Here is a 144179-nt window from a genome sequence, read left to right on the forward strand (position 1 = left end):
ATATATGTATCAACATATTACTATATTGCCAATATATACTTCAATATATTACATACATTTAGAATATATGCATCAATATATTACTTCATATATTTCCAATATATTATGGGATATATTAAATAGTATAATGAGATGTATTTAATCAATATATGAAAACGGCAATAATTGCAGTATTGTATAATATATTGCAATATATCACTTACATATATTAAATATATTTTTATATAATATATCATGATATATATTACTATGTAAATTTCACAATATATGGAGACACATTAAATATATTGTCATGTAATATATTGAGAAATATATTTTTGTTGCATAAGGGTAAACAATGGTCCTCCTCCAGCTGTTCCTTATATGTACATTTCACTTTTCTGGCCTCTTATTGCTACCTGTCCCAACTTTTTTTGGAATGTGTAGCTCTCATGAAATCCAAAATGAGCCAATATTTGGCATGACATTTCAAAATGTATCACTTTCAACATTTGATTTGTTATCTATATTCTACTGTGAATAAAATATAAGTTTATGAGATTTGTAAATTATTCCATTCCTTTTTTATTCACAATTTCTACTCTGTCCGAACTTTTTCTGTTTTAGGGTTGTAAAAAACAGGTGTGGTAATGTTTAATGACTTTGTGAATTGAGTTTAATGAGTGTGATGAGTTTAATAATTTTTCTAAGGAATATCTATACTGTTTCTCTACGTTCACATTAATTCATTGTCATTTCCACAACACCTTGTCATTTCCACCACCACCCTGTCATTTCCATCACCACGCACGTTTTTTAATAAATATTTCAAAAGTTCTCATCACAAATTAAAACTTTACCCACAATTTATGAGATCATGCTCTACTTAATATAACAATTCAAGTTATTTATTTTCTAATAAGCTCTAACCCAAACCAATATTAAATGTAAGAGTGTGACAGGTGAACAGTTCAGCTTTTGGTCCTCATGGCAGTTCATTTATCTTGTTGACAAATGTATAATTATTGTACATTGTGAAAAAATTGTAAAACTACTCACAAAAATAATCTTAGACAATTCTGGAGTGGCATAAGTAATTCTATTTTTAAATAACAACTGTATATTGAGATGTGGTGGAAATGACAATTTCTCTGGAAATCTAAGTTTGCCCTCTTACAGCCCTTCAAACTAGACAAATTGTTTAAACTTAACAAACTGTGTTACGTGACTTTTGAGCAAGTTTTTTTATTTCAAATTCACAAGGCTAAAAGTGCCCCTAGTTGAAGAATCACCCAGTTATGCTAATTTGAAAACCACGCCCACCGGGGGGAAAACAATCCAACCGTCTCCATTGACTGTATTGCGAGAGGCCGCCTCCTTGTAATTTCTGGCTTATAACAAAAAACAGAAGCTGCGCTTTGTCTCTATTAATGGCAAAAAACATCTCGCCTTAAAATGCTATTAGTCTCATCTACTTACATAAAGTGTCAGTTGAAGGAATAAAACGTTGCCTAAAAAAAATTCAGTCAGAATAATTTTTATCACTTTAATCCATGTGTACAAAACACTGTGCAGCATGTTTACTTACAACACAAGCAGTGGCCATTGGTTTCAGATAATATTGGTTCGGGTCCATATTAGTGCTGCAACGACGCGTCGACGTCATCGATTACGTCGACTATGAAAATACGTCGACATGCGTAAAATGCGTCGACGCGTCGCTGTTTACATTTATTTCGCGTAATGGCGGCTTCTGCTCCTGGCAGTGTTATCCATACATTGATTTGTTTGTGTGCGCCACAAAATCAACAATTGCCGCAACATTTACATTTTTATTTTCATTTAAAACGGCTTCATTTATTGTTGCGAGCACTCGGTGGTGCCTCTCTTGTGCATGCGCGCTCTCTCTCTTTCTCTGCGTGAAGCCCCTAGACAGCGCCTCTCATACATGACACTGAGTGAAAGAATTAAAAGTTGGCTGTGTTTTGTACTTGCATGTTCACGTAATTGTCAGATGTTACTGGCAGAGAAGACGACTGATTTGAGTTTATCATGAAAGGTTAGCAGTGTTTTCCCACACACACTGGTTCTCTATGTGCTTGTGCGTGAGCTCTCTCTCTCCTATGCCCCCGCATGCCTTCTGTAGTTCTGACTTGTCACACCGAAAGCATTTGAAAGGTTTAGCAACCTGTATGAAGTTTCTGGTGCTTTAGTAAGTTTGACCGTTGAATAAATCTCTTCCCACAGACACTACAGTGATGAGGTTTCTCTCCAGTGTGAACTCTCTCATGAACTCTGAATTGAGATGAATTAGTGAAGCTCTTTCCACATTGACTGCAGACGTAATGTTTCTCTCCATTATGGACTCTCTGATGGGTTTGTAAGTAACGTGAATGAGAAAAAGTCTTGTCACACTGCGAGCATTTGAAAGGCTTTACATCTGTATGAATTCTTTTGTGATTTAGTAAGGTAGCCTGTTGACTAAAACTCTTCTCACAGACACTACACTGATAAGGTTTCTCTCCAGTATGAACTCTTTGATGGGCTTGTAAGTTACACAAATAAGTAAACGTCTTGTCACACTGAGAGCATTTGAAAGGTTTTTCACCTGTGTGAATTCTCTTGTGATTTAGTAATGTATGCCATTGACTAAATCTCTTACCACATAGACTACAGTTATAAGGTTTCTCTCCAGTATGAACTCTCTCGTGGACTTTTAAGTTACACGAATAAGTAAATGTCTTCTCACACTGAGAGCATTTGTAAGGTTTTTCACCTGTATGAATTCTCTCGTGATTTAGTAAGGTAGCCTGTTGACTAAAACTCTTCCCACAGACACTACAGTGATAAGGTTTCTCGCCATTATGAACTTTCTGATGCACTTTTAAGTGACCTGACTGAGAAAATGTCTTCTCACACTGAGAGCATTTGTAAGGTTTTTCACCTGTGTGAATTTTCTGATGAACTTGAAGAATTTGATTTGTTTTAAAGTATTTTCCACATTCAGTGCAGCAGAAAGGTTTTTCACCACTGTGTGTCCTCATGTGAACATTTAGATTAGAAGAGCCACACATCTTCCCACAGTGAAACGGCTGCTTCTTCTCTGTGTGCTCTTCTGAATGAAGTTTCTTCTCTTGTGAGGTACTAAAGCTGATCTCAGATCTGGTGAAGAGTTTCTGTTCTGTGTGTTTTCTCTCATGTCTCTCTAAATGTCTCTGTGAGCTGAATGTCTTTCCACAGGTGATGCAGGAAAGAGTTTGTGCTGTCAGTCGCTCTTTTGATGTTGAGGATGTTAATTCTCCATCACAACATGAATCGCTCTTCACATCTGAAAGAAACATGAAACAATTAAATTGTCTTTTCAATCTTATTTACACAAAGAAGGATGAAGAATTGAGATTCTGGCATGCAGCACCTCAGTCAGTCAATAATGATCATAACACCTGTTGTGGGCGTTCAGAGTGTTACGACAATCAGTTACAGTTTACATATTACAGTTTAAGATTTCATTTTAATCTGTTCCTTAAAAAGAGCCTCCTGTCTCCTTCCCTGTGTATAGCAGCGTTTTTATGCTAAGAAACTACAAGCAATTTAACCGGCGCTCAGGTAGAATATATAGTTTAAGATAGGTGCTCTAGGGGTAGGGAAAAATCCAAAGACAAAAAAGCAGAGGGGTATTGCACAAAAGCAAGATAAGGGATTGAGATGGGATTTTCCTGTTACCCTGGCTGAATTTAGCCCTAATTCGGTTGCATGCAGGGAGGCTAAATTAATCTACATTAAATTACTAGAGATTTACTCTTTGCAGCTAGCAGGCTAACAACCAGGCTAAGATTAATCCTAGTGATTAATTCAATTCAAAGAACTTTATGTATCCCAGGGGAAATTGCTTTTGTGTTTCAATCATAGAAAAGAAAGAAAAAAGAAATGAAATAAAATAAAATTAAATAAATACATTTAAATATATGCCCATCAATGATTTAAAAAAGAATAGATACGACATTAAAAATTAATAAACTGTACCAATATAAAAAAAATTATTTACTTCAATTGTGAATTATCCTAGCACTTTCAAAGATGAGTTATTCAGCCTAATGGCCACAGGTATAAAGAATCTTTTAAAACGCTCAGTAGAACATTAATGCTGGGTACACACCAAAAGATAATCGGGCTGATTTTGGGCCGATTTCCCCCTTTCCGACAATCCTAGCTATGTCCCGAGTATCGCGATGGTTCTACAGATTATTTTATCAGATTGTCCCTTCGTGTGAGGTGTGTTAAGAGTGTCCGAACCTGCTCGGAAGAACGTCTGAGCCGCACCGCTCGCGAATCCTAAATATTCAACAGAAATCCTGATGTGTGGGGGAATCCCGAGGACAAACGCGAGCAAGCTATTGAGATTATCACGTGAAACGAAACCATTTTCAATCAAAAAGCGAGATGAGGGAAGACGGAAGCAGTCATGGCGCAGCACAAAGGCTGCTTCTCAATCCGTAGGTCGCATTTCCAGGCTGCATAGACGTCATCAAGACTGTCTTATTTCAGAATATGTAAGCAATAAGGTACGAGAGGCTGTGCTGTATCGTGAATAAGTAACGCTGAAGGGCGTTGTTAGGCACGACGCGAAGCGTAGTGCCTGCAACCCCTTCAGCCGTTACTTATTCACGACACAGCACTTGCCTGGAGTACCTTATTACTTTTATAAAACGGTTACCACACAATATTAAAGTAAAAAAAAAGATGAGTGCAACTTTCATTAAGTTAAATCAATAAAAGCATTCCTTACGCTAGAAAAAATAGTCCCTGACTGGGAACAACAACATGAAAGCTCAAATAAAAACAACAAACTGTTCTCAGACTTTGTCTCATTATATGTTTATGTGTTGCTAAGGGTGTTGCTAAGGGCGCAGTGATATTAAATAGAACCGTTGAGTGAAGCGGTCATAGCAGTGTTTTATCGTGAATAAAGCACACCTATTGACCAATCAGAATCAAGGATTGGAACTAACCGTTTTATAATTTTTAGTCAAAGTTATAAAATTGACTATTATTCCTAGTTTATCGTATATTGTTGTAATATACTTGTGACTTGCGAATGTAATGGTAAATGGTAAATGGACTGCATTTATATAGCGCTTTTAACAGACCTATGGCCATCCAAAGCGCTGTACATGTTGCCTCACATTCACCCATTCATTCACACATTCATACGCCGACGGCGGTGTCAGCCATCCAGCTCGTCGGGAGCAGCTGGGGTTAGGTGTCTTGCTCAAGGACATCTCGACACTTGGTCAGGTGGAGCCGGTGATTGAACCACCAACCTTCCAGTTTGTAGACAACCTACATGAACCACTGAGCCACTGCCGCCCAACTAATGCTCAGTTAACTTGAATAAACCAGGTTTCATGACGTATGCAGCCTGCATATGCGACCTCCGCAGGCTACAGTCTTCGGATTGAGAAACGGCCAAAGTGAAGTTAATGTGGACAGCAGAGATGGAGGATCAGCTTGTTGATTTGTGGCAACAGCACGAATGTTTATACAACGTATCTTGTAAAAATTATTCCAAGCACTATCATTGAAATGTCTTCCTGCATATCGTCCGCCATGCTTATTCTGAAGTCTCGTGAGATTATGTGGGATTTCCTGTGTTCACAGTCGAGACTCTGGTTAAAAATCTGTTTGTGTGTGGTGTGCTGTCTTTGACATATAATAGCACACACTATAGGAGCAAAACGGTTAAATCTAGGATTTTTTGTCCTCACATTTGTTTGTCATCTTATAAGATGAAGAATCTTTTGGTGTGTACCCAGCATTAGCAATGATCAGTCTCTGACTAAATGTACTTCTCTGGTCAGCCAGCACCCTATGTGGTGGGTGAAAGGAATTGTTCAGAATTGAATTTAGTTTTGACAGTATTCTTCTCTCAGCCACAACATGAACAGAGTCCAGCTCCATACCCAGTACAGAGGCAGCTCCTGGAATGAATTTGTCCAGTTGATTTCTGTCGGCCACCTTCATACTAATTTCCCAACAGACCACTGCATAAAAATGATGCTAGACACCACAGACTCATAAAACATCCACAGCATGGTATAGAAATACGATACCATTTCCGATTTTAATCAGCTAGTTCCTCTGTCAATCCTACTAGATATTCATGTGTTTAGTCACTTCATGGTCCTGCATTAAAATAGACATACCGTCATCCATCCAAGAATACATACGGTTATTTTAGTGTTATTATGAAGACTGGTGTCAGCAGTTTGATGAATACATTTATAAATGCAGTTGTTGAGATAAGAAATGGTTGATGAATTTGAAAGGCAGTTTCAATTGAGTACATAACAAGATCAATATGTAGACTAGGATTCAGGCATGAGAAATATCTCACTGGGAGAACAGTCGAACAGTCTTTATTTTGTGTTACAGCTTTCCCTATTGCCATTGGTGCAGTGGATTGCAACCATATCGTGCACACATGTCAGTTTTCAGAAAAGTGTTTTTAACACGTACCCGTGCATATATGCCGTCAAGAGAAGCTCAAGCCCACGTAAGCCAATCACCGGCAGCGCTGGTGGTGACGCGAACTGGTTCTTCATGTTGGAGGGAGGAGTTGTTGCAGTAGGTGATCGATGACGTCAAAGTACCGCAAGAGCGAGTTGATGAATCACACGTAGAGGTCTAATTTCGAATCGTTCTCGCGGTACTTTGACATCATCCGTCTGTCGGTTCTTGCAGCGCCGCATGAAGTCAAACACGCGTAAAATTGCTGACCTCTGAGCACTCGTCTCTGCTCCTCGACATAATGAAGCAGCTGTATTTGCAAATACAAACACAGGAAACGAGTTTGCACGAACATAAATGTGATCCTGGAAGTGTTCAGAGTAGCAGACTCACATGTAAACATAGGTCGCACTTTTGACGTAGGTGCGAGCTCTGGCGTATACTCTGTGACGTTGCCTGCTTAAACATCCGTTTGTCTTAGTTTACATGCTACCGTGCAACCAAAGATTCTCAAGGTCTCCACTCTGGCCGGAGTTTTTAGAAACAATCGGTTTCAGAGGCGAGTTCCCCGTCCACGTGCAAACCAGGGGCACAAACGAAGCCAAATCTCTGAGTCTTTAAAAATAACCATGTACGTGTAAACAGGGCCTAAAGCTGCCCTGTCCAATAAAAAACACACACCAGTTTGAGTTTGCTGTTCTGAAAAAGCATTGTCTGATGTGAACCATACCTCGCACAAAAGAGCTCTCAGAAGACCTATGATCAAGAATTGTTGACTTACATAAAGCTGGAAAGGGCTACAAAAGTACAGTTGAAAGAAAAAGGATGTGAACCCTTTGGGCTTAGTTGGATTTCTTCATAAATTGGTCATAAAATGTGTTCTGATCTTCAACTAAGTCACAACAATAGAGAAACACAGTCTGCTTAAACTAATACCGCACAAACATTATACGTTTTCATGTTTTTATTGAACACAACATGTAAACATTCATAGTGCAGGGTGGAAAAATTATGTGAAATCCTAGGCTAATGACTTCTCCAAGAGCTAATTGGAGCCAGGACTCAGCCAACCTGGGGTCAATCAATGTGATGAGATTGGATGTGTTGATTAAAGCTGCCCTGTCCAATAAAAAACACACACCAGTTTTGAGTTTGCTGTTCTGAAGAAGCATTGTCTGATGTGAACCATGCCTCGCACAAAAGAGCTCTCAGAAGACCTACGATCAAGAATTGTTGACCTACATAAAGCTGGAAAGGGCTACAAAAGTATCTCTAAAAGCCTTGATGTCGATGTGTCCACGGTAAGAAAGATTGTCTACAAATGGAGAAAGTTCAGCACTGTTGCTACACTCCCTAGGCGTGGTCGTCCTGTAAAGATGTGAAGAAGAATCCTAAAGTGTCAGCTAAAGACTTACAGAAATCTCTGGCACATGCTAACATTTTTGTTGACAAATCTACAATAAGGAAAACATTAAACAAGAATGGACTTCATGGGAGGACACGGCTGTCCACGGAGGAAGCCACTGCTGTCCAAAAAAAACATTGCAGCACGTTTGAAGTTTGCAAAAGAGCACCTGGATGTTCCACAGCACTACTGGAAAAAAACATTCTGTGGACAGATGAAACCAAAATTGAGTTGTTTGGAAAGAACACACAACACTATGTGTGGAGAACAAAAGACACAGCACACCAACATCAAAACCTCATCCCAACTGTGAAATATGGTGGAGGGGCATCATGGTTTGGGGCTGCTTTGCTGCCTCAGGCCCTGGACGGATTACTGTCATCGATGGAAAAATAAATTCCAAAGTTTATCAAGACATTTTGCAGGAAAACTTAAGACCATCTGTCCGCTAACTGAAACTTAACAGAGGATGGACGATGCAACAGGACAACGACCCAAAGCATAGAAGTAAATCAACAACAGAATGGCTTCAAGAGAAGAAAATACACCTTCTGGAGTGGCCGGTCAGAGTCCTGACCTCAACCCGATTGAGATGCTGTGGCATGACCTCAAGAGAGCGATTCACACCAGACATCCCAAGAATATTGCTGAACTGAAACACTTTTGTAAATAGGAATGGTCCAAAGTTTCTCCTGACCGTTGTGCAGGTCTGATCTGCAACTATAGGAAACGTTTGGTTGAGGTTATTGCTGCCAAAGGAGGGTCAACCAGTTATTAAACCCAAAGGTTCACATACTTTTTCCACCCTGCACTATGAATGTTTACATGTTTTGTTCAATAAAAACATGAAAATGTATAATGTTTGTGCGGTATTAGTTTAAGCAGACTGTGTTTCTCTATTGTTGTGACTTAGATGAAGATCGGAACATATTTTATGACCAATTTATGAAAAAATCCAACTAAACCCAAATGGTTCACATCCTTTTTCTTTCAACTGTACTTTTGTAGCCCTTTCCAGCTTCATGTAAGTCAACAATTCTTGATCGTAGGTCTTCTGAGAGCTCTTTTGTCCGAGGCATGGTTCACATCAGAAAATGCTTCTTCAGAACAGCAAACTCAAAACTGGTGTGTGTGTGTGTGTGTGTTTTTTTATTGGACAGGGCAGCTTTAATCAACACATCCAATCTCATCACATTGATTGGACCCCAGGTTGGCTGACTCCTGGCTCCAATTAGCTCTTGGAGAAGTCATTAGCATAGGATTTCATTTACTTTTTCCACCCTGCACTATGAATGTTTACATGTTGTGTTCAATAAAAACATGAAAATGTATAATGCTTGTGCAGTATTAGTTTAAGCAGACTGTGTTTCTCTATTGTTGTGACTTAGATGAAGATCAGAACACATTTTATGATGTGCTGTGGATGTTTTATGAGTCTGTGGTGTCTAGCATAATTTTTTATGCAGTGGTCTGTTGGGAAATTAGTATGAAGGTGGCAGACAGAAATAAACTGGACAAATTAATAAGAGGGGCTGGCTCTGTACTTGGTATGGAGCTGGACTCTGTTCATGTTGTGGCTGAGAGAAGAATACTGTCAAAACTAAATTCAATTCTGAACAATTCCTTTCACCCACTACATAGGGTGCTGGCTGACCAGAGAAGTACATTTATTCAGAGACTGATCACTGCTAAGTGTTCTACTGAGTGTTTTAGAAGATCCTTTATACCTGTGGCCATTAGGCTGTATAACTCCTCTTTGTAAGTGCTGGGACCATTCACTATTGAAGTAAATTACCTTTTTTTTATATGGGAAAAGTTTTTTATTTATTTATTTTATCTAATAATTTTTAAATCATTGATGGGGAATTATGCTTTTATTTCTTTTTTCTTTAATTTCTTTCTTTTCTATAATTGTAACATTAAAGCAATTTCCCTTGGGATTAATAAAGTTCTTTGAATTAAATTAATCACTAGGATTAATCTTAGCCTGGTTGTTAGCCTGCTCTGGAGCAGGCTAGCTGCAAAGAGTAAGGGTCCTATTTTAATGATTTGAAACGCAAGTGTGAAGCGCAAAGCGCAAATGACTTTGTGGGCGGATCTTGGGCGCTGTTGCTATTTTCCCGGTGGGAGAAATAACTCTTGTGCCAGGCGCAAATCAATAAGGGGTTGGTCTGAAGTAGGTTCATTATTCATAGGTGTGGTTTGGGTGTTATGTCAAATAAACCAATCAGAACGTCATCCAACATTCCCTATAAACGCAAGTGCGCAAGTTCCATGGCGGGTTACTATTATTATGACGGATTTACCAGGCGCACGCCAGGAGCGGTTCACAGCCGAGGAGACCGACGTTCTTGTAAGAGCAGTCAAAGACAGAGAAGTTGTTTTTTGTATGTGGATAGGAGAAACCCGCCCAAATCAGCATCGGTTAAACAGGCGTGGGAGGAAATAGCCACAATTGTCTCATCAGCTTGCATCCCCATCGTTGTGCCAAGCGCTACAATGATGTCAGGAGATGGGGGAATCCCAAGCTTGCCAGCATAAATCGAGCACGCCGTGTAACGGGAGGTGGATCTGCCTCTTCACATGACCTGACGCCAGCAGAGGACATCGCTGCGTCCACCCTCACCGCTGAAAGCTAAGAAACGCAAACAGTCCAACCCCAAAGTACACTTACAAATCAAGTTCACATACATTAAGGTTTCTTATGAAAACATTTTAATTATTATTTACATAAAATAAACGTAATACAGCCACACAACAAACTTATGAAAATATTTTAAATATTATTTGCATGAGAATTTTTTAACGCAGCCACACAATAAATAAAAACTATCACCACAATGCTCACCACAATGATTTCCCTTATCTCACGTGTTAATATTTTTTATTGTAACAATTTAGGATTTGCAAAAATAACTGTTGCATCTGTGTAGATTAGATAAGCAAAGTGTGTTTGCGTTGTGCACGCTATACATTATGGTCAAGCATGCACCCTTAAAATAGCATAATGAACCTCGCGCAACGCGCCGCTGACTTTAGAATAGGGTTTTTTTGGTCAGTGGCGCAATTGTTTTTTGAAACTGCTAAATAGCATCAGGGATGCAGGACACGCCTCCTTTTTTGCGCTGAACCGCCCAGGGAGCGCAAGTTAATTCACTAGTTTGCTGACGTGCGTCTGTGGAGGGAAAAACCCGCTGTTCGCCGGTGCAAAATACGAATGATACATGCGTCACTGACAAAGTCAATTGCGCTGGGTGCAAGATAGGGCCCTAAATCTCCATAGTAACTCCATCTAGATTGATTTTGCCTCCCTTCATGCAACCAGGTCAGGGCTAAATTCAGCCAGGATTAATGGAAAATCGATCCCTTATCTTGCTTTTGTGCAATACCCCTCTGGCTTGACACAGCTGCACGTTCTCATCCTTGCTCAACGGACTGAGCCAGGATGTCAAACAATCAGTCAAACAAAAAAAAGAGGAGAAGGAATGAATGAAAAGCCTTTATTAGGTATGGCTTAAGTCATAATAAATAAATAAGCCAACATGGTTTAACCAACAAGTGGTCTTCTTCTTGGTTCCTTCTCCTGTTTTTATGTTTGACTAAATGCCTGGGACCTGAACGACACAGGGGTAAGTGATTTAGGATAAAATTAAAGATATCCTTAACCCCTTAAGTACTCACATTTTTTGGTCTTTTGTTTATTGAGTTTGTGACTCAAACCCAAAACAGGTACTCACACAACCCTATATCACGCAATTACGTGACTATTTCACGTATGGACCAACGTGAAAATGTCACGTTTTTCCGCGTTTGAACGTGAGCATGTCACGCTTTTCTGTTTGTGTCACTGTCACGTATTGGTTACTCAACTTTTTTGTCCTATTTTCAAACCATTGTTTGAAAAAAACATAGATTTGGTGCTTGCGTTATATGTCACTTTAAGTATTTGTCACTTTAAGTATTGGTTTATAAAAAAAAGATGCAAGACTTATTCTTTTATATTTTCTAAACTTTAACCAATTGTTGCCTGACGTTGGGGTTAGAGTTTGTTTAGGTAAGGATGTCATTTTATGTAAATCTAACCATAAACCGAAGCGACAATGGTAAGAAATTAGGACAAAAAAGTTGAGTAACCAATACGTGACAGTGACACAAACAGAAAAGCGTGACATGCTCACGTTCAAACGCGGCAAAACGTGACATTTTCACGTTGGTCCATACGTGAAATAGTCACGTAATTTCACATGAAAATTAAAAAAAATGTACAAATACAACAATAATTGAGGACACATACCTGATGGAATAAAATCATCATCTTTCTCAGTGTGTTCTTCCTCTTCTGTATGTTCAGTTTTAATCTTCATCATGGGGTTCGTGCAGTCGATGAGTTTAACTGAACACATCTTCAGGATCTCTCAACGTTACAGACAGAATCCAGAGACTCTTGATCCTCCTGTAAGCTCTGTTTACTGTCACACACTGTAGTGTCCTGAGTGTCTGTGGGCTTTGATTCAGTATAACAGATCAAAGTCAGACTGAGCTCGGAGTCCTGTGTGTGTCTGGATTTCTCTTCAGAGAGTTTAGAGTCCAGCAGTGGCTGTGGTGTGCGGCTCTGATCTCTGATCATCCACACTGAATCCAGACTCCCAACATTAGTCACATGCACTGGATATTGTCACATATGCACTGGAAATTATTTGATGTTGTCTGATTCAGGAAAATTGAGTTAAAGAAGCACAAACCTCTCGATTGTTTGCTAAATCTCCTCTTGACCTCAGCTTTGTCTCCAGTAACGCCCCTTTCTTCAGCTGAGATTTTACTGTGATGAATTCTTCAATATATCCAGCATGGACAGATCAGATCCTGATTTACAGCACATCTCGTAATCAGCACTTAATTAAATACGCAGAGACAAGACTCTTTTAACACTCAACGAAACACGCAAGAGAGGAAAAACAACGAAGATACGCAAACACATCACACGCGAGCGCTCTTTCTTTCTTTCTTTGGGTGGGTTTTTCGGCGTAGTACTACTCCAAGTACCCCAGAGTGCACCCTGGACGATGGGGCGGGTCGACACGTTGGGATGGAGCGACACGTGTTGCCCCGCCCAGCTCGACAGTTATTGGCTTATGATTAAGATGAGCTTATTGGTGTAGAGATGTGCGACGCTTTTACTATGGAGGACTACAAGAGTCATGCAAAATGTAATAAAGAACTTCAATATTTAATAACTAACTGGACAATAAAAATAGCAATTAATACATTTGTTTAAAAATGCATTAATTAATCTATAAATAAATAGACAAAGTTACAAAATAAATCATTATGTAACATTTTATTAGGCAATAAAAAGTGAGATTATCAAAATAATGTAGAAATGAAATATTAATCCATTAATAAATAGTTCAAATTAATATAACAATTTACAAAAACAACATAAAACACTCAATAAGTTCATAATTTTAAATTGCATTTACAAATTCTTACAAAAAGCGATTTAAAAAGAGAAATAAATAACTGGATTTATAAATTGAACTACAAATACAGGTTTAAATTAGGCATTTAAAGGGCATTTCCGTTTAACATTTCTGTTTTCGTTTTCCGATGGTTCTCCTTATTCTTTTCGCTATTCGATTTGATTTTCGTTTTAGCTTCTCTATTTAGCTTTTTTCCGTGACTCTTTGGGTCCTCATCCGAGATCTATAAATCTGTGCATGATGTACAATCAGAGCCAATCAGCTAGCTTGTTATATCCACCTGGCCATTGCTAATTTGCATTTCTCATTTGACCATTTGCAAAGAACCAAAGAGTCACGAAAAAGTACATGCGCACTTTAAACGGGTCGAAGACTGAAATACGTCAAATACTGTTTACAATCTAAAGACACAAGATAAAAGAACTTCCTGCTAACACTGCCTGAAAATATAAAACAGTATTTTACGTGGTTGACTATAAAACACTTTTCAAAAGGTGTAGATCACTGCTTTTAAGAATACCGTAGACAGGTCGTTCCGGTCACGGCCGGTAGGCTATATATTAAATTATAACTGAAAGATATTGTTGAACATCTACACTAATATGTTCTATTACTTCGCATATGTGACTATGTAAAAGAGGCCAATTTTAACAAAATACATTAATGATTAACATTACTAAAAAAAACTTTCTTGTACACATATTCTTGCAGCCTAAAAATATCTAATAATTATAATACTTAAACTGAACACGAAAAAAACACATAATTATACTTCTACATTGTGTGTGTGTATGTAAAAACACACAGCAGTTTGTGATTGTTAGCTTTAATAAAATATGGCATTGTGAAAAAATATTACATGTCATTACATAAGAAAAAAAGGAAAAAAAACTTTCTGAAAAGATTCTGAGATGCACATTGCTCAACAACATTCTGTAAAAAATGTATGCATGTCCTGCATAAATGTAAAAACAAGACTGCCAATCAGTGATGCTTTGAGAACTCTAGCAATCTTATTGGCTTGGTTCAGCTTCCTCGTATACTGTGCATGGAGGATGAAGAAGCTGTTGAGGCCTGGGAATGGTTCCTCGTGCAGAGATCATACAGGACGACCTTATAGAGCCACTGATGTTTAAGATCCATCTTGACACGCACCTAAGAATTTACAATGCAAAAGACGATAAATAATAATAAATGCTGAACAATAGCTGCCACCACTCTAACAAAACCTACCTTTAGTGGAGACTGAACTACCTGCTTCTCCTGTGCAAATCAAGGGTGCCTGTATGTAGCAATGCTCTTCCTGTTAGTGGAAAAAATACAGCAGATGTTTACCTAGTTTGTCATGATAACATGACATTTTTAACCTTATGATTTCCAAGTATATGCTTTTACCTAAGAGATGATTTCAAACTTCTTATTATGAAACTTAAATACAGGCTGCTGATCACCTCTCAGGAATGCATTGGACTCCTCTGCATAGTGGGCAAACAATTTTCCATGTCTGGAAAATAGTGATTGAATATTCAATGTTACATATTTCATTTATCATGAATGCTTTAAATATTTAGAAGCCAAAAAACAAACGTTTGATCATGTGTTTGTGAATGAGTTTGGTAGTGTGTGTGTGAGATAGTTTGATAGTGTGTTTGAGAATGAGAATAATCATTTTAACATACACTAATCTTACCTTGGAAAATGATTGCATTTTTATATAGACTTTCCAGTGAACTTTATAGTTATTGGCTTCAGTGAAGGACACAAGGGGTAACAAGTGCACTTTGGTATCAGGTGCTTTACACCTGCCAAGACTATTAATTGATGATCTGTAAACATACATTTAAGAGACAGAAATTAAAATCATTCGGATGTGTAAAATATTCTTTGACTTTTTGTTATTTATTTGATTCTAGTCCAGAAATCTCTAGTTTTAAATAACTATTCCAAACAACATTAACATGTCTTGTGTTATTTTAAAAATGCCATCTTTATATTAAACAATGTTAAGTAACACATCGTCTTAACAATAATTACAAAGAACAACACAGAGCCCTTAAAAAATTTTTTTACTGCCTAAATAAAATGAATATAGATTTTACTAATTTAATGTATAAAGAATGGGTGCCCACTAGCACAAACGCTATATATTCGATTGACGTCAGGATAGTTTTCGATAACATTATCTTATAGATTCAAACAACACTTCTTGCATAAATTAAATAAATATACTTACAAGTGGCCTGAACGCGTGTTTCTGTGTATGCCCAATTGCCCATCCGCCAGACCAGGCTCCGACTCTGAGCGCACATGTGTTTAAGTGCGCATGCGCGGCTGAGAATGCACCCACTGCACCGTGTCTGCAACCAGACCCTTTGAGAAAACGCGCATTTGCCCGATTAATTGTCACAACCCTACATGTATTAGAGCTACGCCACTGTTATAGCCAGATTCCCCAATACATATATACGAGACGTATCAGTAATGATAATGGTCACATTTCTAATAAGAAAAAGCATAATATGCAACCAGGAAAGATTAATTTTGCATTAGTAATCGTTATAGAAACGGACTATATAAAGAGACTATGGTTGTGATTGTCCTGTCGGATATTCTTGCATATTTTGTATCTGGCAAATCTTTTTAATTTGCACGGTCCAGTTAAGTCTTTATAGCCAAACGAGACTAACGTTACTGTCTGCCATGTTTGACGCGGTTTGAATTGTGCAGCGTTAAAGGCACAGACACTGACGCTGATTAGTGGTGCTGAAGTCACAATAATAATTTTTTATTTTAATGAATGTTATTGCTGTTTGTTTATTATTTATAAGTTCATTGTCGAGTATTCCCCTTGAAGTCAAGTCTCAAGTAACTTGTTCTCAATTCAAAGTCAAGTCATTTTTATACTTTAAGCATGTCGCCAGTCCTGAAAATTGTGACTCGAGTCGTCCCCCACCTATGAATGTTATTATTATTATTATTATTATATCTAACATGTAACAACTGTTACATCAGATTGTTCTTATTGAAACATAGACCAAGATGGAGCCCCAAGAAAGTGGATGACAATCTCTGTCATTTTGATTATACATTTTATGCTGTAAATGCATATTTTAAATATCAGAAGTAAATAATACAATTAATATACAACTTATATTTATTTATAAAAGAACCATACAGAAATACGCTCCTCTGATATAAGCAGAAATACTCTTTCAACAGAATATCTATACAAAGTTGCATCATTTTTACATCAAGGTCCATAACAAAGTATAACCAGTCATAACACTTGAGTTAAATCTTTGCATTTACACTATGCCTGCAGCATTTAGTGAATAATGTTCTGGGATCCTACAACATAGCTTGGAGGTAAATACACAGATTTCACATTTAATAAAAAACTGATAATAAATAACATTCTGCCTCATTTTTTTATCACATTTTCACTTTTGCATTGACTTTACATACAGATTTTTAGACCCCATAAAAAGTAAGCATGCATGAAAACTGCATAGATGAGGAAAGACTGTTGAATCACCGTCAACTGATAAAAATATGTTTGGATGTTATACTGCATGCCACATTAATGGAGTTATTTTATGATTACTTACATGACCGTTAATTTCGTATAACCCGTATAAAACTCTCAATGTTTCTCACCGTTCAGAGAAACACTTTGTCACTTTTAGATTTCTTAACAAGATGACCAAAAATCCTCATCTCATAATTGTTTGATTTTGCTCGTGTAGCTTTCCTTTGTATGTTTTGTTGTTTTCACACAGTGTGGCAAAGTAAAGCATATTGTATGATGCTGACGGAGGTGATTTTTTTACCATTTTATATATCTATATACTAGATTAATGTAAAAAGGACAGTTATAACTAATCCAATTCCCCCAAAATACATAAAAAATGCAAAAAAACTAAATTCACTAATAGTGTACAAATGATATCATTTACATTTAATTTGAAAATTTGCTGTAAAAGTATGAAATTATTTATTAATATGATAATATTTCTTCATAAGATGCAGTCATAATAGTCCTCAGAATCTTGTCTTATAACTCTTGTTATTGTATAAATAAAAGATATCAATAACATATTGTAGCTAAATCCGTTGTATAATGAGATTGCTATACATTGTAATTTTTTGAGACCAGCTCAACATTGTTAAACTCTAAAGAAACAACATGCAATGCCAGCAGCAGAAGCAGGACTGTCAGAGTAGACCAACAAATCTGTTGTCTTATGATTTAAAACATTGCACAGCCCAGGAACAAAACAAACACGCTTTGTGTCTATATACTCAGTCTTCAGTAAAAGAAGTGATTGTAACTCTCCAGTATCGACTCAAAAATCAACACAGGGTTGATTTCTGCCCATGGTTTCAGTCCAGACTCTGGCTTGCCCAAACATCAGTGGATCTTTGAGGATACAAATCCCTCCTGCTTTGGCTTTCTCCGCCTCTAAGTCTTTTATAGGCATGAAAGTTATGACAGTACCACTGGTCTACCTCTCAGCACTGATCTTGTATCGAAGAACAAAGTAGGCAATCAGACGTAATGACACAAAAAAGATGCCCAGCACAACAAAGTCCATGTAGAGCTTTGCATCTTCAACATCCAGCTCCTTCAGAATGGCCTCTGATTTCTGAAAGTGACACGTCTCGTCTTTGTCACAGTGCAGGTCTTCACGGTCAAACCCATAGATGGATAAAATGACTCCTTCAAATCCATATCTGAAAGTCATAAGATATCTGCTTTAGAGGAAGACCATTGAATATATGTATAATATATTGTTTTGCTGTTTGATATTCGACAAACCAACTAATCCCCAGATATATTAGAGAATTCATTAAATGGGTCTTTAATGTTTAATGATGCTTGTGCTTCTGGTTTCCAATAAAAAATTATGTCACGTCTTGAGGTTTATCATTAGGAAATCTGTCTTTTGTTCATAGACGCAACAAAAGAAAGGACAGAAGGAAAACCTATAAATGAATTATCTAAAAAAAACAGATTGTACTGTCAATGACCGTAGAAAGCATTTAACTCAAACTATAACCCAAGAAAGCTGAAGCCGTACCTGACATAAGAAATGTATGATATCCACTGAAGATATTTTGGAATGGTGTCAAAACTGACAAAGAAGCCTGAAAATAGCAGCACAGGAATGGCTGTGACCGGACCAACAAAAGTGGCTACCTGTCAATCAAACACAGCACTGCTTTAATAAATCATTCATCTGAAAATTGACAGTTTTAACAGCACATTCATACCATATATACTGAATAAAGTTCTCAAACTCTCAAAAATGTATATTTAATGATATTTTATTATAAAAACTCCACCTCACAGGTGTGGCATATCAAGATGCTATTAGACAGCATGATTATTAAACAGGTGTGCCTTAGGCTGGCCACAATAAAAGGCCACTCTAAAATGTGCAGTTTTACTGTATTAGGGGGTGTCTGAAAACCAATCAGTATCTCATTCGAGATGAGGACGAAGAGCAAGTTGTCAAGGTGGATTGTTTCAAATGATCTTGGAGGTAAATATGTTGAATGTGGGCCGGTGTGGTTACACGTGGTCTGTGGTTGTGAGGCCGATTGGACGCACTGCCAAATGCTCTGAAATGCATCATTTTGGTTTTCCTAATAGTTATAGTTTTATATTTAGTTTGATCTGTCTCTGCACCTAAGCATACACTTTTCCATATGTAACTTGTTTGTATGAGAAGGTTTAAAGAAAATTAACCTTAAGACTAGTTTTAATAGCTATGCATTATTTAAAGCTACTTTTTCAATGTGTCTGTCTGAACGAATGTCTTCTATTCTCTTTTAAAAGGCAGACAAAATGAATTGGATGAGGCTCTTGTCAGCATGGTGGTGAAGGATTTGCAGCCATTCACCATGGTAGAGGATATGGGTTTTAGGGCTTTTGTGAATAAACTTGATCCAAGCCATCCCGCAAAGGTACACCACAACCAACGAGAAGACGATGAAGGACCTAGAATAGGCATCATTTGTTAGCCTTACTGCTGATATGTGGTTGTCTATCAATATGGATGGATACCTTGGTGTGACTTGCCACAACATAACACCAGAGATGAAGATGGCACAGTTGTACTGGGTGTAATGAGGTTTTACCAAATCCACACAGCCCAGCATCTCATGGAGGCTAAAACCTTGTAGATGGCTGAGAGGGGAATAATAAATAAAAAGTACAATGCATGGTGACAGACAATGCATCTGACATGATCTTAAGTGCCCAGCTGCTCAATCTGTCCCATGCTTTGCACATATTTTAAATTTGATTGTGAAAAAGGCTCTAGATCAGCGATGGGCAACTTGGGTCCTGGAGGGCCGGTGTCCTGCACAGTTTAGCTCCAACTTGCCTCAGCACACCTGCCTAAACGTTTCTAGTTATGCCTAGTAAGACCTTAATTGGCTGCTTCAGGTGTGTTTAATTATGATTGGAGCTAAACTCTGCAGGACACCGGCCCTCCAGAACCCAAGTTGCCCATCCCTGCTCTAGATTAAATCCCACTCAGGCTGATATACGACTGAAAGCAAGAAAGGTAGTGGGGTTGTTTAGATCCAATTGCAAAGCAAAGGACAAGCTTATGGAAATGCAGGGCTTGATAGGTAGACCAACTCTGAAATTGCTACAGGAGGTTGACACAAGATGGAATAGCTCTTTCGACATGCTGCAACGTCTGTATGAGCAAAGAGAGCTAGTGGGTGCCATTTTCAAGTTTGGAGTATGAAATCATTCAAGAATCATTGACAATACTGCAACCTTTTAAACTAGCAACAACAGAGTTATTGGGAAACCCTGCAAAAGCCCAGGAAGCTAAAAGGCACCTTATCATGGAGTGCGCTTCACTGATGAGTACAAACCCTCCAACCCCTGGTGAGCATTTTCAGTCTTCATCAAATTTCAGGTAGATATATCATATCAGTTAAGGCTGTGTAACTAATTGATTTTGTTTGATGTTTATTTAGAACCACAAGTGTCAGCAGCAGGCCCTTCATCATCAACTACAACACTAGCAGAATCGCAGGACAATTTATGGGAACATTTGGAAAATCGAATATGTGAATCCCAGACAATAATAATCCAAAATATACCTGACAGATGCATTTTTACCCAGAGCATATGATCCTCTGGAAAGACAGAGCAGTTATTTTTCCGAATTTGTATGTACTTGCAAAAAGTATCTGTGCATGCCAGCAACAAGTGTGCCACGTGAAATAATTTTTTTTCTTAGGCTGGGGAAATTATATGTTAAAAAAGAAGTAGGCTGAGTCCTTCAACAGCAGAGCAACTAATATTTTTGAATAAAAATTTAGAAAATGTAACAAATGTCCTTTGACACCCGCATGTTAATCGAGAGCACCATTGATGAGGCTGTTTTACTGCAACACATGCAAGTGACCACTAGGTGTCACTGTGGAGGCGGTTTCGGATTGATGTTTCGAAGCCTCGAAACAATACGGCACATTTGCTTCAACTGTTTCAGTGTTTCATGAACCCTCGCTCTGCCCATCACTATCAGTCAGCATGCCAATGGCACCGCCTCTCAAAACTTGGCAATCTGTGGCATCGTGCTTTGTGATAAAACTGTACATAGAGTGGCTTTTTATTGTGGCCAGCCTAAGGCACACCTGTGCAATAATAATGTTGTCTAATCAGCATTTGATATGCCACACCTGTGAGGTGGATGAATTATCTCAACAAAGGAGAAGTGCTCACTTACACAGATTTAGAAAGATTTGTGAACAATACATGAGAGATCATTAAGATAAGCTCATGAAAAATGTGGGCAAAAAAACTAAAGTGTTGCGTTTAAAATTTTGTCTCGACTATTTCCTGTAAAGCTGCATTGTAACAATGCAAATTTTTAAGAAAAGTGCTATAGAAATAAATCTAAATCGAGTTGAAATAAAAACACAAATGCCCTCAAATATTTACTTGTAATGATGTTGATGCTGCCCCTATCAGCAGTCCGAGTGATTGTGCCACAAGTGATGTGAGCGTCCCTAAAGCAAGGAAAAGAATGAAGCGAACTGCGTCTGAAGGTTGAGACGTCATCCAGTACACAATGCTGCAGTAGGCCACAGGAAACACAACCTGTAAAACAGAAAAGATCATTTTACCAGTGCTCATCAGTCATTTTAAAGTCTGTGTAAAGTCAGATATTTGCGTCCTCAGTTTGTCACGCCACAGAAAAATGTGATATTAACAACCGAACCAAATTTGAATGACTACAAATTAAATAAATTCTCAAAATATGGGGGGGTGTCCACTGTCAGCACTAAAACCACGCCCACTTGTGGGAAAGCTGCTGTCTCTCTCAACTTTCAAATACAGCCACAACCTAAATGGATGCTCGTGATTGTGATTGGTGGCTCCAGTACGTCATCAAACCACAGTTTAGCCCCGCCCAAATAATCCTTGGCACTTAATAATTTAGTCTTTGTAAAATGTTTCAGGAATACATTTCCAACATTTAGATTGTGTTTAAATCAAGGGGCAGCCTTCCAATCTCTCTGATGAAGCCAACACGGATATGACTTAGGGTGCGTGCACTCCAGGGTGTTTAAACGCGTCTGAAAACGCCAATTGTATGTGCTTGCCAGCTTTTTCAGCTGAGCGCTTTGGTTGCTATGATGTCCCACCCCTTCTCCACTGTGATTGGATGGCTGAGTGAGAAGTGACATTGATGAGCCGAGTTTCACCCAAAATAAAAAAAAATTAACTCTTGGCGCACAGCGCTGAGCAAAGAAAAACGAAGAGTGCTGGAGCTTAGTGCAGACAAAACCCGCCAGCTGCTGATGTTTTTGGAAACACGCTTTGGTGTGCACGCTACCTTAAACTTCATTTCATCGATGGGCCGCTAGAGGCTGGCTCCAATAGGGAATCAATCCCCATCGACCCCCATGTTAAAATGCCCAACTTTACAGCAGAAAATAATGTTTACAGCCTAGTATTTTGCATTTTTATATATTATGTGTGTTTTGTTAGCAGGACTTTAAATGAAATGTTGAATAAAAAATGTATGAATTTCTCATGTGGTAGATCTCTCTTTTCCTTTATTGACAGCATTTACTGTAACTGGCACGGATCTTAAAGCCATTACTAATCTACTAATGCAGTGGTTCCCAAACTTCTTCAGCGTGCGGCCCCCATTGTGTACAGTGCATTTTTTCGCGGCCCCCCAAAAGAAAATTTACAACAAAAACAGTTTTAAAATGTAGTATTTTAATTAAACAAAACATATAAAATTATACCTAGTAGTGCTGTTGGTTGGTTGGCTTATTATTTTTTAGATTTAATTACACAGAATTCATGATAAATGAATGTATTTTATAAAATGTCATAAAACTGGGGCCCCCTGGCACCATCTCGCGGCCCCCAGTTTGAAAACCACTGTACTAATGACATTACTAAATGTCATTTTTTTATTTAGTGTCATTTGTGACCTTAAAATTACCTGCATAATCTATCTTTAAAAAAGTTAATTTTCATATTTCATTTTTAAAGACTTATTTCCCAATTTAAAAAATAATTTAGAAGTTTGTACCCCACATAGAGTTATTGTACCCCACTGTATATTACTTTGTCCGCTTTTTAAAACTGCTTAATAGTTTGAGTAAATTATTATTTTAGTAGATCTGCCAGCATAGCTGTCTAATGTAATGTTACTGTGGGATTTGGCTATTTTGGACAAATGGTGTTCTGACCTGAAATCAAATCTATTTTAAGCTCCAGTTACATGTTAACTGTATACCATCACCAATCACTTCTTCTGTCCTCTGTTTAACTTGTTTTTAACCAGTAAATATCATTATTTTTATTTAGATAAATGCTGGTTTTTGTTGTGCCGCTAGATGTTATGAAACTGCTGACAGGTTGTACTTCATGTTGTACCCATAAGTTGCTGAAACAACCTCATAAGTTCAACCTTAATTGTTCCTTGAAGAGTCTTGTTACCTGAAATGGGATGTCAGCCATTGTTTTGGCCAAATAATACGCCTTTAGGCTGTACCAGTAGTTCAGGTGTTCCCTTAAAAAGACGCCCATTTCAAGGGGAACTACAAAGACAATGAGAAAGATTATTAAATGCATGTTATTATTACATGTTAATGTTAGTGGTCATGCTACAAAGTGCATTAAGAAAATAATGAACCTTATTAATACAAAATGAAAACCTGTCAGACTTACAGGTGAGCACTGTGGGCATTAAAGCTGCAAACATGAGGAACAACATGGAGAAAAACAAGAAGCCCGAGTTGCTCAGAACTTTCTTTGCCTCATTTCCAATGCCCAGATATAAAAGACCAATCAGTATCCCAATCCCAAGATGAGAGATGATGCGCAAGTGCGTCAAAACCTGAAACAGGGAAAAAGTTTTATAAGCAAGTTTATGTACATTTTGTTCATTTGTACCAAATGCAGTGTGTGGTTTGTAATGACTCTTAGATGACGTAGCAAACAGAATGCGAAATATAATTTTTTTCTAGTCTTTAGGGAGTTTAACTAAAACTAAAGTTTTAAAAATCCTATCACTGCTGAAAGTGTAGCTTTTTAGTATGGATGACTGATTAACATATGACACATACAGCATGTTGGGTATTTAAGAAACATTATAAGATGTTTTTAATAAAAAATAATAGTAATAAAGTTTGAAATACCATATATAGAAATGTAAAAAAAATAACATATTAATAAGTTGATCACCACTAGGTGGCACTGCTGCTTACCGAATCCCTCACAATGCTAAGAAAGGTTCTCTTAAAAAGGATGCAAAATTGTGTCAGACAGCTGGCAGAAAAACTATGACAACCCTCAGATGATGTGGAGTCCTAAAGAGAGTAAATGACATTATAACAGAGACTGTCTGCGAATGTGTTATGGTTTAATTCAAGAATAAAGTGTCCGGTTGCATAAACATAGCTGCTAAGTTAAGACAGTATCTTAAAGGAATATTCCACTTTAATAAGCAATAAAATCACGATAATTTACTCAACCCCATGTCATCCGTCACAGGTTAGTGCAAGACGAGAAGTTGTGGTTAAAAATAACTTTTTTGGCAAAAATGGCCAAAAGATAAGACCCCTAAGGCCTCGGTAAAGCTGCATTGAAACTGTAAACTGTTGAGGTCCACTAAAGTCCACTATATGGAGAAAAATCCTGGAATGTTTTCCTCAAAAAAGATCATTTCTTCTCAACTGAACAAAGAAAGACAGTACAAATTAGTTAGGGCTCAGATTTAACGTAGACTCTAATTTTATGTAACTGATTTAAAAAAAGTTATGACCAGTCAAAAACATGATGATAACTTGATAGACTAGTCAAAGCAGTTTATGCAACCAACCGCTAAGGTTTAAAGGCTTTATATATTTCACCTCATCAGATTGTCTGTGCCACAGGAAGGGGGTATGCAGCCCGCTTCCATTCATTTCACTTTTGTAATCTTTCTCACACTTTTGCTCTTGGACAGCTTTTACTAGCCGAGCCGTCTGGTCACCGTATTCACCAGATGCCACCTCCATAACTGCAGAAAAAATACAAAAGTTCACACACAATGTTGAATTAAGAGTGCAAAAGAATGTGTTTTATTTTCATTTTCTGTGTATTTTGTAGATTAGCTGGACAAGCACAGAATCCCACAACAAACTTATGTTATTGGTTTGGCTAATGTTGCTCTATTTGGAAGTGGATCAGTGTTTATATTTTTCAAGGAAATCAAGCTACAAATGATTAAGTTATGAAATCTAATTTATTTTCACATTTCACTTTCTTAGTTTTACTTTTTTATTTACATTTGGCACTTAGCCTGTGTTATTTTTGGACACTACCACGAGTGATATTTTCTTACTGAAGTCTGCAGGGTTGTGATAGGTGGGGCAGTTGAGACCAAGCTCTCTTAGATGAGGGATGAGGTTTGATACTCTTCCATGGTAAATACATTGCCCATGACTGAGAACGTAAAGCTAAAAAAAACAATAATGCGTTTTTATAGGAGAGCCAGTATTCTGGACAATAAGCTGTAAATAGTTAAATAAAATGTAAGAAAACTAACATATAAAGCTGTGCTTGGACACAGATGAAGTGTGATATAATAAAAGTCACCTTATCAAAGAGTTCAAACACTTTTGCGCTGGGCTGATGAATTGTGCATATGACCGTCCGACCACCTTGAGCGAGAGCCTTCATAAGTGAAACCACCTGAAAGCAGGATGAGCTATCCAGTCCACTTCAGAGGAACATAACACAACAAACCGGAAATTAGAGTCAGAGTCAGCGATCTTTTTATCAGAGAGTTAAAAAATGTATTTAAAAAACTCTTGCCGCAGTGGTGACGCAGATGCTCCCATGGGGGCACAGGTTTAAATCTGGCCTGTGTTATGTTCCAATCAACCCTCCCCCCAATAAATCAAATATATTATGATGTGCATATATAGTTTTTTATGTGCATATATTATTAGTATTTTGCAATATCACTATGGTGGTGCTCAAATATGGGTCAGACAAATTTAAAATGTTAGACTGGATTGTAATCTAGTTCTCGCTCATTTCAAAGCATTCAGTCTGATGATGGCCAAAATGTGAAGCATCAATGTTTGTTTTCACTACTTGATTTCACAATGATTTCAATTTTTAAATTTGCCTGCCAGCTATGTTTTATGACATCATTGCCTTGGTAATATGTTTTATGTGTTTATCTGTGATAAGTTGGTTTTATGTTGTCCTATGTTGGTTTTATGTTTACTTTGTACAGCACATTGGCCAACGGCAGTTGTGTTTAATTGTGCTTTATAAATAAAATGATTGATTGATTGATTGTTTGATTGTTTGTTTGTTTGATTGATTGATTGATTGTTTGATTGATTGATTGATTGATTGATTGATTGATTAATTGATTGATTGATTGATTGATTGATTGACTGATTTTCACAAAAGTTTCACAAAATGCCTTCCAGGAAATATATAAACATAAAAATATATCAAATGAAAGAACAGACTCTCTGCTTTCAAACAAACCAACAAAACGGGAAAAAACTTTCATCCTATCTATATTTTTTCTCTGTTTATAGACGGTTTCATTGGACGCACATGCGCTGACGCGATTCACGTCTGGATCCAAACTTTACTTCCGGTTACGTTTTTTTAAATGGTCCGACTAGTTGCTAAACTGATCTCTTGAACAAATGCCTCATTGAAAATAACAAATGTTTTGGTTTCCTATGTAATCTATGTGGTGTTTTTTGCTTGTTATATTAATAAACTACGTTTAAAGAACATTGTTGTTATTTATTCTTTGCGGAGTTTACCGGAAATTACGTGCGTACCACGACAGCCGCTTGTTTATGTTGTTACTACTGAAACCATCTATAAACTCTTAAATATGGGTAAAAAAAATTTGCAAAAAGCTGAAATAATTGCATTTTTGTGAAGAATTTTGTTAAACATCAGATTCAGAACGATTATCAAAACATACACAGTTTAAAATTAATAAATAATTTTTTTGCTTGTTTTTTTAATAAATTGGGCCATCTAGTGAATAATCACGGTATTACAGATAACCATAAAAACTCATCAGGAACAGTGAAATGTATTCTCTTAATTGACAAGATAACTCGTCAATGGCGGGGAAAGAGTTAATCCCCAAACAGCCTCATTAGACAAGCTGCATTGATTCTCTTGGTAATGTGACATCACACTGATAAAGCCCCACCCGCAGCCACTGACTAACTGGTTTATTTTATACGAAAGCTTTTCTAAATGTGTTTGTTAGCACATTGTAGCGCTAATGCGGCTAAAGATACTATTGACCAGACTGTATTCACAGAAAGTTAACAAAAAACGCTCACTGTCTGTTGTAAGGGAGGGAGGAGCTGTAGCTCATTTGCATTTAAAGGCACACATATTAAAAACAGCGCTTTTGTGCTCCCACCCAAATAGGGGCATTTTGAACATATTATAATAAATAATCTGTGAAGTATTTTGAGATGAAACTTCACCGACGCATTCTGGGCACACCTGTGCTTTATATTACATCTTGACTAGACTTTATAAATGTACAGCATTTACTAGCAATACTACATGCAAAACCCAATGACATCATTCCTTCACACTTGATATTATAAGGACCATTATTGGATCTAAAACATTTCGGCGTGGCCAAAACTCTTGCCCTCTTTGCCCTTCATCAAGGAAACTCTGTTTGTCCTTCGCTAAACATAGCAATTATATAAATGTGATTTCTGCAAGATTGTTATATGTCAAAACGCATTTAGTATATCGACTCTAGAGACTCCCGTTTTTGTTCCTAGAAGTTAATCCCAGTGGAAGGCATAGTCAGAAATCCACAAATGAAAAGCTTAATCGAGTCCACAGAGACCAGGTCACATATGTCAAACAAAACCCAATCGGGACCAAGCTTGTAAGTGAATATGCAATTAAATTGCATCCACACATTACAAGGACCTAACAGAGGAACCTCATGGTTGGTGGCTTTAGTTTTGCTTAATTTACAAGGGAAATTCTTGTCTCATGTATGTCATATTCGTTGGTTTGATAATATTATGACTATGCATTTCATAACACGTGTGCACATAAAGAGGGCTCACCTTGTGGGCTCATCGAAAAACATGACAGGTGGGTTGTTGACGAGCTCCAGAGCGATGGCCAGGCGTTTTCTCTGACCTCCAGAAAGATGAGATGTCCGTGTCTCTGCACATTCTAACAAGCCAAGTGCTGTCAAGATTTCCATTACCTATAACAAAATGATATTGGTCATGCATCATTATTTATTTTCATAAGAAAGTGCTTTCACATAAAGACATGCAATTTTCTCCTCAATCTTTTCAACATTTCACTCAGAGCTCAGTAAAATGTTTTGATTGGTTGTTAATAACCTGTTCAACGATTGGTTAGGCCTTTGTGGCTCCCTCTCACAAAAAGATCAAATATTTGTATCTTAAAGCTAGAATTGTAGTTCCTGTTTTATGCATCTGCGAGGGTCCGCGTAGAGTGCGCGTGACGCAAATTTCGTCATCTGAATAGTATGTTTTCACCACTGTTTTTTTGTAAGCGCGAGTACTTATGTAGGTTGTACATGTGCGTACAAGAGAATGTAGTATGTAGCCCAAGAGATGCATTGTATTTTATCATGCGTACACGTACAAGTCAAATAACCGCTGTGTGTTTGACCGTGCGCGTATGTCTTCATACACATAAAAACAGTTTACCTTTGGCTTAATTATGGAGTATAGTTTTTTTTTTTTACGTGTACGCAGATGTATGTGCATGGTCGTATGCACAGCCTTGCAAAGCATAGTTTATTTGACTCATACGTGTACAGAGATGCTAGATGCATGCACATTGCAACAATATGCTATGCATCTCCTGGGCTACACACTACAATCTCCTGTACGCGCATGTGTGACCTACGCGTACAAAGTACACACAGTTACAAAAATCTGACAGTGTGCATATTGTGTGTGCGTACTAGGGATGCACCGATAGGATTTTTTTGGGCCGATACCGATTTAAACAGACAACTTCTGGCCGATACCGATGCCGATACCGGTCTATTAGCTAGTTTATTTCTGCATCAAATTATTTTTACTGAACATGGATTGGATCTAATTAACATTCAACTGACATATTACTACTTCAAAAAAAGTTGGACTTCTTTTCCCCCACTAAAGTGCAGTATGTTTCTTTTATTGTCCAAGACTTTTGAGCCAGCTCAACGAAGGTATTCTGTCGGTGCTTAAGTATAGTGCACACCAGAACATTAAAACATTTTAATTGAACAACAGACATGCAACTCATTGCCTTTATGCGGTTAATTAATAAACAATCGGTATCGGCCTTTCTCGTGCTATTGCCGATATGCAGATGGTTTCAAATTCATCAAAAATCGGCCGATAAATATCGGCGGCCGATACATCGTGCATCACTAGTGCGTACTATTCTGATGACAAAATTTGCATCACGTGCACTGTAAGCAGACCCTCGCGTATGCATACAAACAGAAGTATACTTTTAAAATGTTTAAGTGCTATAATTGGGTCCCCAGTGCTTCTATCAACCTAGAAAATGTGAAAAAGATTAGTAACTTAGTTTTGGTAAACCATTCTCTGCACGCATGTGAAAAAATAGCTCATTGGAATTTGGCTCCCCTTGTGAGGTCAAAAGGGGATCTTATTATAATAATACCGCCATTTAATCTGCACTATCCAACCACAGCACTGCCATTTAGTGCAGAGAAAGAGAGAGAAAGACATGCTCGCACCTACAAACTGGCAATTTACATGCTATAATAAATTATCTGTGGGCTATTTTGAGCTGAAAAAACATATGTACTCTGGGGACATTAAAGATTTATTTTACGTTTTAAAAATCCCATTTAAAACACCAACAAATGATGTACCATTTGGTAAAAGCACAGACAATTTTCATCCACAGATTTTTTTCCTGTATCTAAACTGACAGAGCAAGGTGCTAGCAACACCAAGTTTCAGATTCTCAATGAAAACCCCTGACATGAATAAACAATTGCACTACACGTACTTTGTATATAAGCGTAATATTAGGTAAATGCATATTGTGAATCCAGAAGCTTCTAATAGTTGAAGAGAAATTCATTCTTTAACATTTGAGGCATGAACAAAGCAACCATAGAGGTGCTAAAGATCAGGCAACACACAATAAGGAGTGTGGGAAGTTTCACACGCCTCTCACTTACCATTTCGCGTCTGCCTTCATCCTTTTCCTGGAGATTGAGATTAGCTGACACCTGAGGAGGGAGATTTAGAGCATGATGAGCTTTAGCAGGCAAAGGGATTTGCATGAACAACACAACAGCTAAAATGACATGATGTGCCAACATTTCACATGACATAATGTGCTAACTATTTGCAATTTTTGGGTTTATTTGCTGTAAAGACATTTTTTTCAACAAAATCCACTCATTTGCACTCCTTTAGTTATTGTATTTTTGAAATGTGTTGTTATATACAAATGAATTTAACTATGGAATTAAATGTGTATTCTAAAAAAAAAAAAAAAACGTTTTTTTTGCTCCATATAATTTCATTTAGACCTTTAATTCTTTCCCCGCCATTGACGAGTTAACTCGTCAATTAAGAGAAAACACTTCCCTGTCATTGACAAGTTTTTCCGGCAATCTGTATTTCCGCTATTATTCACCAGGTGTCACTCTTACCCAACTTATAAAACCCGGAAGTATCCCTTTAGGGCAAACAATTCAAACTCTGTGTAAGTTTTGAGGATCGCTCTGAATCTGATCTCTCTCAAAAGTCCTTCACAGAAATTCAATTATCAAACTTGATATTTTTAAGAAACCTAAAATGTGGGTTATTTTTTTAACTCAGTGTTGAGTTGAAAATGGATAAAAACCCAGTCCATTGAGGAATTTAACCCATACTGGGGTGTTTTTACAAATGTTGTGTTGTTTTAACACATAGAAGGGCCTAATATAAGCATTATCTGGGTTAATTTAATCCAACTTCTTATTTTGTCCCTTTCTGAACAATATGTGTATATGATCAAATCTGTTATATTTAAACTGGAGTATGTATGTTAGATTGTACAGTTTTAATGTTTCACACAATGTCACATAGTCAATCATAATTAACAGATAAAAATGAGCATTGTGGCATGCCACTCAAACCTACCATCATGGCTTCGTGTACAGTGAGGTGTGGCAGTAACATGTCGTCCTGCATTATGTAGCAAGACACTTTTCTGAACGACCGCCGATCTCTGGACTGTCCATTAATGAGGATCTGTCCCTTCATGCCTGTTTCCCTGTGTGATAAAGCACAACTGCAGATGTCTTACTGTTTGAGACATTAAATAATTTATTATTCTTTCTAAATTACCATTTTATCAGAATCTAATGTTTAGGTTCAATAATTTATGTAAGCCCATTTCCACATGGAAACACATTTAGAGGAAACAAAATAGTCACTAGGAGAAGGCACACAATAGGAGGTGTTTCAAAACTTCTTGTAAACTTTAATTTTTGTCCTCTGGGTCTTTTCAGTGTCTTATGGCTTCGTTAGCTGTGAATTTTCAGCTGTGATGTCCGTGGTGCTGAACATCATCAGCTGTCGCAATCTACTAACAGCAGTGCAAATAAGTTTCTCAATGTCAAGGATACTTCCTTGGCAGTAATGGTCTTTCCAAGTCACATCTTTCAGAGGCTAGACGAGGCTCCTCTTTAGCATTCGGATAACACGTAAATGGAACAGGCTAGCAAGTGCAATTCATTGCGTCATATTTTTTGAACGAATGACTCAGTCCTTGGTTAAATTCCGAGGATCCTCGATATTGAAACAGTCCTTCGATGGATGTCGATGACGTAGTGCCCTCCAAATTCTGGCTTCCGAGGATCCTTCCTTGAAATTGAGAAACGCCCAAAGTCTGCTTATTTTAGTTCATATTAGTTCAGCTCTGCCTATTTACGAATCTGAACTAATTTGCGCTGCTCTTAGTAGATTGTGTTGGTCATTATGGAAATTAGCTATTGCGCTTGTGTTATTTAATTTGCGCCTTTTTGGAATTGCGTTCTCACGCTAATTTGCCCCGTTTAGTAAATCTGGCCCCAAGTATCTCATAATAATGACTTAGTATCAAAATAATGAGAAACTAAGTAAAAATAATGAGAAACTAAGTAAAAATAATGAGAAACTAAGTAAAAAATAATGAGAAACTAAGTCAATATTTCATTATTATGAGATACTAAGTCATTAATATTAGAACATTATGCTGAGATACCGAAATAATGACTAAGTATGTCATTTTTATCAGAAAGTAAGTCAAAATTTTGACATAGTATCTCAAAATAACGAGAAACTAATTATTATTATTATGAGAAAGTTTCTCATTATTATTACATACCGTTTTTTTATTATTATAAGATATTTAGTCATTATTTAGCAAAACCCTCTAAGTGCATGCAAGCTTTTTTGGAAAAGTCTCTAAATCCACTTCTTTTGACAGGACATAATAAAACAGTTGCAAAATGACAAAAGTTGCAATTAGAAACATTGAAAATGCTTGAAGTCAGAATTTTAAATGTAAAAATGAAGCAACTGAAGCACACATTAAGGGGCACTATATTCAGGTTGTTTTTCAAAATTTAAAAAAAAAAACATTTTCCAATCCGACTCTCTTCAGTTGTTCTTCACTGTCCTTTCTGAATGAAGGTAAAAGGCTATAAAATTGTAATATATTTGGTAAACCTCTGTTAACCGGGTAAGAAGCTTGAAAATTTAAATTCGACATATGTGCCACTGTTCTTCATCTAATTCTTATTCTGTGCACTTAGAGGACTTTGCTGTAATTTTATTTGATGAACGAAGAGCATTTGATTAATATCATTATTTCATTTTTGATGAGGGTGGCGTTTAGTGGCTTTTGCATCTAAACTTGCCTCCGTTTCAACAATTGCTTCCGTTAAAGAATGTGTAAAGGTCGAAGTATGGTCTATTTTTCCACGTTTGTGAGGGTCATACAGTTAGGATTTTTGCATGCGTGTACAGAAGAATGTAGCTGTATCCCAGGAGAAGCAATGCATTGTGGCACAACGCACATGCATCGAACGTCTGCGTACATGTATGAATCAAATAAACTATGCTTTGCAAGGTTGTGCGTTCGACCGTGCTCGCATGTTCACATACACATATAAAAGACTATAATACTCCTTGCTTAAGTCACTTTACATAAAAATCCTTAATGTAAATCTAAATAAAGTCAAATAAAAGTAAAATATCAAACTGTTTAGTTAAAGTAAATACTACAATACATGAATATGGTAAACATTTGAAGAGTTTCGTTGCAAAACGAGATAACCACCGTTTTTTAAATTGTTCAGAAATCTCGTTTTTTGGTTGTGCATTCCAATTAATTTCAATGCAACTGCAGTTGGCTTGTTTTGATTTAAACCTTCATAACTTAAAAAATACAGCTAAGTAGCACCGTAAAACAAAATAATAACATGATAACATAATAATAAACATGTTTTGACAAAAATGTAAAAAAAATTGATTTATCTCGTTTTGCAATGAAACTCTTCATTTTCAGAAAAAGGTACCTCATCAAACTGTGCAAAGAAGTAAACAATTCTCATGTATTTCGTAATTTTATTTGTCTTCACAGGAATAATTGCATTAGAAAACCCTTTAATTTAGAGAGGGTGTTCACATAGATTTGACCATGTGTTTATGTTTCATATACAGAAGTCACACTAACCTGTATCCTGCAAGAATGTTCATTAACGTAGACTTTCCGGCCCCTGAAGGTCCCATAATGGCCACCAAAGCGCCGCTGGTGAAGTTCCCAGAGATCCCTTTCAGAAGGGTCTTGTAACCTGACACGGAAAGAGAGGGGTCTGTGTGAGAAAACCTCCTGACAATGGGTACAATAAACAACCTGAACTATCCCTCCCTGAACTATTATATAATGGACCTGACAAAATTCTATTCACATAATGGGCACCTTGTAATTGCAGGTGAAAAGTAATATTTGTTTGTTCATAGTTGGGTTTCTGAAATTTTCCAGGTGAATGGATCTGTTTGAAGATGTGCGTACCTTCGAATGAAATTTGATCTCAGTTCTACCTGACTATCAGTTTCTTGTATCCATAGCCATCAATTTACTTTTGTCCAGGTGTTATAATGCATTCCTCACATATGAGGCAGCTTTTATGAGCAGTAAAAATCTGTAAACAACTTAACAATGTATTGGTTTGAACTAATCTACAGTAGCATCACCTATAAGAATGTTATCAGATGAGATCTTTTTAATGATGAGATTTTATTATTATTTCTAAGATTAAATGGGGAGCAAATGGAAATGATATTTCACAGATGTCTCCAATAGTTTCAGAAGAGATCTCAACAATGTCATAAACTGAGCTCAGATTTGTCAAGTCTGTATAATTAAGTCAATATTATTGAATACTTTAGTCAATATTATTGAATATTTCGAGTTTACACAAATCCAGATGATTTTAGCCATAAACTTAATGCATCTTTGCAATTGTCTCATTTGTTTCCAGTTTTATTTCTCCTAAACAATTTTAAGAGAAACATGTGACCAAGTAAATGCTTAAATGAAACACAATTGAAGTCGAATCAGACCTATAAAATGAATCGTTAGATTAATCGATGCATTAAAAAAACAATCGCTAGATTATTAAACGAAATAATCATTTATCCCAGCCCTGGTTTTCTCTTAATTGACGAGATAACTCTTCAATGGTGGGGAAAGAGTTAAAGTTTGTGGACCTTTTTGCAATTACTTTTACCCATTTGTCCATTTTGCTATACAGTCTCATTAAAATGACATACATCTGTCTGCATTTCGGCATAACCTGAAACACGTTTCTCCACTAGAGACACTGGAGGTGCTTGTTTTTTCTACATTTTGATGCAGGTTCATTCAAGTTTACAAAGCAGACGATGCTAAACATTATTGGCGTATATTCTTCAGTTCATGCTTGGATGACTGTGGCGGATAAAACACTTGTTAGGATTGATCGTGTTCGGCTGAAGAACTTGTTGTTTATAGTGGCAACTTACAAAAGGGATAGTAATGAATAATCAAAATGTATCTGTATGTTTTAGTCGGCTGTGTATTATTCAAATTAAACCACAGGTAAAGTGTATGTTAGGCATGCCACTTGTTTGGGTGCATATGTCTATGAATAAGTACCACACAACACAAATCAACTTAACAAAGACGAACAGGTTTTAATTTGTGTTCGCTTCGTAATTTTGTAAAAATCTTGTGTCAAAACAGAGAAAAACCAAATGCTTCTAGTGGACATTTCATCAAAAGATGCAGCGCTATGTACCTGGAGTATTGTATTTTATGTTAAGTGGTAATGTAGGTAAAGGTGTATATGGCGAGTTTACACAAATAAATGCCAATTTATTATCATGTCATCCAGTAGGCCTACAGCTATAGGATGACCGATTGTAACCTGTTATTTATTTAGTGGATGAGATGCTAATCCAGTTGATAGCAGTGGCTGCCATCTTAATTGGATTTGCATTTACAATCCTTGAGAGTGATACACAAATACCTCTGACCTTCTGTGTCCTTTTATAGTAAAGGGCTTCTCCTAAATGTGTGCACTATGGTAACCCCAGCAGCATAGGCAGGTGCATCGCACTATTTCTACAGTCCCTGGGTGACACTGAATTAATTAGCAAATAAAGGCAGTGAAGTGTCTGCGTAATAATGTGTAAAAAGAGAAAGAAAAAGAGAGAGAACCAAAAGGTATACCATAAGTATAGGTAGACCATATGTATCAGCATGACTGTGGCCTAATAGCATCTGTGCTGATATAGACATCACATTCCCACTTAAACGATATTAAGAAGGAGGGTCCAATTTGGCCTTTTCTGTGCTTCAGTAGTACCCAGGCTGTGCTGAAACATTAGTGTCTCTAACGTTTTTACCCATGCTGGAAGTTACCTAAGGCTGTGCCAGATCTGTAAGGGCTTTTAAATGTTATTTAAAGCTCGACTCTAACTTTGTAAAAGTTATTTTTAGACATATGCATTAAAATGTTTTCAACAGTAAATAATACATACAAATGTACAATGCAAAATATTCATCATATAGCACTAACTCAGCAGTCACAACTTTTTTTTTTATCAATGAGTAATTTAATGTTGAGGGCATGGGTGATTCTCACGAAACCATTGAAACACCACGGCACTAATAATTTTAGCTTTAAAATGTGTAATATAGTAACATTAAAAAGCATCAGAATTAACACAATACTGTGTTCTACCTTGCACAATGTGTGATTTCAACATAAGAATTTATAATTGGAAATTTTATCTCATTTTCTGCTGAAATTCTCATTACCGCAATGTGTCCGGCTGTGTTTGAACATGCGTTATGTATTAATTTAATCAAATGAACACAAAAATATTAAGAAAAAAAATAAATGGATGTTTTGCTAGACTACTTTAGATGACAGAAAAAATATTTACTGAATATTCATGTATAATAATAATGAAGAAAAATTAGGAAAATTATGTGTCCATGCCTGATGTTCTCATCCTCCGCAACACTTTTTGAGAACAGTTTAAGCACACATACAGAATTTTAATAAAGTTTGATTTTGAGTGACCAAGCACATGGACCAGTTACTTCAAGATGGCTACCAGGTAAGATCATTTTTTTACAGTTAATTTGAAATATTGTCTTGTCAGAATGCTTACACGACATTTTGATTATCATTAACGCAACAGATGCTTATTAAATGTTAATTTAATTAATAGAAGCATAATACTTTGATTTTAAATGCATGTGCAGAATCTCCAAATTATGTTCTTTCAGATTTGTCATGTCATTTTGAAAATATGTCAGTGTTGATGTTTTCTGACTGTTGCGGTAATGAGATTTTTTAGGACTAATTTTTAAAATTATGTTACAAAAAGTGTTAAAAGATGAGTAAAAGTTTTTAAATTAATGTTCCCATTTACTCCAGACTTTGTTTTTCAATGTCTGGTGGGAAAAAAGTAAATTTAAGCAATTTTTACATTTTCATGCTTGACATGTTTAAAACCAAGTTTTCGTGAGAATCACCCGCATACATCTCGACTTAGTGTTGGGCAATATGACCCATTTTGAGATCGTCCTATCGTCAGCCTGTGTGATCGCCGATACACGATAGTATCGGTGGGCGGGCAGTAGTTTACTCATTTATTTATTTGTTCATTTTTTACTTATTTATGACAAGTCGCTTGATTGGTGGACACTGTCAACACTGGCAACACTGTCATAACCGCAGCCTTCTTAAAACTGATGCCGTTCAGTCCATCGGCGTCATTAAGTCTAGGTGCTCTGAAATTTCCTGCGTTCCAGGGAGTGGGAACAACAAACTCGCTGGTTTTAACCCTCTGCGCGCCTACTGTAACAACCTCTCTAGTGCAAGGAAATGTCAGAGCCATGCGTATTACAAGTTTAGGTGCTAGAAGGAGTCCATGCCGCGTGCATTCAGGTCCGAGCAAGAGCCCAAGACGCGTGCATTGAGTCCAAGTGTGTGCGAGAAGGAATCCGCATGCATTACAAGCTCTCTCGCCAAAAAAGTAAAGCCCACAAACCCTTTCATGCGAGGAAAAGCATGCAATGTGCATGTTAATGTAAAACTATGGTGAAAATAATAATAAGTATAAATAAGGCTGCATTGAAAAGTAACTTCGCGCCTGCTCCCACGTTGGATAAACAAAACTGCTTCGGTGTGTCGCATAGACAGCGTCATTGTCTTGCTGCCCCCTCCCCTTGCTATGATTGGTTCCCTGTTTCAGGGGCAAAAAAAGGTCCATAGTTTCCATGCTAGACTTGCAGTGTGAATAAATTTGCGCGCAACGCAGCATAGGGAAACCGTTTTTACACGATATTATTGTCTATCGGCACAACCCTATCTCGACTATAACGTTACCGTTGCTGTCATGTTAAGAAAGGTTTCCAGCGGTCTTTTGTGCGCACAAGGTTTACATAAGTAGGAGGAAACAATCGTGTTTGAAGCTTACAATATCTCATTACCATGTACAGAGCTCTTATTATTCATCTATGTCTAAATAAATACAGTTTTAGATTCTACAGCACCTTTAAAACAGAAAGTAAACAGGGTTTCCTTGTGGAAGGTCTGCATTCGTTAAAAATGAGCAAATCAAATATTAATTTTAACAATATTTAATGTTCTACGTCACATTGGGTCATGTCGGGGCTTATTTCTGTTATTCCATAACAACCAGCAGCTCTACATTATCCCTTACTTATTGTATATTTGAATGAAACACAAAATTCCTAATACACTGTGGTTTTCACCAAATTATTTTGCCTAATAAATACGTTAAAAGTTTAGTGTTTTGTGTGTGTGTGGGTTAGTATATGTCAGTGCTTCTCAATTATTTTCTGTCACGCCCCCCCAGGAAGAAGTAAACATTTCGCGCCCCCCAACTCTCCGCTGCGACTGTAAATAGTATAATTTGTCTATAAAATTACACATCTGCAAAACATTGTATCCTTATTAACATTAAAGAAAACACAAAAAGAGAAATATCAATCAACTTACAACAAAGAATAACTTTATTAACATTGTTTTTTCTGTCTGTAACAGAAAAGACTTAAAAATGCATTAATTAGCCTGAAATAAAAAAAAATAAATTCTTATTTAAAGTATAATATTTTTTGACCATTCGATAGTGCAAAATTAAATTAAATATAATCAATAAATAATAATAAAAAACTCAATCGGCTTATCAGCGTGATTGGGGTCTAATGTCTTTAAGTGACGGTGCAAAAAAAATCACTTCCCGGAAAAGTATTTTCCCCTGGGTCTCGCGCGCCCCCCCTGGTGTCGCTTCGAGCCCCCCCTGGGGGTCCCGCCCCACTATTTGAGAAGCACTGGTATATGTGGTTTACAGGGATGTTTAATGACATGTTTATAATGCATTAAACTTAATGGTAGTTTTTAATACATTTAAGACTGCCAACAGGTTTTTGTGACGGTTGGTGTTCATGACTGGGGTAGGAGAATAAAATAAACAGTTTGTACAGAATAAAAACCATTGCGTCTATGTTAATGTCCCCGTAAACCACATATGCCTGACTGTGTGTGAGTGCGTGTGTGTCTATCACAGGGGCAGAGAAGAAGAGCATTAATAAGTGAATCATCTGACTTAATATACATCTTCCACAAGCATCCCTCTTTAGCAGACTCATCTTCACAAGGGCACAGCTGACAGTATCATCTTGTTCCAGTTAACGGCCCGCCGCTCTAAGCACAGAGGTTACTGGAGTTTATTGACCGATAGTAACCGGCTGAGCAATGTGAGTGGAACTGGGCTGCTGTCATTGCCTTTACTGCTGTCTAACTCGCTTTCCTGTAAGTGTGGATTACAACCATTTTTAGACAGCCCAAAGGCTAAATTACATTCAATAAGAGATCTATTAGAAATCAAAATCATCCATCGATCTCTATTGTTTTTTGGTAAAACAATGCCTGTTTACATTTCTTTATACATCTTTTGGTTCCACTTTATATTTGGTGTCCTTAACTACTGTAAAATAGGCTACATAAGACAAAAGCATTGCTACAAGTGCATTCAAACCAGTTGTAGGGTTAGGGGTGGGTTCAGGGTCAAGAAAGTCTTAAAATACTTTAAATATAAATATAATAAATATAAATACCCTGTACACAGTGTGACCTTATGTCTCTGTTGTTAACAATTCATTATTGTATGTTATGTCATAAAGAGAAAAAAAACCTGTATCTTACAGAAAAAGTGAGCTTGACCTGATTATTTATTTTCAATCTTTCATCAGTCTTGCTCTCTCTGAACTTACGACTTTTCAGCTGATGTCACCTAGCACTTTCATTTCCTTTCATTTCCAAACACCTGTTATATGGAAAGAACTATTCACAATCTAATTAATTCCCAGTGGAGAAAATCAAGTCACACAACTATGTTTTTCCTTATTGTATAACTTGGTTTATATATCAGAAATATCATGTTACAGATCTTAAATGCACATAAAAGGTTCATATTAAACAATGCATTATCAAAACATTACACTTCCTTTCAGCATTCTGACTAACATGGCAAGATTGGATTAACCAATGTTATATGTTTAGGGGAAAACTACCCATCTATTCTGTTTGGTAATGCATTTTACCTTTAAAGGTATAGTTATCCGAAAATTCTGTCAAACCTTTCTCACTCTCATTTTGTTATAAACTTGTATAAAATGCTATGTTCTATGTGACCACAAGTAAAGATATTAAGGAAAATGTTAATAGCCAAACAGATGTGGGGCACCATTCACTTCCATTGTATTATTTTCCCTACTTTGTAGGCAATGGTGCCCTAGATCTGCTTGGTTGCAAAAATTCTTCAAAATATCTTCTTTTGTGTTCAGCAGAACAAAAAACCTTTATACAGGTTTTGAACAAAATGAGGGTGAGTAAATCATGACAGAATTTACATTTTTCTGTGAACTATCAAAGTAGTTGGTAAGATGTGTTTTGGGAGTGGAAATACTGAGACAACCTGTCCAAAATTCGCTTGTCCCACTCGGTTACGTAGAAAGAGCATAACCGAAAAAATACCTGACATGAAGACATTAACAAAAAGTTAACTTAACAGGATCAGCAGCCGAGGATTTAATGACAAAGCTCCTTCTAGATGTTTGTTGTTGCCAGTAAATTAAATCATGTTAAGATCCAGATGGTGAGCATAATATTGCTCCTCATTAGAAAAACAATTCTTTAAAGTAAAAGTTAAAAGAGCAAAACCTACAGTATGTATAGTCTACATGTCTCATAATACTTCTGTATTAAATAAAGTACATACAAGAAGGTATCCAATCATTTTTTATACAGTAAGTTACAGTAGATGTGTCTAAAGTAAGCAAAACAAAAATTTTAATTTTTTAAATGTTTCATGCACAAACCATTTTAAAAGAAATGACAACAACTGTTATGGTCCAAGAAAAAAAGCATTTTAATTCTACGTTTCTGTATACCTTTAAGCTAATGCATGCAATTCATTAGGAATATGACTTGAAATAGTATTATTTTTTGGGTGTGCATATGGAAACATACAGGGGCCAAACACACACCTCAGGCTCCATTCAATGTTAATGTCACACCCTGAACTTCCATAGTACTTCAGAAGATTGAAAAAATATTGTTGCATGCCAAAATTATATGCAAACTGGTGTAAATACAGATAAAGCCTCTAATTTTGTGACCTCGTGTCTTTATTTAATAGTTGCCTACCAATTTTATCTTGTTTACTAATTAACTTGAAGGCCCTTTAAAGCTTAAATGTCACACATTACCTTTCTTTCTCCACCATGGTCCCTCGGGAACGGAGTATGAGATATCTTTGAATTCAATGTTAACTGCTGGTCTGCGGGGAAGATACGAAAATCGCTGGGCTTCTGTCAGATTGTTTTCACATTTTTTCAGGTGTCCATGCAATAAAGGCATCTGCTGACTGCCACAGTGACTGGATATCACTTCATCAACAGACACACAAACACTTCTAGGGTCTAACATAAGATCAGGAGGTCCATTTGTATTCTAGAAAAAAAAACAGATGACATGTCTTCAAATACTTGATAATCATATCCATGTGGTTGGTTCTATTAAAATAATATATATCTACTGTATCTTCATGTCAAACATCTCTCAGAATAAAATATCGGAACGTTAACAAAATCTGCAAGGCAATCCCATACAGTCAATAAATGCTGGTTTATTTAAATAAACACAAGATTACAATGCATGTATAGATAACTTATAGTAAAACTTCATCAGGGAATTGCAGGCTAAATTTAAAGAGCGATCTAATCCCTGTCACTGTACCAACAGAGGACTGATGGGGTTACTATCGGACAAAGCTCATTCTTAGCTCAGGGAAACACTAATGCCCAAATATCAGTTCAATGCATTTATTGTGTTTTTCTTATTATGTTTTAAGGAAAATGTTTAAAGTCACGTCTTCATCATCTGTGAACTGTTCATAATTTCAGTAAAACTTGTAGAGGCGTTACTGTAAATTTCAAAGATTTTTTTTTAAATGGATCATTCATTGCCAGTAATACAAAACGTAATAATCTTTATTATTACAGTAACGTCAGATGGGTGTTGACAAATATGTGTACAGTAGCTAGGCTTTTTATTTATATGTTATAAAGTCATGGTGGGGTTACTCTAGTTCAGCTGGAGTACAGACATTGTTGCTCAGCTATTTTTACTTTTATTATTATTTAACTTTATGAAGTTATATATATATATATATATATATATATATATATATATATATATATATATATATATATATATATATATATATATATATTAAACAAATATTTAATAGCAACTATATTACTAGACTATATTTAATATAATAATAAAATATGAAACAATCAACATTTATTACTTTTTGTAAAAAAATAAAACCAACATTTATTTAATTATTTATTTATATTTATTATATACTTATTTCTAAGAAATGTCAATGAAATAAAGCGTACTCTTACCATTATGATGGAGTTGGTCACTGCAGTATTGTTGCCTGAAAAAGCTGCCATAAGACATGCCATTCCTTTAAAATGCGCTGCGACTAAATCAAAATTTTGGCCAATGCAGTGGGGTCTTGTCCTCCGATTCGCACGCACTCTCGGCTGTATTATTGTTTACAAACGAGGCGCGAGCTACCTGCGCACGGTGTTTAGAGGGTGACGTCACTGACTGTTCAGGGCGCTGCGCAGGCAGATCGACGTATGACATCAAACGTAATTTGTTAGGTTATTTATTGACCTTACGATAAATAATCCCCCAACTAACCGGTAACAATACATTTGCTATAATACAGCCAGCTTTTACAAGGGACAATTTAAAACAATAGACAAAATAAAATGAGTATGGACACTAACGTCAAACATACCAGCTGTTGTAGAAATCACCTGTGCGATCTTGACATGAGGTGACTTTATTCATCTGTACTAACTAATGTGTTCACTGCTACGTACAGCTGGGCATGAGTCAAACCCAATACACTGAAATGACTAAAATCTATGAGTTCAACTCAGACTTACAGTTTTTCTCAGTTGCTTTGGAGCATTTCTCGATTCATCCTTAAATGTGCACAAAAAAAGACCTCAACTCAAAAGTGTTATAGTTCTCATATTCCCCTTCAATAGAGGAAAAAAATAACTTGAGAACATTTTATCAATTTACTTCACATTTACAAAAGTCTTAGAAAAAAATCTATAGAAACGTGCATAACAGATTATGACAAAGGTCAACCATTTTGCATGTCATGATGATTTTTGCAATGAACTAGTTTCTATGATTTGAGGTGTAAAACTATTCAGCAGAAAACCAGTATAATGTATTTTGGTGAAAATATCATTTTGAAAATGTTGGAAACAGCAGACACTTGTACATTATCAACTGAATGAATGCATTTTCATTTTGTTCAAAACATTTAGGTTGTACTCAACGGACTACGTAGATGTGGTGGAGGTTGATTAAAGTGTTTTTAAATTGTAACTGAGAAAAACACGGACCGCACCCCCTCTAGTGGCTGCTCATTTAAATTACAGTTTTTGCCTATTGCTTAAACACTTTTTGCAAAATTTGGCTCATTATGTCAAAACTCTACACACAAGCCACACAGACATAGCACTTGGAGATTAACAACTCACATCCATGCCAAAATGAAACACTGCAATCAAAACTTAGCACTCCTTTCTAAAAATGAAATTCTTGTAACAAAACCATACACACAAGCACCATTTGAATTACTCTTTCATATCACCAGCAACACACTAATAGGCTTTATATAAAACACTGCAGTCTTTGTGTTTCTATTTTTATCGTAATTTTCTTAGACTCAGTCTTTAGTAAAACTCAAAAGTAGATTTATTTAAAGATATATTTATTTGTTGAAATTTATTCAGTAATGAAACAAGAGTTTTTACCCCCCCAAAAAAAACATTCTTACAGAAATAAAGAAAAATAGAATCACAAATCATCAATTGTGCAACAAAACAAAAGAAAAAAACAAAACAATTACTGGACAAATTGCTATTGTGGGGAAAAAAACACACTTGTTTTGTGTTTGTGTGCGCATGTATGTGTGTGGTGGGGGCCTGGGGGGTCTTATGGATCCCTCCTTCTGTTTGGATCTGGCCACAAGACCTCGTCGACATCACAGGCGATGTCCTCGCGGGCTAGGCATCGGGGAAAATATCGTCTTGTGTGCCTAATCCACCCTTGGATGGATCCCACCTCAATGTCACCACATGCCTCTTCCATTGCTTGCAGAAGAGGCATCCGGGCGTGTGGTTGCCGATCATAGACTTTCCACCGCCATGCTGAAAAGAATTCCTCGATTGCATTTAGAAAGGGGCTGTAAGGCGGCAGGTATAAAAGTGTGAAATTGTTATGGTTGGTGAACCAATCTTGGACCAGAGCAGCCCGGTGGAAACTAACATTATCCCAGATAACAACAAACCTGGGCTGCTGTGGTCTGTCCTGCAAAACTGCATGTAGTGCATCTAGAAATGCAATGATCTGTCCTGTATTGTAGGGACCTAGAGTGGCATGATGATGCAGGACTCCTTGGACACTAATTGCAGCACACAAGGTGATATTTCCCCCACGTTGCCCAGGGACATTTACAATAGCCCTTTGTCCAACTATGTTACGGCCTCGACGCCTGGTTTTGGTCAGATTACAGTTTTTTCCAATTGCTAACACACAATTTTGCAAACTAGTCTGGTTTTATCAAAAAACTGAACACAATTTACAAAACCACACACCCAAATAGCAAAATACCACATATATCCTGCAAAATGAAGCACTCCAACCTAAACTACATATAACATTATCAAAATCAAACTTTGACACAACTTGAAACACACTTCATTCATATTACCAGATTTTTGTCTAACCAACTACACACAGTTGGGCATAATGAAAAGTACACTTTTCTTTAGTATGCTTTGCCATAATACTAAAATATGTATTAGATTGTTCACATGCACAGAAATATTTGCAGATACACACACACACGCTGTTGAATTTTTTTTATTTTTCACCAAACAAGTCACAACGCCTCGTCCACATCACAGGCAATATATTCCCATGCCAGACATTGAGGGAAGAAGCGCCTTGAGCGCCTTATCCATCCCTAAATTGCACCAACATCAATCCCATCACATCTTCCATAGCCTGCAAAAGAGGCATGCGCACAAAGGGCTGCTGGTCATATACCTTCCATATAACTCTTCTATGGGGTTCAAAAATGGAAAGTATGGTGGGAGGTATTGCACGATAAATGTTTGGTATTCAGTTTTGGACTGGGGCTGCACGATGAAAGCTCAGGTTGTGCCATACTACAACATACCGGTTTCTTTGGTCTGCATCATTCATACACTCTGATGGTATGAGAATGTTGTGGAGTCTTTCTAGAAATGTGAGAATATGGGCTGTGTTGTATCAAGGTTGACATGACGGTGGAGGACACCATCCATATTGGAAATGGCAGCACATGGTTCCCACCACGTTAGCCAGGGACATCTGTAATGGCTCTGTGGCCAATGACGTTCCTGTGGTCTTTTCTAGTGCTTACATCCTGATTGAAGTGTTAACAATTAACCATTCAGGTGTTTGGGCAGGTGGCACATATATTGGCCATTTAGCTCGTGTAGTGTCATTTTGAATGGTAGTGTTTTGAAAAGGCAAACATGTGACTTTATGTCAGATTGTTGTGTCTTGTGCAGAGATCCGTGTTTAGTGCATTTAAAAAGTGCCATTGTGAACTGCAAAATATGTGTAAAGCAGAAAATGTGTTTAGACTTTTGGAGACTTGAGAAGAGGTGTTGCCATCTGTGTGTCAGTTTAAATAGTTGTGCTGTTCATGTCATTTTAGTGTGTTAACAATTGGAAAAAACTGTAAAGCCTGCCTCATCCACATAGATGAACTCATGTGGCTGTTCGGCGGCATCAAAATCCAGAACTGTCTGTAACAGAAAATATTTAATAGTGTTACTGAAAACACATACAGTAACTACAATGTCTACATTTTGACACAAGTAGGGGCTGAGTTGGATTAGTATAGACAAAAACTACAAGACACAGATAGAACAGGTGGCAGCATAAACCATCATTCCCACATCACAATATATGTAAAGTAAAGTGACACATACCTGCACATAATCATGGCGCAGATCCTTGACCCTGACACAGTTCCTCTCAAATGGCACCCTGTACAGCTGCTTCATTCTGAAGTTATGTTTCTGTAGGATGCGACTTATTTTAGTAATGCTGACCCTGTTGATATTGTCGAATACTATTCCATCTGCTATTATGCGCTGTTGCAACTCACGAAGTCGGATTGTGTTATTTGCTTGCACCATTTGAATGATGGCAAGCTCTTGTTCTTGAGTAAAGAGCCGTCCCCTTCCACCTCGAGGAGGTAGCCCAACCATTCTGTAAAAAATGCCCTCACAAGATGTCATTGGTTAGGTTCTTTTTCACATACTGTACTTTCAAACTGTACACAGTACTGTAACATTACAATGATACTCCTTTACATATACTTCACAGCACTACTCATTTTTGAAAAGTACTGTACAGTAATACTGTAATATGATACAGAATCATGTGACACATACAGTAGGTACAGGAGAAGAAACTTGAAGATATACCTGTTCTCCAGTCGGAATGTTCTTAGTATTGACGCTACTGTGTAGCGACTGAGGTTAAGGTGGACTCTTTGCCCAGCCTCCCTCATAGATAGGCCATGATTTATGACATGGTCCACCAGAGTAGCCCTGATGTCATCCGATACACGTCTCCGCACTGGTCCTCGTCTTTGTCCTCTTCCATGTCCACGTTTACGTCCAACTCCTCTCTCTCTTTGTCCTCCTCTTACTCTTACTCGCATTGCCTCCATGCTTGCAAAGTTCTCAGAATGTCTTACCTGAGGCCTATTTGTAGTGCTAAGACTCAGACCGATTGGTGTTCTGTTTTCTGTATAAGTGTATTCAGGTGTGTATGTAAGTGCCTATAATTGCCAGATGACTTTTGCATTTTGAACAGAGTGTTTTCCCAATGATAATAGGTGATTTTGTTTTTGAAAAATGTGTCTAATGTAAGAAAACGTGTGTAGTGTTGCACAATAAGTGTGCTACAGAATTGCAAACAAAGTGCAAAGTTGACAATGTGTTTAAGCTATGGTAACACTGTGTTTAAGCATATGCTACAAGAAGTTTAGGTATTGAGGCTTTGGTCTAAGCATTCAGATTTAGTGTGTAAGCAATAGGCAAAAACTGTAACATTTTAAAGGGATAGTTCACACAAATTTTTCATTTTCCATGGATTTCAATGGTTACAATCAGAAGTGTGTTACCATCATTTATCAAAATATCTTCTTTTGTGTTCATCAGAAAAATACATCCATACAGGTTTAAATTAATTATAAGGATAAGAAAAAAAATAATGACATCATTTTATTTTTTAGGTGAACTGTCCCTTATTTAGGGAAAATTATACAGAGCCCTCATTTATTATTATTATTGTTTATAACTAAATGCAACAAATGTGCAATATGCACAGTTCGGCAAGATTCATTACCAAACGTTTTATAACCAGACCAGTGTGTGTGTGTGTGTGTGTGTGTGTGTGTGTGTGTGTGTGTGTGTGTGTGTGTGTGTGTGTGTGTGTGTGTGTGTGTGTGTGTGTGTGTGTGTGTGTGTGTGTGTGTGTGTGTGTGCACTGTGCAGTTGAATAGGTGGGTGCAGAATCCTGGTCACAAGGTTTTGCATGTGAGCTGCATTGCCAGTGGTGTGGGTCATGATTGTAAGTTTTTGCTGACAAAGTACCTGGCATGAAGGTTGCACAACTACATGTTTATAGTGACTTTAAACCGCAGAAACACATCAATGAGTGTTAATTCAGGTCATTCTGAACAGTTTTTAGACAAAAAATATACAATTTAAGTGAATTTGTGCTTAAAACTAGCAAAAAAATTCACCCCATTGACAGATATTTTTGCTTCTTGTTTTAAGCACGCTTTCACTTAAATTTACTTAAATTTACATATTTTCTTAGGTCATTTTGCTCATCAAGAAAATACATCTTGATATAAGAATTTTTTGATATTTTTACTGAAAAAGCCAAAAATATGAGAATATATCAGAATGGTGATTCCTTTCAAAAAGCATAAAGAAATAAAAACAAAGCATAATTCATTCACATTCACAAATTATTTTAACATCATGTGCATTTGAAAAAAGCCATTTTAGAGCTATTTCATTTCACATGGGGTCTGCTGTATTAAAAAGCAAATAACGGCACACCCCCATTACCTAACTGGAAAGAAAAAAGATAAAAAAAAGCAAAGCAGCACACACTCAAACACACACACACACACACACACACACACACACAAATATACATTAATTTCATGAGCAATTCCATGCAAATGTCAACCTTACCATAAAAAATAAAGTTTTTAGCAAATGTTAAAACCACACTGATATTTCAGATGGTGGCTTAATACCAGTACGAAGTGTCTCTTTAGGTTTTAAAAAAATATTTTCATATGGTAAGTGCAGCTTTCAAAGTTTTCCATCTATAACATTTCTTTCTCATAAATGTACCCACGAAAAAAAATAAAAAATAAAAATAAAGTATTATTTGTAAAGGTACCAACCCAAGAGACAACTTTTTTTCTGAGAGTGTTTGAAGTTCAAGTTGTCCCTTCTTTGTTGGGTATTATTCCTTCTGGTTTATGTATTTTAAATAAGGTATGTTTTCTCCCAAAAACTGGCACATGCAGTCACATCCGTAACATGTGTGTATTTCCTTTATCAAAAATAGAAAACATGAGTATTATCAAATGCTATGCAAGTTATGTATGTCTCCATTATTTAACACTCCTCCCTTATGAAAACTAACCAAGGTTTACTACAACAAAAAAACATGGTTAGTGTAGTAAAACAATGGTTTTGCTGAAAGTAATCATTACACACAAAAAAAACATGGTTACTACACTTTACCACAACAAATCCATGGTAGATTTTCGTAAGGGCTTATTTAAATCATTGGCTCATTATTAGAGATCTCATTGAACTGAACATGAAAGAGACATACAAAATGTGCAGGGCAGTGTGGCACTCCAGGACTGGATTTCAATACCACAGCACTAGAGTAAACATTATATAACATTTTGGATAGCTAACGGTATGACAGCAATGTTATTTACAGTAGCATTGACTAAGCCCACATCCACCCACCCCACCCCTCCTCTCTGGCGGGCTGTAGACCAATATAAATGTGTGGACGGGTCAGCCGCAGAGCCACAGATGCATTGAAGTACAATATAAAAACAAACATGAGAGTACTGATGCTTGTTATTACTTTACTGCTGCTGACAGCTGGAAAAGGTACAAGATACACAACTTGAAATGGTCATTTGAAGGCCTACAGATTATAGCTATAGTTTACTACAGTACCAGATATGGCTATGCTTTAATATAGTTGTGATCTATTCCTTGAAGCTTATGACACAGAAATACAGGGATGGACTTGTGGATCTCGAGGTCTGTGCAGGAAGCACTGCTATGCACAGGAGCATACGGTCGGATATCATGGATGCCCTCGAAGATACAGGTGCTCTTCAGATCTTATGAAATATAATCAACATTACATTTTAGTTTTTGAATTATTGTATTGTTGAATTTTCTTGTAAATGATATGAACACATATAGATTGGAAGCTATACATACATAAAAGGTAAAGCTGTTACTGGGGTGGTACCCTTACAAAAAGTATCTAAATGGTACCTCAAAGGTACATATTGGTATGTAAATGGTATTTTGTATCTAAATGGTATAAATATATTAGGACTTTTTGACAGGGTATCATCTAAGTGGCAGAATAAATTGTGGTCATTTATTGCCCCAAAGGATCACTGTAAAACAATTGCTGTAGTTATGCTGCTGTTTGCCAGTAACTTACTGTAGATTCAAATTGATGTTATTTACTGGCAACAGTTTGTTTAAAGTTAAATAAAATTTAAACATGAACAAGTCTTTATCTTTACAGAATAAAGCAACAATAACAGCCTCATGCATTCTGGGAACCAGAAATCCTCATCAGCCTTTTTCCGTTTTTTTCCTTCAGATTTTGGTTCCCAGAATGATTTGCATGAGTCTGTTATTTTAGTTTTATTCTGTTAAGATAAAGACTTGTTAATGTTTAATGTTCATTTAACTTTTAACAAACTGTTTCCAGTAAATAACATCAATTTATATTTACAGTAAGTTACTGGCAAACATCTGCCTGTAATACTGTCATTTCTACAGTGATGTTTACAGAGCTCAAAATATACCCATAAAGCGATTTTTATAAACGTAAAGGAAGTGTGTGAATCATTGAGTGAGGTTATATAGCAATGAATTCGGCAAAACTTAACCAATTGTTTCTTTTTTTATTGTAGGTGCTGTGCTTTGCGATTTTAACCATTATGGAGAAACGCTTGCTTATGAAGACCATGTGACTGATAACCTCCTATTTAATGCTGTGCTGATTTACAAACATTAGCATAGGAATGATTTATGCTGGTGAATGTTATACAGTTTGCATATAGCTACTCTGAAACCTTCTCAGTTAAACCATCACCTAAAATAAGAAATCAAACACAAAAACATTCAATGGGATATATTCATTATATTGTGTAAAGGCCGGCTTATGTATTTAGTTGGACTGTGCCTTAATTTTTACGATTTGTACATTTTTTATCAGGTCTCTGTACACATGTAATATATTAATGTTTGCTATTTGCTCTAATTGCTGTCAATAAAGCTCAGTTTTGGCAGCCGTGGTACGACCTGCACAAAATAACAAAAAGTTGACTGACCCACATACTGTACAGCAGATCTCATAACAGAGCAAACATAAGCTTGATATTCTTCAAGAGTTTGGTCATTGTTTTGTGTTTTATGGTTTATTTAAACAAATAAAAAAATACACATTTAAAGACATATTTCTCTTATGAATGTTACTGCTGTGTCAGATTAAATGAGAATAGGAAAAATGACATTTCATTATAAAGTCTAAGACCACTGAGAAATCACTTGCAAACACTATTGACGACTAAAATTATGACCTTGTTTGCAGAGGCGTTTACACATCAACATTATTATAATGGCCAATTGGTTAGGCCTGTTCAAATCAAAAGGAAAACGATAGAGCAAACTTCCACAGATCTGTTTACACAAATCATCAACTTCTGGCACATAAATGATTTAAAGTTCAACAAATGTCACAAAGCCTATGGTGATTGATCACTGAAAAGTGACCAATGCTTTTATTTTCAGGTGTGCCACTTGTCATATATCATCATACAAACTGAGAAGTGAATCAAACTAAATATTTTGTTATATTACTGTGTTTGTTACATCTATTTTGCAATGACCTAACATTAAAATAATCGTTTTAATTGTCATAAGACTCCTTTTACTCATCCAGTTATATCACAATATATCCATATGAAGGTGTCATGTAAACATAAATAACACAATTCAAACAATACTTTGTTTTTTTAGTAAACCAAACTACAGCTGGCATAAGCATGCATCAACAGCATGCAATGTATGGGGGAAAAGTGTTTTATCTGCAAAGTCTAACTAAAAGGAACTATCCACGAAATACGTCCGTCACAATATATGTTCAGAGGAATGCTATACACAATACAAAATTCAATTTTGCTTAGTTTATTGCCATTAGTTTCAAGCAAATGTAAATATCTTAGCCTTTTTTTTTTTAAATAAAGGCATATTCAGAAAATAGACCCGTCTCAAAATAATGTAGGCTAGCACTGCAAGTAAGCATGAAACACATCTATCAAAACATACTGGAATAAAGGCAGACAACATTTAAAAATGCCTTGTAGCTTTATTTGTAAATTTTCTGTTTGAGAAAAACAGGCACAAGAATACAGATAGCAGAAGCTAAATATGATTAACAAAAACCGTCTTTCTCCATGGAGCGCAGTAGACCTATTTTTCACAATATGGAGAATAAAACTGTATCCACATGAGCAGTTTATAACCGAAATAACTTATTTACTTGAAAATGATTTGTTGACTAAGATAAACACGTGGAATCCAGAACTATTCTCTGCTTAATGTAAAAAAAGGTCAATACTTTATCCATTTCCAACCTTCTAACAAAGAAACATCAAACAATTATCCTTGGTTCAAGCTTGAACACCAGTATCAAAGCAGCGAAGGGGCAGCACAACAACAGATGGATTCAGTCCCTTTAAAGCTATAACAACACAAATTCAAAGGAACACAAAAGCGCAAAATGGTTGAACTGAAAAGATGTTTAAATAAGGCTTTTGGGTAAAAATGTTGTCTCTATAATGCGTGAAAAGTTAGTTGGGGTGAACATGTAGATTGATGATAACTATTCTCTGAATATCGAAAAGTAAGTGGAAACTGCTCTAAAATATACCTGATGAACACTGTTTCAATACACATATATAACCTACTTCTCCAGCATCAAACTGTATAAATTGATAAAGTAAAAAAAAATGACCAGTTCACAAACATAAGCAATAAAAAACACGCTGTGCTGACCGTATGCAATGTTACAACACAAAAGCCTGAATAACATCTGTGTTTTGTCCCACTACAGCCACCGTTACTCTGTGCGCCGAGTCGCTGCAGGCAGCTATCGCCAGTTTCCACCAAACACTACTTTGTTTTCTTCTCTGTGGCCAGCGTGTCGTGAAGCTTTGAGACGCATTTTTCATATTGGTCCATCACCAGCGTTCCATTTTCATCGAAGAACGCCGCGACTGACTTCGTAATCTCCATCTCCCTCGTCTTCTTAGTTTTCCCGTCTGTAAAGGACACTCGTAACGTGTACTGGTCATCGAATCTAATGGACAAAGGTAGTTTTGTTAGTACCCACCCATCAAATTAATAATATGAGTTTGTATCCATCAGTGCTTTCCTGTGCAAATTAAGAATGTGCTACAACAGTCCATTAACTCTACATAACGGCATATATAATGCTTTTGTTGACATGTGTCGTTTAGCTTCATTCTTTTAAACAGCATGACCACAATATTAAAAACATAGAAATGCCCAAGCCCTACAATGTATGCATAAGATACTCCCTGTTTCCCGTTTTTTGTTTTTTTTTACATATCAATTGCCATGCAATGTACACAATGTGCACTGTATTCCTTGCACATATATATATTACACACACACTCACCTAAAGGATTATTAGGAACACCATATTAATACTGTGTTTGACCCCCTTTGGCCTTCAGAACAGCCTTAATTCGACAAGGTGCTGAAAGCATCCTTTAGAAATGTTGGCTCATATTGATAGGATAGCATCTTGCAGTTGATGGAGATTTGTGGGATGCACATCCAGGGCACGAAGCTCCCGTTCCACCACATCCCAAAGATGCTCTATTGGGTTGAGATCTGGTGATGTGGGGGCCATTTTAGTACAGTGAACTCATTGTCATGTTTAAGTAACCAATTTGAAATGATTCGAGCTTTGTGACATGGTGCATTATCCTGCTGGAAGTAGCCATCAGAGGATGGGTACATGGTGGTCATAAAGGGATGGACATGGTCAGAAACAATGCTCAGGTAGGTCGTGGCATTTAAATGATGCCCAATTGGCACTAAGGGGTCTAAAGTGTGCCAAGAAAACATCCCCCACAACATTACACCATTGCATCAATGAGAAATTGAACAGGTGATCCTAATATTTCTTTAGGTGAGTGTATATATAACCTATAATAATCACCTTTTAAGACTAGAGGAGAGCCGCCACAGGTGATCTGGGTCCATGCCCGCTGGGTCCTTTTGCATGGCTACCAGGAAGATGTTCTTCTCTTGGTAAGAGGTGTACAAGGTCAGAATGCCCATCATTATGAAATATGTGTTAAACTGTTAAGGTTAAGAACTATGGGTAAACAACCAACAAAAAAATCCCTGTCCTCTTCATCTACCTAATTCAGAGAACGAGACTATAAAATTGTGCGCTCTGCTCTGTTTTCTGATTGAAATGTACTTTATGAATCTATCCCTTGGTTTCACAGACAAGGCTTAAAGGATTACTCCACTTGCATAAAATAATCCTTACAATTTACTCACCCCCCATGTCATCCAAGATGTTTATGTCTTTCTATGTTTAGTCGAGAAGAAATTAAGTTCTCCGAGGAAAACACACCAGGATCCTTCTCCATATAGTGGACCTCAACAGTTTACAGTTTTAACACAGCTTCAAAGATCTCCAAACAATCCCAACCGAGGCACAAGGGCCTTATCTAGGCAAACAAACAGCATTTTCGCAAAACGACCTGTACCTCTAAACCACAACTTCTTGCCCTGCACCAGCCGTGTGATGCGCCTTTGCGACCTTACGTATTATGTAATCACATCGAAAGGTCACATATTTAAAACGCACACTAGCAGAACATTTTAAACAATAAACTGACACAAAGAATTGAATTAGTTTCATTCCACATACAACGTTTGAACGGTCCTCTTTCTCCACACTTGTAAACACTGGGGGCGGTAGTTTCACATACGTCACGCGTGACCTTTCGACATGATTGCACAATACTTAAGGTTACACCGGCTAGTGCAAGACAAGAAGTTGTGGTCCAAAAGTACTTTTTTGGCAAAAAAGATGGTTGTTTCGCCAGAAAAGACCCTTATGCCTCGGCTGGGACCGTCCAGAGTCCCCTGAAGCTGCATCGAAACTGCAAACCGTTGAGGTCCAATAAAGTCCAATATATGGAGAAACATCCTGAAAAGTTTTCCTTCCAAAAACTTTTCACTGAACAAATAAAGACACAAACATTCCGGATGACATCGATGTGAATAGATTATCAGGATTTCATTTTTATGAAAGTAGAGTAATCCTTTAAGCCTAGTCCTAGACTAAAACACATGTTTGAGCTGTCTTAACTAAAAAATAACTTTTTCAGATCTTAAAATATGCCAGTGCCTTTGATTTGACTTACAATACACATCAGTAAGGCATGTTTATAAAAGATGCTTAAAGAGCTTAGTTCAAAGCCTAGTAGCGAGTACGGACTAAAATCAGGCATTTTGAAGTCAGTTTGCTGAACAAAGGATATGAAATGACACAGCACGCCAGCACTGGTTTGGACTCAGGGAATGGGTGAAGGTAATCCCAAATTAAAGCTACAATGGCAAAAAGGCAGGAGATTGTGCAAATGAACAGACGTCCATCAACTAAGTTGAAGTTCTCGGCATAGCCGTATTTTTCAATCAGAACCTAGGAAAGAAAAAGAGAGATGATCAATAATAGATAAATAAACAGTCCAAAACTACAGATTAATACAACAAACAAAGTATGTTTTTATCACATTTAGAAGACCCAACAGCAAATGGGCAAACTTAGAGAAAGACGACAAATAATCACAGAGAGCGGGGTCATGTATAACTCTTTTATAGCACTTGGCTTGCTTTGCTTTTCCACTGCAGTTTGGTAGCGCTTTAATATGAATGGGATTATAGACTTCTTGTTATAGTTGCTCCGCCTCTACTGCCATGACATCACCATAAACGGGGAAAAAAAAAACGCACAACAAAGGAGCAATGAAGCATAAGAATGGTGTTAAATCTTAGCATGTGGATGTTTTTCACTGCTAAAAATTACATGAGAGTTTGAGAAGAAAAATAAAAGCGCAGGTGACATCATCACTTGGTTTGCCTGATAGCACACAATAGTAATCAAATCTGAATGCTGGTAGTGCCAATTCTCTCTGACCAATCAGTAATCTGCAGCGTTTACATGTCACATTTTAAACAAAGTCGGTAGAAAAAATTACCCGATGCTAAGTACTGTAGTGAAACCCCACAAAAGTGAGCCGTACCGAGAGGTACAATGCAGTGGAAAAACACCATTAGTTGCATTTTGGAGCCCAAAAAATATGCCGCTTCTGTAAAGAAGCCCATGTTAAAATATACTATGCAAGTATGTATGAAGATATACCTTCTTGGCTGCATCATCTAGAGAGTTCTTCACAGCGGCACCATCCCATTTGTCGATCTTCACAGGCTTTTCATCAATCCTCCACTGAAATCATAGACGAAAAATGACATACAAATCTCTTGACAAATATAATGTAACAATCTAACTAAAAAATGAGAATGACAGGGGAATAACAGCACCATTATACTCTGTTCCAGTGGCGGCCGCACGATTCAAACATGCATTTAGCATTCAGGCGCGTGGGTCGTCATGTCAAAATATGTGTTTGGCACATCATGTGAACCTATACATGTCAAAATATTAGCCTGTTGCGGACACTTCGAAAGGGTTTATGATAAAAGTGACGCTCTTGTTTGCAGATTTGCGAGTTTACTGTTAAAGGTCACGTTCTTTCTTATTCCATTTAAACCCTAGTTAGTGTGTAATGTTGCAATAATAGCATAAATAATATCTGTAAAATTATAAAGCTCAAAGTTCACTGCCAGGAGATATATTTTCTTAAACAGAATTTGCCTTTCAAAGCCTTCAGCGAACGGCCGGTTTGACTACACTCCTCTAATTCCTGTTTTAATGACGTCAGTAGAAGTTTTTTGACTAAACGCTGCCAACAGGAATACGTCAGTCACCGGCTAAGCTAATAGCAAGCTAAGCTGCTATCGAATCATAACACACTAAATAGACCACACAATCAGAACTCGATACGTATTTCTGAAGGAGGGACTTCATAGAACAAGGAAGACATCAGACCGTTTTTAGGACAGTGAAAACAGCGCTATACAGACAAGTAAATTGTGTGAAAAATACTGCATTTTTTTACACGTGAAACATGATTACATGTTATATTGCGCACCGTAAACACAGAAAGAACAGGGCCTTTAAGTTGCGAGTATTTTGTGAACATGAGCATCTCTTTTATCATAAACCCTTTTGACACGTGTGCAGCAGACATGTATTTTGACATGAGGCATGATCCACATATGGGTTCACATGATGCAACAAACACATATTTTGAATTTGCGACCCTTGGAAGAGAAGTCACGGAACGCCACTGTCCTGTTCTGTCCACATAGTCTTTCGTCCGAGTCAACTGTATTTGTAATGGCCAGTGCCACCCATACAGCAAAATAATACATTTCTCTGGCCAAAAATGTGTTTTAAATGTATGCTAAATATATTTCGTAGAAAGCGAAGCTTAATTAAATTTATTTTTTAATTTAAAAACGCATTTAGTTTTAACCTTCATATACTAACATATACTTCAAAATTTATTTCAGGGGCAACAAATACATTTCTAATTTTACAACCCATCCCATACGGAAAAAATATATTTTCCTGGACAAAATATAATGTATGTATAAAATAAAATATTTTTGCAGTTAAAAGTATATTTATTTGAACCTTTTCAGACCGGTTATGTTTACAGGTTTGCAACAAAAACAAAGTTTTCTTCCAGTGCGACGTGAATATAAATGCTTTAAAATATATTCAAAAATATTTCAAAATACACAAAAATGGCCACAAAACATATTGGTGGAAAATACATTTTTCAAACATATTTCTAAATAAATTTCAGCAAATATATTTTTGGGATATTTTTTATTCAATTATATTTGAAAATATATTTTGCCGTATGGACAGTTGATGCTCAAGCAAGCTTGGAATTAATAAATGTAATTCATAAACATTTGCATACCGAGGCCACATGCATTGTTCTTCCATAAAATACACACACACAAAAACTATTTTAAAAAAATCATTTTAAAAAACGCCGAGTTGACATTAGGGGACTATGAATGTACACGTTCACTTCGTCTGCACCATATGCCATTGCCTACGTTCAAGCATCAAGTCGAAGAAGATGACGATGGTGAACATAACAATTTGTGCAATATTGTACAATCATTTACACTTATTTTATAGTGTTGCGTGTTTTTTCAATGTAGTTTAAAAATTATTTCACTCGAGACCTGCATAATTAATTAACATTATATATATGCATTTATTCAAGTTTCCGTTTTGGCTCCTAACACGCCAGCGCACATCAAAGTCATTCACATCTGGGTAAATACGAGAGGAAACCTTGAAATAATCACCAGTTCTGTGCGCTAAAGACCGCTGCACAGTACCGATGCATACTCAAAAAATATTCGACACAATAAAGATTTCTTACTTTTTCCAACAGACCGCTCTTCCCGTTTCTCGCCGCCATCTTTTCTTCCTGTTCATTTGCTGTGACCTGGGTAACTATGATTGGCCAGAATCACATAAAGGAAGCCCAATCGAAATTGCTCTGAAACGTTATACGTCAGAGAAAGCGGCCTAGATGGTGTCTCTAATTGGTCAAAAGCGTTACTCAATGAACTGACAGTTACAAGAGGCGTGTTTGACTACATGAATGCGCTGCGCAGTTCGATCGAAATATGACATCAAAGTACCGCGAGAACGTAGCTCTGCGTTCATTAAAACATAGCTCTCGTATCGCTCTCGCGGTACTTCACGCCATACGGTTTGGGCAGCGCAACAAAGTCGAACACACTTGTTATACACAAAAAATAGAATATTTACCAGCTAACATAGACTTTAAGTGACTAGCAGACAAATTTCCAGACTCGATGGCCTCTTAAAGGAATAGTTTACCCCAAAATGAAAATCTTGTCATCATTACCCTAATGTTGTTTTAAACCAGTAAGAGTTTATTTTTCTGATGAACCCAAAAGAAGATGTAAGCACACAGCTTATTATTGACTTCCATAGTAGGAAAACAAATCCGATGGAATTGATCAAAATACTTCCATAATATTTGTTTACCTTTGTTTCACTTTCATGTTTGATTTTTTCCTAAATCAGTAAACTCTCATTTTTAACACACGGTTTTTCGTTATCCTATTTAACACAATATGTGTAATTTCATGTTGATTTTGTGTTCAAATAAAAGGGACAACACAACACAAGATGTGTTAAAACAACACACTGTCGTCACACAGACGTGTCAAGTTAAGTGCAACACATTAGATTAACTAGACACAAAATTTGTCATAATATTATGCCAAGTTATTTTAACACATTTGTTTTAAGAGTATAGTAAAGAGTCAGTGAATAAAATAACTTCTAATTGATATTTAACTCTTTTATTAATTGGATAAAGTCCTATCTTTATTGTTTTCAATGTATTCCTTCAATTTAGATGACAAAATATGCAAAGTATTGGCAAATGTATTGATTGTAAAAGTTTTACAGTAATATGAGTTGATCATGACAATTCTAAGAATGACAAAAGAAAGCAAAACAATCTTTACAACAAAATAATTTTACCCTCCTGAGCATCAAATGAGACGTTGCAGTGACAGATTAAAAAAGCATATCGGTTTTTAGACACTGAATCGTTTGATTTTTGTAATACCATATACAGTATGTGTTTTGTCAGATGAAAACAGTCCATCCTAAATAAATATTCATGTCTGACATCTCCACAAAATCCGGCTTTCCACTATATTCCACATTCAAACCCATCAAACACGTTTAAAGAATGGAAGACTCTCCAAGTGCTTTGAAAGCCAACCAGACAATTCTTGTTAAAGTCTTTGAATCAATATCAATAAACATCATACAGCCTAAAATTAACAGTTTAAAACAATAAAGAAAAATAAAGGATTGGCCAGATTTTCATAAATTAGCCATGTTGGCACATTAGCAATAAAAAAACAGTAAAGAAATGAACGGTCTATATAAAGTGACAATCAAAAAAACAAAAAAAATCAAGTTGAAGGCTAGCAAGATTAAACGTACGAGTATACTCATACAAGTGAATGTGCCACTTTTCAGCAAAAGAAATGTAGGAATGCACCAATATATCAGCCTATAATTGGTATCGGCAGATAAAAGCATTTTTAAAGCATAAAAAGCATCGGCTGGTTGTTTAAAAATAATTATTTTTAATTGGTTGACACTGACAACAGCATTGCAGTTTGTACGCTCCGCACTTCTAGGATTAGGAGTAAAAAGCAAAACGATCGGTATCTATCAGTATTGGTAGATGTCATTCCAAGTACATGAATATTGGTATAAACACAGATTTTGTATCGGTGCATCCCTAGTTTAAGCTTTCTTGGTTGGCACAACGTACAACATATATATCTTAATAAACAACTAAAAGTTGTTAAATGGAAAAACATAGCCCTTTAAAGTAGTGTTTTACAGTAGCTAAAGACAAAGCTAAAAAAAACTAATTATTTAAGGAGGAATATAATTACCGGAAAAAAAAAACTTAAAGCAAATTCAAATATTTGTTTTCCGAGGTATGCCATACAGTGCCCTCCATAAGCAAAATAATAATAAACACAAAGCACTTTCGTCTTTATTGTCCCAATACTTGTGAAGAGCACTTCACGATAATGCTATTCATGCTAATATATTTTTTTCATTCTGGTGTTAAATGCAGTATGTCCAAATGTGTTAACTTGCAAACAGTATATTCCCTCAACCTATCTTCACAAACTTAAGTCATTATTAAGATGTGTTTCACGCTCTTCAAACTGTTATCTAAATAAGTATTGCTGATAAAATAATATTAAAAACATACATTTATATAAAACAACAAAATAAAACTGCTTGATTGCAAACCCCCACAAAAGTCAACATTGTCACACAGTGCCTTTAAGAGAGCAAACTATTTAATAGCCATTTTAATTTATATTAGAAAACATATTTGCACACATCAATGCCAGAAACATATTCCACAGTACACAAGTATGCAAAGACAGCAATTCCAGCTATATGATTTCATGAGCTAGTGCAAAATGTGTCAAAATAAATGAAAATATGCATTTGTCTAAGCATTGTCACAGGTGGTGCTAGAGAAGGAATTAGCATAAACCGTTTTCTTATACACCCAGATTTGTATACAAGGATACATTTTATAGCTAAGCCCGATTAAAATTAATCATGCTAAATTAATGGACCTTCTTTAAGGTGTTTTTCTGTCATAATCAGACTTGAGAGGGTTACTTTAAAAATGTATTCCACTGCAGTAACAAATTACTTCTTAATCATAGCACCAAAATATAAAAGTAATGTAACCTGATTACTTTTGATTACTTAAAGTGGATATATTTCGAGAATAAAGACAATATAACGAGAATAAATTTAGTCTGTGTCTGAGGAGATTGTAGACGCGTGTTATTTGCACATGCACCAGCAGGTGAAACCATTGTAATCATTTTTTTTTACAAAATGTAACAGTAATCTGATTATTGTTTTTACTGTAACTGATTACAGTTACTATTTTTTGTATCCCAGTTGCATAATCCTGTTACATGTAATTCGTTACTCCACAACCCTGGTCATATAATGTATGTTTGTTTCCTTATAATGATTGTTTCCTTGCGTACAGAGTAGCATTAAAACTAAACCGCTCTTGAAAGGCATTGGCTAAGCATTTGTGCCTAATATTCTTTTATTACACGATTATCTAAAATGCTTGATTCTGATTGGCCAGTCCTAACATTCCAAGGTTCTTTTATTCAGATTACTACCGCTCAAAACGAATAACACACGGTAACACGGACACTGATAATCATTTTAACAGGTAGTTTAATATTACACAAAATTAAATATTAATGTCATTTAATAACATATATGACATTATATTTACAAATGATTAAACCAAATAGTGTGTTCGTGACATTTAAACGTCTTATCTTAAAACCGAAAGTAAATAGGTTTTCCTGTAAGGTAAGGTCTGTATTTGATAAAAATAAGCAAATAAAATACTTAAAATCAATATTTATTGTTCCTTACCTTACTTATGAGGTAAATAGCGTTGTAATAAGCAGGATAATGTACAGGCAGCAGGTTGGTATCACAAATTAAGCCCCTTATGTGTGTGATACAAGACACTTTGCTTCGCGCCAGGTTAACAACCTGCTTCCTACACATTATCAGTTACACAAATATTATTTTTTATTTTTAGAAGAAGAAAAAGCTATGAATTTGAATTGTGAGCGAGACTTGTAAAAATGCTGTTTTGTTCATGTGTTTGTATATCAGCAGTTCTAGGGCCTAAACAGTAATGCCGTAAACAGTCTACTGGAAAGCAGTTATTTCCTGTAATGTAGGCACAGAATGTACATCCCATTTGGGTAATGGTTGTAGTTTTGCAATGCGTTTAAGTACAAATGTTTTGGTTCAGATGCAGGAAACTGAGATGACACCACAGTCGGATTTAAATTTTCAGCTTCTGATTACAAGTAGACCAATCCAAGCTGACACAACACATAGTAACAGATTTGGAGAGATGGTTTGTTAAAAAAAATTTTGTTTAAAAAAAACTGCATACTTGTGTACAAGAGTACGTTTCTGGCCCTAGGCTACAATTTTACTTTATCCCCCAAATAATCTCTGAAAGAAAATGTGTATGATGGGTGGGCTTTAGATGAATGATTCAAGACTTCCCCCAGAAACTAGAAAAACTAGAAGGAAAAAAAAGAATACAGTAAGGTTATGCTACATTTTTTGTACAAAACATCATCGGTTTTGAAACGTCCTATAATATTATTTCAAACATGCAAGCAAACTTCTTGGGAAACATTTGCGATTGTGAGAGAACAGAGCGACTATAAGGGATACTACTATAACTGGCTTAGTATTAAAAAAGCCTTTTAAAGTTATTTATGTATCTTCCTTCCTCCAAACAACATATAACCGGCCTTAACTATTTTTTACATCCAAGTAAACTTCGTCTTTATATGTGTACGCAAGCGATACTATACCAGTTAAAATAAACTATATTTTACTCATACAGGTGTTCGACACGTGCACCGCGACAAATTGCAATACCTCTCCTGGCCTACATACCTCCATCTGGCGGTGCGCATACACAGGCTTACTATTCTGATAAAGAAATTTACGTCAAGGGCACTTCACGCTGACCCTTGTGTACGCATGAAAAACGAAGTCTGAACCGGAAACAAAACAGTGCAGGTTTGAATCCAAATCCCCATCAATAGGAAAGTTGCTTAAAAGCCATTCTGTTTATAAATATTTTTGCCCCTGAGCCAAGGTACTTAAAGGGATAGTTCACCTAAAAATAAAAATGACCCGATGATTTAGGGGCTGATCACACCAAAAGCGTCATTCACGTCTTTCCATTGTCCAATCGAATGAAGGGAGAGGCGGGCCTTACGTTGTGTTGATGGAAGTTTACAGTTGCTTTGAAGAATCACACTCGCTCACTCTCTTCTACGTGTTTGTGCACCTCTCAACCACAAACAAGGTCAGAGCAAGCGTCCTCTTTTTAAAGTTTCTGCTAATATGACAGTAAACTGCAAAAGAGCGCTCACGCTTCAATATTTGATTGACAAGACAGCTGACTCGGTGGTTGCTTAGCAATATAAAAAGCCGCGTCGCACTGCTCTTTTTTTTAAAAAGGCAGTGCGTTGCGCCTTGCGTTTCCAAGCGTTTAAAGCGCGTTTGGTGTGATTAGCCCCTTACTTGCCCTCAAGTCATCCTCGATGTATATGATCATCTTTTCCAGATGAACACAATCAGAGTTATATTAGAAAATGTCCAGGTGGTACAAAGCTTTATAAAGTCCATCCATCCTTTACATAAGTAATCCACATGGATATAGGGGGATAATAAAGGCCTTCTGATGGCAATCGATGTGATTTTGTAAGAAAAATATCAATATTTAAAACTTTACAAACAAAAATATCTAGCTTCCAGTAATGCACGTTCATGAAAAATATAATCATATACATCGAGGATGGTTTGAGAGTGAGTACATTTTTAGGTGAACTATCCCTTTAAGCCCAGGTTGCTATAGGTGGACTGATAATTCATTTCAAATGGTAATTCAATTGACAAAAGCATCTGCTAAATGACAAGTGAAATGGGTAAATACTTATCCTGCATTACTTGCAATACTTAACCAGATGTTTGGAAACCTCTTTAGTGCCAAAACAAGAAAAACTTTGACTCTTCACTACCTAAACGTAGGTCCATTTAAGAACTCAAGTTAAAGTGCTCAGTTCTTTTAGAGGTTCTTCTTGATCTTCGTGTATTACGTCCGACTAATCCATCTTTTGTGGCCCAGGATCGTAGTTCATAACTTGTCTTGTGTCTGTCCACTTTTTGACATTCTCTGTCAAACTGTCTTTGTAGCTTTAGCGCTAGTTCTCTGTCAGTCCTTTCCTGATCCATTCTTCGGACGATCGGATCATCAAACCTATCGAAGGGATTGCAAGTATCCCTCCTGGATATTTTCGCCTGTACGGCCTCTTCCAAATGTTTGGTTTTGTGGCTTCTCTTTTTGCCCCGTCTTGAGGTAGGTCTGTTAAGTACACAACTGGTAGCGGGCTCGTTTATGAGGTTCTCGGGGTCTACAGTGTCTTTATTGCGACGTCCGACACGCTTGTCGAACATCTTTTCATTCATCTCTGATAGTCCGTATTCGCAAAGTGTTTCACATCTGCCGTGCCCATCTCGGGATGAAGTATCTGCAACAGTTTTTGTCTTTAACCTAATGAGAGCACTAGCTGGCGATGTACCTTCCTCTTTCATACACTGATCGAAAATGAGCCGTCGCTTATTACTAACTACATGTTTGTCCTTCTGATTTTTAGACTTTTTTGCACTTGCAACACAAGAGCATTGATGATCCTGCAAGCTATCCTCGGCTATAATACAACTGCAAGGTCGGCTCTCCTGCTCTTTAACAGGACTTAATTTAAGGCTAAGATCCTCTGCAATTGGACTTGTGACGGTACCCTTGGATAACACCTTGATACACTGACGGTCAACTTCGATCTGCTTCCACTTCTGCAAGATGGTAGGGCTGGCCTCGTAGCTTGTGGACTTGTGCAGATTACGCATCAAATTCCTAGGGGTTGACTTCACAATCGTGGGTTCCAAAAGTCGCCCGTCAGGCAGTCGTTTGGGTGGGGTGCAAGGCGAGCAAACGATAGGCTTGAAATGGTTGAGTTCTTCTGATATGCTATCATTGCTTTCCGGGCTAATGGACCTCTCTGATTTGGTTTGAAGCATGAGTGAAGCAGAAGAGGCGTGTAGACCCCGCCAGTGGTGCTTCTTATCCAGGCTAAGTACCGGGGCAGAGAAAGACCGACTGTTTTCAGAGGACAGAAGTATTCCAGCGTTGAAACTATAAGTGACGCAAGCCTACAGTGGGAATTGATTATAAGAGTTATAACACTGACTATAAAGACAACTGGTAGATTAAAAGTACATTATCCTGTCCATTGTCAAGTCTGCCATTAAGTGTAACAACTTTATCATGTCTACTAACAGCGTGTCCAAAATGCTGTACCTTTTCAGGTACAGTATGATGTGGGTGACCTCTGCTCTTTCCTTTGCCATCGTCCGAGTCCGTACAGCTCCTACTCCTCTGAACGGCACTGCTATGAAGGCAACTGTGATGCAGCAAAAACATGTATTTTATAAGAAAAATAAGTCTATTTAAGTAACATTAAGTTTACCAATATATCGGCAAGGTTAATTAAATAATTGGCTGATGTGGCCACAATGATATTATCAACATCTGCTGATGACTCTGTTTGCATAGCTGACTAACAATGGAGTTAAAGGTCCCGTTTTTCCTGATCCCATTTTTTACCCTAGTTAGTGTGTAATGTTGCTGTTATAGCATAAATAATACCTGCAAAATTATAAAGCTCAAAGTTAACTGCCAGGCGCTATATTTTTTTTAACATAAGTCCCCTTTCAAAGCCTACAGCGAACGGCCGGTTTGGACTATAGCCCTCTACTTCCTGGTTAAATGGCGTCAACATAAGAGTTTTTGACTAAACTCTCATAAACCTTTCATAAAAAAAAAGTAATTTACTCATCACGCTATCCAATTTGGTTATGTCTGGGTTTTTTCAAATGAAAAGAAATTATTGTTTTTGAGGAAAACATTCCAGGATTTTTTTACTTTAGTGGACCTCAACGGTTTGCCGTTTCAGTGCAGTTTCAAAGGGCTCTAACAATCGAGGCATAAGTGCAAAATGATCATTGTTTAAAAAAAAGTACTTTTAAAGCACAACTCCTTATCTTGCACTAGCCATATTAAAACGCAAGATAGTTTTGCATGGTTAACCTTTTCTGGTGACTATTTTGCATTTGGTTACTTCTAAAGCGACAAATAAATTCAATACTTGGAAAGTATCACACCTCAATACTTTACCGTTTAAGCAAATTGGGTACCAGTCAGGAGTGATCGATCCTGTGTTTCCCCATGCTGCCTTGCACGCAAATTTATTCACGCTGCAAGTCTAGCATGGCAACTCTGGCCCTTTTTTGCCCCTGAAATAGGGAACCAATCACAGAACGGGGAGGAAGCAGCAAGACGATGACGAGATCTATGCGAATAAACCGATCTTAGCCTTATCGTCGTCGACAAAGTACAATTAACTTATAAATGGTAGTCGGAGCCGATGTTGTAATGGACGGTGCTCCGACACGTGGTGCAGGCGCACTTCTGGCGACCCGAGTTCGAATCCCGGCTTGAGGTCCTTTGCCAATCCCTTACCCCTCTCTCCACCCTATACTTTCCTGTCGTCTCCTTAATCACTGTCTATCTAATAAAGGCAAAAATGGCCCAAAAATATAACTTTAAAAAAACAAAACAAAACAAAAACGTATAAATGGTAAGTGGTATTTATTAATATCATATTGACATTATGCCTGTATTGTGGTTGTCATAGTGCCACTAAAATGTGTTGCTTTTCAATACAATATACAGCTACCGGTTTAGTTGCATAGCTTTTAGCTGTGCTCTTACCCGATAAAAGTCGTTTACTTTTGAATCGATGTTGCTCTACATACGTCATCTGGTATAATTGAAACAATTGGCTATGAGCTACGTACAGACGCATTTGATAGACATTCGTAGCGCCCAAAAAAACGGCTCTGTGCATTCATAATACACGCCTCAAATACGAGAAAATGAGCATATGTTCCCAGACCACGTCTCATTCTCTATTAGACTGGTCTGGTGTTAGCCAGGCTAAATGAACGCTGGATTAAATCTAATTTCAGAATAACATAATAAAAGTGTAATACCCTCTATTGAAGGCAGGGGAGCACTTAGTTTTTCTCACAAATGCAGAAACATGTCTGGTCCTCTTTCCCACGGGCTCTTCATTCTCAGAGTCTGAAACTCCACAGAACTGAAACACACAGAAGCTACAAGGTAAGAGGTTTTCTGTGATAACCATAACTAAACACTCATCATAAACAACATACAGAAATATGGCAACTAAACGATGAGCCTTACATACAGGATATTGACAATGTTTTAGCATCCCGCATTCTTCCTTTCTGTGTAGGGGGACTTTTTTCTTTCTCTCTTCAGTTTCTTCACTGACTCCACCCTGAGGAGACGTGAGATTGTGCTTTAAATACTCAATATTACAGAACTTCATGTTATAAAGAGTATGTGACAAAACATATATTATAAAACAAGCTTATTAGAAATCATAATTGCTTTGCATTTTACAAAATTATGTTGTGCATCATCTGACTGTATATTAGATGAAAACACTTTAAAGTAATATTATGAACCATGTTAATGAGTATCATATTGTCTAAATAACATAGAAATATGTTTTTGTGTTTAAGAAAGGCATTTACATAATATCTTACCTTGATTTTTTGTTTTTCGTACTCTTGCCGCATTTCTCCAGGTTTATGAACTGGTTCAGGTGCTCGAAATATATCTATAAAGAGAACGAATCCAGACAAGATACAACACCTTACACAGTGGCAATCAAAATGACCCCTTTACTCTTTTCCAATCCAAAGGCACACAAATGAATAAATGATAAAAACACTTGACATGTAATCCTAGTTCATTTACTGGAGCTCCTCCCACTGTACACACACATGCCCGGACAAGTTTACACCCTTGTCCAAGCAACAGGCTTGTAGGAAAGCTACAAAAATTTACATTTGAGAATACATAAATTTAGCTACTGTATATTTAGTAGAAATTAGCAAAAAAAGGTTGAGCAAAAAAAAGTTGTCGTAAGGACTGTACAAAAAACGGTGTCGATCCTATAGCGTTTCTATACGCCAAATTAAGTAAAGAGCAAAGTAACCGAACGCGAAAGTCTTTAAGACGTGTTTGAAACATGACGCTCCGGCCAATACATCCTTCTGCACCTAAATCATATTAGGTGGGTTCGGCTGTAGGCGGCGCCGCAAGAACCTGCAAGCGGATGACATCATGATACCGCGAGAGCGATTTGAGAAATAATGAGAAGTCGTCTAGTTTTGAATCGCTCTCGCGGAACTTTGACGTCATCCGCCTGTCAGTTTCTCCAGGATCGAACACATAGCTTATGGTAAAATTGCACACCGTTCAAACGCAGAAAGCGTCATTGCGTTCAAAAACAGCTGGATGATGCTGCATGTAGGGCACTTTCTTAAACTTTAACTGTTGTTAGGTACCAGGTCATCTTTAAAAACGCAATTGGTTCATAATGTGAAAAACTTAAATTATGTACAGTCCAGACTAAAAATAAAAAATAGCGCAGATGTGAACGCCCCTATCAAAACAAGGCTGTTTTTCCACCTTCCATTGCAGATTTAATCGCTTTACTGAGATACGCTCAAAGTAGAAATACGTCAAATAAAGTTGTCATTGACACCCTACTAATATAGGAATATCTGAAAAACGGTATGTCAAGCTGCGATTGAGTAAGTTAAGTAATTTAATAATATGTCAAACCGTCCTTACCATCATCCGCCGTCTCAACAGCTCGCTGCTCCATTCTCCTCTTACACCTCTCCGGGTGACTGAGGCGGACCAGGTCCCAGAGTTTGGTGTTCACCAGGCTCTTCTCCCGGGACTGTTTACGGGCCCAGCTGGACACTCGCAGCCGGCACAGCGGACAGCAGAGACTGATCAACTTCACCGTCCGCTGGAAACAATGCAGGCATACAGAGTGTCCACATGGCATCGTTACCGGCTCCAGCAGGATTTCGGAGCATACCGGGCACCGAGCTTCTTCCAGAGACAGCGGTGCAGAGAGAGCGTCTGGCCTTGTTTTTCCTCTCTGCCCTAGTCCAGCGGATTTGGCGGACCCCGCCGCCGCCATCTTCATTGCTGTGTGCCTGCGTCTGGAGTTTGAAACAAACCCCGCCTAGGCGTGACGTCACATGCAGCGGTTGAACTGCATTTTTGTTTCCATGTCAACTACTTTTTTCCATTTTTTTTTCTGTAAACGCTGTTCTTTTGAATGTGTAAGTATTTGGATGTCTGGAATTCATGTAAAAGTGTTGTTAGTTACATTTTTAATAAAAAACAATAGGAAAAATAAAACACTACATTAAATACATTATATGAATGAAATAAATATTATATAAATATTTTACAACACAAAAAGCAGATTGATTGTGTTAATATTGCGCCACACCATGAGGTGGCAGTAATGTAGCGCGTGTCCCCTTTTGATCCTGTGAAGAGTGAGATCAGTACTGAATGGCATCGCACAGTGAGTAATAACATTACAAAATATGAAGTATTTATCTTAATGAACGATTTATATTTAACAAATGTCGTTTTGTTTCTGTTCGTTTTGATTGGTAGGTTTCGTGTTAATGGTTATCTTTAAATAACAGCATATCAGCTGTTATTGAGCCTTTCTTGACATGACAGTATATTTATAAGTGTAAAGGCGAAACATTTGAACAAAGTTCACAGCAGAAAAGTAACACGTTAAGACTTATTTTATTTAAACCTGTAAAATAGAGCTAGGTTAAACGAGTGGATTATGTCTGTGTATTGTGTACCATACATGTGAAATGGTAACTAACCAGTAAATGACAGGCAGTTACCATTTGATAGTTTAAGGGGATAGTTTACCCAAAAATTTAAATTCTGTCATCATTAGGGTTAGGGTTAAGATCACGATTCCCATTCACTTACATAGTATTCTTTTTCCTTATGCAGGTGAATTGGGCTCATGATTGGTTTGGTTTACTAAAAATATCCTCAGTCGTGTTCATCAGAACAAAGAAATGTATACAGGTTTGTAACAAGATGATAGTGAGTGAGTGGGTGAATGAATGATGACAGAATTTTCATTTTTGGGTGAACTTTCTCTTTAAGAGCAAGGTCTTTCAATTAATGTACTTTTTTAATGGTGGTGATGACTAAACAACGTTTATGATCATTTTCGTTTCATTCTGTCAACAACACTCTAAAAAACAAACGGTGCTATGTGGCACCGGAGGTGTTTCTTTGCTCGTAACCATAGAAGAACCATTTTTAGTGCCATATAGCACCGGTGAAGCACCTGTGTAGCACCTGTGTAGAACCATATAGGGGGCATATAGCACCACATATGGTTCTACATAGCACTATATGGTTCTACACTGGTGCTTCACTGGTGCTATATGGCACTAAAAATGGTTCTTCTATGGTTGCGAGCGAAGAGGCACTTTTGGTGCTATATTTTAGAGTATACTGACAACATTTTTGCCAAATTCTTTATAAAAAATTGTTTTATTTGCATTTATTTGCTGAAAATTAAAATGAGGAAAACATAGTCCAAATAACAAAAAAAACAAAACAAATGCAGTGTTTTCAGATCTTCAATACTGCAGAGAAAGTTCAAATTAATTTCTCAACAACAAAACCAATACTAATGTTTTTACTAGGGCTGCACGATTCTTGCTAAAATGTGAATCACAATCTCCATGGGAAATGAGATAACGTTTTTTCAACAAAAACATTTATTGCACTCAAGTAAAAATGTGCTACACAGGACTTTTGGTTATTATTAAGTGCTGGACTCAAAAGTAACAGTCTCAACCAAAAGTGTCTTTTACTTTTTCAGAACCAATATTGTTACATCGTCAATCTCACCATCGCCACAAGGATTTTTCCCAATGGCGCTAATTTTTTCTCTTTTGCCACTCCAAGGTGGTTTTAAATTGAACCAGCTCAAACATGCATCCTAGTCTGGGACTAGGATATGCCCTGTACAGGAAACTGCTGTCATTTGTTTTGTAATATTGTGGTATTTTTTTACAAATTATTTATCTGTGAGCTTCATTGTTTTTTTTTGTTGTTGTTTTTTATTCATGTGCCCTTATAATCTTTAATCAAAAACGCATACCTCCTCCCTCCAAAACAATCTCTCTTTACTTCCGGTCTTTTGGTATGGCTGGTGGCAAACCCCGGAAAAGATAGCAGAGATTAGCAATTAGCAACGTGACCCAACTTCAAACGATCCGTCTCGATGAACGAATTCAAAAAGCCCTTTTTACACGGAGATGACAGAAAATACACGAAAAATGCATCGAGGATTTGTCTGGGATGTTTCGATTTTGGTTTATTCACACTGCCAATGATTTTTCCGGAATCCCTGCGCGCGTTCACACACATACCATAAAGATCCCGTAAAGACACCTGGCGTATTTAAAGTCCTTAATCCTATTAGGTTTTTAAATGCAGCATCTGAATATAGGGAAAATACTTCCATGCAAGTGAATCGACGTCTTTTAGAAAGAAGATCACATTTATGTATGAATCGAGATCGTGATTCTTTTTTCGATGAGTTGTGCAGCCCTAGTTTTTACATGTATTTAAAAAAAAAATTATAAATGAATACAATACATCTGGAAATAATGATTGAAGTCAGAACTTGAGTGGTCTTTTAATATAAAACTGGAGGGGTCTCTTAAAGGGGACATTCAATGAAAATCAGACTTTTTCCAGGTTTAAGTGCTATAATCGGGTCCCCAGTGCTTCTACCAACCCAGAAAACATAAAAAATAGCAACCCTGTAACTTTGTTTTGGTAAGGCTCTCTCTGCAAGCATGTGAATAAATAGGTCATTCGAATTTCGCTCCCCCCATGAATTATTAAGGGGCTCTTATTATAATGATAACGCCCCTTCAACTGCGCTATCCAACCATGACGCTGCCTCATGAGTGCGCGAGACAGAGAGAAAGAATGACTGACAGCATGACGGGTTTGTATTCCCTCAAACACAAACAGGAGCCTACAATCTTATAACTTGTAGTTTTAATAATCTTTCTAAAGAATTAACGTTCTAAAGGATTAACCTTACCTAAGTGCAACAGAGAGAGCGAGTGAGTGAGTGAGAGAGAGCGAGTGAGCAAACGAAAGAGAGAGTGAGAGAGAGCAACGCGACTGTTCACTTTCATCAATACAAGTATGTAGTTTAATATGTTTCTCTGAAGATTATATAAATGAACACGAGGATTAATGCACTGCACGAGACAGAGTGAGAGAACAACGTGTATTCACTATCATACACAATAAGCATAAATATGTTGTTTAATGTTTCTCTGAAGTTTCAAATGAATACGAGGAGTTACAAGATAGAGAGTGAGAGACTGACAGAAACGCGAATGTGTTCAATATGTGTACACAATAAACTTAAACATGTCATTTGATCTGTTTCTCTAAAGTTAAAGCATTAAACGTGTTGTCATTTAAATGTGCTCGTGTGGTTTGGTCAAAAAGTAAACTTCTGAGTGTTTGTGGACGTGTATTTTATTGTAACATGCTGAAAATCATTGGCCCTCATTTATCAAAAGTGCGTACACCAAATTTCCAACGTACACCTTGCGTACACCCAAAACCACGGTGAATTTGAGATTTATCAATATGGACGTTGGCGTACGGCACGCTCAAATCCTACGCCAGCTCAGAAGGTGGTGTACGCACATTTTGAGTTAGTGCAGAAATGCGCAAACACTTCCTAACACCACAAAACGCACTGAAAACTAAAATATATGATATATTATGACCCACTGTAAAAAACATAGTAATTATAAACTTCAGTGTTTATTTTTATGCAACAATGTTCAATGTTTAATTTGTGAGACTTTACCAAAGCATTTGATTTGTATGCATATGTATTCCTTCAGTCGAGAGCCTGTGCGCTTTGCCTGATGTTTCAGAGCGAGCATGTGAGCGGAGCGAAGCCTTGAGCGGTGCGGTAATATTACCATCAAAGCGCCTTTCCGAATATTCCGCTCCCTCAGCACCGCTCGTTGAACCCCGAACGCCCTTTGATAATTTGCTAGTTCGAGAATCTGTAAAAACGTCTAGCAATAAGTTATGGAATTCAAGCCTAATACATAAATGTAAAGTAAAACTCAAAGTTAAGATTGAGCAGGAAGAAAAATTGAAAGGGACTGCGGAGAGACTGTAAAAGTTTAGCAATCCTGGAATCTGAAGTGGCACATTGCAAGAAAGCACAAGGATGTGCTACGAAAACATGGTAATGCAATAAAAGGTAAGCTAGTTACATACCATTCGATGATAAATAAATACATATGAGGTAAGGTAAAATGCTTGTGTTGAATGGAGCCGTAAATCCGATCATGATGACATGCGGACAAAATTATGGCCACGAATGATCTTTTATGCTACATTATGGACACTATTTTTTCTTATTTAGTCTAAAGTATGGCCATAAATTTAGAATTTGTTCCCAATATTCAACAGTTTGCTCCTTGGAATTAATTATTATAATATTTCGTAATTACTATTACAATTATTATTACTTCAAATTATGAATTAGCTTAGCTAAAACATGTGGATGTCGTGACAACAAATTGTTAATTTGAATTTTATCCGGAGCTCTGTATCAAACTGGATCTAAGATACAGCTAACAAACAACTATATGAAAATACAGAACAACACACTACAAAAGTTACTACATCATTTTAAAATATTATTTTAAAAAAATTAACTGAACCATTAAGCAGACATAGAATTTAGATGTAGGCAACAGTAAATAATAATAATAATAAATCATTATTCTTCTAAATATCAATATTAATAATAAAAATAATAATAAGAATATTACAAATTGTCATCCAATTATTAATGTGTCTTTAATCCCACTCTTTAAACTCTCAAATAAAACAATTTTGTTTCTTTTCACTTCCCCGTATTCTCTTCTTTGCCGTCTTTCGTGTGTCAATGGCGTAAAATGAGGGCGTGGGGGAGGCGGAGACTTGAATTTATATGGGCTTGTTATTCTAATGACGATCGTTTTCAGCCGCGGCATTTATGAAGGGCAGCTATTGCGTACACCTGAATATCAACGGTACGCACAGTTTCATAAATCAGGCGGTGAGAGGAGTGTAAGCATAATCTTACGCCAACATATACGCCCGTTTCTACGCAAGAATGATAAATGAGGGCCATTGTGTCTGTTTAAAACACTGGCAGCATGAGACCTAAAAGTCTTTTTTTTCCCACAATGTTCCCCATCTGCTGATGAACATGTATTTCGTAGGCTATGCATAAAACAAATGATTGACTTTTTAAACTTGTTCAAATATATAATGCTGAACATCTCTTACTAACTTCTTTCGTGAGAGAATGCAATGCCTTGTCGACAGCGCGAGCGCTTGAGACTCCGCCCACCTGAGCAGCTCATTTGGATTTAAAGGGATACACACAAAAACGGTGCATTTTTGCTCAGATCCATAAAGTGCCTATTTTAACATGCCACAATAAATTACCTATATGGTATTTTGAGCTAAAACTTCACACAATGTACTCTGGGGACATCAAAGATTTATTTAATATCTTAAAATGTCTTGTGGAATGTCCCCTTTAATATACAGTGCTGTGCAAAAGTCTTAGGCCACCATGCCAGAATTAGATTTGTTGTTTTTGCAATGATCATATATAATTATTTCTCAGTCTCTTTAATAGAATACATTCAGAAAATACAGAAAATGTGTATATAGTATTAAAAACTGTATAAAAATGTAAACTAATGTGTCAAGTTTTTAGGGTAAACTCCCCTTCCAATAGCAGAAAACTGCAGGATCTCTTAAACCTAAATCAAATTAAATCCCAATTTCTAATTTTGAAGAAATTAGTCTTTTTACTTTCTGCTCAAAAACACTCCAGATGTGTTTAGTGCCAAAAGAGGTCACACTAAACACTGATGATGCCTAAAGAAGACATTTAGTCCTGAAATGTTTTTTTTTATACATATTTTCTGTATTTTCTGTTTGTATATTGATAAAATAGATTAAAGAAATAAATATGGATGGACATTAAAACTTCTGGTGTTGGTGGCCTAAGACTTTTGCACAGTACTGTATATACTGTATATATTAAGAAACAAATACTTATGTATGTACTTTTTGTAACTATTAACCTTGCCCTTGTTTTTTTGTCTTTATAGGTAAGAAATAGCAGGTTATCATTCAGACCTGTTGCTGCTTTAATACATATCTGAAAAAACAATGTCTTTAGGTAAGGCCGCTGTCAGAGTGGTGTATTTAGGCAGGATTTCCTACCACAACGCCTTGAAGGTACAGCAACACCACATACAACAGCATCTTGATTCATCTAATAACAACCCAAACACGTTACTACTATGTGAACATGAGCCTGTGTACACCATTGGCATCAGACAGACACCTTACCCTCCAGAAGAGGAACAAAGACTGAAAAACCTGGGCGCAGACTTCTTCCGTACAAACCGAGGTGGTCTAATAACTTTTCATGGGCCTGGTCAGTTAGTATGTTATCCTATCCTAAATCTGGGGTGCTTTAAGAAGAGTGTAAGATGGTATGTGTGTGAATTGGAAAGGACTGTGATCAAGACATGCAGTAAATTTGGAATCAAAGCCTCAACCTCTCCAGATACCGGTGTATGGGTGGGCAACAACAAAATATGTGCAATCGGTAAGTTACCATTTGACTTTATATATGCAGTGTATAAAAATCTCATTTTTATTCATCTTATTATCCACATTTTAGTCACCAACAATATGATTTGGGGATGTGTGATAATTTGCATGTGATATCATGCGCATCCTGGCAGTAAAGCCGGTTACTTGATTAGTAGTAAATCGGCATCACCTGCTATTCAGATGGAGCAGCATTTACTACACAAAGCCGTAGTTCACTGACAAGCTGGGCCATATCGCATACATATCGCAGGCGAAATTAATGCGAAATTGCCCCGATTATTGTGCATCCCTACTATCAATTACACACATGTGAAATATATTAAATATAAGAATTACATTTTGTCTGGAAATTATATTGCTAACTATCATGTTTTGCAGGTATCCATTGTGGAAGATACATAACATCCCATGGTTTGGCTCTTAACTGCAACACGGACATGAGTTGGTTTGATAACATTGTGCCATGTGGGCTCGTGGGGAAAGGTGTGACGTCACTGAGCCGAGAGCTAGGGCGGGATGTCCCAACAGAAGAAGCCATTCCAAAACTACTGGAGGCCTTCAATGAACAGTTCAACTGCAGCTTAATGGACAATAGTAGCTTTGGTTTAAGAAAATATGGGATATAAATGGCAGTCTAAATTTTTATTAAAAGTATATTTAAATCTGGTTGCTTTTGTATTCTTTAAATTTATGGGTAAACTACTACAGTGATACAATTGTCCAGTGATGGTATAATATGGTAACACCAAGGTACTTTATGTGACGCCGTGTGTGAAATCCAGGCTAAAGTTTTGTGATCTAATGATGAGATTTGAAGTGTCAACATTTAATTTTACTTATTGAGTTTAATCTTTTTGCTATAAAATTACTAAGTAAATTTTAACGATATCAAAGATTATATTTTCACAGAATGTTTTTTATACAGATTATGTATAAAACAGTAAATCACAAAAACTTTTAAACAGTATGTTCTATATAGTATGAATATGGATGAATGAAGTTCAGACGTACTACATCCGCCATGTTAATACATCACATAATATATGTTAACATATATTATCATATGGATGATGATAATCTAATGCTATTTAACCTTAAGAAACAGCTGTTTTCCATATGTAGGCTATTTACACTTGAATAGAGCTGCGTTACTGCATTTTTTTAATATGACGTGACGACGCCTCTGCTTTTTCTTTGGGAGACTACCCTGTACAAAGTGAAAGTTTGCTCTACTTAAAGGTATAGCGGAAGATTTTCCTGAATTTTTTTAAAAGAACCACCCCTGAGCACGTACGATGGCCTTACATCAACATATCATCAGAATGATTGACAACTGGGATGACCAATAGTCTTGATGATCCACCCGGAAAAAGAAAATCTTCCACTATACCTTTAAAAAAATGACTATAAGGTATCACTTAAAAATTTAAGCTTTATTTTAAAACTTAAAGTAAAATGAAAAAAACATGTAGCTGTTACCAAATGAAGTCAACTTTCACTTTTTACAGTAGCCTACTCTCCACGGTGCCCTTGGTATAGTAAAGTGTCCATTAAAGTGAATGCACACTTTAAAATCTTCCCGGAACAGTTTTTGCCTACAGTTTTTCGAATACTATGATTTTCGGACATAGTACTAGCCTCACCTACTGATTTTCGCCTACTATGTAGTATATTTATTGGACACAGCAAACGACTACATAAGCTACATAAATTATCACATGATCTTATAGGACAATAAGTATATTTACCCCCATCTAGTGGTGAAATTGTATTTTACATTCAAACTAATAGACCCTTTTACTGTTTGTACACAATGATGACGTGGCAACGTATGCGCGCGCATTTAGGCAACGGAAGTATGGTAAGAATCAGCAGTAAAGCAACACAGACAGAGAAAGTTATTTTAAAACGTTGACTTTATCAACTTTTTCAACACAGCTACCAGATCCAAGTACTATAGTGGAGTGGATAGAAGACGTTAGCAGATGGCCAAAAATAAAGTTGCCAGATACATATATACGTATATTAGTATATTATATTAGTGCAACCAAATGCAACAACCAGTCATTTTGATGTTGGTAAACCGTTTGATAAACTTTCTGAGTTGCTAACACTGAGAACCAATGGGGAATAACACCACTTCTGTTGCCTAAATGCGCGCGCAGGCTATTTGATCACGTGCGCTGTAAAAGGGTCTTTAGTGCTCAGTGTTGGGTGTAATAATATTACTTTTTTCAGTAACTAGTAGTGTAACGCATTACCCGTCTGAAAATGGTAATATTATTACAGTTTTCCCGAGCTAGTTACTTGCGTTAGTAGCACCTTCATCACACAAAGGCACACAACACAGAGAACAAAAGGGAAGTGGAGGAGGGCGTGAATGGAACAGTGATTGGTCTAAGTTTGGCATGAGGTATCATTTACCATCACCGATTGGTCGACACCCGGCAGCAGAGCGGCACACTCAAAGACAGATCGGGAAAATGGAAGCGTCAACAACGGCAAGCTTTTTTTCAGAGGAAGGTTCGCTAGTTTCGACAGGAGGAGATTCAGTCATTATTTTATTATGTTCAACGGAAGGAAAATAACTTGACGGTGAAGTGCACACTCTTTAATGTTTCTCCGAACGCTGTGAAGCCAGCAGTAATTTTTATGTTGTATTAAAATGTGGTGTATTTACGGTGGGTTTTCTCGCCGTGGAGACCTTGATGAATGTGAGGTTATGCCACGGTCTCCCGGCGCTCATTTCATTGTTTGTTTGTATGTAAACAGGGGTTGCGTGCAGGTTGTTTATCCCATCAATTTTGTATATCAATTTTACCGTAATTGACGAAGGCTGTGTCTTTAGCTTGAGTGATTTTAATGATATTTATTGAATTGATTGTGTATTTATTACTTTGCGGTGTTAAATTGATATATTTATATGTTTGGGTGTTGGATGAATTTGCTGTGCATTGCTGTGTATAGTGGGTGGTTAAATAATGTGCACTAACATCATGGTATCCCCCTGCTAAGAATACAGAACTCTTGGAAGTCTTAATCAGGAAATAATTTATTGTGAACCGTCATTATTTTATCAGCTGTCCATTTAAAGGTGTCCATCTAAAAATAATTGCAACCTGTTGTCATCCCTGTATTTTGAATGAGTAAATTGTTATCAAATTTAATCTAATAAAATTGTAACTTTTTATTGATTTGGGAGTTTTGTGTTTGGATGTTTTCTTGGCCGTGGCTTGCCCAAATAAACATTCTTGCCCAGAAAAAAAATTTAACTAGTAATATAACTAGTAATATAACTAGTTACTTGCTCCAGGGAGTAATAAAGTAAAGTAAGGCATTACTATTTTTGAGAGTAATATGTAATAAGTAATATATTACTTTTTTGAGTAACTAACCCCAACACTGATAGTGCTCTCTAGCGCCTCGCTTTTCCAAATGCGTGTTGCAACTACAGTAGCCGTTATGTAATCACTGATCTCCTTGTCCGTTTCAGCTGGTTCACGTGTTCTGAATGAAAACGCATTGTGGAAACGCGTTGGTAGGTTAGTGTTTTTTGTCTCTCTCTGCTATTATAGTTTATCAATACGACGAAACGACATGGAAGCCTCCTTGGACTTACCCGTTCAATGTAGGTAAAGAGGAGAAATTCTAAGCTTACAAAGAAAAGTCAGATCACTGGCAGAAGTCATTTGACACCAACGAGGACATATTTATGAATAGAGACATTGATTTTGATTAATAAAACACTTAAAACCCTACTTACTGTGCCTTTAAAGGGATAGTTTACCCAAATATAAAAATTCTGTCATTTATTCACCCTCATGTTGCTCTAAACCTGTAGAAGTTTTTATTCTATTAAACACTTATAAAAAAGGGAATATCCCGCACACTATTAGCTTGCAAAATATAAAAAAATGTTTATTGCGACGTTTCGATCATAAGATCTTCCTCAGGCATATGAACATGATTATGGTATCACAAAGTATTTAAAAAATCATAGACCAATCACATGAGACAATAGTAACCGACTAATCACAGCATCGGACCTTCAAAGACCAATCACATTTGTCTACAAATTTTTTCATCACATCAACAACCTCAATATCATCCACAAATCAGAAACAGTCTATAATGACAAGAGAAAAACATCAAAAAACAGTACATACTGCATGAACAATTCTAATAAATAAGCAGAATGCAAAATTCCATCAACGATTTAAAAAAAACACACACAATTTGCTTCCAAAATTATAACATCACATTGAAAAGGGCTTCATCATTTAAACCAAGAGCACTTGACGGTAACCGTTGGCTAATTTGTTTTTTTACTATGAAAGTCAATAGGTACCATCAACTGTGTGCTTTTGTCAAAATATCTTTTAATACCTAACAGGTTTTTAAAACATGAGGGTGAGTATATAATGACATGATTTAGATTTTTGGGTGAACTGTCCCTTTAAGATCCTTTGAATAAAAGGAATAATTCACTTTCATAAAAAATGCATTAAACCCCAAGTCGTCCAAGATGTTTATGTCTTTCTTTGTTTTGTATTTGAAAAATATAAACATCTTGGATGGGAGTGAGTAAATTATCAGATTGTTTTAGGAAAGTGGAATATTCCTTTAAACACCGCATGTTTAATATCAATTTTTGTATGCATAAATCTACCCAGTCTCCTGAGGTTGCGTATAAATAGCAGCACGAAGTGTAAAACTCGTGCAATACATAAGCCAAATTCCACTTTGGCGTGCATATGATACGCAAGTCCTTCCCATTCACTTAAACGGGGCATCTTTTTTTGTCGTTTTATTTATTGGTTTCTCAATTTTTTTCTGTTTTTTAAACCATTTTCGCTTGGGTTTAGGGTTAGATTTTAGATTTGTTTAATGAGGTTATTTAATATACAGGTTTCTCAATGTTGTTGTCCATAAATAAGCCATGGTCGCTTGGAGTTGGGGTTAGAGTTGGGGTTTGGGTTAGGATGTCATTTTTATATAACAAAAAGTTGTTCTAACCCTAAACCCAAGCGAAAATGGTAAAAAATAGCAAAAAAATTGAGAAACCAATAAACAAAACAACAAGAAAGATGCCCCGTTTAAGTGAATGGGAAGGACTTGCGTATCATATGCACGCCAAAGTGGAATTTGGCGTGCACGAGTTTTCATCTATAAAAATACAATACAAAATAATTTGTTTTAAATGTTTTTTGATTACTAAATTCACATTTGTAAACCATGTATTTTTTATTCTGTCCGAATTTTCAAATGGATATTCTGCATGTGTATTTTGGTTCTCTGTGATTTATGACTCTCCTGAACCTTTGATAATTTCACCAAAAGCCATTCTCATAAAAACTGTGTGTGCCTCGAGAAAGAGATGTGAGATGTCTACACACGAGTCTCTTCACTTCCAGATTCTCTCCTTTTTTCTCTCCGATCTAAAAACAGTGCAACATTTAGATGGCGTAATTATTTTTTGGAGCAGCTCTCTGTAAAGACATTCTTGTAAACATGATTTATTTTCTGTCAGGTTTGTGGAAATGACAGGCCTGTGGTGGAGCAGCGGTGATTTATAGATGTTTTCTCTTCTGATCATTGCAGTGGCACTGAGTTAACAGACATCAAAAGGATGGACACTGGATTCAATTACACCTCCCGTCCTCTATGGAGGATACGTGTCCTTGGGGCCAGAATCTTGTGGGCACATTTATCACCTATAAAATGTCACCTTTTAAGGCAGAGACACTGATGTAGATGGTGCAGAAGATGGTGAAATTAAATAAGCATTAGTAATGTGGTACTAAAATAGTCTGTTTTTCTGTCTGTTTTTAATATGATCTTTTCAACATGACAACAAACTTAAGCACCATTATATGAATCAACCCCGTGTCAAAGGCATTACATTTTCGTCCTTTTCTTGTATTTGGTTACATTTACGAATTCGGCAAATGCTTTTATCCACATCTGACTTACAGTGCACTGCAAAGTATACATGTAACAGTGTGTGTTCTCCCTGGGTTTGAACCTATGACCTTCTGCACTGCTATTGGCCTGCAGGAGCTTGTAAACTTATATCGTTTCATACCTGTATGCTGTATTGTTTTTTAAAGGAATGCAGGTGAATTTGTGTTGAATCTGTACAAGGCTGTTTTTCATTCAATGGTCTAATAATGGTCCCTAGCTGTCACTGGGACAGGACAGTACCCTTTCGAAATACACCTTTGCACCTAAGGATTTCATATTGGTACAAATGAGTGCATATTCCAAAGGAACAAATTGGCACCATCTATACCAGTAATTCTCAAAATGTGGTCCGCCAAAAGATGACCTAGGCAAGTGTTTATACAATCGTCACTTATTTAAGTTGATTTTTAATGCACTTGCAAAACTGTGATATCAGTTCTTGCCTTTCTGTTTTAATAACGTAAAAATGGAGTCAAAATAAAAGATCAAGCGTCAACTAAAATCAGCTAAAATCCACAGATCTATCAGTTTTGTAATGTACTAGTTTTTGTTTCATGTGTAAAATCCCTGTAATTTCAGTGATTTTGGACATTAAGGGGAACATTTTTTTCAGCATTTTATTGTTACCATAGTTACAACCATAGACTTCATATACCCACCACCTCAGTTTTAAACTATAAGGGCTCTTTGGACTGACATTAAGTGGGACCTAGGCTGTTAAAGTATGTTTAATTGCATTTTTTTCACATGTGCAGTTTGTTGTTCATATTAAGCTGCAACTCATTTCACATTTACTTTTTCAAATGAAATAAAATTCATATAATAATTTCTGAACATAGCATTGCATTTGTTTAAAAAAAATAGTTTTTGACTTGAAACAGTTGCATATTAAACTTAAACTTAGCTTATCCTTCCTATTTTGTTGTTTTTGGGGGGAGTGTTAGCGTGGGATTCTGTTAGTTGGTCCTCAGAAAAAAATTGGAAGATAAAGTGGTCCTTGGGCTGAAAAAGTTTGAGAAACACTGATCTATACATCTATGTCATATTAAGACCTTTTAAAGGGTACTACCTGATGTGTCATAGATAAGGAAAGGCGTATAGTAAACAATGACTTTAGTAAGTCCAAGAAAATCTGTATGGACTTTATGATGCTTTTTGTTGGTCCTTTATGAACCTTGACGTCTGTTGTAGAAACAAGCTGCATGTTTTTTGCACAAATAAACCAATAGTGTGTGTATTTAGAATAACATCAGAGTAAGACGATTAACACAATTAAAATTTTTAGGTGACGTGTTTAAGTAAGATGTATTTGCAAACGTTAGCCAGTAGATGGTAGTGCTTCAGTGCGAATCTAAACCAAACACCTGCTCTCGAAGATTTGTGATGAAGCAATTTTGCATTTAAAAGACGTCTAATATTCGTCCAAACATGTCACGGCTAAAACACGGCTAATTTGTGAAAAAATATTATTTATAGACGTCTAACCATAGACACACAATACAATAAATAAATCAAAGCAAACACCTCGTGATTCCTCTTGATATGCTTACATGCTTGAATATCATACATCTTACAAGATCCAACCAAATTCATGTTTACATTGGCTAGAAGTGGTTACTTATAGCCTATATCGGGTCTATCGTTAACCTAGACAGAGAAATTACGGCTATTGCATGCTGGGTACAGCACTCTTTGAGATTCTTGTTTCTTTGTGTAAACAGGTTCATCGACTATATACACTAATCACACACACATAATTATTTAAATTAAATCTATTTATTTTGAGCTACGGTGGCAGTGACATCATCAGAATTATTGAACACCAATAGTTTCTTGTGTATTTGTATGCATGCTGAGTGGAAAGTTGCAAGTTGAAATGAGAATATGGATTAATCAGTCATTCTCCTTGTTTCATTTATAGATGTGTGTACCTATCGAACATAAATTTCTTATGTAATTGAAATAAGTGTGATGTGATCAAAGCAACACGCTCGTTCGTAAAATAGCACGGCCACATGAAGCCACCACATACTGTCAAATGATTTGCTCTGTCACAACCATAAGGTTTGAAAAAGTAGCGCATGAGCACGATGACATCATCACTGTGTAACATCATTGGCCAGCTGGCGTGCATGCATATCTGGAGCAATGTAAGAAAAAAACGTAACCCTATTCTGTACCTAAATGCATCCCTAATGCAACCTGTCCTTTGAATTTTCTTAAAGGCCCCCTCAAGGGATTTAACATACTTGACAGCTTTAATGCAGTAATAAACAAGCAGTGTGCTATGGTCACATTGTCCCTTCTGCACAAAAACGGCACTGACACCCAATTTTACTGCAGCAGTACAAAGATAAAAGCACTGAAGCTTTGGTAGGACGCCCTTATCTCCCGGTGAGAAGAATAAGAGAAAGAAGTGAACCAAATTAGCTGCTACGCTGCTTTACCAAAACAGCCATCTGGATGGCATTTTATTAATGACTTGCTGTAATTACTGAAGAAACTTCTTGACACTTTTTTAATGTTTCTCTTCTGAAGATTGGTTTGTGATAATGGGATTGGATTAAACTTGCCATATGTTATAATTAAACTAAAGCACAAAACAAAATGTAATGCTTTTAAAGGCCCTTAGTTTGGGATATTACGCCTGCGTTCAACCATATAAGCTTTCATTACCGGATGCCTAAAAGCGCATAATAAAACTAAATTGACAGCTTTGCACATTTTCAGTTGTTGAGAAACCCTAAAGGATACATATTGAAGAGTTTAAAAGCAAAACCATAAGTGCGTCTGACATGTTTTCTTGTAAATGAGCTTTTTTTCTCGCAGACTCTTATGTTAGGTTCAGGTTTAGGTTTTAATGGCAGCGAAAAGTTTATTAGTCCCTGAAATGCCTTAATTTTTTTTTTTTACAAATGTCCCTTTATTGGTATAAAGGGCACATATTATGCCCATTTTTACAAGATGTAATATAAGTCTCCGGTGTGTCCAGAATGTGCCTGTGAAATTTCAGCTTAAAATACCTCACAGATCATTTATTATAGCATGTCCAAAATGGCCCTATTTGGTGGGCAGCAAAGCACTGTTAATACCTTTAAATGTGTGTACCTTTAAATGTGTGTACCTTTAAATGCTCTCTTACCAAACAGTCATGGGCGGGGCTTTATCAGTGTGATGTCACATTAACAAGAAAATTTTAATTTTTGGCAAAAATCAAAGGGAAAAGAAACCCACCACAAATGATAAAAGTCAGAATGTAAAATCTTCTTTTCACTTTGCTGAAAATCAATTTGACGTTTAGCAGATTTTGCCAACAAATTATTTGTATTTTTGAATGAACTGAGGCTGGGATTAAGCAGATTTAAAGGAAATGTATTATAATACGTGCTGAGAGCATATCATTATCTCCTCATTGGTTTTGCATTTGAATTTTTATCAACATACATTATTTAGCATGCACTTTATACTGTCACGTAAGAGTCATTGATGCATTTTATTTGCTCTTCTCTCTGGGTGCCATCAATTGCATGCAACACCATATTGTACGCATTAAACTCAAAATTGGAGTTTTTAATTCCCACATGAGTTTCCAAGTGGCTTTCGGATACGCTTTTCCAAGAAGGAAATTTCCAAGTTTAATGAAACTTAGCATACGTCTTGTAATGATCTTCCCTGCTGTTATAGTGATGCTAGCTGTGAGCCATATCAATGATGCATGTGTGGAAGCTGTCTTCAGGCCATGATGATAGGCAGGTGGTTGTGATAAAGATACACTCGCTGCTTCAGGCATAAACCGCAATGTGAAAACACTCTGTGCTACTCTGAGATCTGGAGCAGCGGTGCTTGAGATGATGCCCCGGAGGGGAAGAAACGTAATGAAGAAACTGGAAAGTGGTGCATGTCATCGATCTTAAGAGAACAATGGGCACATGAAAATAAAAGTCCGAAACCCTCAGTGTGTGCCAGACTATTCCGATTGGGAACAGCATTCTTATCCTCTACCCTAAACATTAACTGCCCCAAGATTTTAAAGGAAATGGACCGATTATGAAACTGTTGTTGAAAACTCTAAAGCTAGGGCCACACCAAAAGATTTTTTAAAAATCGTATCAGATTTTCAAAATGTGAGAGAGCAGATTCACATCACGCACCACTGGAAAATCTGATAAGATAATCGGTTCAACCACGAAGACGATCAGGACTTTACCTAGGAAGGGGAAAATCGGCCCATGTCATATTTTACCCAAAATGCCAACATATCCTCCAACCCATACGACTTTTGGTCTTTTGTTCATTCTTTCAAATACGACCAACAGAGGCGTTAACTAAATTAGCGCCTCTACCGGCCACAGGTGAAACTTTATATATTAGGGTATGAAATTATATTTTGGGGTATAATTTTGCTGTAATGACATGCATTTGGATATGATTTTTAGTTGAAACTTTATTACACATTACACTATTCAGGCATTTAGAGCAAATAACGTACCCATTTATTTATTGTAAAACACAGCATACAAATCAATCACAACTTTTTGCAAAAAGTACTTAAAATATTCCAAGTGTACCAAGGCCAAACTATCGATTTATATGAAGAAAAGACAAAAAAAGAGAGATCACAATCCACCGTAGATATAATATCTTGTGTATACTGATTCAAAAACTGCCGCCAGAAGAAGCGATTATACGTCATCTTTGATTGTAAATAGCATTGGCTCTCATGTGTCTTGTGACCGATTGCATCATTATGTATGAAACTAAAGCGCTGTTGGCTGTCGTGAGCGACTGCATCATGATCTATGTTTCAGTTTATATTTGAATGAGATCGGACTGTTTGCGTTGCATTCATGGATTTCTTCATACAAAGTGATTGTATGGCTTGTATTCCCAAGGTTTGCAACGCGAATTGTTTGTAATACTTTAATACTGTTGTTTTTTTGTCAATTTATGCAATAAACACCTGCGACTGTACTTTTGCTTATGTGTTGTGTTTTATATGGTTAAAACTGGTTGGGTTTAGGGAACGGGTGGGTTTATATTCTCCAAAATATCTTTATAACCATAAATGTTTATGAAACCATTTCTACATTTATAAATGTAGAACATAAAATGCATCTAATCTGACGTATAAACAGTTTCAGCAGTAACAACATAAACAAGCGGCTGTCGTGGTCCACACGTAACTTCTGGTAAAAAACAACACATGGATTACCTAGGAAACCAAAACATTTGTTATTTTCGACAAGACATTTGTTCAAGAGATCGGTTTAGTAACTAGTCAGACAATTAAAAAAAACGAAACCAGAAGTAAAGTTCGGATCCAGACGTGTATCGCTTCAGCGCACGTGCGTCCGATGAAACCGTCTATAAGGCAAAAAACCTTAAAACGTAACCACAGGTCATATAAGCTTTGGCTGCTAGAGGTCACTACGTCCCTTTCTGTCGTATTATGGTGCATGCATAAACGAACTATTAGGTCGTATTTTTTGGAGAGAGTCTGCAAAATGCACACATTTAGTTAAATGTTATTCACTCTTATGCCATCCAAAAAGGTGTTCATGCTTTGTCTATAAAACAATAGCAATATAGTGACTACACTGCAAAAATGTTTCTTTCTTAATAATTTTTGTATTGTTTTCAGTACAAATATCTGAAAATTCTTAAATCAAGATGCATTTTCTTGATGAGCAAAATTACCTAAGAAAATAAGTACAAAACAAATACAAATATACCAAGTAAATTTGTGCTTAAAATAAGCAAATAAATCTGCCAATATAATATGAGTGTATACTGTCAAACCAAAATGTATTCAGACACCTTTAACATTTTCACAGTTTATTTGCATAACAAATTCATCTTGAATTAAAGAAAAAAACTTCAGCAAAACATGGTGAGGACAACATGTCTGAATAATCTGTGCTCCTAAATTGTTATCACTAAATTGTTTCACTGGTAAACCGCTGTATGATAAATTTGTTGGGTCTAATACACTGCAAAAAAATATCTAAAATATCTAAAAATTCTTAAATTAAGATGTTTTTTCTTGATAAGCAAAACGACCTAAGTAAATAAGTCTAGTTTTAAGACAAATAATATACAATTTAAGTGAAATTGTCCTTAAAACAAGCAAAATTATCTGCCAATGGGGTGAGAAAAATAATTGTAAAATAAGATTTATTTTTTCTTAAACACTTAATTCAAGTAAAATTATCTCACCCCATTGGCAGATATTTTTGCTTGTTTTAAGCATAAATTCACTTAAATTGTATATTTATTGTTAAAAAAATAGTATTATTTTATTGGGTCATTTTGCTCATCACTTTACTATACATGTCCCCCTCAGTTTTAAGATGCTCCGATGTAATAATACAATAAAATTTAATATTACAAGAAATTATTAAAAAATATATGTTGTGGAACTATCAATAACATTAGCAATCTTTTTTTCATGGCGATTTTTACAAATCTTTTTTCTGAGAACATACCGTATACATGAACACAAGATTAAAGGCAACATAAAACAAGTGATTATTTGTTATTAAAATACTTTTTAATGTCCAAAAATACTTAAATTTATGGGCCATATTGGAAATTTATCATACCCCTTCGTCTGAAGTGTGGTCCTGAAAAATTTTGAAGGGCTATCTGGCCCTTACCCCTACCCCTTCCCCTTCATCCAAAAGAGAATTGAGACACCCCTACCCTTTCACGTGAACGCGCGAAATAAAGGGGAAGGGGAAAGGGGAAGGGGTAAGGGGTAGAATTGGGATTGGGCCTAAGTGTTCGGAGTGTCATATGTGTTGCTTGCGTTTTCAAAATATGTGTTTGTTGCGTCATGTAAACCATGTGCATCAAGTGTTTTGACAAAATAAGTGCCTGCTTCACACGTGCCAAAACCGTTTATGATAAAAGAGATGCTGACGTTCACAAAATACACTCAAGACACTCCCTAAACATTAAACTCAGATTACGCATGAGATTATGCGAGTATCTGGCAAACGCAAGCGTCTCTATTATCATAAACCCTTTAGACGCGTCTGCAGCAAAAAAATAAGAAGTCACCAGCCGCCACTGCACCCCGTGACAGCCAGGGTTTATTTTTTGACATTTTCTTCTAACAGTGTGGTTGTTGCCATTAGCTGTAACAGTAAATATAACATGAAATGATAATCAAACGTAAACCATGGCTTCAAATCAGGTTGATAGAAATGTGCCAGGACCAACAAAGATATTTATTCAGGTCAACGTCTTAGCTTACGTGAGTACATTGTGTTGAGCGGCAAGCCAAACTGATGCTAAAACAAAGCGAAAGGACAGGACATGCACTGACTTTGCTTAGTGTTGGAAAAAGGCCATCTGAAATTAAGGCCAGCTTTCTGACGGATGAAGTTCTTTCAATAAAGAGCTGATCTGCTTGTTCAGCAAGGTTTTTCAGTATGGTGTATTACTGAAATATGACCACATAAGCATTATTGTTTAGCAAAAAACTAATTTAATGTCATAGTAAAACACAGATGTAGATCAAGTAAACCATGCTCATTTTAAATAATGATCATTATTACAAAAACATCATTTGTTATTTATTAAATGTAAGTGTTTCTGACTTTTTAATGCTTTTAATAGCACTGATAGGCATATTGATTAATGTACAGTATGTAGTCATGAATAAACAAGGTGTTCCAGAGTGTTTTCTTCCAAAATCTTGGTCACCTGAGGTTAACACTGTACAAAAATTGACTTTAACCATGATCCTGTTCTTTCAAAGAAACTTGTTGAATTTTAATGTGGTTTAGTAAGAAATGAATGGTTGAAATTGAGGTCAGTTGTAAGTGAGGTTCACTGAACTGTGCCACATACAGCACAGAGACACAGAGGAATAAAAAAGACTCTGGTGATGCTTGGATGCCTGTGACATGCTGTTAGAGCGAAGCTGCTATTACTATTTTGAGCTGATCTGTCGCTAGTTTGATAGGAAAGCCAAAAGGAGGGGACTAGCAGGAATTGAGGGCAAAAGTGAAAAAAGCCGTGTTTTGAAAATGGGATTTACAGCTGATATAACGGATGAGGTAGAGGTGGAGGGTTAAAATGTTGCAAACGTCACAGTTGTCTCAGTCAACCAGCTTTATGATTGGTTGTTTTGTGGTGTTGGACCATTTCTTTACAAGGTTGTCATGCATTGATATGCAAAAATGAACTTAAATTAATTTAAGCAGGATCAAAATATGTCTATGTTTGTATTTCCATACACCAGCACAGACTTTCCTAGAGGAGCATTAGCTACGGTACAGTGGAGGAGCTTTAATCAATCTCCACTCCTCAAGACTAAGACTCCTTGGTGTCTGAGTACAACGTTGTTGTAGTGAAATATCGACATTGTAAGCTATTAATTCTGTTATGTTTCATGATGAATGAAACATGCTGTCTTTATTGCCAATTATAACCTCATTTGCATTATGGTTTGTTCGGGAAATTAAAACAAAAATATATAAATAAATAAACTAGCCTAAAGCACTCATGTTCACTGAGAGACAATGCACTTATGAGAGAAACAAGCCTTTGATTTGTGTGTGAAATACAATCTGAATAAAAGAGGAATGTATTAAATAGAAATTAAAGAGCACCTATTTCATTGCTAAAAAACAATGTTATTTTGTATGTTTGGTATAATACAGTGTGTTAGCTTGGTTTATGATTAAAAAAACTCATTATTTTCCACATAACGTACATTTTTGTAGCTCCAGATTTCACTCTTTCACTCTAAAATGCACGGATATGAAACGCTCTGTCTCCCTGATTGGCCAGCTTATCTGTACGTTCTGATTGGCCTGAATACCTCTGAGGTCAGCAGGAAATGTGACGCTTCTTACCATGTTTGAAAGATTCACTCACAATGTAATGCTAATAGGAGTTAACTTACAGGCTGTAAGTCCAAGCGGGAGGAATAATGATAATGTCGGTCTTCCTAACATCATCAATCCCAGGAAGTAAACTGTTGCCTACAATTCGTATTGATTTGTTTGCTTCAATATCGATTCAATAATAAGTAGATACACAAGTAATTAAGTACCTATATTTTAATTTTAGCTTTTGGTGCAGGCTTGAACGGAGTGCAGCTGCTGTTTGCCATCTTGCTGTTTTGGTAAAGCGTGTCTTGTACAACGCTGAACGCTCTCACTAGAGTAGGGCTATTCAGTTAATTTGTCATGGGGGCCATTTCATGAAAAGCATCTCAAATAAGGGGCTGAAGATATATCAGTGATTATGACTACATTTTCCTATATTTAAACTGCATAACAACAAAATTGGTGCATTGTAAGATGTCCAAGTAGGCTTTTTCTACATCCAGACATGTTCATATGTTGTATTTTAAAACTGCATAACAACATAAGTGCACTTTAAGATGCTTTAATTGAACTTATTTACTCACTTTAGTACACATAACAAAAAAAGTTTACAATATTTAACATAACATTGTTTTATGCTGTTTTTGTCAACGCTAATTATTTCACTACCCCTATTTAAACTACAACAGCCATCTTAATAATTGGCAAACATTAGTCTAGCTTCTAATAAGAGAAATTATACTTTTAGATTTCGCTAGAGCAGTAAAATCAGGTGTATGTTTGTCAGTAGATACGCGTTCAGTGGTGCAGGTGTTGGGCGCGATGGGTGATTAACTGTTACTAATCGTTTCAATGCTTTTCCTTTATTAAGACATCTAATGTCATTGTGGATAAGCAAGTCATCATTGAGCAGACATATCAAACAACAACTGTCGGAAAAGGCGGTTTTGTAAGATGGAAATACAAGAAAACAGCCATAGAGTCCGTGGTCTCACCACTGTCAGTCATCGCGTCTTACTATGCAGGCGCGAGCAGCTTGCGTTGGACCAAAGCACGAATATAAACACGTGACACAGCTGCTCGCGCCAGTCACGTGACTCGCGCTCTGCATCTCATGCTGTAACAGATGCACGCTCATCAAATCGTAACTGTAGGGCCCGTTGTCCAGCTACATTTATTTTAATTTTACATTTATTTATTTTAGAGATGTCTTTTTCACAGACTACATAAAGGGCCAGATCAAATTACCTCGGGGAGCGGGCGCTAGAGTGTTGCCCACCCACAGCGCCGCCACTGGCCGGTAGGCTGAATCGATTCATAGGATTTGATGAATCGATATTGAATTGAGGAACAAATAATTGCAATGCATTGATGAATCGATATTTTTACCCAGCTCTAGTTAATAGGGATGTAAAGATTACCCGTGCAAATGTGAGTTTTTCTCAATGAATTAATTATCCGAACGCCAACGCGGTTATTTGTAACAGTGAAACATAACAGAAACACACTAAATTCATATTTAATTATATTTATAGTACACATTAAATGTTAATATAATCATAAATGATTTTCGAGGATAACTCGTATTACCTACCAAACACAATGAAACACATAGCAGCATTGTGAAGCAGTGTGACTTTCTTATGAGGCATTTAGCTTCTCATTGTTGCCCCCTAGTGTTACTCGTAATAGATAAAAAATATATGATAAGTATATATTAAAGTAGATGGCCACCAGTAATAAAATATTAAACCATTAAATATTGTTCACACATTATACACAACTCATTAAAATATAAACATTTTACTAGTTATTATTAACAATTATCATTACCTACAGCAGAGTTCATAAAAATATCACTGTTGACTATATTCATGAAATGCCCGAAAATGTCAAGAGAAACGGTAATTTCATTGATTTACCAGCAGGTGCTATTGAAATGAATGGGCTTCAGTGCTGCGTTTGGAACTATGCGTCACTCCGTGACACGCTGTTACTTCCGCATTCCATTATTACAACGGACGTCTATGTGAGTGTCATAACTCTCTTATTATACGACTCTGGTTGTGATGTTTGCCCCGTCCTTCCTTCACTGTGATTGGACGGCCGAGTGAGAAATGACATTGACAAGTTTAGTTTCACCTAAACTTGAACAATTTTCAACTCTCAGCACTCAGCGATGACCATGAAATCTTTTTGGTGAATGTAAAATTCACACCATGTCTATCTCAGCAAGCAATAGCTATGATTTCATCATCTTGTGCCAGCACTCAACACGGACAAAACCCGCCAGCTGCTAGCGTTTTTGAAAAGCGCGGCACTTCCATTGGAAACAATTAAAAACATATGATGACCGCTAGAGTAAACACTTTGGTGTGCACGCTACCTAAGTCATAATGGCTCTTTTCCACAGCACTCTACAGTCTTGTGTTCAATGTTTAGATGTGACTGTAGGATTGCATTATTTGCTGTCAGCCATGATTATTCTTTAAGTCCAATTTAGAGAATTTAAACAATAATACCTGGTTGTATAGGAACAATACGCTCAAGCAAAAGGAATGATAGGAAGATTTGGAAAATCTGTGTGGGATCATTAATTTTTTTACATTTATCAAAAAACCTCCAAGTTACTGCCATTAAGTCAGCACATAAAATGCAAAATATGCAGATTTTTTTCTGGTCCTATAGCAGTAAGTGACCATTGTAATGAATTTTTATGCTTTTCCATTTGTAGAAAAAGAGAGCAATAAAAGTAATGTTACACAAAATGTACAGAGCGTAATGTTTTCCAGCACATCCTCACTCCCCCCCCCCCAGTTATTTGCATTTGTAAGATATTGAATGTGTTAAGTAATTGGTGTTTACGTTTTGTTTTATAACTACTGGCACATTTATGCCGTAAGGGTTAATTTTTGTTAAATAACAGGGCTTTTTTTGTTAATCACATTAAAACTTTATTAGAAACGTTCATTAGTGTATTGTATCCCCATGTGTGTAAAATACACAAGTCAACATTTGAAGTGGGGCCAAAAAAGTTAAAGTTGTCCTAAGAAAAGAACAGGTATTGTTCTATGAAAGTAGTGTATTGTTTTATGAAAAGTTTTGATCCACTTCATATAATGACAAGTGTACATAAATTATAAAAAATAATGTGCAAAATGCCATCTGTTGTGAAGCGCATGCGCAATACTAAAATCACGTGACTGCAGTGACGCAGATGACGTGTTATCCTCAGACACGTTTTTTTTTTTTCAAACTTCTTCCTCAGACTGTAAATAAAGCCCGGGCGCACAAAAAAAAACAGCTGAGGGCACCAGATAACACTTCAGCTACGTCATACGTCATCCTCATCACTGCAGTCACGTGACTTTAGTCTCGCGCATGTGCTTCACAACAGAGTTATAAAGTTGTAATTTTTGTTATTTTTGGACTAAAATGTATTTTCGATGCTTCAACACATTCTAACTGACCCACTGATGTAACATGGACTACTTTGATAATGTTTTTTCGGACATGGACAGAATGGCGTACGTAGATTTTCAATGAAGGGTCAACAAGCTCTCGGACTAAATATAAAACATCTTAAACTGCGTTCTGAAGATAAATGGAGGTCTTTCAAGTTTGGAACGACATAAGGGTGTCATTAATGACATTATTTTCATTTTTGGGTGAACTATCCCTTTAACTCAATTCATTATGTTGGATGTGGTCAACATGACATCTGTTGGTTCAGAAAAAATATGGTGTCAAAACATTTCCTCCTGCAGTCCAGAGGGTACCCATACTTGAAGATTTTCCATTCTTGATTGTCTTTCAATTGTGCAGAAAGACTTCACATGAATCTGCAGTCTGTGTAGGCGTCTGTCCCGCACAATTTTTGGCTTTCTTGGCATTAATCCATGCCTTCAGGTGAACTGAGAACCACTGCAGAACCCTTACCTGTCGTGGAGTGATGTTATTCGTGATGTCAGTACAAAAGCAGCCAACCATGGGATTGGGGGTTCTGGTCGGGCTGGATTCTGTAATTGGACTGGTGCATATATAGGCCCATCACTGACGGTCAGGGTCGAAAAGCCTGTCAATCAAAGTGTGTTAGTATTCAAGCAGAGTGCTCAGGGGTGGAAAGAAGAAAAGGGGGGCTGGACTTCGAACAGAATGGGAAAATGGTGCCAAATGGTTACTCTCACAGCATGCACTGTGAAATTAAGGTCTAAGTAATGCTGAATGGGGCATGACAAATTCTGATGAGAAATAACTTTCCCAAACAGTGGTGTAGCACATGACTGCTTTGGCTTTTTCTGGTAGCATTCGAACATGGGCTGTGAGGAATTGTTTCATTGGTTGAATCTGTTAAATGAATATGCTATACACAAGTTTCTTGTTTCGGAATGAGGATCTCCTGGTTTGACTGTCTGAACAGATGTTTTTGGTAAATGTGAAATTCCCACCATGTCTATCTTAGCAAGCAATAGCTGTCATTTCATCATCCAGCTTAGCTAGAGACCTGATATAGCCTTGCTAGTCTTGCATAACCTTCGTATTAAAGGTCTGGGAACCATGACTGCTTAATTGGCCGGGACTGCCCAAGAGGCCATATGACTCAAGTAAACCAATCACATTTCGCTTTGTGGCGTGTCATGTTTAGCATGTTGCTTGGTTTCTACAGTAACAGACTGGTGTGCAACCAGTAAATTTATTAATTCACAAATATCTCTATAGTTTATAACAACAATGGCAAACACGTTTAAACACAAACATCTCCCGGAAATCAATTCACCCAATCAGAGAATCTGCTAAAGTGTTTCTAGTTAAGCATGCTGTATGTGTCAGGCGTTCAGTCAACGGTTTGTGGGGTGTGCCGTCTAAGGATGAGATTAGAGGTTGCTTAAAGGACAAGTTCGGTATTCCACACCCAAAGCCCCGCCCTCAAACCGTTCACGACGAAACAGAACGGCCCCGACTGAAACCCCGACACATGCGGCTGCCCAGAGAATTTTTGGGTGTTTGTGTTTCACCTCCCACCTTTACAATGGGTTTAATGGTGCACTGGAACAATCCTTCCTAAAATGCATTAAACTTTCGTTTACAAAGACGTGAAACTCACCAAGTCAGGGGTGTTCACTGATATGCTCACACAAAAATCGCTGCAAAATGCGCATTCCAACAGCTGTTTTATCGTAGTTTTTGCCAACTCCATTGACTTGTATTAGTTGTGCTGGGAGGTACGGTATTACTCCGCGCCGGGAACTTTGTTTCTATTCTTGCAATTGGCAATGGCGGATTAGCGCCACCACCTGGGCTGGAGTGTCTATTATTCAAGCTCTCACAGAAGAATGTACGAGTGTGAGGCGTTTGGAAAATTAGGTCCACAAGTTTACAACGAATGCTGAAACAGCTGTTGGAAAGCATCTTTTGCAGCGATTTTTGTGTGAGCATATAAGTGAACACCCCTGTCCACCCTGTGAGTTTCACGTCTTTGTAAACGAAAGTTTAATGCATTTTAGGAAGGATTGTTCCAGTGCACCATTAAACCCATTGTAAAGGTGTGAGGCGAAACACAAACACCCGAAAATTCTCAGGGCAGCCGCATATGTCGAAATTTCAGTCAAAACCGTTCTAATTCATGATAAACAATCTGAAAACAGGGCTTTAAGTGTAAAATACCGAACTTGTCCTTTAACTTAAAAATGTTACTATTGGTCATAATAAGCTGCTTGCACAAACAACCTATGAAGTTATTTTGAAGTAAGAGAGGGATTCACGACTCGGGCTCAATGAATGCCGAAATGTAAAGTGTGAACTTTTTATAGTTTCCCTTACTCAGTTTTTTCAGTATCTTTTTGCAACATCATCTTTTGTCTTCAATAGGAACGATTTTTAACTGAAACCATGGACGGAGTCGCCAACACCTGTGAGATATATGGCATGCTAGATATCTGAACCTGTCAGCGATTCAAAATCATGCCGTGTGAAATGCGCTTTGACTGAAAATAACATCAGCGATGACCTACAGCCAATGAGAGAGCAACATACAGGACAGCTGGAAATGAGTCTCTCCAAACATTTCCTCCTTCATAACCATTATTTCTTGTTCTTTCTACTGCAAATGAGCGCACATGCAATTTGTATGGTAAGCTTCTTGTGAGTTACCATTTTTAATAATAATCCCAGTCACACCTGAGAACTTCGGTCTTGCACATGTGACCTCGCGCTGTTTCCTTCGCGTCACTTTTTGCGTGCGTTTATTTGTGAGACGTAGTTTGCGGACCAGGACAAAGTTGTTGGCGATTCTTCCAACGGTAAAGTATTGCAGTGTGAAAATCCCTGTCGCCAATCCATCATGCTGTCTGAAACAGCAGCGAATGCTACCCAGATAATCACGCAGTGTGCAAACATCTGTGACCCGACTAGTTTGAACATCAAGCAGTCTGTACTCGGCATTAGGTGCCAGTTTTTTGAGAGTCTAATAAAGCAGATACAGGCAAGACTAAATCCCTGCGGCTCCAGATGGTATATTGACAGTCTGGTTTCACTGCTAATAACAGTAATAATACGTAACTTTTTGTACGTATAAATAGATTATGAAGGCTACAATGTAGACATATTTGCAACATTTAACCGTAGCATTACATTTTTACAACTACAATACGTAAAACATTTACAAATCTTTCATACCATAAAGATTGCTGTAAAATCTCCCTTTATTCATTTTATTGATAATAATAATAATAATGCATTTTATTTCATGGCGCCTTTCAGAACACTCAAGGTCACCTTACAAAAAAAATATATAATAAAAATATACAGGTCACTGCATAAGACAAAACACATCAAAGAAACAGGATACATGTAAATTACATTTAAATCTCAATTAAAACATTTCCTAAAAAAGCCTGTATAAAAAGATATGTCTTAAGAAGCTTTTTAAAAGTCAACAAGCACTCGCTATTGCGAACATCAAGGGGAAGGGAGTTTCATAGGCAGGGGGCAGCATAACTAAAAGATCTGGCACCCATGGTAGTAAGTCGAATCCGAGGTACCACAAGAGAAAAATTGATAATGTTACCACCCTAACCCCACCCAAACCTTTATCCTAAACAGCATTTCTCAATGTGTGGGGCAAGCCTCACTTGTGGGTAATAGGAACATTACAAGTGGGGCATGAAAAACGGGAGAAAATTTAGGAAATTTGTGTTTTGGTGTTATTATTGTTGCATAGGAGAAGACTGCATGAAAACTGTCTTAAATAAGAAAATATGACTGAAAACATGTCATTAATTTGAGTAAAAAACACCAATTCCTATGATTTAAATATTTATGAATAGGTATACGTACAAATCTGTACATGTGTAAAGCTGTTAATGCGTAAATAATTAACGTATTAGTCCTATCAACATGTCGGTATTATATATATTTGTTTTCCTACTAAGGAAATCAATGTTACCAATCAGCTGTGTGCTTACCTTCACTTATCAAAATATCTTTATCAGAAAAAAAGAAATTGATACAGGTTTAGAACAACATGAGGATGAGTAAATGATGACAGAATTTTCATTTTAAAGTGAACTTTAACACTTGATTATTCAGTATACTGTGTAGATTTTATTAAATGGCCAATACAGCAATGAGCAGTACATTCTGACTGACTGGTTTTGAAATGAGTTGCTGTCATTGTTTGGAAAGCGTGACACATAGTGACTCAGAGTACCAGTCTTTCTTCTTTAGACAGCAGTTTTTCATTTCCCATCTGTTAAAAAGAGAACGGAGGGCCAGACAGACTTTACTCTGCCTTAGTGTCAATCCATCTTCCCATGCATCCTTTTTATATTATTCAGGCAGAATGGATTTTCTTTCAACTCCTGACCCCAGTAAAGACTCTGATAATGCTCACTTTAAAGCCTCATATTCTGCCACCCACTGTTTGTTTAATCGTTTTCAGCAAACTTACTTTTTATTACCTTTAAAGTCAACCCGAAACAGCATTTTCGCAACCTATTTCACTGTTTTATTGTGACATTTGTGAATCAGAATTTTTGATGAATGTAATTCATTTTTTATCTATCTAAATTGTGAACTGTGTCTATTCAATACCAGAATTAGCTCAGTTAATTTTGAGGCCATAAAAGTATAGTTTAAGAAGACAATACAAATATTACGGTTTATCTTACACAAGCTTGAATCATTTTAATGACACCCAATCATGGACATATCCAAATGTACCTCTAAAAAATGATTTTTGGAATGACAATGTTCAGTCTCCCTAATATCTGCCTAGTAATAGCATGATTCATAGGTGTGATGCATATTAAATAGCACTTATTATACAATTCACGATTTTACATTTTCTTTGGTGTGTAAGTGTGTATTAGTACATGTTAACCATATGTAAAAGGTACAAAACGCAAAATAAATGATGACGCAAGTTATCGTCTCCAACTTAAATCTCTTTTCTTGGACTACAACAAACACATGGATTGTAGGCAACAGTTTACTTCCTGGGCAGGTTGACGTAGACACAGCGGTCATTATCATAACTCCACTCCACTCACAGCCTGTACATAGTCAATGTTTTCATATTTAAAGAATTTACTACAGACTAAACCATGATTCAAACGTGAGTTTTGAGCAGTGCAGAGTAGCGCTTGTCGTTTCTGCGATCACAAATGCAGACATGGGTTTAATGGCTTTTAAAGATGTGGTGCAACATGCTTCTCATCTGGTGTGCAACAACTTTCATGTATTTATTTTGTTATAATTAATTGGAACTAGAGCTCACAGTGCATCAAATTGTGACCTATGAATCATAATTGACCTATGGCTAAGCCACGCCCCCTCTACTCATTCGGACAAACAATCAACATTCGGTGATAGGCGCTGTGGCAGCTGTCACAGTAGGAGACATTTACAGGTGGCAATTGATGATTTTTGGAGACAGAAAGACTATATCTCGAAGTTACCAAAAGGGCCTATGGAACTATGCACTGAAGGGTTACATTAATAATTTTATTATTTTATTGTTAAGAAGTTCGATGAAAGCATACGTTTCCAGGACAAGCCTTTTTATCATCTTTACCAAGAGTAAGTTACCTCTCCGTTAGTTTGGTGCTACGGCATTTACATGAATCGTTCAGCACAACATTGCTATTATGAATAACAAATAACATTTGTTATCTCAGTTATTTACAGATAAGTTACTGAAGCTAAGTGACATGATATACAACGCAGCTAGAAGCCAACATTAACGTTTTCTTATGTTAGGCTAACGTTTCATTAGATATGTTAAAGCTAATGTTCAAATACGTTGTTGACTTAGCTTAGAACAGATGTAGACATCCTTGTTTAATTTATCCACGTTTAGTTGGTGTTGTGGTCTACCGTATAACTTGGATTAATATGTATTAAGCAGACACTTATCTCTGTTGGGATGTGGTTTCGGAAAGGGTTAAAAATACACAAAGTCGCCCAGCCTTTAGGGATACCTAGTGTCGGAGTTGTGTCACAGGTCACATGGATTAAAGTGAAAAAAATTCTTCTGACTGAAATTTTTTTCAGGCCAAGTCATATTTCTTTAACTAAAACTTAATATAGGCGAGACCAATAGCATTTTAAGGGGAGATTTTTTGCCATTAATTCTATATTAAAGTCTCCTGTGGCATATATAGGTAGCTGTAGTTTGCATGGCATTTAAGATGAAGGTGAAACAGCTAAATAACTCACTGTATAAAAAGAAAACATAAATATCACCACCTTTAATGAATCTTTTATTAATTATTTATTAATTGTAAATGCATTTATTTTAGCATTTACTAATAATTTTTTTTAATCAAAGTTGAAACTTTTAACATTAGTGAATGCACCATGAACTATCGTCAATTACTGTAATGACATAAACAAGAATTAATTAATGATTATATACTCTATATTTTTCATTGTTTGTTTATGTTATATGATGCATTTACTAATGTGAACAAATACAACTTTTTCATATCATATTATTCAGTACACATAAACAAATAATCCAGGGTCTGTTCTGTTCACACAACAGCTTACAGTCACAGCTTTAATACAGTAACGTTATGTATGAATATAAACCCTGAATGAGTAACTCGAGTTAAACTAGTGTACAATTCGCACAGGATGCCTGTAACCATAGTGACAGTTGTTAATTGAATGACTGTACATTTATCAACTAAATATTATGTTACAATAGAGGCAGAGCTGAGGTGCTATTTTATGCGCAATGTTTCTGCTGTTTACTTTCTCCTAAGACCTAAATGATCGGGTTTATATGAGGATACTTGCAAAGACGGGATTTTTGACGCATATTTGTATTTAAGGCCAATAAAGTGGCAAACATACTCACAAGCTCAATGAGAAACGAATGCGCGGCTTACGTGTTCAGCTCTGGCACACAAACAGCGGGCGCATTTAGCACTGTTGTTTGTGTTTGAATGACTTAAGATCACTTGTTTATAAACTGTGGCGCTTAAATATATGTACAAATGTTACGTTTTTGAGACCACACGCAATTGAAACTGCAAGAACCGACAGGTGGATGACATCAAAGTGCCGCAAGAGCATTTCGGAAGCAGTCTCCTCTTATGATTCCTCGGAATTTAGAATTTTCCCGTCATTAAATTAGCAAAAGTGGATTCGGACACGCCCATTTAGATGTTGCGCTGTGCGCTTTAGACAATACGTTTAGATCGTTAAAATAGGGCCCAGAATGTTAAAAACTTTCAGTTTTAAAACATGGTATGAACGTTATTGTTTGGTTTGTAATCATTTATTCAAAACGTTTTTAGAAAGGTTCAGTCTGTTGTTATCAGAGATGGGACCAAGTCACACATGTGCAAGTCTCAAGTAAGTCCCAAGTATTTTTTTTTCTTGGGCAAGTCAAGTCAAGACGAGTCACAGGCTATGTCAAGTCAAGTCCTGTAGTAGGTCAAGTCAAGTCCAAGTCAAGTCACCTTATTATTGTAATTTTACCTGCAGAATCTGATCTTAATAAAGATATATAGAATATAAAGATATAAAGAAATACTCATGTTCAGTAAAATACATCATGGAATCAAACAAAATTGTAATCTCTTCCGTTCGTGCGCCTACATTTGAGATAACGAACTTGAGCGTGCAAAACACACGATATGTGAACCGGCCTTAATATTGTAGAATCCAGTCATTTTTTACTGTGTGTGTGTGTGTGTGTTCAGGTGGCAAACTTAGAAAAAGTAGCCAAGTCTTGTACCGCTCAGATCAAGGGAAGTATTTTAAAAAAATAAATCAAACTTATTTTGCCCACATTTGTCCCCAACACGGTATGATGAGGGTTAATGGCTATTTAAGCTATCATTACATTAGCTAACTACCAACTAACCAGATATTAACAAATTGACAAGCACTTACTGGGCAGAATGGCTCTTTAAATGACATACGAAATTGGAGGTTGTTGTCTGGCTGCCCATGATTTTAATGTTGCATGTCTTGCAACGCGTAGGGCATGTACGAGTGTCGTGATTAGAGCCCTGCACGGGCCAAAAACTCCAGCCCTAACCCGGCCCTGGCCCTTAGTGTTCAAGCCCTACCCGACCCCAGCCCGACAATGCCTGCAATTTTTTCAGCCCGAACCCGACCTGACCCGAGACCAATATCAATAACTTTTAAGCTCTCTCTGACATGCCCGCTCTTTGATGCACGCTCTCTCTCTCTTTCTCGGACAGGCACTCTCAGATGCCAGCTGTCTCTGCTACACACGCAAACACACACACACAATGAGAAGAGACGCTAAAATAAGCCCGAACCCGGTCTGTAAAAAAAAAGGCCCGAGCCCGGCCCAAATGGGCTTAGCCGTGATTCAGTCATGGCAACACCATTCTCAGCCTGCGCTCCAACTGGGTCAACTTTATTTTTTAAAATAGTTTATATATTTTATATTCAAACTGAAACATGATGTGATTAACACTCAAGTCATTCAAGTCATCGTGTCTCAAGTCAAGTCAAGTCCCGAGTCTTTAACTTCCAAGTCCGAGTCAAGTCTCAAGTATTTTATTTTTTGTCAAGTCACAAGTCACAAAAATAGCGACTCAAGTCCAAGTCACAAGTCCCCATGTCTGGTTGTTATATTAATGTTCTAAGAACATTTTTTAATAACCTTTAAGAGAACATTTAGAGAAAGTTTACCCAAGGTCTGGGAACGTTCCCTGTTAGCTGGGATAACATTGGGAAGGAGAGTGGAATGATGGGAGATGTTGTTGTTGTTACCATACCGAGACGTCTGGAATTCACTAATCATGTTACAAACTGAGGTAATGAATTAATGATTTTTTTTACCTGTACATTTAATTAAATTTTACCTGTACATTTAATTCACATTATTTAGGCCATCGTACTGACTTTGCTGCAAGGCACAACAGCTCCTTGTTAGATGCTGTATAACCGTGTTGCCATATTTTTTACAACTGAAAACTGAGGATAGCACAGAAATAAAGTCACTAAAAGGGAGACAATTACAGTGGAAGGACCAGCCATTATTTAAAAAAGGAATTTCTCTGGATTTAAAAATCCTTGGAAACTTTTGGAATAATGTAAGTACACAACCGGATGAAATATATCACAACGTGCAAATAGTTAAAGGATGAAATCTTACATATAGTGGCTTTAAATGATTTTTTAAATGAATTGCACACAATAAGACCAGGAATGTGAGATTATAAAAAAGTTGATTTTTATTTTATGAGAATATTGGTATCTATGTTGCAGCTGTATTTTATATGCAGCACACATTTATAAGTGTAACATATTGACATTGATGCATAGAAATTAGGGCTGAATTTCTATATGCAGCGTGAACCTATTTCCAAGGTGGAATGTGCATCCAAAAAGTCACCCATTCATTAGTTGATTTGTACACCAGAAGAAAAATTGAGCCGTGCACGAACTGAAGCTGATACTCATGTCGTGACTGATGCATTATTCGCATGAGTTTAATAAAGCTAAGTGGCAATCCTTTGAACATGACTCTCTGGTGACATTGTTATGAAGGTCTTTGCTTCTAGTGGGGATTGATGGAGTGGATTCCGGTAAAGAGATGCGTAATCCAAACAAGGTTGTAACAGAGGACACGGGAGACCTGCAATTCAGTAAGTCAGTGACCTTTTACTATGAAACAAAATGTGTTCAGTCCTAATGGGCTTTATGGCAAATACCACATACAGTACTGTACAAATAGTACCATGAATTTGCCCTGTTTTTGCCATGTACCATGGCAATACTATGTTGTACCACCAACCCCCCTTTTCAGTCTTTCTAAACCATTCCGTTCTTAAAGTTATAACGCAGAACTATCTCGGATGACTTTTCTAGTTCTGTTGAGTCTTGAATCTAATCTGTTTAATTTCCATGCCTGGTTAAGATCCTTTTCTCAGATAATGGCCAACAACCCACCACTATTCTTTTTTGTGCCCTCAGCCTAACCTCTGCTTGTCATTAAAGGATAAAGCAAATGGCAGCAATAGAAGTGGAAATGTCAAGTCAACGTGCAGGAGCGATGTAACACCTTCACCTCATATAACACACGTGCTTTCATTTCAAGGCAATGTTCTTTTGATTGAGGCATGGATAGCATGCATACAGATGAGAGACAAATGTTAAGACAAATGAAATGGCATCACTGATGTGGTAAGGGATGGGGAGAGCTAATGCAATTTCTCCATTTATTGCTCTGTATAGAGAGCTGCACCATGGGAAATCAAAACACATGCGTCTGCCGTGCTTACGGTGAGCTTCATTGTTTGAATGATTTTATTGTTTCATAGTTGAAAAATCTAAAGGTTGATCTTGTAACAGCTAATAATGCCTTTTTCAAGATAAATAAAAAAATGTTTTCCTACTTCTAGGTCATTATTTTGGTACATTAATACATTATTGAATTCATGTAGTTCAGCATTGCGTTAGCAGGGCAAATATTTGTGGGTTTGATTCCCAAGGTGATATAAAATGTGTGGCTTAAAAGCACTGCGGGTTGCTTTGGCCATAACTGTTTTTCCAGAAGATAAATCGATAAAATCTTTAAAGGGTACATCGACTTTGAAGACTTGTATGCTTGAATACTTTATATTTGCCTTCTGCTACCAAAACCATCGCTAGAAACGTTATATATTTTATTACTTAAAAAATGTTTTAATACTCATTTTAACCTATGGAGGCCGCCATGCATAGGGCATTCTGGGTTGAAGATGTTTAAAGGAATAATTCACCCAAAAATGAAAATTCTCATCATTTATTCACTTTACATCATTTATTTTTCTGATGAACACAAAAGAAAATATTTTGATAAATGATGATAACAATCATTAACTTCCATATTAGGAAAACAAATACTATGGAAATATTGTGATCAATGATGAAGAAATTTTTTTAATAAAATATGGTAAGGACAGAGTTGATGGCACCCATTGCATTCCATGGGATTTGTTTTTCCTATATGGAAGTCAATGGTCACGAGCGTAAGTAACGCAGAATTTTCATTTTTGGGTGAAATATCCCTCTTTAATGGTTGTCGCAAGATATAACTACAGTTTACTATAGTAAATGATATATAGTAGTTTTTCATGTGAGAATGTTTTTTCTACTTCTCAGATTTTCTTTATTTTAATCATCTTTCATTTGTATGTTTTTTTTTACTTTCCACTTCATACTGAAAAAGCTGAACAGAAGACATTAATGTTCTTATTTTTTTGAAAGGTGCCGTGTGTACATTTTAGTGGCATCTAGCAGTGAGATTGTGAATTGCACCGTTTACCGAAACGTATAGAGAAGCTACAGTAGTCGCCACAGGAAAACATGTTGTCATCTAAGACAGAATATAGTATTTACAAATTGTCCGTTTAGGGCTACTTTAGAAACATGGCGGCACAAAATGGCGACTACCATGTAAGGGGACCCTCTGTGTATGTATATAAAACATCTCATTCTAAAGTAATATACGTATAACAGTTTATTATGTAAGGTCTTTATACACCACTGATATAATAGTTATGTATATAACAGTTATGTATATATAGCATTTTTGTCATTAGACCCTTCTAAAAGTTACACACTGCACCTTTAATGGCATGCAGCTGTCAAGACCACATACATGTATTGCCACCTTAAAATCTCAATACCACCTCAATATATATTTTAAAAGTTTATTAAAACTATGACATTCATAGTGTTTTTAATTTTACATTCATATAGCCAATCCCAGTATTACGCCATAGAAAGGGGCCATGCATGTGCCCCCTCTGTTATTTGAGCCAAATGGATTTTGCATGCAATCTCAAAATCAAAGAAGCGTCCATTAATCTGTTACTTGTCTTTAAAACTGTTTAATATGCACAATATTAGAGGATATTAATATTAATTTCATAGGATAATGCAGTTGTTGTGCAAAATGCATTAATGACATATTTAAACACAATTAACACTTTAATTTTGGGGTTTTTTGCATGAAGGCAGGGGCGCTCATATTGTTTGAAATATAGGTGCCATGGAAAAGACTGAAAGCTCTATAATATATTTTGATGTCTATGTATGCACAAATTTCTGTGAGCACACTGTGCCCCCTTAAAGAAAATTGGTGCTTGACGACCCTGATACCATACATGTGTTTATAGTCAGGGTACCCTTTAATAAAGTGGTAACCTTTAACTAGAGCAAGATATTGTTATGTGAAGGTATGACATAAAAATTGTTTGAGAAAAGTAGATAAGAAATAAAAAGTGTATCTCCTCGTCTATGACAGCAGTTTCATGCTCACTGAAGTGACAGTGTCAGTTTTCTTTAACCTCTGGATGTCGATGTATAATTGGAGATCGACCCCATCCACATCTGCTGCTGAAGGAGTGCTCTCTCTGTCTGTCTGTCTCTCTCTCTCTCTTTCTCTCTCTTTCTCCTTTAATTTTCTTTGCAGGTAATTATGGTGAACAACCGCAGCCAAAAGCTTAGAGGTCAAATTGTGCAGCAATCTCCATTTCCAATCTACCATTAGGCCTAAGAAACTTAGTGGGTGAAAAAATCCTGAGACTTGCATCACAGGAGTGACCCAAATCGAGGGAGCCGTATGTCATGGGCTAATGATTATAAGCAACCACCAGAGCAGTCACAACATCATGAAAGGAAGCAAGGACCAGAAAATAAGTAAAACTGTAGCTGGCTAATACATTTGAGGGAATATAATTCATTCAGTCCTCAGCCTGGGATTTGGCCTAATTAAAAAAATGCTCTGAATTAATCAGCGTTGATCTTTCATTAACATTTTTTGCTTCATGTCTAAAGAGAGATTATACCAATTGAGAAGAGGATTTAAGCATTAAATTCAATGATTCAGCACATTCTGCAGCTCTCTAAGTCATTGAGCAGTGATAATTAAAGAAACATGAGCTCCCAGTAACACCTGAGGAATAAGGGTTTATTTGACAGACACATGGATATAAGTAAGAATGGGTTGCTCAGGGGAAATGCTAATAGAGAGACCATGGCTCTGTAGATTTGGCGGGCCTGTCAGAAATCCTGATGAATTATGTAGGAGACCGAGCTGGTCGAGGTCTGCCTGAGAGATAGCTGCCCTCAGTGGACTTGGCAGTCAGGATCTAACACAAGCAAAAACATTGCAATCCCTTCACTTGGATGTTACAGCAAAACCATGGAGCCTTTTCAATCCTCTAAGACAGGCGAAAGAAAATAAAAAGAGGAAGAAAAACTGACACTGGGAGAAAAACTAGTGACAAAAGTGACTCAAGGAACATAACAGAATAATTGGGTCACAGAACAATTCTCAAGTGATGCTACATTACAGTATATAAAAGGGATGATTTATTATTCATTTGGGTTGGCTGCTGTTACACAGTCCCTAAATTACGAATGGGTTTCCTATATGGCAAAAAAATATTTCTCTGGTCTAAATATATTTTAAATATATGCTGAATACATTTTGTAGAAAGGAATGCTCAACTGAATTGAAATTTGGAAAGATATGTAGTTTTAACCTACATATATCAACATATATTTCAAAATGTAATTTAAGGTCAAGCAAATACATTTCTAATTTTATCCCATAGGTCAAAATACAAGTAAATTTAACCTTTTTGTTTACAGGTTTGTAACATAAACAACGTTTTTCTTACAATGCAATATGAATATATTTCCTTGGACTTAAATGAAGGGCTAAATGTATTTTTTAAAATATATTTCAAAATATACAAAACAATATATTGGTGAAAAATATAAATTTTTTGTAAACATATTCCAAAATATATTTCAGCAAATATATTTTTGGCCCTTTTTGGTGTATTTTGAAATATGTTCTGGTGTTACCCTAAAAAACTGATCTTTACCTCCAAAATGTTTTTTTCCATAATTGTGTATTGACAAAATAAATGGTAACGACACTGACATGAGCCTTGTTATTATCATATCTCAGTGTTGGACACAGTCTTATGAGGTGTGCACTCGCTGCGTCCAAAAACTGTACTTTCATACTTGGCAAAATCAATAGTATGTTGGAATTCGAAGTATTTGAAAAACAGTAAGAGATTTTGAAGTGTGCATTGGATTAAATTACATTTTTTAACGTTTTAATAAGTTAACGACTCACTTGTTGTTATTACAATGTATGTCACGTGATGTATCACGTCCACTTCCTCTCTCCAACAGCATGCTTGGTGACACAGGCAGCAGTGACAGTTGGTGATGGAAAGTGGTTGTATCCGGCTACCTGACAAAGTTGAGAAAAGTTCAACTTTATACAACTGATGAGCAACTTTCGGGAGCGACTACTAATGAGAGTGAAGCAGGGTTCCGTCTTTCTTCAATTACTCAAAGGACAGTTACCTTTTAGTTTATGATTGTTACTAGGACAACTAGATTTAGGAATGCTTCCTAACGCCCTCATAGAGTGCCACAGGGATGACGTATTTTTAAACACTCTAAAAACAAATGGTGTTAAAGTGGTTCACTGGCTCGTAATCATAGGTGAACAATTTTGAGTGTCATATAGCACCTATGTAGTACCTGTGTAGCACCTTTGTAGAACTATATTGTGCTATTATATGGACGCACGTGCGCTGACACGATTGGTCCAAACTTTACTTCCGGTTTCTGTTTGTTTAATGGTCTAACTAGATGCTGAAACTGAACTCTTAAACAAATACCTTGTCAAAAAAGAAGAAATGTTTTGGTTTCCTAGGTAATCTACGTGTTGTTTATTTTGCTTGTTATATAAAAAACTACTTTAAAAGGACTTTGTTGATATTTATTCTTAGCAGAGTTTACCGGAAGTTACGTGTTTTCCACGAAATCCGCTTGTTTATGTTCTTACTGCTGAAACCGTTTATAGAACCATATCTAGTGCTATAGTGGTGCTACATCACCCCTGGATGGTTCTTCATAAGTACTTTATAGGTGCTAAATAGCACTAAAAATGGTTCCCCAATGATTACGAGCTTTTAGTACTATTTAGCACTAATATTTTTTAGAGTGTAGGCCAACCATGGAGTTCTCGCCAAAAAGCCCATTAATTTTTTCCATAGACTTTGGATCATTGAAAAAAAAGCTCTGTGTTTAAAAAAGTTTATGATATGTACACACTTTGTCCAACAAGATATTTGATTTTTGAAGTGTAAATGCATTAACTAGAAATAAAAAACAATTCTAAATAAATTTAGACTTCATAATTAATCTGGAAGATTTTCTTGTTGGACAATTTGTAAGTGCCATAAACTTCTGTTAAAGACAGGGATTACTTTTTATGATAATCCAATAGTCTACCCAGACAGCAGATGACTCTGGATCTGAAATGTGCCGAAGTAAGTGGTTCCGGTGGGGATCAAGTGCGGATCCAGCCCGGAGTCATCTGCTGTCTAGGTATGGGGAAAATGAATGGCCTTTTTAACAAGGGAACCAGCTTCCCACTAACTTCCGTGGTTGGCCTACAAAAATTTGTCATCCCTGCGGTACTCTATTAAAAGAGACAGGCAACACACAGCTACAAAGTGGGAGGTGGTCTGCACGCAGGTTTCGACTTAGATATTTGAGTTTAATTTTATGCTATACTTAAAGGTTTATTGGAGATTTGGATTAAAAATAACTGTCTTATTTTAATGAAAAGTGTGTTGCCATGACTTTGATCTTTACAAATAAGATTTGGAGGGAGCAATTACTTGACAGAAGATATGGTTGTATATTAGTTTTTTCTTTTCTTCTTCTGCCCCTACACTTTTCATTTTGTGCTTCTGTTTAACTAATGATAGAAAATAAAGATGTAGTAGTTATTTCCCAGCAAAGAAAATAATTTTATTATTGTTAATGACAACAAACTAGCTGTTCATGGTACAGAAAAGGTACATTTAATGTTATACAACTATTTGGTCTGATTAGAAAGTTGCATTCTTGGAATGCATCACTGCACTGTATGTTTCACTGCAGCTTGGCATAAGAACCGCACACTTTTATTTATGAGAGATCGAGAGGGATGGATGAAAAGATATAGCAGATCTAAATCATCCACACAATCTTACATGATTATAGTCATGTTAGCACAGACTTTGATAATGCGTTTTGTTAAGCATTTAGACTTTGAGTGATTTTTCAGAGGTGCTCAGTAAGCAGAACAAGAACGTGTCTCAGGACCTCATCCATCAGGACTTCAACCCTCAGTCTCTGCTCCATTTCAATGTTTAATTAAGGTCATTAATCCTGTTTTTCCCCATGAATTTCTCATTTATTCCATCACAAACCCTGTCTAACATTACTGCGAGCAGACGCCCCAGTTAATTACATTGAACACTGTTTCATAAAAAAAAAATGGCAGTAAGATTTGGACATCAGATGGGCTCCTTGAAGTACCCTTGTTGAATTATACTAAGTGCATGTTGGGTCAAGGTAACTCCCGGGTGGCTCTATGATGGCTTTATGTATTCAGGAGGTTGCACATATACAGGGTTGCTTTTAAGCCTCGCATGTGGACTCTAAATTAAATTATAATGGCTTCTCTTGAAACATCTGTTTAGAGTTATGAAAATGTGTCTATCTTTTGAGAACTGAATTATTGGTTTGGGAAATTAGGCCAACTGCATAATTTAAGGTGTGTTAACAATTGTAACATGTGGTAACAGGCAGGCATAGGCAGCGGATCCATATGCAGTGACTTTTATTAAAACAGTAATCCAAATGATGAGACAAGCAAAGAGTAATGAGATAAGAGTAAGAGATAAGATAAGTTTAGAGAACTCTGCAAAGCCATCTTGGCCAGGGCAGGAAACACAGGAAGTTCAGCGACCTCTAGGGTAGCCATCTTGACCAGGATTGAGAATGTGTTTCTCAATGTCAAAGAAGGATCCTTGAAAGTCAGAATTTCGAGTATGCTACGTCATCGACATCCGTCGAAGGACTGTTCCAATGTCAAGGATCCTCGTAGAGTCCTTCGTTTGAGAAATATCCCATATACAGGAAAGGATGCATATGTGTACCCTTCGCGCTCTTTGCGCTCTGAAATCACCCACAGTCCTATGCGCGCAGCACTGAAAGCACACCTTTTCCTGACGTCAACGACATGCACTTGCTAGCCTGTTCCATTTACGTGTTCTCCGAATGCTAATGAGGAGCCTTGACTAGCTTCTGAAGGAAGTGACTTGTGAGGACCAGTCCTGCCAAGGAAGTATCCTTGATATTGAGAAACTCCTAGAGTCTAGGGAACTCAGGAACCACCATCTTAAGCCCGGAATACACTGCAGGATTTTGCCCTCTTATTAGATCATTAACTTATCACACTGTGCGACACGGAGCGTTTAAACTCGGGTACGCCAGGCATGTAGACTGTACGATGATGACACGGAAGCTTTGGCGGCAGCGTCACTTGTTGCGCAACGTCACCAGCATGCGCTCGTGGTAAAAAATACCGGCGCGCAGGTCGTAGCAGCAAACACATTGTGCGGTGATCATGCCGAATTTCTGACACTGTCAGAAAACTATCGTTGACTATCTTTGGACGCAAGACCGGGAAAACGGCCGTCTTTGAACCTCTCTCACTGTACGACATAGGACCAATGATGAAGAGCCATGATCACAGAAATCGTGACGGTTGTTTCACGATGGCAATCTTTCATCTGGGACAGACAATTATCGTGCAGTGTATTCCGGGCTTTAGCCAGGGCAAAGAGTCATGGGAACCTGGAGTCAGTCTCCTTGGCTGAGACAGAGATTAGAGTGAACAGGGGAACAGCCATCCTGGCAGAGACAGGGAACACAGATAGCTCAAAAGATACCATCAACTGGAGCCAGCCAGCCTGCAGGGACCCTTGAGGAGACAGAGAACAGACCACACACATAGGGTTGCCAACTTTCTCACTCTGAAATACGGGACAAAGGATAGCCTGCTGCAGCAGTGAGGATATGGTTTTGTGTATACAGTGTATTTAAGCCATTTGTCAAAATGATAGCTTATCTCCTAATAAAATTAGGAGATTATCAAGTGTCGTGATCAGCACTGCTGCTGTTGCTGCTTGTGGCACTGTAAGAACTAACAGGTGGATGACATCAAAGTACCACGAGAGCATTTCGAAAGCAGTCTCCTCTGTATGATTTCTCAAATCGCTCTCATGGGATTTTGATGTTAACTGCCGCTCGGTTCTTGTGACGCTGCATGAAGTCGAACAAGCTTGTTGTATCAGTCACTTGTTAGATCATCGTAGCAGTCAAAAAACTGAATGTGAGATGTCCCGTACGGGACAAAAAAATAGGCTCAAAATGCTAATACAGGACAGTTGGCAACCCTACACACACACACCACAGAGCCGTTGCTATCACAGAGAGCAAAATAGACAGAGAGGGGACATACTGTACCTCCGATGCCTCTGGGACCACCGGACTTGAGATCATCAAACATGAGACCTTTGGGACACCGGCCTTTCCTACAGGCACCAATGGAGTATCAGCTACCTTAGACAACATACTGCTGTTCCTAGAAACCACCATGTTGTCTGCTGACACTGGCCAGGCAATCATCTAGTCTGTTGAGGCTAGCGAAGCACCCATCTTGTCTGTTGAGGATGGAAAATCGTCCATCTTGTGAACTGGCTCGGGTGTGGCAACCATATTGGGTAGGGCATGTAAAAAGGTTTAGTGGGAGCCTCCCTATGTTTAACCCTTATTGTGTTTTGTATTTGTGTTTATGACACTGTGCACCATCTTTATGCAAGTATAAAAATGATCTATGGAAAGGTCACATTGAACTCTGATTCATCATGTGGCTGTTCATTTTACCAGCTGTATTATGGTGGTAAAGTGTGTTTTATAAGGTACAAAGATTTATATTATCAACTAACGAAATATGTAGTTAAAAACTGTAAAACAAAAAAAAACTGTATAAAAATGTATCACAATTTTTTTACCATTTTAAACCTTAGAGATGTTTCCTGTATTTTTTTAGGAATCACAGCTGCTGTTTTTTACTGTATAAACAATGGAAACTATCTTACAGATACAGGTAATATTGGTGACTGTAAGTTTAGAGTTACATCAGTTGGTATATTGGATTTGCTGAAACTTTTTTTTTCTTGAAACACATCTTCAGATGCACCTGAACACATCATCAGTGATGTAACCTGGGGTCCTCGAGTGTTTTGGGTCTTTCAACATCAGACACCCTCGCCCAGGCGACCCAGCCACGGCTGATCAGATCGCGACATGCGTTCAGGTAGCACTCCCTTGCCCCCATGATGCTCCTCTACGGATCCAGAGCCATCTGGAGGCTTTCTCGGCTGCGTCGGTGATGTTCCTGATGGCTCTGCTCCTTGTTGTTCCTGCAATGCCCAGCGCAGTAAATGCTTTGTGGAGACAGCGCCCCACAAATCTTCTGCAGCCAACCTCGATAGGCATGCATCTCGCCTCCCTACTGAAAAATCCAGCTAAGACCAGCATAAGATGGTGAGCTGATTTTAGCTGGTCTCCCAGCTTGGTTTTAGCTGGTATTGCTGGTGTAGCGGGCTGGTCTAGTTGTGTTTTGGTCGCTTTTTAAGCTGGTCTAGATGAACTTAGCTGGTCAGGCTGGAAGACCAGCTGACTCACCAGCTTGACCAGCTTTGCCAGGCTGGGAGGACCAGCTTAAACCAGCTACTGCCACCTTAAACCAGCAAAAAACAGCTACCAGCTTATGCTGGTCTTAGCTGGATTTTTCAGTAGGGCTTCCAGCCCTGTGCTCGGCAGTCTGTGACCAGATGTTCATATTTGGTCATCTTTCTTTCGTGGGCTTCTCCCAAGCAGTCCTCCCATGGCACGGTTAGCTCCATGATAATTATATTCTTGGTGCTCTCTGAGAGTAGAATGATATCTGGCCTCATTGTTGTGCTGACCAATGTGCTGCGGGAATTTCAGCTACTTCTCCAAATCCACAGAGAGTTTCCAGTCCTTGGCTGATGCCAGGATCCCTGCTGGTAACTTACTCCCTGCTTGTGGCTGTTCTCCTGGCCTAACAAATTTTAATTACAATAGAAAAAATTTGATTACATTAACTACGTTTGCATGCACCCTCATAATGCAATTATAATGCAATTAGAAATATTATACTTCATCCCATGCATATAAAGGTTTTTATTAAAGGAAAAACTAAATCCAAAACTTCATGGCCCTGTGTAAAAAAGTGCTTGCCCCCTAAACCAAATAACTGGTTGGGCCACTCTTAGCAGCAACAATTGCAATCAAACGTTTGCGATAACTTTCAATGAGTCTGTTACAGCGCTGTGGAGAAATTTTGGTCCCTTTATCTTTACAGAATTGTTGTAATTCAGCCACATTGGAGGGTTTTCAAGCATGAACCATGTCATAATAGCAGAAACTTCAAAAAGAGGGTGCTTGCTCTGACCTTGTTTGAGGATGAGAGGTGCACAAACACGCAGGAGAGAGTGAGCGAGTGGAGTCCGGTTCTTCAAAGCAAATGTAAACTTCCCTCACCACAATGTAAGGCCCGCCTCTCCCCTCATTCGATTGGACAATGGAAAGACGAGAATGACGTCGGGCGCTTCTCCGCTCTCAGCGCTCCTTCAAAAGCTCGTGCTGGGGATGGCGGCAAAAACCGCAAGCCGTTCTGCATGCATAAACAGCGTGCAAATGCTCCCTGCCCAAAGAATATCATTCAAAAAGGCGCCTGCAACTGCCATAAACGCTTTTGGTGTGATCAGCCCCTAAGTCTGCAATAGTGTACTGTTCTCTGTAGCCTTGCAATTTAAATATATCATTTCCAAAGTACAGTAGCCTTAACAAATATGATTTTTGCCATAATCGTGCAGCCCTACCATAAAGTACTATTATTCAATTACAATTTATTCAAAAACTACTAAAAGGGAACATATGTGTTTGTGTTTTCTCCTATATAATGCAAGAATCAATGTAACATCTCCCACCTGCAAATTATGCGAGTGGGGCTGGATAATATTGTGAGTGGCACTGAGTGCTGGCAGCATAGGGACAGCAACCCTCCACGTGGTTGCATGACAAAACCGGCCCTTGTAACAAAAAAACAGCTTCTGTCATTCAGAGGTGGACTTGCTGGTGTTTTGGATCATTGGAGCACTTTTTCACACAGGCCATGTATGTTTGGATTTTGTTATCCCTTCATAATAAAAACCTTTATTTAAAAACTACATGTTGTGTTAACGTGCTATCTTTGATTAATATTTACAATTGTTTGATGATCTGAAACAATAAAGTATGACAAACATGCAAAAAAATCAGGATGGGCCAACACTTTTTCACACCATTGTATGTTGTTCTACTGTCTCCATCATGCTGGCACTCCGTTTGGTAGATCTAAAAGCTCTTGTATGATAAATTGCTGGATAAAGAAAATTCACTTACTGTGAGTCAAAGCCAACCCTAAATCACAGATTTTTTTCTGAATCCTCTTCGTTCTTCTATCATCATTTTATCTTAAAACAACTTACCTGAGAGATCAGTAACCCCTTAATAATGCTTCAACTGAGAGAATCTCACCGGCGGGTGAATGTAACCTTGAAGTTCTTCTTAACCTTGCGTTTTCATGAGCTCTTCCTGATTCTTACAGTGTACTTTGTATTCACTCCATGCTCTCTTAATGCACTCAAAGGAGATTCAGAGGATAATACAGGTTATTTACTAACTGGCCTACCAGAAGATGTGCCTGGAGAAGAGCAGACAATCACAGTGATTTTCAAAAATGAAATGCTGCTCTCCATTACACCATTACACTAAGAAAATGAAGAGGCCAGATTCTGAAAATCAGATTACAAAATATCTTAGTCATGTCAGGAAACACAAGGGTCGGAGTCTCTTGAGAATCAGTAATTTATTAGAAGAGAAGGAGATAGAGAGGTAGAAAAGTCACTCCACAGTTCACGGCACCTCAACTAGTCCACACACACAGATGGAAACAATCCAACGACGTAATCCTCTTGCAGATTGACTCAGAGTCTCAGCCGGGAAACCGGAATGCAGGTGTACCGCTTAAAGGCGAAGCGCACCTGTAGAGCCAGAGAACCGAAGCAAATCCCGCGACGTAATCCACTCGCGGATGAACAAGAGTTTATAGCAGGAAACCTGGAATACAGGTGTACCGCTTGAAGGCGAAGCGAACCTGTAGTGCCGGAGAACAGGATCAACGTGCATTCAAACTTAGTCCACAGCCGAAACACAGGAAGTCAGAATCCAGTGCGGAGCAAACCCTCAGACGCCGGTGACTGAGCCTGGAGCGAGAGTATAATAAAGGTGAAGCAGATTCAAACGAGTTGGAACCATGGACAGCAAGCGTGACAGAGATCAACTAACAATGAGCGCGTGACAAAGACAAAACAAAAGGACTATAAATAGAAAGGCAGAAACGAGACACAGCTGGAGGATAATTAGTGAAACAAGAGGGAGGAGTGAGTGCACACGAGAGGATCCATCACCAACAGGTAAATAAACACACACACCCACTACTGATCATCCCGGATTCGTGACAAGTCATAGCTGTAGCCAGATTTTGAAAATTAGTGATGTCCAGGGGTGTTAATAAATGCTATCCCAAGAGAAAAAAGTGCACTGAATACACTTTAAGTACACGTAGTAAATGTACTATTTTGTGCACTACTATTGTAGTTAATAAATAAAATAAAAAATTGTCTTTAGTACTTCTTAAGATAAGTGTATTTTTCTGTGCTATTTTGAGACACTAATTATTTCAATACACTAGAAATCTAAGTAGTACAGTTATTGTATACTTTTCAGGTGCATTGAAGTACTACTAAAGAAGAACTTCAGTTTTAATTAGCAATATTATAGACCGTTTCAGCAGTCACAAAATAAACAACCGTGAGGGGCGGCAGTGGCTCAGTGGTTCATGTAGGTTGTCTACAAACCGGAAGGTTGGTGGTTCAATCCCCGGCTCCACCGGACCAAGTGTCGAGGTGTCCTTGAGCAAGACACCTAACCCCAGCAGCTCCCGACGAGCTGGATGGCGCCTTGCATGGCTGACACCGCCGTCGGTGTATGAATGTGTGAGTGAATGGATGAATGTGAGGCAATATGTAAAAGCACTTTGGAAGGCCATAGGTCTGTTAAAAAGCGCTATATAAATGCAGTCCATTTACCATTTACCAAACAAGGAACAAGCAAAATAAACAACACATAGATTACATAGGAACCCAAAACATTTGTTATTTTTGACAAGGTTTTTGTTTAAGAGTTCAATTTCAGCAACTAGTCAGACCATTAAACAAACATAAACAGGAAGTAAAGTTCGGAACAGACGCTTATCGAGTCAACGCTCAAATTAAATGGTGAAACGGTCTATAGGTTATAAACAAGAACTTTGTTTGGTTATCTTCTGAATGTTTTCAGCATGGCTTTTTTAAATGTTAACTCCTAAACTGAATAAAATAATAGCCCTTATGGTCAATGTTTACATATATGTCAGCAATAACCTGCCCGCACGGAATGATGTGCAATTTGATTACCGTTTAGGTGCTAGTCACCCCGTGATGCCAGATATTAGTAAAAAAACCTAACAAAATAGGCCATAACAAACAAATAACATTTGGCACTGCACTATTCTCACTATGAATTTGCAAAAGTGTCAAGTTAATTGCTAAAACATTAAACACTACATTTAAAGAGGACTTCTTACTGTGGGATCTGGCAACACTGCAAATGCTGCAGACGCCAGCGTCTCACAGCTACTGGAGTCATTCTTGACATTAAACTACTATACAGTAAACTGTCCAAACTTAATCATATTAAGTTTATAATCTGCGGCAGTGGTTCAGTGGTTTATGTAGGTTGATACAAAAATACCAAAATAATACAAATAATACAAATTCTGTCAGGGATGTGGTAAGACAGAACCCAATTGCAGACACAGGTGGACACAAAACAGGTGTATTTAACAAACAGAAAACAAAACCCACGAGGGGGTAAACAAGGCAAAAAGACAGACTAATGGGTAACTCTAAACTAAACAACAACCGACTTGAATACACTGACTTGGAAACACACAGCTCACTGAAAGTGAACAATGGCTGTGTGCTTCCACACAAAACATGATTATGTCATGATCCTGCCTCAAGACTAGAGAAAAACAAGAACAAGAGGGCAGAATCATGACACAGTGTGCATAAGTCTCACTGCCCATAGAAAATTTTTCAAAAAAGACGCCTGCAACTGCCATAAAAACCATTTGGTGTGATCGGCCCCTTAAGCCGAAAGTACACTAGGGACGTACGTGTATGCGCGCCGTCCGCATGACTTCATTTTCGTCATCAGGAGGGTCCGCGGCTGGCCGCACGGAGCATCCGCATGCAGCCCAAAATTTGAGACCCCGCAGACAGTCCGCGTACAATCCGCGTACAACAGCGCGTGCACGTGAAAATATTTAGACAGGACACTCAACTACAAACAATAATACAAAGAAAATAGACAGCATTTGCACACACACTATCGTTTATCTTTTTAACTTTTACTTCTTCTAAGAACAGAAAGCTGTGGAGCATGTTCGTTACCATAATGTTTGATTCCTGTTCTTTGTTGTCTTGTTGTTTGTTCTAAACTGTGTTTGAAATGGTGGATCGGTTACTTTTCTTCACCTATCCTAATGTTTTAATGTACTGTAAATGTCACCAAATCAGTGCTGCCCTGATAGACTTATAATTTGAATAAGAAATCATTTGTATTGCGTATAGTGTCAAACGCGGCCATCCGCGTTTACCCACGGAGAGTATACTTGGAAAGCTGCGTGGACGCGTCCGCGGAAAAAAGTGTACCCCGCCCTTTAGTCATCCCTCGAGTAAAAGACACTGTGCTTCTATAGCGTGACAGCCCCCTAAAGGCTGTGTATACCGTCCGGAAACAGAATTAGTTCATCTTTCAAGTTTAGTTATTCATCTTTCTAATGTAAGGCTATAGCAGATATAAATTTGATTAGTTCATTTCTCGAGTCGTTTTGTCATGTAATGTCACTGGATACAAATTTATTAATTTTATAACAGTAAGTATCTTTTCTTAAATCTTAAATAAACTATTAGAGCCATCCTATCAATTAAATTCCTGAATACATTGCTGCATACTTACAGTAGGGTATTACAGTTCTTTCCTGAATGAACACTTCAAAGTCCCCAACCAGATTAACTGATCGCATGGTGACAATGATATGATTGACATGTGGTGCAGATGAGAAATATGATCACGCATTCAGTTATCCTCGCTGTCACGGAAAGCGGGGCTCATGATGCGTAACCTCTCAAGAGCTTTTGAAAGAACAAAGAAGCGTCTTGACTTAGATTTAACACACGTTTTTTAGACGCGGCATGTGATGGCCCCTTAAACGTTTACATAAAAATCAAATGAATATAAAACTAAGTACTGTACTTTCCGGACTATAAGCCGCACCGGAGTATAAAGGGGGTCGTACACCGGCCGCCCAGCTCAGCGTCGCGTTGAGTCACGTCTAGGACAACTCAGAGGTGTAGTAAACCAGAAGTGCACAATAAAAAGCACGAGCTTCGTCAGATAGCGTCTACTTCAAAATGCAAAATATACGTTACCTGCCAATGTTAATCGTTAATGATTTGGGACAAATATGATGTTATTTAATGTTAAACCAGAGGTGGAAAATCCATGTGCCATGAGTAAAAGTCCTCTCCAGTATTTTGTTCCAATCACCTGGATTTGGTAATAGCACAGTTTTTGAGCAGGAGGTGACCTGGGAAAAACTGTGCTAATTAGCAAATCTAGGTGATTGGAACAAAATACTGGGGAGGACTTTTACTCATGGCACATGGATTTTCCACCTCTGTGTTAAACTATGTGAGTGGCGCGACAGGGATTTGAGCAACTTCCTGAGTCACAGCTGGCCGGCGCCGGTGTGCGTATACTCATAGAAAACAATGTGTTCCATTTTTTTAAACGGCGCTGTGCTGAGCGGTGCGGCCGGTGTGCGATCCCTTTAAGCCGCATCATTCAAAAATGCATCAAGACGAAATAACATATATAAGTCACCATGGACTATATGTCGCTTTATTTAGACAATTATTTCACAAAATTCAAGCCAAAGAATAGACATTTAATCTGGAAAGGCAAGTTATTCGACTAAACAATAGCAGACAGAACAGCAGGCTGAATAGATGTCTGTACGTTAAAAGTAATATTATCAGTTATTTAAACGATAAACCATAGCATACAGAACTTACCTGGAAGGTTGAATAGGCTTAAATTAACCAAACTTGTGTGAAGTTCACATACACGTCATTCCACATTACTGAATCCATTGAATTACATAAATACAGAAGCAGCATATGGTGGACTCTCACGGCTGTAGATGGTAATGTTGTCTCTTGCCTCATAAATGTCAAAATTATTCATAATGACTTACAAGGCGCAAGTGACTGTATTGCAGCACTAGCCTAGTTATCAAAAAAATGCGGCTTATAGACCAAAAAATACGGTAATCAAAATCTTTCTGCGGGCCAGATTATGTTATGTATTTTGACAGCACACGTGGGCCGCAGAGAGGGGGAGGGCCGCATTATGGCGTCTCGGGATCACACACCGGAAGAAAACGTAATAGGAAGTTACATGTCCTGCCAACCTTTGCGCGATTTATAGAGCTCAACAAACACATATACCCATCACTATCACTTGTCACATAAGGGTATATTTATCGTTACTGTCCAGAGTGTGAACAGTCCTTTAGAATAAGTTGAGCTTAAGTTTATTATGCATCTCTAGGTTTCACTGTACAGGAAATTAAATTGAAGCAGAAGATAACACAAAGCAAGCAAACAACTGAAATAAAGCAATAATAAAATCTATTTTAAGTAAAGGCAGTGTAAGCATAACCATGTCTCAGGAGTACTCCTCTGTCGAGGATGCATGATTGATTTCTTAAGAAATACAGTACCTCAATATCCCCTATTCTGTGTTACTATATGACTGACAGAAATAAAAAAAAATTAAACCTGTAGTTTACATGGTTTTCAATTACAGTGGGGCAGAAAGGTATTTGGTCGGCCGCCAATTGTGCAAGTTCTCCCACTTGGAAAGATGAGAGAGGCCTGTGATTTTCGTCGTGGGTGCACTTCAACTGTGAGAGACAAAATGACAAAAAAAATCCAGAAAATAACTGTCCGATTTTTTAAAGAATTTATTTGCAACTTATGATGGAAATAAGTATTTGGTCAATAACAAAAAAGCAAGATTTCTGGCTCTTACAGACCTGTAACCTCTTCTTTAAGAGGATCCTCTGTCCTCCAGTTGTTACCTGTATTAGTGGCACCTGTTTGAAATTGTTAGCAGTGTAAAAGACACCTGTCCACAACCTCAAACAGTGAGACTCCAAACTCAAGACCAAAGAGCTGTCAAAGGATACCAGAAACAAAATTGTAGACCTGCACCAGGCTGGGAAGACTGAATATGCAATAGGTAAGCAGCTTGGTGTGAAGAAATCAACTGTGGGAGCAATTTTTAGAAAATGGAAGACATACAAGACCACTGATAATCTCCCTCGATCTGGGGCTCCACGCAAATGATCACAAGAATGGTGAGCAAAAATCCCAGAACCACACAGGAGGAACTAGTGAATGACCAACAGAGAGCTGGGACCAAAGTATCAAAGGCTACCATCAGTAACACACTACGCCGCCAGGGACTCAGATCCTGCAGTGCCAGACGTGTCCCCCTGCTTAAGCCAGTACATGTCCGGACCCATCTGAAGTTTACTAGAGAGCATTTGGATGATCAAGAAGAAGATTGAGAGAATGTCATATGGTCAGATGAAACCAAAATAGAACTTTTTGGTAGAAACTCAACTTCTCGTGTTTGGAGGAGAAAGAATGCTGAGTTGCATCCAAAGAACACCATACTGTGAAGCATGGGGGTGGAAACAACATGCTTTGGGGCTGTTTTTCTGCCAAGGGACAAGGACGACTGATCCGTGTAAAGGAAAGAATGAATGGGGCCATGTATCATGAGATTTTGACTGAAAACCTCCTTTTGTCAGCAAGGGCATTGAAGATGAAATGTGGCTGGGTCATTACATGGATCCCAAACATACCGCCCGGGCAATGAAGGAGTGGCTTCGTAAAAAGCATTTCAAGGTCCTGAAGTGGCCTAGCCAGTCTCCAGATCTTTCTAAGCGGATTTAAAAGAGGAACTATATTTTATGGCGTAATAGCACTTTTGGGAGTACTTCGACTCGCCTGAAAAGTCCGCTCCCCTTCTCCCTCTCATAACTTTACTTTTACTTGAGTACAATATTTTATTACTCTTTCCACCTCTGACAATACATCACACTGTACGAACCTGATCCCAGATAAAAGCCATGTCATACTGTGGGATCTCAGTAGATGCAATGTATACAACAATAAAGACTAACCCCGGATTTCCACCAACTGCGGAACGGCTGCAGATCGGCTACGCTGCGTTACGGCTCCGCACTATGCCGTCCGCCAATACCCACCAGTTCCGTATTTGTTGCAGAGCGACTGCGTGCTGAAGTGACGAGGACCCATGACTTCTCGCAAATTCAAGTGATGATCACGCGATATCTAGTTCTGTCTCCGCCCATTATGACGTTTAATTATGACGTTTTGCTGGACCAGCCCAGATCACAACACGAGATTCAGGTATGATCACGCGATATAGTCATGGCTCCGCCCTGCGGAGCTGTCCGGCATCCGTCAAAAATAGAAGCTCTGCGTATTTGTTCCGGAGGGCTGCGGATGGCTGGAGCTGTGACGGATTCGGAACGCAGTCAGTGGAAATACATACATTGACTTGAATGGAAACCGATTGACTATGCCCCCGTTCCACAGCAGATCCGCAGCCTTTCCGCAGTCGGTGGAAATCCAGCGTAAGCAGACTTGCAGAGAGTTTTGTAAAATTGACCTTTATTTTTTAATCTTAAAAGCTAAAGTCTCCTTACTGTCATGAGTCACTTTGCACTATAATTTAGTAAATTTCCAGATAAGGCCAAACCTAAGTATCTCAGAGGGAGGAACAATTCTGCCCTTCACTGCTGGTAGTTACATGCATCACTGTCTGTTGGCTTGAGAGAGTATATATTTAAGGGAAACATTAATTGGGTGCTGTATATTCTGGCAATTAGCACCAAATTTGAATTCTAGCAAGTTCTCGCATATGCTTTCAAAGGTGACAAAAGCTGTGTGAAATCTGGCAAGATTTTCATCAGCTAATGCTAATTCGATCCAGCGTTTTCCGTTGCTAGGTGACAGCATGAAAAGACAGGCGGTGGTCTGACACCAAGACAAGAGTTAACAAGTCTCGAATATTCACATGCGCGAAAAAGTAAAATGAATGCATCAGTCTTGAATTAACTGTTTGTCACGACCGATTACTGTACACACACAAAAGTATGACACTTGCATTGTGTTAACCTTAAAAATGTATTAACCCTCCCTTACGAAAATGAACCATGTTTTTGGGTAGGCAAAAGTGTGCACTATTTAGTGCACTATTTTAACCTCAGTTAAAAAGAATAAGAAAGATGAACTGTCACTTTGTATTAAACACACTAGAACATTGCACGACATTAACAGTGATCTGTGTCTATGTTGTAATCCTCGGAATGATTCCTGTGGTATCTACAGTAAGTCCTGCAAGTTGCAAGGTGGGACCTCCATGGATCGGATTTGTTTGTCTAGCAAGGCCAAGCCAACACCTTAAACATTTGGCATGTTCCTCAATTCTATTCTGAACCATTTTTGGAGTGTGGCAGGGTGATTTATCCTCCTCAAACAAACAGACATCAGGGAACTTAATTAGTGGTATGTGTCAAAAAAACAAGGTTTCCCAACAGAACATTGCCCACAGAATGACACTGCTATTCTTTCCCTTTGTCATGGTCCACCCCGCTGCTGTCTTTTCCCCAGGCAAGCATCACACATTCATTTAACCATTAACTGATCCAAAATGGAATTCATCCAAACCATGCAGAATTCCTCCATTGCTCCATGGCCCAGTTCGGATGCTCAAGTGCCTATTGTAGGCAATTTAGGCAGGGGACAGAATTCACTTTAGGCACTCTGCATGTATGCAGCCTTATACACAGCAAATTGTGTGACCTGACATCTGTCATAGCATTCGTTTTTCAGCAATTTAGTTGCTCTTCTGTGTGATTTAACCAGATGGCTAGCTTTTCCTCTTCACATGCATTACTCTTCTATGGGTGTCCTTTACTCTTTACAGGTATACTAAATGATCCCAACCCGGGGCATAAGGGTCTTATCTACCGAAACAATCGTCATTTTCACAAAAATAGGACTTTTAAGCCACAAGTTCTCGTTTTGCACTAGCCGTGTGGCGCGTCAGTGCGACCTTACATATACCATAATCACGTCGAAAGGTCATGAAAAGCGCACACTTGCAGACCATTTTAAACAATAAACTGACACAAAGACATTTAGTATCATTTCACATACAACAACGTCTTGATGGTCGTGATGTGTTGAAACTGTAAACTGTTGAGGTCCACTAAAGTCCACTATCCACCTTTTTCTCGAACACGGAAGTAAGTGATGTGACGTATTTCCTTTCCTGTGAAAGACTTCCAGTTTAATAGCCAGCCGGTAGAAAACAGTAAATATTTACTACACCTGCCATGTATGAGTGTGAGGATGAAATTAAGAAGTGGCTTGATGTACCTATGAAGATATATTAAATCATTTTGTGTTGTTGATCGGAGGTGACGGGTCTTCAATGAGCAAAATATGAAAGCCTTGAGACATACCAGTATCTTTACAATGGGAAAGTGAGTCGAGTGTTTGTACTTGCAATTTACCAAGACTTCATGTTTTTAACTTTTCAGGGGATGGTTTAAAATATCACAACTGTCCCTCTGGTGTGAGGTTTTTTAAATGGCAATTTTTAATGGACTTGTTTATGGCGACACGTCGAGCTTCACGCGGTCCGACACAGTCAGCAGTATCTTATTCAACACATTGTAAGTTATTTGAACAAACCATAATAAACATTTTAAACTATTACATGTATTGAGTATTGTTTCTGTTTTATGAAAATATTATTACATCGCTTCTTACGGATTCGGTGGAGACATGAGCTTATGAAATGATTTGCTTACTTTTTAAAGTATTTGCTTTTTCATTTAAAACATAACAAAAGTACGCGCAAACATATTACGAACTATTATAACATTAAGCAGATTATGTCATATATATTCTGTACTGTAATCACATTTCTGTAATAATATATAGTAGCAAAATAAATAAATCAGCTAAATCAGCATAATAATAGTTGTTTTTAAACAATTATTGTATTTATTGTTTACTGGTAGTTTCTATAACAGGGGTCTCCAACACGTCGCTCTTTAATTGCAGGTAGCTCGATCGTGGGTTTATTTTTTATTTTCTGTGTTTATGGCGCATTTGGATGTCTGGTTAGTGTTACAAGCGCCTGTGGTAGTACAGACATTGAGCTGTGTAGACTGGCGTATCATATGAGATCAGTAATTTAACATGTATTATTCAAAAACAAACAAATAAGTCCGCGCACCCACGCCGGACGATCTGCGCAACGCTGCCCGTGCCGCGGAAACCGGATGATCTGCGCAGCTGTGAAGCCCGCGCCGACCGGACGATCCGCGCACATCTCGAGTCGAGGCACTATGGTTAAAATGGATGCTGTCATTTTCGGATTCATTTTTGATAAAATTAAAATACAGTCGTCGTCACAAGTTCAATGGGTTATCATCTCATATTTAAACATCAAATGTCAAGAGATACCAGAGAGCCATACGTGTGACATACATGCACATCCCTATTATGAACCCAAATCAGTAAATACTCTATGTTTGGATCATCTTTCTAAATCTGATCTTTAATAATTAATTTTTTTATTCAAAATGTGGTATTTTTGGACAACCCAGACAGCAGACGACTCTGGGCCGGATCCGCTCCGGATCTGTGCTGAAGTCAACAGCTCTGGCGCTGATCCGGTGCAGATCCGGCTCAGAGTTGTCTGCTGTCTGGGAATCCTACCCATATAAGAGGTGATAAAAAGTATAAATAAAGACAACATGAAAGTTTTTTTGTTGTTGTTTAAAAGGATCTTTTCTTTTATTTGATGTATCGTATGTTTATGTTTAAAAAAAAGCATTTTCTGGAAGGAATTACAATTTTGTGAAAAATAGAAAAAAATGCTGGCACTGGCTGGCAACTTAAAAAAAAAGAGTTCAAATCACAGTGAGTTAAAAGACCGGTGTCTATTAACTCACTAATGTAGGTATAACGTGACACAAGTAGCTCTCGACCACTTTTATTTTTTAGAAAGTAGCTCTCCAATGAAAAAAGGTTGGAGACCCCTGTTCTATAAAATGTTTTACGGAATGGATTTGTAAATACAGATCATGAGCGCATGTGCACCACATACACATTCAGTTCTTGTGCATGGATTGTGGTTAAAACAAATGTTTTGTAGAGATTTACTGCGTTTGTATTAGCTATTATGGCAAACCCTAACTGCACAAATTATGTCAGTTTTTCTGGATTTCATAATAAACATCAAACAGCCAGTCAAAAACGTCACACTTGTGTCCTTCGCAATATAGACTACCATTAGCTGTTGTGGCTCACCGGAAGTCATAAACAGGAAAGCTCAAAGATGTCACTGCCCACATTTACGTCAAGAAGCAGGTGCATATGGAGAAAAATCCAGGAATGTTTTCCTAAAAAAAACTTTAGTTCTTTTTGACTACACAAAGAAAGACATAAACATTTTTATTTTCTTTATTTAATTATCAGAATTTTTTATCAGTTTTTGTACTTTTGCCTTGATATTGTAACATGCCCGTGGACTTTACCTGCTAGCAGTCTGCATGTGTAATTGCACATCGACAAATACAAAGACACAGAAGTGTAAATGAAAACTGACGCATAGTCTACGCCGTAGAGCAGTGGTTCTCAAACTGGGGGCCGTGGCCCTCTGGGGGACCGCTAGAGGCTGCCAGGGGTCACTAGTTTTATGTCATATTATAAAATACATTAATTTATCATAAAACTATGTAATTAAACCACTGCCTTAAAGGCTAAGGTGTAGTTGTGTGAGTTGACATAAAATCGAATTAACTGAAACTTAAAGTAAATAAACCAACAAATACGAAACCAGATCCAGGTAAAGATTTGTGTTAAGCATATTTTGCTTTGTAAAGGTCATTGCTAGATTTAAAATAGTGCAAAAACTACAATATGTTTTATTTTCAGTTAATTACAGAAAGACATTATGTTCTAACCGGCCGTGAAGCTAAAATAGATTAAAGCCATCTCTTCCATGTAAATCAAAGTGTCTGCCTGATCCAATAGCAACTGTGAGCCACAGGATATTTTGTTGATTGTTTGGTTTCAATTTCTTCAGTGTCACACTGGATAGCCCTACCCACTGTGAAATCTCATTAGTCCAAAATCCCGCTCTATAACTGTATATTAAATAACAAATATGTTCTGATAGGCTGTCATTGTGTCACCTCATGCAGCAGTTTCACATTCAGACAAATTGCTTATTGCATCATGCCTGGTCAGGACAAAGTGTAAGTCTGTGTAAGTATTCACCTGCCAATAAACTATGACATAAATTGTTTACACAGTGGGAGGAGGTTCTTGGTGGTGAAAAATAAATAAAATACTTTTTGACTATACTTCTACCACTACTTGCAGATGGGTGGGTCCCCTCGTCCATCAAACCCCCCAATTACTGGAGTAGATGACATTTTCATATTATGTCTCCTTTTAATTGCTTCTATTGAATAAAAGATGGTAGTGGTCGAAATTCTAGTTATTGCCAACTCCCGACATCCTTTGACAGAGGAGTGTATCCGCATTTTACTCATTTTAACTGATCACCTGTACAGACAAATCTAAGGAGCTGTTCAGTACTAAAACTTGCATCAGTCAACATCATTCTTTTCTTGCAAGGCTGTTTAAAGTAGTTTGGTAAAAATATGCCTACTTAATATGGTTTTCATTTATGTTGTATATTGTTAAGATTTTTTGTGATCTCTTTAATAAATTTTTCTCTGTTACATCAATATTGACATTAAAATATGTATCTTTCCAAAAACATACAAAAACCATCCAAAAACACACTTTTGTGCCATTGTTGATTCTTGATATAAAACAAAGCTGTCCCGATGCCTGTGACTTCTACTCGAAGGAATAATGCTAATGAGCGTCCTCGTTATTGACGTGTGGGTGTGCTTTTCCAGGGGAAGTGCCCATAAAAGGAACATGGGGTCACTGATACGTAACGGGTACCCATGTTAGAAAAATTATTTTCCAAAACTTCTAGGTGTGTGGGAGTGTGGGACAATGAAAGTTTGAGTCTTCACAATCGATCTGACAGAATTCACAAATCATGTTTATGGATGTTACATTATAACCACACTGTTACTATGCATTCTGCATACTTCCACATATTTACTAACTATGGTTAAGGTTAACAAATGTTAACAAAATTGTGTTAGTTTGCGCTGTAATATTATGTGTAAAAGTTCCGATTAGTTCAAGTTTAGTCTCAGCCTCAGACGTCACCCCCACAGACTGTTGGCTAAACGTCTGATGTTTTTCGTACACTTTTCTGGAAACCCTGTGAGAATGTTGAAGTCATCTTTGATTGGTTGAAATAAACCGGATTTCCGATTAAATCGAGTGTCGCGATTAGTTTCGGGCCCTGGAAAACAAAGCTCTGACGTTCCATTGAGGAAGAGAATCAGTTGTGTTCACGTGGATAATAATGAGCAGTCATCATTACCAGCTAAACATTGGATTCCCAAAAATATGCAAAGTTTGCGGCATAGACTCTCTAAAAGACGTCCAAGAGTTTTCCTTGAGGCAGTTAGTGGAGTCAAAATGTTCGGTTCTCCTGAATTGCTTGTAGGTGTTACAAAGTGAAGAGCTTACCAGGGGCGTCTCATTGAAATGGCTGTTGATGAAGTCAACAACCTTGTTCTATGGTGAGTAATGTTGTTTATTTAGATGCTATTTGGTTGGCTGGTTATTTCAATAACTGACTTGTTGCCAGCTGGCTCGTTATTGTGGGGGGTCCGAAACGTGACACTAGATGAAAAAAACTGTGATTGGTTGTTTGCCATGTCGGTCAAACAGCCTCGTGGGCGGGCTTTGTCCAGAAAAAGCAGTGAAAAACGCGAGACTAGTTCAAGTCAGTAACTAAAAGCTCTTCAAAAGTCAACACTCATATTCAGCTCGCTTATTTCCTCAATAGACCTATTTCCTGTGACCTGACATACATTTATATTCCATAAGTATTTGTGTCATTTTGGCTTTTGAATAATGCCATTATGCTGCAAAGGGACTGGGAATCTGTTAGCAAAGCAGGATAATGTAAGTGGCACCTGCATTAGCTGGAAACAAATCTATTCATTTTGTTTGAAGTTAGTGAATAACTTTGGATAAGAATATATCGCCACATTAAATGCATTGAATCCATGGTGTATTATAACAGCATGCCTCACAGCATTTGGATTATGCCATTGCACATAACATATGTTACTGCTCAGCATTGTTAATGAAGAGCTTAGATTTAAAACCCTTTAGGTGTTTTTTCTGGTAAATTTGCATTTTTATTAGGCTCTTACATTTCACTTGTATGGTAATGAAAAAGTTATTAGTAAGAAATTGAAATGCCTTATTTTCGTTAATGTCACTTTAGTCTTTTCAGTGTTATTTAACAAATTTGACTGTCATTTGCTGCAAAACCCTCTAAGTGCATACACATTTTGTTATTAAATTTTTTTGTTGGCAACAATCCACTACTTTGGACAAGACATAGTTAACAGTTGCAAAATCACTAAAGATGCAACTAGAAACATTGCAAATGATGAAAGTCAGAATTCAAAAGGTAAAAATCATTCAAAAACATGGCATTGAGTTTTGTTGTAAAACAGTACAAAGAGAAAATACAATAATCCTTAATATTTGTTTCAAACAATGTACAAACAACAAATAAACATGGCAGTTAACAGGAAATGAATTATTGTAAGGAGTGAAAGTAGCGCATTACATTGAGACACCCCGGAGACCCCTCTAGCTCCGACACCTTGGGGAAAGAGCCGAAGTCTGCTTTGCTGCTGTTTTTATATGAAATTTAAAGAGCCCCCCTAAAAATGGCCTAATGACGCCCATGATCTGATTCTAGAAACATAGTTGACATTCTGTTTAAGATTTTATTTCAGTTTCATAGCAGGGTAGTAATTTCTCTGCAACAAGTTCGACTGTATAGTTGGCACAATAAAATGCAGAATTATAATAACAATTTTAATCTATTTATGGTAATCACTCGATCAGTCTGCCTGTCACTGTGAGATGTCTTACAATTAATAATGGCAGCACTGAGCTATATTCAGCTACATCATGTTTATCAGTAAAATAAGAGGTTTAAAGTCTGTTAACTTAGTAATCCCTTCATGTGTAAATTAAATGATTGGTCTGATGGTTTTAGTACATCGCTGTCATGTAAATTTAGCCTTTAAAAACACTTTACGTAAAAAAAAACTAGTGATAAAGCTCAAACTTATATTGATTCCTTTACTAACCAAACTTGTGTATATTAAACTGGATTATGCACTCAGTATGAGTGTGAAAATGAACATTAAACTGTAATGTGTACGTGACCAGTCAATTATCCACCCCCTTTTCAATTTATCATGGCACCGCTTTGGTAAACACTTTTTGAATCACATTGCCCTTATCTCTGTCCACCATACTAAATCCTTTTGCGTTTTCTATTGTTTGTGTTGTGTTTGTGCCATTACCTTTTTCCTCATCCAACTTTTCCTCTTAACACAGTGCTTCTTAATCCTCATCCTGGTGTTTTTATATTTAATTCTCTACAATATTGAACATTGGCCCAATGACAAAGCATATTAACAAACTTCAGTTCAATAATGTATATGCAGGGATGTATTGGTTTATAGAGCTTTATCAAAAAATGTACTATCAGATGTGTCACTGGCCCCCTGTTACTTATCTTTTTATTTGCTTAATATGCACAATATTATTAATTCTGTAAGTCAACCTTGTCACTATTCATAGATTTGTGCCGTGTTGATAGTGTTTTGTTCGTGTTACATGTTACTTTCAACATGATCTCACAAAGTTCCGTGGGATAGTGACGGAATTTTGTGCTCATTTTTCCGTGGCATTCTCACGGATCTCCGCATTTTTCCGTGACCCTGCTACGGACTGTCTTTTTCCGTGGCATTCTCACGGATTGGTTACTCAACTGCTTTTTCCTATTTTCAAACCATTTTCGCTTCGGTTTAGGGTTAGATTTGGTGTTTGCGTTAGTATGTCACTTTAATTATTGATTTATACTATTTTTTCTGATTTATTCTTTTATATTTTCTAAACTTTAAACAATTGTTGCCTGGCATTGGGGTTAGAGTTGGGTTTGGGTAGGGATGTCATTTCATGTAAATCTAACCCTATACCGAAAATGGTAAGAAAATAGGACAAAACAGTTGAGTAACCAATCCGTGAAAATGCCACGGAAAAAGACAGTCCGTAGCAGGGCCACGGAAAAATGCGGAGATTCGTGAGAATGCTCGGAAAAATTAGCACAAAATTCCGTGACTATGCCACGGAAATTCGTGAGATCAGGTTGGTTACTTTATTCAGGTGGCAGGCACTGGGAGGACTTCGACTCGGCGCAGTAACACCCTCCCTCTCCCATTATGAGAGTGAGAAGGGGAGCGGACTTTTCAGGCCAGTCGAAGTACTCCCAAAAGTGCTATTACGCCATAAAATATAGTTCCTCTTTTAAATCCGCTTAGAAAAGCGCTACGTTTTATTTTGTACCACCAAACTTGCTAGTATAACTACTCGTCTTAAATAGGAAAAACGTTGATGTGTTTGGTCACTTCTAACTTTATGTCTAAATGGTACCATTGAATGAATGGGGCTAAGCTAAATGCTATCGAAGCGTCGCAGCGCGCTCCAGCACTTACGTGCACGCACACAGATGATAGAGGGATGTATCAACAATTCTTAGTTAAGGTAATAACATATTTTAATATTGAAAATGAGTAGACTATTCCTTTAAAACGTCTTCAGAAATGCTCACAACATTTCCAAACCACAGTACGGTAATGTGCAGTGTAGAAAATATATGGTTCAAAATGTGAATTTCTAGATTTATCTTGGTACAACGTCAGAGTTCACCAGAGATCACAGGGGCTTGGAATCACATGTTCCTCTAATAATTTTATATAAACATATTTTTAAAGTTTTTAATATTTGCAATTAAATTAAAAGTTGAAAATAAACAAAAAGAAATGCACAAATTTCTGTGAGCAGTGCACAATGTGCCGCCTTAAAAAATTGGTGCATGATGCCCCTGTTTACTATTATGACATCACACATATACAATAATATACATTATCTGCCAATATGGTTTTGATCTTGACATGACTCAGCTTTGAACTCTTCTGGGAACCAGAAATGGTTCTTCTATGGCATCACTGCAAAGAACCCTCTATAGCACCTTTATTATAAACGTTTCAGCAGCAACAACATAAACAAACGGCTTCTGTAGACTAAACGCAACTTCTGGTAGACTTCCACATAGACTCAATAACAACATAGTCCTTTTACAGTAGTTTATTTCTATAATAAGGAAATGAATGACAAGTAAATTACATTTGCTCGTTTATCATATCTAAGGGTGTTTTCACATCTGTAATTCAGTTCATTTGGTCCTTACCAAAAGCAAAAAATATTACATTGTAGCTTTTTTAGTAGTTTTGGTTCTTTTCACACCACACTGATTGCTCGGGTACGCACCAGTTGACATGAACCAAAATTCAATGATGTGATAAGATCCACATCACTCATTGGCCACATCTATTTGAATGTATTTCCTAAACTGCTTCTCGATTGGTTAGAATCAACGTGAAATTCCAACAGAACCCCGGAAGTAAACAAAAAGGAGGAAAATACGGCAGACACCGTGGACATACGACTGCGTGCTGTAATTATGTTTGTGGTTGTTATACATAAACCATTCATTTTCAGAATGAATCACGTATGCGGCTTGAAAACACCGTTTTAATGCACTACAAATGGCGAAGACACCAAATTTCTGAGGCTCCGCCCGCACATCCTCGCAACTCCAGGTATGTCCGCGATCTGTCACTATGCTAATATTGCTAATAAAAACTGTCAACAAACACTTCCTCATCCCAAAATGCACTGCGCAGCTGACTACGGCAGCTGGTTTAGTCCAAAATGCGCAGTACTTTTGCAGTTAGGTCGGTTAGATCTCGGATCGTGTTCTCGCCACAAACAAACTGCTCTAGAGTTCATTTGAAAGTGTACAGCTTGTTTGGTCCGCTTTTAGTGCACACCAGAGTTCGATTGCTGCATTCTCACCTGCCCAAACGAACCGCACCAAGTGAGCAATCGAACTCTGGTACGATTCAGTGTTTCCCATATATTCATTTATCTGTGGCGGGCCACAAATAGATTTTTCATGAATCCCATTTACATTTTAATTTTACTATTTAAAACGGCTTAATTCATTGCAGCGAGCGCTTAGCGCGCCTCCATCCTCCCTCTCTCGTTGTGTGCAGCGCCTCAACAGCGCGTGCCCCCGGCCCCCTCCCCTCTCTTTGCTGCGCGCCTCTCTCTCATACAGTGAAAAGTAGTTAACTCTGTGTTCCCCCCGTGTACTTTCTCTTTTTCCCGTAAACGTCAACAGCCACGGATGTTACTGACAGAGAAGACGGTTGATCAAGTTCATCATGAGTGACTTAACAAAAGGTTAGCAGTAGTGTTTCCCACACATACCCATTCTGATATGAGTCTGTGTCCGAGCTCTCTCCCTACCTATGATGCGGCATGCCCGTGCACATGTTTTGTACTAACAGCAACTGCGTATTCTCTCATATTTCTGAATTTGCAAATTGTCTGCGCTATACGCGATATCCAAAAAAACTACCACTCGTATTTCAAATAAAAAAGCGCTCATAACACAACAACACTGATGAGAAGAGCAACATCAGTACAGCCCCAATGTAAAGGTATGATGATTTTTTCAGACAATGTCGTGTTTTTAGCAGCAGTTAAAGAAAGAGCTGATTGGATTAAACAAAGAGTAACTGGGTCGTTACTGGGTCCTGTTTAGTCACTATTTTTTAGACAACAGAACAGAAACTATGTAAAAATAGCATTCAGTTGTGTTAAAATACAATATAATGTGACGGATCAAAGAGTAAAACACGACGCAATGACGTCACATATATGCTAATCATCGTGTGACGTCATCACCGCCACAGTATCTCAAAATCCTGTGGGAAACACTGTGATTCAACCAAACTAAATGAGGCGGGTTTGAAAACACCCTATGGCGTATCAACTACTATCACTTCACACATCACTTCGATTCAGGCACATAACCACAACAATGTGCGTGCGTCCGATGAAATGTATAATAAAAGTGTACACCTATCGTGAGAAATAACTGTTTTTCTAAGAGGTAGTTATAATCGCCTTGTTATAATTTAAAGGCGGAGTCCATGATGTTTGAAAGCCAATGTTGATATTTGAAATCACCTAAACAAACACGCCCCTACCCCAATAGAATCTGGACCTTCTGTTGATAGACCCGCCCCACACATACGCAACCCAGCATTTGATTTGATTTTATTGGCTATAAGTGTGTTTTGGTAGTCGGCCCGTCTCCTTTTCCAACGCGTTTTTCAAACATCGTGGACTCCGCCTTTAAGTTGAAAATATAATTGAAACTTAAAAGTTAATTGACATCCGCCACCTAAGTTGACAAGAGAACAGTGTGTAACCTCAATAACAGTGTTACGACTCGTATAAAGAGGAGGAAGCAAATGCAGGAAATCAGTGAAGGTTTATTTACAATATGTAAACATGCAATAAACAATGACAGAGCTGATGAGTCCAGAGTGTTGCAATGGTGAACGAAGGACTACGGTAGTGAGAGAAGACTACTCCAAGCACGGGAACAAAACACGGTAATCCAGAGAATATCTGCACAAACGTAGAGTGAAGATCTGACGAGAGACAGAGACAGCGGTGAGTATATAACTGGGTGGTGATGAGGATCAGCTGGAGTGAGACAATCAACACACAGGTGGCTGGAATGTACCTGATGAGCACATGGAAGACGATGTGAGTACAAACACAACACATGACAATGAATTTCCTACCGTGACAAACAGTCTCTGGCCTCATTTTGTATTTAACACTAGGGGGAAATCAGTTGGGGTCCTGGTCAACCATACATAGGGAAATGATGACACAAGCACATACATATTCATCACTGGTCATTGTACGTCATACAATTTGAAAACATAAAAATATATCATTTTAAGGAATTAGCCATTATCATTCATCTATTCTCCAAACCAGCCCTGTAGGGTCATTGGAGGGCTGGATGGCTAGTTGGCAGAAAAATAAATAATTATATAATTTCTTGAATTTCTACATACACATGGATTAAAGTGAAAAAAACTCTTCTGACTGAAATTTTTTTCAGGCCACGTCATATTCCTTGTAAATAGGCGACACCAATAGCATTCTAAGGGGAGATGTTTTTTTGCCATTAATGCCATATTGAAGTCTACTGTGGCATTTATAGGGTTGCCAACTGTCACTATGAAATGCAGCAGCGGTGCGAGTATGTTTTTTTGTGAATAAACAGTGTTAACACTTAATTACAACATATGATAGGTTTATTAATAGTTTGTTAATTTATAGCTTTACTTTTAACACAGTCCTTTAATTGAACCATTACCTTTAATATCTGTCTAAAACAAAACACTTGTGACTCCTGCACTAACAGTTAAAAACGTTATCCAGTCATGTTAATCTACTTGTGACAAACTAAAAAAAATTATTCTGTAAGATGTAGTTTGCAGGGCATTTCAGATTAAGGTGAAACCGCTAAATAACTCACTATATAAAAATAAATATGAATATCACAACCTTTAATGAATCTTAATTATTTATTAATTGTAATTCTTATTAATTTTGGCATTTACTTATACATTTTTTTTAAATCAAGGTTGGAACTGTTAACATTAGTTTTATGCACCATGAACTAACATCAATTACTTTAATGACATAAACATGAATTAATAAATGCTTATATACTCTATATTTTTCATAGTTTGTTCATGTTATATAATGCATTTAATAATGTGAACAAATACAACTTTTTTAAAAGTGGTACAGAAATGTTTATATCATATTGTTCAGTACACATAAACGAATAATCCAGGGTCTGTTCTGCTCACACAACAGCTTACAGTCACAGCTCTAATACAGTATGTATGAATATAAACCCTGAACGAGCAACTCGAATAAAACTCGTGTACAATTCACACAGAACGCCTGTAATCATAGTGACAGTTACATTAAATGACTGTACCCTTTATCAACAAATTATTATTTTACAATAGAGGCAGGGCTGAGGTGCTATTTTCGCAATGTTATGCACTTAAAACAACGCATTGGGCGCAACGTGCGTATATTACACAAGAACAAAATTCAAGCTCACTAAGGATAAACAGTCAGTGATGAAATAAGGATAATAAACAATAATGTATCTTAGTAAAGGTATAAATTGATTTAGTCAGTGAAAGATTAATTGTTTGATTAACATTAGTGACAGATATAAGCAAAAAAGGTAACTTACCCTTTTTTCTGCAGTTTACTTTCTCCTAAATCCTAAATGGTCGTGTTTGAGGATACTTGCAAAGAGGGGATTTTTGACGCATAACCTTATGTGTATTTAAGGCCAATAAAGCGGCAAAAATACTCACAAGCTCAAAGAGAAGCGAATGCGCGACTTGCTTATTCCCCTCATACAGAAACAGCGCGCACATTTAAGACTGTTGTTATTGTTTCAATTTAAAATCACTTGCTTTTAAATGCGAATACATGTACAAACGTCAAGATTTCCTGACCACGCGCACATGCAACTGCAAGAACTGACAGGTGGGTGACATCAAAGTACTGCGAGAGCATTTCGGAAGCAGTTTCGTCTAATGAGTTCTCGGTTCGCTCTCACGGGATTTTGATGTCATCTTTGCGCCACGTGAAGTTTACCCATGAGTTTAACAAACTCGTTGTATCAGCAAGTGGTTAGATCAGCGTAGCAGTAAAAAACGATCACGTATGAGACAAATCAATTACCCCAAAAATACAGGACCCTAGGCTTACTGTGCAAAGACACGTAAATTACCTCTGTTTGAATTTCTTAGCCCACGAACTGAAAGCTTGCCAATCTTCCTCATTTCGCTAAGCCAAGTTAATCTCCATTGGTCTTATACATCTTTATCGATGTCCAAAACATCGGGTCCTTTCTGCATTACAAGTATGTCCATGCTAGCAGAAATAAAGTTACCTCAGTTTAACGTGAGATACAGCCAGAAAACCCGGAGTGGATCTGGTGTGTAGTGATTAGAACGCTTACAGTGGAGAGAGGAACGTGATTTGGCTTCACTCCAGGCTTTTATCACATTCCACTTAACAAGGTGAATACACAGCGTCTTTATGAAAAGATATTTTAATAATTTTGCAACTGACGGAAATCCGTCGTAGACTCGCTGCAATCGACGGAAATCCGTCGCTACGACGGAGAACTTTAATCCATGCATACAAAGTCAATGCAAAGACTGGAGGTGACGTGATTGCCGAGAACGAGCAATATTTGCCTTAGTCACGTCTTCTGTGCAAGATAAACCAAATTTTACTTAAGCGGGAAATTTGCATGATGCATTGTTGTGCAAGCCAATCAGCAAAGAGCTTACTGACACGACCCGTTGTATCAGAAAATGGAGGAGAGCCATACTGTAAGTGAAGACACTCCTAATCTTGCAATGTTTATTTTTGTAACAAGCTATCCCATGAGTAAGCAAGGGAGTATTTAAATCGCTTTTGGTGTGCACAAAGCCGAAGTAAACAAGGTGTTGGAGTCACTTAATGCAGAGTCTTTTGGTTTACATTGATACTGCTACAACATTGCAATCAGCCCAAAAGAATTAGGATCAGGCCTAGGGTTGGCACTTGTACAATACTTACTCTTTACCTCTGACTTTAATGTAAACCATGGAGACCACATAGCTGCACATTATACATTCAAGACAGTATTGTCCACTACACCAAGGTGTTTCTTGAAGCTCCCTTCTATATGTTTGTAAAAACAGAGCTTGATAGTAACATTTGAACACATCCTTCATGTGTAGATGTGTTCTTCATCAATCATCTGTTTAATCCTGTAAAAAGGCCTCATTAGCACAGGCTTATTTATAAAGCGTGGGCTTATTGTTGGAGCTTTGGATAGCTTGTCTCAGATATGTGTAAGGCTTCGCTTGACTGGCCATATTAAGCTTGTTATTAAAAATACAGAGAGTCAGACACATAGTCGTGATCCAGCAGCTTGTTGAAAAAGTTTTTATGCTCTAGTGCAGTGGTTCTCAAACTTTTTCGGTGTTCGGCCCCCCTTGTGTACGGTGCATTCCTTTGCGGCCCCCCAAAGAAAATTTACGACAAATTTGTTCTAAAAGGTAACATTTTAATTAAACAAAACATATTAAATTATACAAATTAGGGCATTTGGTTAGTAGCCTTATTTTGTAAGGTTTAATTACACAGAATTCATGATAAGTTAATGTATTTTATAAAATGTCATAAAACTGGGGCCCCCCTGGGGGATGATTACATGTAGCAAGTTTCATGACGATACACTTTAGTTTTACAAAGATACAAGTGTATGATCACATGGCTTGCTTGCCATCAAAGGTTTTGTTCACTTATAAGGTCAACAAGTGGGGCAGGCACACCATGTTTTTTGAGTGGCCTTAAACTCTGCCCATACACCAGCATGCCAGTCTAGTAAAAAATATAATTTAATTGAGAAATTATAACCGTATATGTTTAAAAAATAATAATGTAACTTTTCGGGGTTTTTTGCAATTTTTGGCCAATTCTGATGGGAATTTTGATCATTAGTAGATAGTCCATATAAGAGCCCTATTTTAATCATCTAAGCACATTGTCTAAAGTGCACAGTGCACGGTCTAAACGGGCGTGTCCGATTCCACTTCTGCTAATTTAACGACGGAAAAAAATGTTTATGCCCCAAGCGCACAGCCTAAAAGGGTTGTTCCTATTCTTTTAATAAGTAATGGGTGTGTTTTGGGCGTAACGTGCAATAAACCAATGAGAGTCTTATCTCTCGTCCTGTTTAAAAGCCAGTTGCGCCTGGTGCCACGCCTAATCCCTATTTAGAAAGCGGAATTTGTAAACTGAAAAACTAAGCAGAGGAAGAGAATTTTTATTGAATTTGTTATTTTTTTATTAAAACCTTCGAAAGCGTTTTCTTTCAGTCATAGAAGTAAAAAATAGCAAGCTTTTAATTGCTGAAAATGTATTGATATCCTACATAATCATTGTAATCACATCAAATAATTTGCAAATATATAAAAAAAGGTTTGTAAAAATACTTTATTTGTAACAAACAAGAGCTAAAGAATTTACAAATGTGCGGAGAGCCGTTTTAGCACTCAGACAGTGCCATGGGTTGCTTAAAAAGCATTACTTAAAAATGTTTCTCATCCCACCATATCCACAGGTAAAAAGTCATCAAATACAATAAATCCATGTGATAACATTTAAAAAATTTGTTTAAAGCAAAGCATTTATTTACTTACCAGGCTACAGGTGAAGCAGCTCTTTATGCTTTCTAACGTCTTATAATTAGTCCGCATTTATATCCAAGAGACTCAATAATAATATTTTACATTTTAATCCTTTAATTTTATATTTAAAAGCATTTTTGTGCTGCTGTGCATCTATGTGTGTGATAAGCAAACCCGCGTTGTCCTCCCGTTTATAGGCGGATATTACTAACGCGCTCTTTAGATAACAAAAACAATATTGCGCCATTGACTTCAGACTTAAGATCAGGTTTTGGTTGGCTCAAAATAGCAACGCGCCAACAATGCGCCCGAACACACCTTGTTTCAGACCAGAACGCCCATAGGCACAAAATTGGGCGCAAAATGCATTTGCTATTTAAACAATGTGGTGCTAAAAGTGAAAATGATCATTGCGCCGGGTTGAAACTAGCTAAAGACACTTGCGTTGCACATTGCGCTGCATTGCGCCGGGTGTATGATAGAGCCTTAAATGTAATTTTTTTTAAGGTCGACCAGAATAACGCTCTGACATATTCACGATTGTTTTTTAAGTGCGCTTTTGCAGCGGTGGACTAATAGTGAAACCTGGTATCTTTGGTAACAATTTGGGACTCTGGACTCTGTTTCACCACAACAGCACATCAAGTTTAAAAAATCACCTGTAACTTACGCCTATAGTATCTATATAGTGTAAAAAAAGAGTTGCTTTTATCCATGTTAATCAGTAATTTTACACATGATAAAAACTATGTGCACTTAATTTGCTAGGAATATACGAACTTGGCAGTCATTAAAAACTTACAGTAGCCCAGCCTAATAATAATTTGTCTATAGGTACATCTCCTGGTATTTCAGCCATCAACATCAACCTGCTCAACCACACCCAAAACGACACAACAGCTCATACAATTCTGAAAACCGATAACAGAACAAAGAAAGAGAGAAATAATAGATACCATAGTGGAGTTCATGGATATAAGACCCATTAATGTAGTTTAAGGCGAAGGCTTCAGAAAATTAATTAAGAAGATGGAGCCACACTACACTATCCCAAACCACTCTAGTATTTCAAACACCCTGTTTCTGAAGTACAGCGATCTGCAAGGCCAAATTTCTGCTCTCGTTGGAAGCTCAATGGCTTTAAGTTTCACATCAGACATTTTGACCTTGGTAAGCGTGGAGGTGTATATGGCTGTCACCTGTCATTTTATACTATTTCATTTAAACCCTAGTTAGTGTGTAATGTTGCTGTAATAGTATATTTTATAGTAATATAATAATACTTGTAAATTGATAAAGCTCAAAGTTCGCTGCCAGGCGATATATATATTTTTTTAAGAATTCGATTTTCAAAGCCTACTGCGAACGGCCGGTTTGGACTACAGCCCTCTACTTCATGTTTTAATGACGTCACTAGAACAGTTTTGACTAAACTCCGCCCACAGGAATACGTCAGTCGCCAGTTAAGCTAACGGCAAGCTAAGCTGCTATCGAATCACAACACACTAAACAAACTACACAATCTGAACTCGATACGTATTTCTGAAGGAGGGACTTCATTGTACAAGGAAGACATCAGCCCTTTTTGAGGACAGTGAAAACAGCGCTATACAAATAAGTAAATTGTGTAAAAAATACTGCATATATTACACGTGAAACATATGCTGTAATGAAGTATGTGGAGAGGAAGAAGGCGGAAACTGGAACACATTTAACATTTGAATATCTACATAAACACAATAACAAAACAAAAGTAAAAGCCGGCAGCCCCTCACAGACGACTGCCGGTCACAAACAAAACATAAAACACATTATAAAACAATGTCCAGGCCTGGTCCTCTCTCGTCCTCCACCGGTGTCATTCCTACATTTATACTTCCGGACTCCTCCGTGGGATATGAGACCAGTGTGCCTCACAGGTGATGCTCATTAACAATAGTATCACCGGTCTCGCGCCGCTCACACGACTCTCGCCCCGCCCTGCTCGTCACAAACGCATGTTATATTGCACCCTTTAAGTTTGAATTAATCACTCTAAAAAAACAAACGGTGCTATATGGCACCAAAACAATTGCTTTGGATCGTAACGATAGAAGAACCATTTTAGTGCCATATAGCACCGGTGAAGAACCAGTGAAGCACCAGTGAAGCACCAGTGAAGCACCAGTGTAGAACCATATAGGGGCCATATAGCACCACATATGGTTCATAGCACTATATGGTTCTACACAGGTGCTTCACTGGTTCTTCACCGGTGCTATATGGCACTAAAAATGGTTCTTCTATCGTTACGATCCAAAGCAACTGTTTTGGTGCTATATAGCACCGTTTGTGTAAGGTGCTGGATGAAGTACTACTGCAGATAAAGTAAAATAAAATAGAACCAGAGGATATTTACAATATAAAATAGACTTTGAAATATAAACATTTGAAGTATACTGTACAAATTTACATTTAAGGAGGGACATGAGAGGTAGAATTAAAGTGCTGTACAAGATTAGAGCTACAGATTATTTCTAAGGGTGTGTAACTGATAAATGAAGTTAGGTTGGAGTCTGTTTTCCACCAGTAACATCTTCATTTGATCTGATCCTGAAGAGATGTGAGACTCTTATATGTCTGTGAAACACTGCACTGTCTACAAATGGAGGTAAAGGACCAGAATACCCTTGATTCCAACAGAGTAAGCATGAACAGTCAATGGGCAATGACCACCTAAAAAAGTAAAATCAATTTTATCCTTTGATCATTTTTAGCGCTATGTAATGTTGTATCTTTGAACAGTTCCTTTCAATTAACCAGTACACATACTGTGTGGTTATATAGTTTGCTGCTGCCTTCAATACTAAAGTATCAGTAATGTGAAAGAGGAAAGGAGCAGAATTAGTAGCCAGTTTAACAAGGTAAGGGGTTTGACTTTTGTAATTAAAAAGGCAATCACACAGTCATTAGGCTAGAGGCCAGCAGTGGACCATCACAGTCCATCCTCATCAAGTGTTAAACAAGCATGATTTAGTTCCTAGTTAGTTATTCTCCTCAGGCTAGAGCAGTATCTTGATCATTAGATGGGTCAAAATACAGTGCCATCCTTTCAGTCTAACTGGTTAATTGGAAGGAACTGTTCTAAGATACAACCTTAAATCTTATTACCTACTGCTAGAAATGATCAAAAGATCAAATTGATTTAAAGTTTTTAGGTGGACATTGCCCATCGATTATTCATGCTTAGTCTGTTGGAATCAAGGGTAATTTTTGGTCCTTTACCTTCATTTGTAGACAGTGCAGTGCACTACTGAATACTGATAGAACAGCACAGGGTGTTCTTTTTATGCTCAACTTTAACATGATGTTCTTTGGTTTTGTGACAGGGAGAGTTAGTGAAAAGCCTGCAACATAATCTCCTTCTTTAAAGAGCACCTATTTCATTGCTAAAAAAACGTAATTTTGTGTATTTGGTATAATACAATGTGTTTGGGTTGTTTATGGTTAAAAAACATTATTTTCCACATACCGTACATTTGAAAAGCTCTGTGTCCATGATTGTCCAGCTAATCTGTATGTTGTGATTGGTCTGAATACCTCGGAAGTGACGCTTCTTACCATGTTTGAAAGATTTGGTTGCTAACAGGAGTTAACTTACAGGCTGTGAGTCCGAAGCGTGAGGAATTATGATAATGTCGGTCTTCTCTACATCACCAATCCCAGGAAGTAAACAGTTGCCTACAAACTGTGTGTTTGTTGTAGTCCAAGAAAACAGATTTACGTTGGAGACGATAACTCGCGTCATCATTTAGTTTGGGGTTGTACCTTTTGCATATCGTTAACATATACTAATACTTACACACCAAAGCAAATGTAATAACGTGAATCGGACCATTGGTGCCCTTTAAAGAAACAAACAGGGCCTGAAATTAACACCCGACCACGTGCCAAATGCGGATTGATTTTGCAATTGGTGGGTAACACTGTCAATCTACCGGCCACATTGGCAGGTAGCCAATGCGAATCAGTGATGCGCGGATCAACGTATAAACAACCTGCTCCCGACCGACATTTTCAACTAATCTTCCCGCAATTGTTTAAAATAGTTAATTGGCATCTTAATTTCAAACGACCCGACCTACCGCGGCCCGAATATCATTAAAATTTTTTTTTGATGACTTGTAACGATGGGTGACCGCAGGCACCCGCTCATTTCTTATCAACCCACGCATCACTGATGCGAATTGGGAGGATGCGACTGCTGTTACGCAACGTTTCTCCACCTGCGGTGTCCCGCTGCGGAGGCTTGGTAATCCGATTGGTTTCTCCCCGGAGCTGGGTGAGATTTCCCAGTCGTTCAGGCTTCTGCGCTG

General features: G+C 37.4%; 7 protein-coding genes and 1 long non-coding RNA gene across 9 annotated transcripts; 2 read left to right on the plus strand and 6 right to left on the minus strand.

The window, feature by feature from the left end:
• Nucleotides 1-1511: 1511 nt before the first annotated feature.
• Nucleotides 1512-12299, minus strand: LOC141361645 (uncharacterized). The gene is made up of 2 exons (XM_073863228.1): nucleotides 12186-12299; nucleotides 1512-3307 (listed from the first exon to the last, which is right to left on the minus strand). The coding sequence occupies exons 1-2, from the start codon at nucleotides 12292-12294 to the stop codon at nucleotides 2160-2162; spliced, it is 1257 nt and encodes a 418-aa protein (XP_073719329.1). The 5' UTR covers nucleotides 12295-12299; the 3' UTR covers nucleotides 1512-2159.
• Nucleotides 12300-13078: 779 nt separating this feature from the next.
• On the minus strand, nucleotides 13079-15636 carry LOC141361647 (uncharacterized). The gene is made up of 4 exons (XR_012367802.1): nucleotides 15605-15636; nucleotides 14767-14875; nucleotides 14605-14674; nucleotides 13079-14526 (listed from the first exon to the last, which is right to left on the minus strand). It is a non-coding gene; the product is annotated as an uncharacterized lncRNA (long non-coding RNA).
• An 807-nt stretch (nucleotides 15637-16443) lies between these two features.
• On the minus strand, nucleotides 16444-42717 carry abcg1 (ATP-binding cassette, sub-family G (WHITE), member 1). The gene is made up of 15 exons (XM_055195658.2): nucleotides 42494-42717; nucleotides 41288-41531; nucleotides 33668-33785; nucleotides 31087-31219; nucleotides 30135-30185; nucleotides 28009-28154; nucleotides 25508-25631; nucleotides 25254-25368; nucleotides 24781-24929; nucleotides 24136-24237; nucleotides 23597-23765; nucleotides 23366-23466; nucleotides 21344-21502; nucleotides 18453-18571; nucleotides 16444-18105 (listed from the first exon to the last, which is right to left on the minus strand). The coding sequence occupies exons 1-15, from the start codon at nucleotides 42554-42556 to the stop codon at nucleotides 17877-17879; spliced, it is 2022 nt and encodes a 673-aa protein (XP_055051633.2). The 5' UTR covers nucleotides 42557-42717; the 3' UTR covers nucleotides 16444-17876.
• Nucleotides 42718-45898: 3181 nt separating this feature from the next.
• Nucleotides 45899-47260, minus strand: LOC129445364 (uncharacterized). Its single transcript, XM_073863073.1, has 3 exons — nucleotides 46673-47260; nucleotides 46172-46454; nucleotides 45899-45985 (listed from the first exon to the last, which is right to left on the minus strand). Exons 1-3 carry the CDS (start codon nucleotides 46918-46920, stop codon nucleotides 45899-45901), a joined length of 618 nt encoding a protein of 205 aa, XP_073719174.1. The 5' UTR covers nucleotides 46921-47260.
• A 2023-nt stretch (nucleotides 47261-49283) lies between these two features.
• On the plus strand, nucleotides 49284-50761 carry defbl3 (defensin, beta-like 3). Its single transcript, XM_055195663.2, has 3 exons — nucleotides 49284-49414; nucleotides 49529-49640; nucleotides 50470-50761. Exons 1-3 carry the CDS (start codon nucleotides 49303-49305, stop codon nucleotides 50489-50491), a joined length of 246 nt encoding a protein of 81 aa, XP_055051638.2. The 5' UTR covers nucleotides 49284-49302; the 3' UTR covers nucleotides 50492-50761.
• A 1145-nt stretch (nucleotides 50762-51906) lies between these two features.
• spcs2 (signal peptidase complex subunit 2) lies at nucleotides 51907-58354 on the minus strand. Its single transcript, XM_073863230.1, has 6 exons — nucleotides 58204-58354; nucleotides 56034-56117; nucleotides 55161-55313; nucleotides 54364-54366; nucleotides 53811-53953; nucleotides 51907-52919 (listed from the first exon to the last, which is right to left on the minus strand). The coding sequence occupies exons 1-6, from the start codon at nucleotides 58240-58242 to the stop codon at nucleotides 52733-52735; spliced, it is 609 nt and encodes a 202-aa protein (XP_073719331.1). The 5' UTR covers nucleotides 58243-58354; the 3' UTR covers nucleotides 51907-52732.
• Nucleotides 58355-59145: 791 nt separating this feature from the next.
• Nucleotides 59146-69154, minus strand: rnf169 (ring finger protein 169). Its single transcript, XM_055195659.2, has 6 exons — nucleotides 68788-69154; nucleotides 67692-67765; nucleotides 67328-67420; nucleotides 67110-67216; nucleotides 65356-65458; nucleotides 59146-65207 (listed from the first exon to the last, which is right to left on the minus strand). The coding sequence occupies exons 1-6, from the start codon at nucleotides 69152-69154 to the stop codon at nucleotides 64035-64037; spliced, it is 1917 nt and encodes a 638-aa protein (XP_055051634.2). The 3' UTR covers nucleotides 59146-64034.
• A 17-nt stretch (nucleotides 69155-69171) lies between these two features.
• Nucleotides 69172-76425, plus strand: lipt2 (lipoyl(octanoyl) transferase 2). 2 transcript variants are annotated; one of them, XM_055195661.2, is made up of 3 exons: nucleotides 69172-69293; nucleotides 75246-75751; nucleotides 76138-76425. In XM_055195661.2, the coding sequence occupies exons 2-3, from the start codon at nucleotides 75307-75309 to the stop codon at nucleotides 76383-76385; spliced, it is 693 nt and encodes a 230-aa protein (XP_055051636.1). In that variant the 5' UTR covers nucleotides 69172-69293; nucleotides 75246-75306; the 3' UTR covers nucleotides 76386-76425. The 2 variants fall into 2 exon arrangements, with proteins under 2 accessions (XP_055051636.1, XP_055051635.1); XM_055195660.2 differs by lacking the exon at nucleotides 69172-69293 and adding an exon at nucleotides 69396-69544.
• The last annotated feature ends 67754 nt before the right edge of the window (nucleotides 76426-144179 follow it).

This window comes from Misgurnus anguillicaudatus, chromosome 24 (genome assembly GCF_027580225.2).
Source record: "Misgurnus anguillicaudatus chromosome 24, ASM2758022v2, whole genome shotgun sequence".
NCBI classification, from domain to species: Eukaryota; Metazoa; Chordata; class Actinopteri; order Cypriniformes; family Cobitidae; genus Misgurnus; species Misgurnus anguillicaudatus.

Excerpts from the sequence above, each read along its gene's own strand:
- LOC141361645 (XM_073863228.1), bottom strand. The coding sequence starts at position 12,294 with ATGTGTTCAGTTAAACTCATCGACTGCACGAACCCCATGATGAAGATT. Across the intron at positions 3,308-12,185 it reads TGATGATTTTATTCCATCAG|ATGTGAAGAGCGATTCATGT; the intron begins GTATGTGTCCTC and ends TGTTTCTTTCAG.
- abcg1 (XM_055195658.2), bottom strand. The coding sequence starts at position 42,556 with ATGGCATGTCTTATGGCAGCTTTTTCAGGCAACAATACTGCAGTGACC. Across the intron at positions 41,532-42,493 it reads TGACCAACTCCATCATAATG|AATACAAATGGACCTCCTGA; the intron begins GTAAGAGTACGC and ends TTTTTTTTCTAG. Across the intron at positions 31,220-33,667 it reads AACATTCTTGCAGGATACAG|GGAAACAGGCATGAAGGGAC; the intron begins GTTAGTGTGACT and ends TTTATCACACAG.
- LOC129445364 (XM_073863073.1), bottom strand. The coding sequence starts at position 46,920 with ATGGAGGCAATGCGAGTAAGAGTAAGAGGAGGACAAAGAGAGAGAGGA. Across the intron at positions 46,455-46,672 it reads ACATTCCGACTGGAGAACAG|AATGGTTGGGCTACCTCCTC; the intron begins GTATATCTTCAA and ends CATTTTTTACAG. Across the intron at positions 45,986-46,171 it reads TGCGCCATGATTATGTGCAG|ACAGTTCTGGATTTTGATGC; the intron begins GTATGTGTCACT and ends TTTCTGTTACAG.
- defbl3 (XM_055195663.2), top strand. The coding sequence starts at position 49,303 with ATGTGTGGACGGGTCAGCCGCAGAGCCACAGATGCATTGAAGTACAAT. Across the intron at positions 49,415-49,528 it reads GCTGCTGACAGCTGGAAAAG|CTTATGACACAGAAATACAG; the intron begins GTACAAGATACA and ends TATTCCTTGAAG. Across the intron at positions 49,641-50,469 it reads GGATGCCCTCGAAGATACAG|GTGCTGTGCTTTGCGATTTT; the intron begins GTGCTCTTCAGA and ends TTTTTATTGTAG.
- spcs2 (XM_073863230.1), bottom strand. The coding sequence starts at position 58,242 with ATGGCGGCGAGAAACGGGAAGAGCGGTCTGTTGGAAAAA. Across the intron at positions 56,118-58,203 it reads AGAGCGGTCTGTTGGAAAAA|TGGAGGATTGATGAAAAGCC; the intron begins GTAAGAAATCTT and ends CTATGATTTCAG. Across the intron at positions 55,314-56,033 it reads TAGATGATGCAGCCAAGAAG|GTTCTGATTGAAAAATACGG; the intron begins GTATATCTTCAT and ends TTTCTTTCCTAG.
- rnf169 (XM_055195659.2), bottom strand. The coding sequence starts at position 69,154 with ATGAAGATGGCGGCGGCGGGGTCCGCCAAATCCGCTGGACTAGGGCAG. Across the intron at positions 67,766-68,787 it reads TGTTGAGACGGCGGATGATG|ATATATTTCGAGCACCTGAA; the intron begins GTAAGGACGGTT and ends TTCTCTTTATAG. Across the intron at positions 65,459-67,109 it reads TCCCCTGCCTTCAATAGAGG|TTGCCTTCATAGCAGTGCCG; the intron begins GTATTACACTTT and ends GCTGCATCACAG.
- lipt2 (XM_055195661.2), top strand. The coding sequence starts at position 75,307 with ATGTCTTTAGGTAAGGCCGCTGTCAGAGTGGTGTATTTAGGCAGGATT. Across the intron at positions 75,752-76,137 it reads CAACAAAATATGTGCAATCG|GTATCCATTGTGGAAGATAC; the intron begins GTAAGTTACCAT and ends CATGTTTTGCAG.